Source organism: Gorilla gorilla, chromosome 16 (genome assembly GCF_029281585.2).
Source record: "Gorilla gorilla gorilla isolate KB3781 chromosome 16, NHGRI_mGorGor1-v2.1_pri, whole genome shotgun sequence".
Classification (NCBI taxonomy): domain Eukaryota; kingdom Metazoa; phylum Chordata; class Mammalia; order Primates; family Hominidae; genus Gorilla; species Gorilla gorilla.
This window is the reverse complement of record NC_073240.2, coordinates 25,282,588-25,426,766: the sequence shown is the minus strand read 5'-3', so window position 1 is coordinate 25,426,766 and position 144,179 is coordinate 25,282,588. Positions and strand designations below refer to the sequence as shown.

The following is a 144,179-nucleotide window of genomic DNA, read 5'->3' as shown; positions in this document are numbered from 1 at the left end:
TCACCGCACCCAGCCGAGAAAACATTCTTAATATAGTTTAATATAGATTGACCAACTCCATTTGTCTTCTACTGAGGGATTAGATATTTTAGAGTTATTAGTAGATTATTGGAATTCTTAAGTACTATAGTAAATTATTATAACTTTATATTGCTCAGGCATCCATTTTGAATAGAGATTTAACTTACTCATTCAAAAAGCAGGGTTTAATCACCTAAGGCAAGATTGCTAGTTTTTCACCTTCTCCCTGTTCCTTGGTGGGGTCTATCCAGATAACTACCTTCCACAACCACATCCTGGTGATGGCCTCTGTGGGACAGCTGGGTATAACACTTGTCTCACTTGGCTGAACCCTCACAACCCACATTTACTATGCAGTTATGCCTCAGTGACACCCCTCAGTCACAGTGTGCCCCCCAGAGCTCTTACCTGCTTGCTCTAAACCCACCACTTAGAACTCCCCAATGGAAGCCTGTATGAGTCATGCTCTGAACCCCAGTAGACGCTTTGGTCCTCCGGTCACTCCCTGTTTTTCTCTCTTGCTCACCTCCAGCTGGCTGCCTGTAATTGTCCCAGATGAATTTTCCCTTCCAGTTGCCCCGGAAGGGAATGCTGCCCTGTTCTCTCTATCTGGAAGTAATAAATGGTTCCTGTGCTTTCATGTGTTCTGTTGAGTTATTTCCTGTGTGTCTCACTTAACCTAACAACCAAACCTAAACCTAACTTCTTTTTCACTCAGCGTTCTCTTAGAGAATGCCTATCATAGCCGGGCGTGGTGGCTCATGCCTGTAATCCTAGCACTTTGGGAGGCCGAGGCAGGCAGGTAACTTGAGGTCAGGAGTTCGAGACCGGCACGGCCAACATGATGAGACCCCATCTCTACTAAAAAAACACAAAAATCAGCAGGGCATGGTGGTGCACACCTATAGTCCCAGCTACTTGGGAGGCTGAGGCAGGAGAATCGCTTGAACCTGGGAGGTAGAGGTTGCAGTGAGTCGAAATCATGCCACTGCCTTCCAGCCTAAGCTTCACAGTGAGACTCCATCTCAAAAAAATAAAATAAATAAATAAATAAAAGAGAATGCCTATCATGGTAGCAATAGACTGAGATGTGGGTCAGACAAAAACCACCAGGGCATCTGCGAGCATAAACAAGTTTCCTGTCAGGGGCCGGGCACGGTGGCTCACGCCTGTTATCGCACCACTGTGGGAGGCCGAGGCGGGGAGATCACCTGAGATCAGGAGTTTGAGACCAGCCTGACCAATATGGAGAAACCGCATCTCTACTAAAAATACAAAATTAGTCAGGCATGGTGGCGCATGCTTGTAATCCCAGCTACTCAGGAGGCTGAGGCAGAAGAATCGCTTGAACCAGGGAGGTGGAGGGTGGAGGGTGGAGGCTGCGGTGAGCCGAGATCGCGCCACTGTACTCCGGCCTGGGCAACAAGAGTGAAACTCCATCTCAAAAAAAAAAAAAAAAACTCTCAGGTTGAAATTTGATCCCCAGTATGGTCACGTTGGGTAGTGGAGCCTAATTAGAGCTGTTTGGGTCCTGGGGGCAGCTCCCTCATAAATAGATTAATTCTCTCCCAAGGGGTGAGTTCTCACCTTATTAGCTCTCTCAAGATACCACTGTAAAAAGAGCCTAGCATCTCCCCCGGTTCCTGCTTCCTCTCTCATCCTGTAATCTCTGCACATACCAGGTCCCTTTTGCCTTCCACCAAGACCTGAAGCAGCCTGAGGCCCTCATCAGACGCAGACACCCAATCTGGAGACTTTTCAGTCATCAGAATTGTGAGCCAAATAAACCTTCAACAAATAAATTACCCAGTCTCAGGCATTCTGTTATAGCAACACGAAACAGACTAGTACACCATTTGTTTGTCTAATCACATGGATAGTGATCACACAAGTTATTTTAAACTCAGTCACTGCATAAGTAGGTATAGCATGGTTTTCATACAATATTTTGCTCTGTTCATTTGCTACTGTGACCAAATATACTTTTGAGTTCTTGGAAATTGGAATGGACTTTGTTGTTCTCTGATGAATATATTGAAGAAAAAGAAACCCATAGAAATAATGATTTAGGAGGTTGACTGTTTTTGCCGAGACTTTTAGGTTCCAGGAAGATTCAATAATGTTAACATAAATTCCTGATCTCAATATATATAAGCCATGTCTCCAGTTGCTTCTATGCTCTTTTCAGACTTGAGTGTAGACACAAGGCAGTGGGTTCTTGCCTCATGGTGTGCTATGACTTTTGGTTCTTTGCCATGGTATCTTTCTGAGAATTCTGGTGGAAAGGCACACCTCTGGGGAATCTGGTCACAGATGGTTTAGTAGGTTGTGGAAAATCATATCCTCCATGCTGTCAGAGAGTTTAGGGACTTTGCTCAGCACTGTATTCTCTTTGCCTGGGGTATCGTGTTAGCTTGGTTTTGTGTCTATCATCTGTTCTGTCTTCACTCTGAGTACTCAGAGCTCATTGAACCTCATTTACCACTTAGAGATGAGTCACTCCTTGTTCATATTTACTTCTTTCTCCTTTGTGGCCTTCCAATCTGTCTTTTTCTGAAGAATTTGGTGAAGGATGATATTCCATGTATACATCATAATAAATGTTAACGTATGCATTAGAATGAAGAGAAAAAGGGGGATTTGACAAGTCACTTAGTTTAAATACTATGATTAAAGTGGTATGAATTTAATAACCCTCATGTTTAAGGTTTAAATTTTAAATGAGCCTATCACTTCTCAACAAGTAAAATATGAGCTCATGGGGTGAAAATGTTTCTTGTGCAAATTCCTAAAATAACAGCACCTAAATAATGGCTATCCTGATATCAGAAGTAAAAAATGTGGTTCAGATCAGGTGTAGCTCCCACTCCAAGTCTCCAGCCTGCTCCTTTCATCAATACAGTTATGAATGTGATATGAAGAATATACTCCATGATTACAGATCATAAAAGCAAAAGTCTTGATTTTGTAGATATCCGTGGATCGCAGCCTGCAGTCCCCTGACTTTGTAGGCTTTGTAGGCATGTTTCCCAGAAACAACCTGATGCTCTCCAGCAGAGTGCTGGAGCTGTGTAGGGAGTGGGTGGACAGCCCTCCCTGGCTGTGGGATTCTTTGTTTAGCCAGCGCAAAAGCAGAGTCATCATTCAGCCCATGTCCATCTCTTAGACTGGTGCATGGATTGTTGCATGAAGTCCTTCTATTCTGTGGCTTTGAGGCTTGACCATGTATAATATAATTTCACGGAATACATGATACCATAAAATCATTACAGAATCTGTAGAATAGAAAACCTGAATTATAACAGGGTTTTCTCAAAGCTTTAACACAGCTTTATTTTGAAAACTTTATGAAAGAAATCCTCTACCAAGAAAACACTATGCGGAATGCAGAAATTTCATTTATGTTCCCTATCAGTTAAATTTCTCAATCTTGATTTTTAATGTCCAGCAGTCATGTCTTAGGCTTGAGTGGGATTCTGCAGATAGACTGCCAGAGGGTGTGTGAAAATGGGAGTCTCTGAGATGTGGGAGGCAAATGCACCTATCTTTGAAGAAATGGTTACTGACCCTCAAACTAGTGACAGGGTAATGAGAAGTATAAAGAGAAAGAAGAAAGCGAAAGAGATTCGCCAGTGGTTGTGGTTGTTTTCCTGAAGCAGGTGTGCATGATTTTGGAATGGTGGATAGATAAGGGAAGGTGATTTGTTGTTCTCTCTCAACATGTGCAATCATCTTCTGAACCCAAGGTTTCTTATTTATGTATTTGGTTTGATTTTGCTTATTTTGGTGCCAAGTTAATACCTTTTAAAAACAATTTTGAAGTAATTTTAGAAATAGAGAATTTTGCAAGGATAGTATAGAAAGTTGCATATATCCTTTAGCTTACTGTAATGTTAACATTTTATATAACCATAGTAAATTCATGAAAACTGAGGATATGACAATGGTACAAAACCATTAATTGAACTCCTGAATTTCTGACTGCTTTACAAGGTTTTAATATAGTCAACTCTCTGTTCGAGGACCCAATCTAGGCTATCACGTTACATTCAGTAGTCAGGTATATTATTTATTTCTACATAAAAATAACCATGCAACTTAGTGGCTCAAAACCACACACATACTACTGATAGTTTCTCCAGGTCAGGACCCCAGGTATTGATGATGCCCAAGACTGAGGTCTCAACCGAAGGCTCACCTGGGTAAGGATCCATTTCCAATCTCATGTAATCATTAGAATTCAATTTCATGCCAAGGTCAAGAGGACTTCACTTGTGAGTTCTTTCAGATATTTAAAAAATTAATCTTAATACTTCTCAAACTCTTACCAAAAACAAACAAAACAACAACAACAACGACAAAAAGTAACCAGAATAGAATAAATCGCTTTCCAACTCATTCTATAAGGCCAGTTTATCTTCATACCAAAACTAGAAAAAGATAAGAGAATAAAATTACAGCCCAATATTCCTCATGACTATGACTACTTTTGCTTTATGGCAAAAATATTCAAGGAAATATTAGCAAAAACTAATTCCTGCAATATATAAATATAAGTATACACCATGATCAAGGAAATATAATACAGAAATGTAAGTTTAGTTAAATACTGAAAGATTTGGTATAGAAGGAAACATTATTTAAAATGGCAACCCCAAAAGTCTCATAGGGCTTCACATATTTCTCTTGAAAGACTCACAATTTTCCCAAGATTAGACACAAGACAAGGATGTTGACTCTTCCCACTTCTACTCAACCATGTTTCTTCAATATTGTATTGGAGACTCTATCCAGGGCAATGAGGCCAGAAAAATAAACATGAGGCATCCTGATTGGAAATAAAGTCAAATACCTCTACTTGCAAATGAAATAATCTTCTATATAGAAAATCCTAAGGAATCCATTAAAATATGGTTAAAACTAAATAAGTTCAGTAAAGTTGCAGTACACAAGGTGAATATTAAACATTCAGTGTCATTTGTGTACATTAATCCAATTAACAACATAAAAATGAAATCAGGAAAACAGTTCATTTAAACAAACATCAAGAAGAAAAAATACTTATGAATAATTGTATGATATGCACACTGAAAACTACATATTGAGTTAAATTGAATAACTAAATAAATTGAAAGATACTACATATCCATTAATGAGAAGGCTTAATATTTTTAAGAGAGCAATACTTTCCAATAGGATATACAGATACAATGCAATCCCTATAAAAAGTCCAGCTGCCTTTTTGTACAGTAATAAGCTGATGTGAAAATCTATATGGAAATGCAAGAGCTCTATAATAGCTAAAACAATCTAAAAACAATAACAAAATTGGAGTACTCTACACCTACATCCTGATTTCAAAACTTACTACAATGAAACAGTAAACAATACATTGTAATACTGGTGTAAGGGTAAACATATAGATCAATGAAATAGAATCAAGTGTACAAATATTAACCCTTACATTTATGATCAACTGATTTTACAGTATTACCAAGACAATTCAATAGGGTAAAAGTTTGTTTCAACAAATGTGGGACAAATAGATACCCATATGAAAGTTATACACCTCCCTAATACTATGTACATGTTAGACTGAAAACGGATCATAGATCAAAACGTAGGCGCTAAAACCACAAAACTCATGAAAGATAATATATGAGTCAATCTTGGTGGTCTTAGGTTACACAATAGTTTCTATGACATGACACCAAAAATACAAGTGACAGAAAAAATATATGGTTATATTGAACTTAACAGAATTTTTAAAATTATTATTCAAAATACACCATTAACAAGTTGTATTTTCACTTGTTAATAAAACTGAATAAAAAATTTGCAAAACATATAGCTGATAAAGGTGTATGTTTCAGAATATATAAAATATGCTTACTACTAAAAAAACTCAAATATAAAAAGGCAAAATCTCAAATAAAAATAGGTAAATTATTTGAATAGACACTTCTCCAAATAAGCTACACCAATGTCCAATAAGCACATGAAAAGATGCTCAACACTTTGAGTCTTTAGGGAAATGCAAATCTAAACAACCATGAGATGCATTGCACAAATCTGAAAGGCCTATTACTAAGTAAAAGAGAGTCAAGTTTGAAAAGACTACATACTTTGTCATTCCATTTATATGGCACTCTTGAAAAAGTGAAACTACAGAGATAATAAACAGATTAGTTATTACAAGGGGCTTGGGAGAGAGAAGAAGGTCAAATAGGTGAAGTACAGTCGGTTTCTATAGGGCAATGAAATTATGGTACTGTAATGGTGGATATCCGACACTGTTTATAAAACCCAGCATAATTTTTTTTTTTTTTTTTTTGAGATGGAGTCTCGCTCTGTCACCCAGGCTGGAGTGCAGTGGCACAATCTCAGCTCACTGCAACCTCTGCCTCCTGGGTTCAAGCGATTCTCCTGCCTCAGCCTCTCGAGTAGCTGGGATTACAGGTGTGCGCCACCACGCCTGGCTAATTTTTGTGTTTTTAGTAGAGACGGGGTTTCATGTTGGCCAGGATGGTTTCAAACTCCTGGCCTCAGATGATCGACTCACCTCGGCCTCCCAAAGTGCTGGGATTACAGGACTGAGCCACCACGCCTGGCCAGAAATGTATAACACGAAGAATGAACCTAAATGTATACAAATTAAAAATAAAATATGTGCTAAATTGGGGGAATCCCAGGGAGGGACGCAGAAAAAGAAATAGAAATATATTAACGTGTACGAAATAACCTCACTGAAGAAAATGGTAGCAATCGGGGCTCACTGAAGACATTTAGGAAATAAGTGGAGATTCAAAGCCTAAAGGACAAAGGAGATGTATGTATATGCTATGTTTATTTGTAAAGTTGCTCCCCCTGAGGGTATGAATTACCAGTTCTGAAACCAATATCTATCTACAGTATTTAGGGATGGAAGGATTAAATTAATGGAGCCAACTGTCTCACTGTTACAGTGGAGGTTACATGCAAGTAGTGGGAATGGGTAGATTGATTTATGTGGTGCTGGCTTAGATCCTGTAGTCCTGGAGACATGAGTAGCAATTCATGTTTAATTTAATATAAATACATATAGACACATGTTGAAATATTTATAGATATTTGTATGAGTGTAAATTAGCATATACACATAGATTCTTTGTTCTGTTAGCTAACAAAGCCTTGAATAAACAGGCATTCAAACAGCAATAGAGTACGTATGGTATCCAGATCTTAGTTTCTAATACCACTCTCCAGTAAAAGGAACTGAGGCTCCTTGAAGAAACAGCGGCTACTTGTCTTGGACATGAAGTCAACAAAATTAACTGGGTAACTACATATACATATATAACATACAGTACCAGAAAGTAAGAAAATGCTAAACAACAGAGCAACCAAGGGACCAATCAAACAAAATTACACTGAAGTGATCTGGGAATTTCAAAATGGTACAGGAGCCTAATGAAAGACCTTGCAATGGCCTAAGTAGAGTGTAAGATAAATATGCACTATCCCATATTGATCTAAATAAATAAGTGAATAAATATAAAATAAACAAAGGACAACAGACAAATTGTCCATGGTGAAGAATTCCAAATAATATTTGTATTTTTTCTGCACATTAGAAGGTAGATCACAACTCCCCATTGCTTTTTTATTTTTATTTTTTCGAGACGGAGTCTCCCTCTGTTGCCCAAGCTGGAGTGCAGTGGTCCAATCGCGACTCACTGCAAGCTCCGCCTCCCGGGTTTACACATTCTCCTGCCTCAGCCTCCTGAGTAGCTGGGACTACAGGCACCCGCCACCACGCCAGGCTAATTCTTTGTATTTTTAGTAAAGATGGGGTTTCACCATGTTAGCCAGGATGGTCTCAATCTTCTGACCTTGTGATCCGCCCACCTTGGCCTCCCAAAGTGTTGGGATTACAGGCCTTGAGTCACTGCACCCGACCATAACTCTCCACTTCTTAAGCATGTGCTGCATATAGTGCCTTCCATTCAAAAAGAGAATGGGAAAAATAATTTTACAGAGGAGAAATCTGATAAAACTACTTCATCCAGCTGATCAAATTAACATGAACAGTGATAAGGCATGTCAATAGTGTAAGTACTCTTGGTATGTTGTAATTGAGAGGTGAAGCCGGCTGGGCTTGAGTCAGGTGGGGACTTGGGGAACTTTTCTGTCTAGCTAAAGGATTGTAAACACACCAATCAGCGCTAGCTAAAGGTTTGTAAATGCACCAATCAGCACACTGTAAAAACAGACCAATCAGCACTCTGTAAAATGGACCAATCAGCGCTCTGTAAAATGGACCAATCAGCAGGGTGTAGGCGGGGCCAAATAAGGGAATAAAAGCTGGCAACCCGAGCCAGAAGCGGCAATTGCTGGAGTCTCTTTCCAGGTGTGAAGATTTGTTCTTTCGCTCTTGCTGCTCTTCCCTGTTTAAGTCCGGATTACGTTTATGAGCTTGTAACACAGTGAAGGTCTGTGGCTTTATTCGTAAAGTCAGCTAGACCACGAACCCACCAAAAAACAATTCTGGATGTGCCAACTTTAAGAGCTGTAATACTTGCTGCAAAGGTTTGTGGCTTCACTCTTGAAATCAGTAAGACCGCGAACCCACGGAATGGAGAAACTCCAGACACGCCATGTTTAAGAGCTGTAACACTCAGGGTGAGGGTCAGTGGTTTCATTCTTGAAGTCAGTGAGACCAAGAACCCAGTGGAAGGAATAAATTCTGGACACAGGAGAGACGGTCGTTCTCCAGCATATTTTTCTCCTAACTACGTCAATCCAGTCTGCGCAATGTGAAAAAGGGTGGGTCCATCCCCAAGGAGGGACAGTAAAATAAAGAATTGTTGCGGAACTGTCACAGGAAAAAATTAAAGGGAGCTTAAGCAGAAATGCTACGTAATTATCAAATGTAATGTAGCTTGTAGCGTGGCATCCTGGGCTCGGTGCTGGGGGGGTTAACTTGTGTAATACCAGCAGTGTGGGAGGCTGCGGCGGGGGCATCCTGAGGTGAGGGAATCAAGACCACCATGGCTAATACCGAGAGACCCCCCTTTCCACTAAAAAAATAGCGGGGTGGTGCTGCAGGTGCTTGCAGTCCCAGGTACTTAGGAAGCTGGGACAGGAGAATGGCATGAATCCAGGAGGCGGAGCTCGCAGTGAGTTGAGATCGCGCCATTGCACTCCAGCCTGGGTGGCAGAGGGAGACTCCGTCTCAAAAGAAAAAAAAAAATGGGATTCTGGAATAAAAAATGGGCATTAAGGGAAAACTAAAAGTATTCCAATAATGTGTGGATGTTAGTGAATATTGCTTCATTATGACAAATGTTCCACAGTAATGCAAGAAAATAGAAACTGTGGAAAATGTTAGTGCTTTGTACTGTCTTCACAACTGTTCTGAAAGTAAAACTCTTCTAAAATAAAAACAAAGTTATGTGTTTTTTAAGTCACTGCTGAGCTTACTGTACAGGACATTATTAATATTCCTGATGCCTGCTGAGTGCATCTCCCCAATTCCAGCCCCTTTCTTACTCACTGCAGGTAATTATTATTTTAAATTCTCTCATGCCCTAATTCTTATTTTTCTAAATTTTTATTTCTAAATTAACTGATTATTGCCTTCAAACTTAAATGTATCTAAATCCGTATTCCTAATTTAATTTTGAGAAACCAAACAAACCCATATTGTAGGATATTTTGCAAAACAAAAACAAGGCTCACGCCTGTAATCCCAGCACTTTGGGAGACTGAGGCAGGTGGATCACGAGGTCAGGAGATCGAGATCATCTTGGATAATGTGGTGAAACCACGTCTCTACTAAAAAAAATACAAAAAATTAGCCGGGTGTGGTGGTGGGCGCCTGTAGTCCCAGCTACTCGGGAGGCTGAGGCAGGAGAATGGTGTGAACCTCGGGGGCGGAGGTTGCAGTGAGCCAAGATTGTGCCACTGTACTCCAGCCTGGGCGACAGAGCGAGACTCCATCTCAACAAAACAAAAACAAAAACAACTGACTACCCTTTTCAAAAGGGTAAAGTGAAAAAAATTTAAGTGAAGACTGAGAAACTGTTGCAGACTGGAAAAGACCTGATGTGGCAGATAGAACCTAACATGCTGCCCAATGATGCCCACCTTTTGGTGTACACAACCTTGTATTCTAATCCCCTCCCAGTGTGTGTGGTCAAGAACCGTGACTTATAAACAACAGAATACCAAAAGACTAACGCGATGTGACTTGGGTGATGATCTTACATAAGTCTGTGATTTCTTTCTTCCTGGCAAACTCTTTCTCTTTATGGCTTTGGAGGAGCATTCCGCTATGTGGGATAAACCAACATGAGAAGAACTGAATGCAGCCTTAGGCCAACAGCCAGTAAGGCGCTGAGGCCTTTGGTCTAATAGCCTGCCCCAGAAGTTGCAATATACATTTACAAATAAAACTACATCATTTCACAAGTATTGTGAGTATCTTATAATAAGAGAACAATCCTAAATCCTCTGTCCTGTACCTTGTATCATTATTCATTCATGTCACCTATATTGGAGCATATATATAAACATACATAAAAAAGTCAATTGTTGCTATTATTGTTTTCGACCAGCTCTTATCTGTTGAATCAATTCACACAAGGAAAAATAAAAGCTTTTATTCCCTAGAGAAATTACTTTAAAAAGTTTATTGCTGATATGCTAATAAAGGATAAGAATGGAATATAAAATATTCAATTGAAATCACACAATGCAGAAAGAGTTGAATACAAAAATATAAACAAAGAACAAGAACAGCAAATATAAAACAGTAAGAAATATGGTTGGTATTAATGCAATTGTATCAGCAATCACTATGAACGTCTCTGGTCTAAGTGCACCAATTAAAAGACACAAACGGCAAATTAAAAAACTATGTGTTGTTGTCTACAAGACACCCACTTTTAATTTTAAAAAGATACGTATAAATTAAATTAAAAGATATAAGATATACTTCACATATATTGAAAAAGAAAAAATCTAAAACAGTAATCTAAGTTTCCATCTTAGGATCCTAGAAAAGAAGAACAAATTAAATACAAAGTAAGCAGAAGAAAAGATATGAGATTGCAAAGATAGTAAAAGCAAAGTAAGAGATATACCAACTGAATTTTTCAAATGAATATTAATTACGTAACACTTTCCAGAACACAGAAGTATCCGAATTTAAGAAGGAAAACACAACCCCAAATAGAATCTTTGCTTAAGGCATGCAGGGGTGATGCCCTCGTGAAATAAGTAGACAGTAATCTTCAGAAATGATCAACCAAAGGCTTATTAAAGTAGATAATTTCATTTTTTACTCAGCTGGGAAATACTTTATGAATAACCCACCAGTAAGAAACTTAAGTAAGCAACCATTGCTACATAGATAATGAAAACGAGCACAGTGACAAGACATCAAAATACTTGTTACGCTCTGAGACACAGGAGAAAATCATGAGATTTGTATGAGAATATCAAAGAACATGTTGGAGGAAACGCAGACACAGGTGAACCTGCGCTAAGAAACGTCCCGTGAAGGTTCGCCCGCCGCCGCATCTGGCGCATCTCCTACACGCCTCTCCTGCGTCCTGGCGCCAGGCGCTTTACTTTGCGCAGCTGGGCACCGGTTTCATCCACAGCTTCCGGTGAGGCTGCGCTCAGCTTCTCATGGATGGACGCTAGGGGGCGGAATGAGACCGCCGCTCTAAAGTTCTGCGGGGATCCTATCTACACCTGCAAAGTGACCAAGGGACGGAGGCCAGTGCTAGACGTGTGGTGCAGGTTCTAAACGATGGAGAAACGGGAACAAGAGCATCTAAGCACCCGAGCCTCCCTGTCCGGGAGCCTTGGGTCCTCTCTCTCCACCCTCGTTCCTCTCTAGACCCAACCCCTCTTGATAATGCCCAGGGACCATCTTGACTCATTCCGTCTTCCTCCAGGCAGACCTCGTGCGCTGGGGAACCATTTTAGGAAACCAGAACTAGATATTCAAATCCATCCCCACAGAATGCAGTCCTCAGGGAGCAGCCCTCCCTTCCCTGCCCAGTCCCTCCTTGGTCAGCGCTTCCTGCTCCTACCTCCTCACGTATTACTCATCCCAGCGGTCCTTCCAATCCACTGCCCTCTTCTCATGCCCTGGCCTGTGCCACGGACACATTGTTTCCTCGTCTCTTTCCCTCCCCTGTTGGCTGGACTCACTGCTTCTCACTCTCCAGAATCTCCTCCAATGCTCCTCCTCCTGGAGACCTCCCTTGTCCATCCCAGTCCAGGTCTGATGCCTGTCCCCTGAGTTTGCAAGGGCAGTTCTTCCACCTACAGTTTGGTGTCTGTAAGTTTCCTAAATCCTCGCTGGACTTAAACACCAGATAATTTTAAAACTTTTTGTATGCTCCTTCCCTGTAAGCCCCACACATGTAGTGGACAAAGAGCAACACAGAAGATTCTTCTTTATATTTAACTTCACAAATGAACTAATAAATCTCTCCAAATCCTCACCTGTATTCTTGTCTATTTCCCAATAAACTCAAAGGGTCTTAATATGAAGAGGGTTTGCACTAGACAATAAGCATGTTTCTGTTCTGTTTTGGTTTTGCTCCCTTTTGTTCTCAGGGCAGGATGGGAGCCCTGACTTCCCCTCAGTCTCTTCTCCAGCCTCTCCATCCTCAATCCACTGCAGAGCCCCTCTCATGGACTAGGCTGCTTCTACCTCATCTGCTCCTCTTCTGTCCTGCAGGACAATGTTACCCTCTTAGAGCATGTAAAATCATCTTCTCTGGATTCGTATCTATTAATATAGGTCCCTTCATAAATATTTCCAAATCTTTATTACTTACCCTATTTCACTAATTTTATTATGCATGTTTTTTAATTTTTACCACATTTGCTTTTTGGCTAGTGTGAGTCAGGACATGGTTTTCATTATCTGCACTTGGATGAAACTTTTCTGGAATTTTCTTCTGTCTCCTTCTGGTACGGCCACCTGCATCAACACTGGTAGAATGGAGGGAGAGGTGTAAATCACACAAACGATGGTGCAGCCTTCTTTATTAAAAATGATTTCTTTATCCTCACTCTTCATTCCACAAAAGGAGAGGTTAAGATATCCATTATTTGTTTATTTTATTTTATTTCAATTCTGGCACTTTTTATTTTCCCATGTTCTGGCTTCTTTTTTATTTTCTTCCAACTTTTATTTTAGATTCACAGTGTCCATGTGCAGATTCGTTATATGAGTAAGCTGTGTGTCACTGGGGCTTGATATACAAAGGATTTTGTCACCCAGTTAGTGCACATAGTACCCAATAGGTAGCATTTTTAGTCCTCACCCTCCACGCTCAAGCAAACCCCAGGGTCTACTGTTCCCCTCTTTGGGTTCATGTGTACTCAGTGTTTATTCCTCACTCTTAAGTTAGAACATGTAGTATTTGGTTTTGTTTTATTGTGTTAACTCACTTAGGATAATGTCCTCCAGGTGCATCCATATTGCTGCAAATGACATGATTTCATTTTTTATGGCTGCATAGTATTCTGTGTATATATGTGGCACATTTTCATTATCTAGTCCACCATTGATGGGAATCTAGGTTAATTCCATGTCTTTGCTATTGCAAAATGTACTGCAGATATCCATTCTTTAAATCAAATTCTGATTCAAAATCAGAATAGGACTATCAAGATACTTTAAAATTCATTGGCAAATGAATTTTCATGTTGTTTTCATTTTTATGTGAATACAATGTATACCTCTATAATTCCATAGGGACTCTTAGATAAGTATAAAATAAAGCTATTTACTGTGTCACATTTTGACTGTGATATTTATCTTTTATTTTAGATGCATATTAAACCTTTCATTCAGTGGCACACAGTGAATGAACCCATGGAGGCTCCTACAGACATCATGAGTAGAAAAGTTCTCACTTTCCCTTTCACATTACAAATGCCAGTTCACTTGTCTGTTTTCCCTGTGAATTTGATTCACAGTGTTCCTTCTTCACCTTAATTTTGCCAACTAGGAGCATACAGCCAGTGATACAATAATAATTGAATAATTGCCAGATGAATGAATCACAATGTTGTGGATAAATCATTATGGTTTGAATGTCTTACCACATGTAAACATATAAAAAATGGGTACATATGTAAATCAATGGTTTGCAAGACAGTGTATATCAAATATTGAAGGTCGGTGCAGTGACACGTGAAAGATTTGAAACAATGATCTTTGTCCTAGTAATGCCCCCAGTTTAATGATTCCAAAAATTTTCCAGTGGCAAAGATCTTGGAAAACTTTTTTATTTGAGATGAAGAATCTGAAGTCTGAAAGAACAAGGTGGCTCTATTTTCTAGAACAGGTCTGAAGAAGACAGGTCTAGTCACAGAAAAAACTCTAGAGATTGGCAAAAGTTCCTGCAGCGCATCTGAGTTAAGAAATTAACTGAGGCTGGGCAAAGAGTCACCTAATTTGATTAGAGGTGCCTCACACACAAGGTTGGAAACAATTTCTTTTCTTAAACTACATCAGCCAAATTGGTAAACCTCAGGATTCATAGGACATTGGAAAGAAGACACAGATGGGTCTTCTCTCGGAAGTAGAGAATAATTGGTCCTAGATTAAATACAGTATCTGGGTCCAAGTAGCAAACATAAGAGGCAAGATTGCAAAGAATGAAACTGTTCCCAAGAAATGTCTCAGAATAGTCAAGCGTATTTATTGAAATACAAAAATTTATAGTACCCAACAAGCTAAAATTCACAATAGCTGGCATTGAATAAATATTGGGCATGCAAAGAAATATAAAAATATCACCCAGAATGCATAGATAATTTAATTATTTGAAACTGGCCCAGAAGTGACACAGCAGTTACATAACACTAAAATAGTTACTGTTTTTCACACAGTTTTTGTCACTGCACTCTATACGTTGAAAAGTTAATGGAGATGTGGTGAAAATAAAACCCAGATAAAACTTCTAGGGAGGAAAACTACAATGTCAGTGATATTTTAAAAGTACAGGGAATGGTATTAACTGCAGATTAGACTTGCAGAAGAAAAGATTAGTAAGCTTGAAGATATGGCAATGGAACCCATCTAAAATAAGAGAGATAAACATAATAAACATGAATGAAAACAGTATCAGTGAGCTGTGGTATAGCTTCAAGCAGCCTCACATATATGTAACTGGAGTCCAAATTTATACAAAGTAATAAAACCCACACATTCAAAAACTCAAGTGAGTTCCCAAACACAAAAAACATGAATATATCTATTTAAAAAGCACTTCATGACCAAGTGGCTCCAAAACAATGATAAGAAAGCATCTAGACGGAAGAAAGACATGTTGGTAGAAAAGAACACAAATCAGGCCAGGCGAGCCCGGTGGCTCACGCCTGCAATCCCAGCACTTTGGCAGGCCCAGGCGGGTAAATCACGAGGTCAGGAGATCGAGATCGAGATCATCCTGGATAAACCCCATCTCTACTAAAAATACAAAAAATTAACCGGGCCTGGTGGCGAGCGCCTGTAATCCCAGCTACTAGGGAGGCTGAGGAGGAGAATGGCGGGAACCCGGGAGGCGGGGCTTGCAGTCAGCCGACATCGCGCCACTGCACTCCAGCCTGGGCGACAGAGCTAGACTCCATCTCAAAAAAGGAAAAGAAAAGAATACAAATCAGGATAACATCAGATTTCTCAATGAAAATGTATCTGGAAGTGGTTCCTTCCGGTGGGTTCTTGGTCTCACTGACTTCAAGAATGAAGCCACAGACCCTCATGGTGAGTGTTACAGCTCTTAAAAATGGTATGTCCAGAGTTTGTTCCTTCAGACGTTCAGATGTGTCTAGAGTTTATTCCTTCCGGTGGGTTCATGGTCTCGCTTGACTTCAGGAGTGAAGCCACAGACGTTCGCAGTGAGCGTTACAGCTCTTAAAGGTGGCGCGTCTGGAGTTGTTTCTTCCTCCTGGTGGGTTTGTGGTCTTGCTGACTTCAGGAGTGAAGCCACAGACCTTCACAGTCAGTGTTAGAGCTGGTGAAGGTAGTGCAGACCCAAACAATGAGCAGCAGCAAGATTTATTGTGAAGAGTGAAAGAACAAAGTTTTCACAGCCTGGAAGAGAACTCCAGCAGGGTGCCTCTGCTGGCTCTCCTGGCCAACTCTTATTCCCTTGTTTGTCCCCGCTCACGTCCTGCTGATTGGTCTATTTTACAGAGTGCTGATTGGTCCATTTTACAGAGTGCTGATTGGTCCGTTTTTACAGAGTGCTAATTGGTCTGTTTACAAACCTTTAGCTAGACACAGAGCGCTGATTGGTGTGTTTTAACAGAGTGCTGATTGGTGCGTTTACAAACCTTTAGCTAGACACAGAGCACTGATTGGTGTGTTTACAATCCTTCAGCTAGACAGAAAAGTTCCCCAAGTCCCCACCCAACCCAGAAGCCCAGCTGGCTTCACCTCTCAAAAACAACACAGAAGTGACAGTGTGGTGATACTGTTAAAGCAATGAAAGAAGAAAAAGTCAATCAGTATTCTATACAAAGCAAAAATATTTTCCAAAAGCAAGGAAAAACAAAGACTGTTTCATGTACATGTAAGCAGAAATAACACATCACTAGTAGACTCTCACTACAATAAATGTTAAATTTCAGGTAGAAGGTAAACAATGCCAGATAAAAATTTGAATCTACACAAAAGAGTGAAGAACACAGGGATTTGTAGTTCCATGAGTAAGAAATAATTTTAGTATTGTTTAAATATGTTTAGCATATAATTTACTATTTAAACAAAAAATTACAATGTGCTGAGGGATTGCCAGTAAAAGTAAACTGTATGCCAAATTTACAAAGATCAGAAAGGAAGAAATGCATTTATACCATTTTAAGACTCTAATACATTTCATACACTTGTAGGATATCACTTGAAAGTAGACTCCGATAAGTTAAATGTACACAGTAAACCCTAAATCGACCACCAGAATAATAAAAGTTACAAATAATAATTCAATAAAAGAAAACCGAATCATAAAACATACCATATTATTCCAAAATAAAGCAGATAAAGAAGAAAAAAGAATCAAATGATCATTTTATGAAACATACCATATTATTCCAAAATAAAGCAGATAAAGAAAAAAGAACCAAATGATCATTTTAAACAGTCTGCACAAACTCTAAGACATTGTCAGATATGACATAAAAGCAAAAGCCAACTATAAGTTTCCTGAATAAATACATTTTAAATACAAAGATATAGATAGTGTAAAGGTAAAAAAATAGACAAATATATGCCATCATAATAAATATGAAAACAAACCTTTAATGGTGATGTTTTTAAAAATCAAACTAGATTTCATACCAAAATCATACCAGGAATAAAGAAAATTAGTTCATAACAATATAGGACAGTTTATCAAGAACCGACAGTAATCCTAATCTTTCATCACCAAGCAACAGATCTTCAAAATACATGAAGTGAAAACTGATAGAACTTCAAAGAGAAACAGACAAATTAAAAATTATGGTTGTAAATTCTAATACCCCTCTCTCAATGTTAAATAAGTAGAGGAAAAAATATGGGTAAGAGTATAGAATATTGGGAAAATACTATTATATAACTTGTTCTAACTGGCATTTATAGATTCATATGCTCCACGCAACAGCAACAGAATACACTCACCTTTTGGAAGCACACTGAACATTTAGAAAGATAACCTACATTCTGGGACAAAAAACAAGTCTAAATAAATTTAGGAATAATTCAAGGCATACAATTGCTAACATTCATTCTGGATAAAATCTGTTAGCAAAGTAGAAATAAGCCAAAGTCCAATGAAGTTAACTTCCTTGAGCTGAGAAGACCGTTTACGAAAAACCTACAGCGAACATTATATTTAACTATAAGAGACTTATGTATTTTCTCCAGGATTGGAAAAAGGCAAATATGTCCGTTCTTACCACTTCTTCAAGAATGCTACGTGGTGCCCTAGCTAGTTCAATCAGGAAAAACTAGAAAAGAAAAAGAAAAATAATACAGATAGGAAAAAAGAAAGAAAACTATTTTGCAGATGACATGACATCTGTGTAGACAATTTCAGGGAATCTACCAATAAAACCCAAGAACTAATAATTGATTGTAGCCAGATTAGAGATATAAGATAAACAGAATATTTGTGTGTGTGTGTGTGTGTGTGTGTGTGTGTGTGTGTGTGTGTGTAAACTAATTTTTTTTTTTCAGTCAGAATCTCGCTCCGTTACCCAGGCCAGAGTGCAGTGGTGCAATCTCAGCTCACTGCAATCTCTGCCTCCAGGGTTCAAGTGATTCTCAAGCCTCTGCCTCCTGAGTAGCTGGGATTACAGGTGTGTGCCACCACACCTGGCTAATTTTCGTATTTTTAGTAGAGACGGGGTTTCACCATGTTGGCCAGGCTGGTCTCGAATGCCTGACCTCAAGCAATCCGTGTGCCTCGCCCTCCCAAAGTGTTGGGATTACAGGCGTGAGCCTCCGCACCTGGCCAAGAAACTCCAATTTTAAAAATACCATTAAAATTTTAAAAGGCATAAATATGACAAAATGTGCAGAATCTTTACACTGAAAATTATAGAACATTAATAAAATAAATAAAACAAGACCTAAATAAGTAAAAAGACATACCTTGTTCATAGAATGGAAAACTAAACACAGCAAAGATGTTAATTTTCCCCAATTAATATATAGATAGAAATAAATTCCTACCTAAATCCCAACAAATTTTTTGTAGACATTAGTAAACATTCTAAAACTTACATGGAAAGACAAATGAACTAAAATAGCTACAACAGTTCTGAGAAAGAAAAATTACGTTGGAGGAATCACAGTACCTGAATATAAGATGTAGCGTATAGCTACAGTAATTAAGACATTGCAGAACTGTGGAGAGATAGAGACATATATCAGTGAAACAGAATAGAGTCTATAAACAGACCCACAGAATAACAGACAAAACTTTTTGACAGATGTGCAAAAGAAATTCAGTGAAATAAGATTTAAATAGAAGGTGTTGGTTGTATATCCAACACACACATACAAAATGAACTTCACCTTATGCTTTACACCTAAAGCAAAAATAATCTCGATGGACTATTTATCTCAATATAAAATGTAAAACTGTGAAACTTTTATACAAGAAAGTGTAGGAGAAAATTTGTTAACCTAAGTTTGGAAGAAGACATCTTAGACATGACACCAAAAGCACAATTCATGAAAGAAAAACAATCAATAAATTGGACTTCTGTGAATGATAATGTTAAGTGAATGAGAAGTCAAGGTGCAGAACGGATGGAAATATTTGCAAATCATACGACTGACAAAGGACTCTTATCAGAGAAATATAAGGAATTATCTAAACCCACAAGAAAATAATCTATTTAAAATGGGAATGTCTTCAATAGACATTTTGCTGAAGACAATATATCGATGGCACACTATTATCCATTACAGAAATTCAAATTAAGGCCATCATGATATACCACTGTATCTACGGAAATCACTAAAATAATTAAAAATATGAAAACACCAAGTAGCGCTGGGAATATATAATGGTACAGCTATTATGCAAAACAGTTTGACATTTTATTATAAAGTTAAAAATGCACTTACCATATGATCTAGCAGTCTACTCTTGAACATTTTTACCCTAGAGAAATGAAAACTAATGTTGACACAAAAATCTGTACAATGTTCACAGCAGCATTATTTATACTGCCCAAATCAAGAAATAACCCAAATGTCCTTCAACCAGTGAGGAATAAACAATGATACATTTATGCAACAGAATACTACTCAGAAATAAACACAAACACACTATTGATACATGCAATGACATAGATTTCAAATCATTAGACTGAGTGAAAAAAACAAATATCAAAAGATTACCTTCCATACATTTATAAATATTTTATACTTTATAATACATCCTTGAAATTATAAATTTATAGTTATGGAGAACAAATCCATAGAGGTCAGGCGTAGGACTGGAGGAGGGTATTATTAACACAGGGCTGCATGTGAGAATTTTTTTTTTGCAGTGTTGGAAAAATTCTGTATCCTGAGTGTAATGGTTGTTATACAAATGTATACATACAATAAAATTCAATATATTTGTATATATAAAGATTGCATATAAAAATTGGTGAAACCTGGCCAGGCATAGTGGCTCACACCTGTTATCCCAGCACTTTGGGAGGGCGAGGTGGGCAGATCACAAGGTCAGGAGATCGAGACCATCCTGGCTAACACGGTGAAACCCCGCCTCTACTAAAAATACAAAAAAGTTAGCCAGGCATGGTGGCGGGTGCCTGTAGTCCCAGCTACTCCGGAGGCTGAGGCAGGAGAATGGTGTGAACCTGGAAGGTGGAGGTTATAGTGAGCCGAGATCATGCCACTGCACTCCAGCCTGGGCCACAGAGCGAGACTCCATCTCAAAAAAAAATAAAAATAAAAATTGGTAAAACCTTAAGAAGCCGTGTAGTGTAGTTAATAGTATTGTACTGGGCCTGGCGTGGTGGCTCACGCCTGTAATCCCAGCACTTTGGGAGGCCGAGGCGGGAGGATCACGAGGTCAGGAGATCGAGACCGTCCTGGCTAACATGGTGAAACCCCGTCTCTACTAAAAATACAAAAAAGTTAGCCAGGCGTGGTGGCAGGCGCCTGTAGTCCCAGCTACTGGGGAGGCTGAGGCAGGAGAATGGTGGGAACCCGGAAGGTGGAGCTTGCAGTGAGCTGAGATGGCGCCACTGCACTCCAGACTGGGTGACAGAGTGAGACTCTGTCTCAAAAAAAAAAAAAAAAAAAAAAAGTATGGTACCAACGTCAAGTTCTTGGTTTTGATAATTGTACTGTGTTAAATAACATGTTATCACTGGGGGCCAGCTAGGTTTGTCATGGGTAAACATGGCTCACAATTCTATTTTGCTAGCAGTTTACCAGCAAGAAGCAACATGTTCTTTGTGTGCTCATTTCCTTAGTACTTTCATTCTCTCAAGTACACAAAACATATACTTTGAACAGGATCCTTTTCTCACTTTAAGATCCCAATCAGCAATGTGGCCTTTGATAGCAAATTTTGCATCTCTGATTTGGCAAAACCAAGACTTCCTATTTTACTCTTGAGAAATTTGCATCGCAGTGAACACAATATTGGGAATTAACTAATTTTGTAGTCTGCCACTCTCCATTCATGACTATTAATGATAGTCCTAGATGAGGACTGTGACCAGGTCCTGAGTTTGAGATCAAGGTAATATTTATGCATGGTATCCCACAAATGCATGGTTGCAGGACGGGAGATGATACAGTAGGAAGCAAAGAATAGGGAGGCATAGGAAAAAAATGTATGCCAAATGCCTCATAATATCACTGCTGTTTAATGCTTAAAATTGAGTTATGCTGTATGACATTGTTTCAGTTAATATCATAGTCTTGTCACACAGGGTGTGACCTTAAGAAATGTATTTTCTCAGTCTTAGAGTATTGTGTTTTTAAACTTAAGTGCTGTTTTGTATTTTTATCTTTAAGACAAGATGTATAAATTCATGTGAATAACTATTAAGATAATGGCTAGCAATTATTCAATTCATTTTACGTGTCAAGAATTGTTCCATGTGTTTTCCATGAATCACGTCATGCCATGGCTACTGTTACAGGTCTGACTCAATGTAAGGTGATTCTCCCTATAATAAAATGATAAGCCCCTGCAGTAAACCCACAGCTTAACTGGTAGATGTTTAGTTTGAGCAAGTATACAGTATTTTACAACTGGGCAAGTAATCCACACATGCCATCTGTCAAGAGATGTAATGGTAATCCCCATCACCGACCTCAACTCATCCTCCAATACTGGAGGAATAAGAAGGTCTACATGTTGAGTGTGGTAGAAAAGAAAATCAGGTTGGGACTCAGGACATACCTGAGCTTTCAGAACAGTCCAAGATAGTTACCATGATTTGAATATTTGATGTGATATGAAATAAATCCTCATTGCATCTTAAAGAAATGAGATTAAGATTTTTCTTTTATACCAGAATTCTTAAAACATGGTCTTTAGGCTTGAATTACAAATAGGCAGCACTTACAGCAAACACCCACACCAAAGTTCCCCAGAATGCCTCTCAACGTTTATTTTAAACACGGCCTTTGTCATTTGCTTTCTCTCTGCTCTTTCCTCTGGTTTATTGTCCATCTGTAATGCGTCAACCAATCAGGCCACTCCCAAAAAAACTTACCAAAGGAATGTGAAAGGTTTAGTTAAAAGCAATAAAAAGTATTTAAATAGCTGCTAAATCAAAATGACTGAATTATGTATTATAATTAGTAAATGAGAGGAAATGTACTTTTTCAGTATGAAAACTGTTTCTCATATTATGTCATATACAACATAACTCTACAAGATGATGTACATTATAGTAAAAAGTAATATAACTTGGGTAGCAATTTGCTACTATATAAGATTTCAGAGATGCACATCCTTTGACCCAGAATTTTAAATTCTATGAATATATTCTACAAAAATAATAGACCTCTAGTACAGACGAATGTACAGGGATGTGGACTCCAATACTGTTTCTTTTGGCAAAATACAAAAAGAAAACAAACTACTGTATATATCCATCAAAGAATAATGGATAATTTTTTAAATATACTATAACACACCCTTTCAACATATTAACATACAAATATTAGAGATAATCAGTAATTTCTGAATATTTAACACATCCACAGTAAAAGACTATAGAACAGAACAGTGAGATGATTTTTCTTCCTATACAGTGAAGAGGACGGTAGGGTGCAGCGAACCAGAGGGATGGTGTTCTGATTTCATCACTTAATGCCTTTGTAACCTTTCAATAGTTACCCTATCACATTTTAGTGTCCTCACTTGTGCAGTGGATGTAAGAAGGCATACTATGTATCTTTTTAGTTATAACGTTCCAACCAATTAAAGGAGCATTGATAACACCGCATGGCAATTCTATAACATGATATATCTAGTTTAAATTAACACAATTACCATTGTATAGTCTACTGCACGCAGGAAAACAGAAATATGCATATTTGTGTATATAGGTATTTACAAGCATAGATCTGAAAACGCAGACACCCAGGTATGAATGTTGAAGGTGGTTGCAAATTTCAGGATTCAGAAAGTAGATGACAGTCTATTATTATGTAATTTTTTTCTAGATTTAAATTTTTATCAACAAAATATTTTCTTCCCTCAAAAATTAGAAAGTTAACACAGCAAAATATTTACTCGCATATAGTTCTGAATATTCCTCAAAGAAAATTTCTAAGTCTATAAGAAGACAGCTGAATATCATTCCTAAATGTCGTATCAGGAATTTTGTTATTGGGATTTGTTTCCTGCCTCTGCTTCACCCTTAACTTTGTCAGTGTCCTTTTATAATACTTTTAGAATACAGAAGAACATGGAGGTAAATTCCACATAATTTACAACACATAGGAAAAAAGGACCTACACTTGCTTATTTTGTGAGAGGTGGCAGTGAAGAGATTTCTGCAACAGATGACTGAGCTAGGAGATGGCACACGAGGTGCAAGGGTGGGGGTAAGTTAGAAACAAAATTCTGAAGTCGGAGGAGTTTCATATAGAAGTGGTTCAAAAATGAAGTTCAATAGTTTTCCTATTAATGAATTTAATAAAGTTGTTTAAGTGGAATGAAAAAAGATTGGGGGTAAAAATCACAAACTTTTAAATAAGGTTATATACTGGTAATAGTCACAGGATTTTAAAGATAATGTATAAAACTATGAAGAAATTTTGCTTCTGGAGCTTTTGTGGTAGATGAAAAAGTCCGAAGAACGCAAAATAGAGAATCAGTATCCAAATCTAAAATCAAAATTGATGTTGACTTCCCATTAAACAAAAAACTCCGCATCAATCTAAACATTCAAAAAAAAAGTCTTACCCATGTAATTAAAGTAGAAATATAAAGCGCTAATAATACAAAGGAATACAAAAACAACTTTATTTGTGGATTGTCACATGAATATAAAATCGATAGATATTAACAACACTTTTACGTTTTCCAGAAAGAAAAAAGCCAATTCCTTTATATGGTAGGAAACAAACAAACAAGCAAAATCCACGTCTGGGGGCCTAAACCCTAGAAAGAATGCAGTCAGGGGAGTTGAACGATATTTCCCATCTCAATTTCCCCGCGCAAACCAGAGACGAGAAATTCCTAGCAAGCGCCCTGATCTTAAAGGGACCTGGCCAAGGCCCAAGAGACTGAGGCCCGCAGGAGCGCAGCCACTCCACCTGGCTCCGCCTCACCAGCGCTGAGCGGAAGCTCCTGGCCCGACCCCCGTAGCCGACGGCCTCCCCGCCGCCCACATGACCTTCCCACAGCACACCGCGAGGTAGTCTCCGGTCTGACCGTCGCTTCTGCGGCAGTGCGCTGTCAGGCGCACCCATGGTTACCGTCCTGGGACAAACCGGGAATACCCGGAGACCAGAGGCTTATTGAGTCTTCTCTCTGGGCTGTTAAGAAGTCAAAAATAAACAGTTTCCAAAAGTCTCTGTCACCCCACGATCGATTTCTGTATCCTTGCTGTTTTTCAGCATAGCATAAAATAAGTGTAAAATAACTTTTTTTTGCCGTTGCTTCCAGAAAAAAGCATTTCAGGTTGCATGGAAAGAAAATCCTGTAGTTCATACATTCTGTAGCTGGATTCTTACAGGTCAGTCCTGAAAAGCTGAATCTGAAAGGTTAATAGCTTACGAAGTAGCGTGCACCCTAAAATACGTATTTAGACAAATGTACCAGTACCAACAAAATCACAGTAAGAAGAAAATATTCAAAAATGGTTTTAAAAAATAGCACTTGTCATACTATTCAGGGAGACTCCTGTTACAATTTTTCACTGAATATATTTTGTATATAACATAAAACTTAATAAAAATCTACAATCCAGAGTGGATGTATAAAGATTTTAGAATTTCCAGCCATATATTAATAAATTAACCTTAGATTCTCCACCTTTGACCATATATATAAATTCTAGATGTAATAAGACTATGTATCTTAAATGAAAATTAAACAGCAATAAAATATTTCCTAACTGTCCACGTGAAATTGGAAATATTTACATTTGTCCATAAAATTATTAATAATGTTTAAGCATACTAGAGAAAGACTACAAATAATAGTTAAATGTTTGTAATGTATTTGCAGTGAAGGACCCAATATAATGCTAATAAAATATCATGACCTAAAATTAATAATAAAAGCAACCTAATTTTAAAAATAATGTATTAAGTGACATGAGCAGGCACTTTTCCAGAAAAACACATAAATAACATAATAAACACTATGTATCCTCCAAAATTAAATAAGCTAATTAGAGAAACCACTTTAGCCTGACTGGGGAGAAAATGAATTACTAATATTTAGGCTTGAGAATTGCCTATGTAATTTATTACATACACTTTTTTTTTTTTTTGAGACATTGTCTCACTCTTGGTGCCCAGGCTGGAGTGCAGTGGCTTGATCTCGGCTCACTGCAACCTCCGCCCCCGGGGTTCAAGCAATTCTCCTGCCTCGGCCTCCTGAGTAGCAGGATTACAGGTGCCCACCACTATGCCCGGCTATTTTTTGTATCTTTAGTAGAGACAGGGTTTCATCATGTTCAGGCCAGGCTGGTCGTGAACTCCCAACCTCAGGTTATCCACCCACTGCCGCCTCCCAAAGTGCTGGGATTACAGGCGTGAGCCACGACGCCTGGTCTGTTACATACACATTTTAATGTAGGATATGTATTGCTATATCCTTTTTTGACTCATTGATTTTATCATTACTGAAGTGTAAAGTTCATCAGAATGCTTTCTGCAGCATTTTCTGCAAAATTTAAAAATAAATATACACTAAATTTTTATGAATAGGCCATAGGCAAATTGAAGGGTATATATATTTTGGAATACAAAGTGCTAACAAAAATACTGCAGTGGATATCTAATGATATGGAAAGAGCACTATGACATACTACAAATAAAAACCAATTTGGAAAATAAAATGTGAATATCACCTATATAGCTATATATACATATATATATAGCTAGATCAATCTATTAAATATATATAGAAACATATACATTAGTAGCTATAGATCTGGTTAAATGCCATTGAAAGCATTATGAAAAATCTAATATCTATATTGATAGCTGTATCTACATCTAAATTGCTATCTCTATGTAGGTAGACATATAAGTTCATTTGGATACACTGGTAGACGTACTGGAAAATATGAACACATAAACACAGTTAAAAATGGTATGCAGTTGGCGGGGCGCGATGGCTCACGCCTGTAATCCCAGCACTTTGGGAGGCCAAGGTGGGCAGATCACAAGGTCAGGAGATCGAGACCATCCTGTCTAACACGGTGAAACTCCGTCTCTACTAAAAAACAAAAAATTAGCTGGGAGTGGTGGCGGGCACCGGTAGTCCCAGCTACTCGGGAGGCTGAGGCAGGAGAATGGCGTGAACCCGGGAGGCGGAGCTTGCAGTAAGCCGAGATTGCGCCACTGCACTCCAGCCTGGGTGACAGAGCAAGACTCCGTCTCAAATAATAATAATAATAATGTTATGCAGTTAAATGGAAAAAAGGATATTGTGTGTATGCATTTTAATGTTTAATTTGTAATCTTCTGTACGTTTGAATATTCACAGTAAATTGTACGAATTGTATAATTTAAAAGACATTATAATTTGCTGTTCATTGAAGTCCATCAGCAGTGGTTCCTTGGAATCGTTTCTGTCCAGGACTCTGAACTCTGTCTTCACAATCACCACCAGGATCTACAGCAGCTGCTGGGAGCCTGGGTTCTCAGAAATTTTAGTTTGCTCTCATTCTTCCATTTTTGGATGACAGATGGCGCTACAACATGGGTTTCTGATAGTTGCATAAATTTCTAACACTGACAACTCATATATGAATGAAGTGGATTTTAACATTAAAAAATGGAGTTGTTCTCAGGGTTCACACATTTTCTTCGAGGAAGAGAAATTAATGTAAATTTTCACAGGAAGAGTTTAAGGGCTTTTAGCAACTGGGGAATGCAGGGCACTATCCCTGTGTTAAGAAAAAGCTGCAAAATAAACTCTCTTGACTTCTCACTCAAATGTCTAAGAGCAGTTTCTGTTATAATTCAGTAATTTTTCTGGACGCAGGATGGCTCCCCAACTCCAAAGTGACAGAAATATTAATATAATAAACAGTGAGCCTGGAGGAAGATATAATTGTGGTATATCTCAGCTGGAATATGCAGAAAATGGATAGAAGAGGTAGTGGAAGAGGTGCTGGAAAATTGTGGGTTGAGAACAAAAACAAAGGTATACATTTAAACTGAAAGACTTTAATAGAGAAGGCAGTCACTTCCCGCAAATTATTGAAGCACAAGCGAATTTCCCAATATTAGCAATTGTTAAGCTATGAGCAAAATCTTCCATTAGCCACTTTGTTTTAGGGTATTTCCAGGGGCTTATGGGCTTACAGAAGACCCTGCCTCATGATTTAACTAATGCATTCGTCACTTTTGGATGGTCAACAAGTGCTAGTGAAAAAGGGATAATAGAAAAATAGTATAAAGCTGAATGTAGCCCGTGAGTGTATAAACTCATATAAATAAGATACTACAAATCAGAAAAGAACTGAATAATTTATTTTTGAAGGAAAACAATATTCCAGTAAGGAAGTGCTAGAAAAAAGCATGGGAACATGTCAAAGTCTACAGAAGCCAGCCTGAAGGAGTCAGAATTCCAAATAATTTATATAGATAATCTCCCCTTGAGGAGGTAGAGCATATCTTATGACTTAAGTGTGGGCTTCTCATAGTGACTTCCTTCTAAGGAGTATAGTATGGAAATGGAGAAAAATAAATACTTTTACAGTGGAGAACCCTGAGAATCATTGTCCAAACCAGGTGTTGAAGGTCAACATCAACAGTGATAATTCATGTTGATAACATATACCATTGATAAGATGTTATAAAACTGGCAGTTTATCTTGATGAACCTTCTCCCTCAAAATCCACAGCACCAGTCTAATAATGAGAAAATCATAAAATAGATCCCAATTGATGGATGTCTTACAAAATATTTGACCAGTAATTCTAAAAAGTGTCAAAGTTATCAAAAACAAGGAAAGTCTAAAAAAGCCATCACAGTCTAGAGGATCCTAAGGAAACATGATGAGTAAATGGGGTTTGGAATTCAGACTGAGATCCTGGAAGAGACAAAGCACAGATTAGATGGACACCAGGGAAATTTGAATAAGTGTGCATTTTAGTTAATAATACACCAGTATTGGTTCATTCATTGTAATAAATGTACCATACCTATGTAAGATGTCAATAAGGGCAAAACTGGGTGTCAGATACTCTGGACTATCTTTAGGAGGAACTCTGAGTAGCTACATAGGAAATTTCTTTACTACTTTCCCATCTTTTCTGTAAATTTAGAACCGTGTTACAAGAACTTTAATTTTAAAAAATAGATAAAAGATAGTAAGGGATTTAACCCAATGATCAAAATGAGAATCATGAGTCCAAACCAATATAAATCAGTGAATGAATGAATGAATGAATGAAGGTGAAAGTAAAACTCTTCCAGACAGTAGGATACCAACTAATAACTAAAGGATAAATGATAAAGGAATTACAAAGTCATGAATTTATGCTAAAATAGTAAGTTAAATTGTGACTATGTATCTTCCCACAAATTACCTTTATTAATTACAAAATGGAAATGTTAATTATGGAGAAATCTATCCTAATCAAGTGATCAAAGTTACTATCACCAATATTGGTAAAAATCAACATCATTTGCCTCATTGAAAAGATGCTCTAAGAAGAACACAGCATCTCTTCAATAACATTCTTGCTAAAACTGCATAACATAAATCTAATCATGGAACAACATTAGACAAACAGAAATTGAGAAATAATTCACAAAATAAGTGACCATAGGCCTCAAAAACCTAAAAGTCATGATTCTCAAATAAATGTTGAAGATTTATTCCAGAGAAAAGGTGCTGAAAGAAAGATAGTTAAATTCAACATATTATCCTTGATTCTAAACTAATGGCTGTAAAGGACATACTTGTGACAAGTGACAAAACTTGAATATAGATTGTGAATTAGATAATAGCATTTAATCAATCCTAAATTTCCAGAACCACGTTTATGTAAGAGGATGTCAGTGTTACTGGAAATGTACTCCAAAATATTTAGGATTAAAAGAACATTCTTTATCTAATTTATTAACAAATAATTTGTAAAAAGTGTGTGTGGAGGGTAGTGGGTGTGACATGTTTACACAAACCCATATATCTATTCATGTGTATAGAAAAAGACAATGATAAAAATAATAAATCAAATGAAGCAAAAATGAAGCATTTTAAACAAAATATAAATGATGAATCTGGGTAAAGAAAGTATAGGAGTCCCTTGTCCTATTCTTGCAACTTTTTTTTTAAGCTTAAAATCACAGAAACAAAGTTACAATAAATAATTTTGGGAATAATTTACTATTTCATTAATCTAGAAAAAATATGCATCACACTATATTCATAAAAGTGAGTTAAACAATACTGTGCATAGTGACTATAACTACTACTGCAATTCTGGAATCAAATAATGAAAGTATACTATCATGTATTGGAAATAAATGAATAATTTTCCATGCTTCTATTTATTCTATATACATTTCAATATTCTGCTTTACAAAAATGTTAGAAATAATGCCAGTGTGAATGATAAAATAAGTTTTGACTGTTATTAACTAGTATGGCTAATTCCAGTTATGCCTGATGAAATATTTGTGAAATGAAAAGACTAATCCAAATAGTTAGAATGTTTTGGAGCGTTCTGAGAACAAGATAAATTCCTGAATTTCAAATGAAAGGAGTAAATGAACAAGTTGTATTGTTATTTATATCATTTCCTCTTTGTCTTCAATACCTCAATCATTAACAAAATTGCAAAAAAAAAAAAAAGCCTTGAAGTATCATCATGTTCTTCATTTCTTCATGGTTTTCCCACTCTAAACATAGATATCTACCTAAGGTGCTTGATGCTGAGGCTTTCAGCTGGGCCCATCCATCTACCAACTGCATCACCAGGATTCTAGCCAGGACAGGAATAGAGCCTGGCATGTCTTTTAAAGCCATAGAAATGTATTGGAGATTATCATGCGCTTTCTGACTGCCATGAATCAAGAATAGATGCTGTGATTATTTTTCATGTGGTTGAAATATCTGTAGTGATTTTGAGTTAGAATTTAAAAAAATTCTTGTCCCACACAGGAAAGTCTATGTATAATGAACAATAATGGGTTACTCTACAGACACTACCTATTTGCAGCTAAGTATTCATGCCTCTCTGGGTGTGTTTTCCCCTCACTCCATCGAAATACAACTTTCAAACATCACTGTGAACCTTCATGCGGTTAACTCTGGTGGACACTTCTCACTGCTTGTCTTATTTGACCGCTCGTGTGCATCCACGTATTTCTGAACCTCCCCTTTAAGAAGCCTCCTTTCTGTTTCTGAGCCTCCATTTTCCATGTAATTCACTGAACTCTCTAACTTGTCTAACTCAGTTTTGTTTATTGATTCCTCCTCCTCTGTTCATAAGTCTAAAACGTTGGAATACTCAGTATGGTAATAGCCCCTACACGAATCCATTTCCATGCATGCAAATGTGGCAGCAATAATTCCACTCCCTGTATCCAATCCACTGGGTTGTTCTCTCCCACACTGACTCTGGGTCTGGCCAAGTTCATTGCTTTGGTCAGTTCATTGCTTAGGAACAATAGCAAATGTGACCCATCTATAGATGTAGAAAAAAATGCTTACACGTTTAGGCTTGTCTTCTCCTGCTACTTTTGAACTCTGAGGTTATATGAAGCAGACTGGGCAAGCCTGCTTAAGAATAACAGACATAATGCCAAATCATCCCTAAGCTGCCACCAAGCCAACGTTCACATATATGAGGCCATTCCAGACAATCTAGGGCCAGATGAGATGGCCCAGATCAGAAGAACCACTAAGACGACCCACAGGATCATTAGAAATGTAGCTGTTGTTTTAAACCACTGATTTGGGGAGATAAATTGATATGCACCACACAGCTATGGGACAAATACATAGATACCTAGAAGTGGGGCACCACTGTAAAATATATACATATATAAAACGCTTGTGGCACTGGCTCTGAGATGCAGCAGCTGGTATAAAGGGAAAGCACAGTGAGGAATCTGTCAGGAAAAGGTGAGCAAACCTCCTATGGGCATGGGCTGGAAAATGGAAAATTGGTAAAACTATCACCAGCTGAAGGATCTACCTATGATTCATGGACCTTGGCAAGATTATTTTCAGGTACAATGTTTCAAGCATCAATTGACTTTGGTTAATCATAAGATCAACAACAAAAAATGATGAGCTAAAGAAATAGTTGCTCAGGACATAGGCAAAATTTAGAGGAAACACAGAAGAACCAGAATGTGCTGGGTGGGAAAATAAAACTATTTCTCATGCACAATCTCAAGTAGGCACAGAGAATTTAAATAATAAATTATTAATACTTTAAGCCACTGAGTTTGGGGATGGGGAAAACCAACACATACATCATGGCTCTAAATATTCAGGCATGTGACTGACTCCCATGTTTTGTTATCTCTAATACAAACTTCTTCTAAGCTTTGCACATACAAATCTTACAGCTAACTTGAAACCCACTTGAATTTTCACAGATTTCTTTCATGCATCAAAAGTCAGAAATGGCACTCTGATTTTTCCTTCTTGAAAGCTACTCCCACTCCACCATTCTGCATCTCAATAAATGGCATTGCCTTTAGAATAAGCATCTCAGGTCCAACACCTAGTTTATTCTCCATATTTCTGAATAACCCACTCCCTCCACCTACTCTCCTATTTCAAATTCTATCTACCTTGAAAAGAATAACAAATTTATGTGCTTTTCATCACTAAAGTAATTCAAGCAACTATCATCTCTTGCCTAAGTGACTGCAAAAACCTACCAAATGATGTAGCACGAACATACTTGGGGATATAACTTTATTTTGTTCCACCTCGTATTTTTCTCTTCATTTCCCCCATTCAAGGACACAGTCACATCTCTGCTCATTAAATTACTCGGGACTTCGGTAAGGTTACATCTGTAATGTCCTTGAGTCTTCCCAGTTTCTGTTTTGGAAACCCACATCTTAGATGAGGGAGAAGCCACGATAATAAGGCAAAATGCCACAGTTAGAGCAGGGAGGAAAGAGCAGAACAGAATGAGCAGTTAGTGAGAGGCCTTCAAAAACGCATCGCCTCTTCCTAATCTCCCTCAGAATCCTCACTTTTGATACAGCCATAAGAGGCACAGGAACAGAGATTTCATAATACAGCAATAGCACACAGGCTTCAGACGGGCAGACTGTCCCTCTCCTGCCACTACTCCCTCTCAGAAAGCGCAGGAGTTCAGCCAGGCTGGGAGGGGAGACTCTTCAGAGTGAGATCCTGGAAATGAAAAGTTTCTAGTTTTCTCTGGGCTGCTTCCACCACAAGCTCTCCCACCCCAGTGTCAGCACCCCGCCCCAGTGTCCAGCTCAAGTGCACGCATCAAAATCACTCGCAGGGCTTGTTAGACATCGGCGGGTCCACTCCCAGAATTTCTGACTGACAGGGCAGGAGTGGACCAGGCATCTGGTTTCTAACAAGTTCAATCAGCCCTGGCCACTGAGGACGGAGCCCCCAGGGAAGAGAAGGTGGTGGGCGCAGGGCTCAGATGCTGTGGTGAGGCTTCCCTAGGACGGCTCACTTCCAGCCTGTCAATCTGCCCACATTGCCTTCATGCAGCTGCTCTCTTTCCAAAATTAGGGTCTGTTATTTGACTCTAATGCTACTTTGGTGACCCGCACAGCGTATTTCCAAGTCCTAACAAACTTCCCAATTAGAAGTTGTCAGAGAACAGAACGGGGCAATGCCTCTGACACTTGCTTGCCGCCTGCCGGCGCAGTAACAAATCAGAAAAGGAACACTTGTGGCTTGCGAGCTCCAGCGGAGGGAGGAGCTGGAGGAGAGAATGACAGGCCAATACCCCCCCTCCTGATTCCCCCTCCCAGCCCTCCAGCTTTCTGGAAGTTGCCAAACTAGCGCAGCCGCAAAGTGGACTCTGCAATGCTGTAAGAATAGTGCGCAGGCGCCAGGAAGCCCCCTCCTCGAGCAAAGCTAGCCCCTGCAGTGTATCAAGAGTGCGCATGCGCCCAGAAACCCCTTCCCTCCTGAAGCCGACCCCTGCAGTGCGGTGGAGAGACTGCGCATGCGCCAGAAGGCCCCCCTGCCTCTGGGCTATTAGTTGATCTTCACCCATTTCCTCCCACCTCTCCTCCCAGGTGATTGACACTAGCTGTGGCCTGGTGGATGAAGGCCTGCAAAATGGTGGCCCTGTGAGACCCGTTTCCCTACGCAAATGTGGCCTGAACGTTCTGTGTTGCTGCGACATCACCTAAGCACCTGTCCCCATCCCCAGATGGACAGATCTTAGAACAGGAAAGTGTGCTGACAGTAGGTCGAAGTCAGATCGGCTCAGATTTCTTGAAACAGGGCTTTCTTGGGTTGTGATTCTCTTCACTGAATTCTTCAAAGCTCCTTATTCTTCCTCCCTAGAGATGTCATCTTAAGGGCCTGCAACTGGCTTTGCCTTTTCTGCTTCGGGTAACCAGTGTTTCTTTTCTTTTTTTTAACCTTAGAGACAAGGCTGCTCTGTCGCCCAGGCTGGAGTGTGGTAACGGGATCACAGCTCCCTGCAGTCTCAAACTCCCAGATTCAAGCGATCCTCCCACCTCATCCTCCTGAGTAGCTGAGACTACAGGCATCTCAACTGCACTCAACTAGTTCTTTTTATTTGTGTGAAGAAGGGGGCCTCGCTATTTTGCTCAGGCTGGTCTTGAACTCCTGACCTCAAGCCATCCTTTCACCTCAGCCTCCCAAAGAGCTGGGATTGCAGGTGCACCGGGTCACTGTTACCACCAGTTCTTAAAATTTACACACCTACAGCCATGAGACACTGAGCTTATTCTGGATTTTAACATCTCACAGATACAAGAAGTCAGGACAGAAGCACAGGCGGAAGGCCTAGTTACTTTTGAAGGGAGTCTTATTGAAGGGGATGACTCAATTCAAAAGCAGAGTTTTGGAGCAAGAAAAGGAGAGGCAGAAAGCACAAGTGTCCCTGCTGGTCCCCTCCCCGCTTCTGTGTCCTCGCTAAATCCTTACCCTGCTGTTCCCTAACTCTTCTCAGGCTAAGAACCACATTTCCCTAATCAGCTCATGTTTAAACAGTCTGGTTTCAAACTGGCCATGTTATAAACCACACCTTCATCATCCTGTCTCAGAGACCCAGCTAAACAAGACTTCTCTGGGAAGCACAGATCTGGGCTAACACAGCAAAGCTCCTATTTCTCACGTCAGTTCAATACTTCTTTTTTTATTTTATTTTATTTTATTTTATTTTATTTTTATTATACTTTAAGTTTTAGGGTACCTGTGCACATTGTGCAGGTTAGTTACATATGTATACATGTGCCATGCTGGTGCGCTGCACCCACTAACTCATCATCTTAAGGTACAGGATTTCTCTTACACAGACTGTAGGCAGAGCTTCCCTAGATTGCTTCTTCACACCTCTATCAGGAACGCATAACCACACAGTTTCATCAGACTGAATGGCAGGAAGACGGAATCTGACGCAGGTGAAACCTGATCGGAGCCTCATCATCTCTCCCTGGAGCTTCAGAAAATGTCTCCCTGCTTCCACCCCTGCCCCTCCCTCTAGCTATATCATTCATACAGCTGAATGAGGATGAGACCATGCACAACCTCTCTGTTCAAACCCTGCAATGGCCATGTATTCGGCTCAGAGTGGAAGCCAGATTCCTCTGCATGCCCTTCTCACTAAGAATGACCCTCCGAGGTCAGCTGCACTCCAGCCACGCTAGCCTTGCAGAACCCTTGAAAAATGAGCTCTCTAGTAGGGCTTTTGCCCTCCCTAGGACACACTCCACTCTGCATCTGTTGATTAACTCTTTCATTTCCTTCAAGTTTTTGCTCAAAACTCAATTCAACTGAATCCTGTCTTGATCACCCTATTTACTTTTGAAACCTGAGGTATCAAGTACTCTAGTCATCTTACCTTCATGCACTTTGTTCACTGCTCTCATTGCCTTCTTACCTACGATATAATTTAATATACATAAAATATAAATGCATAGTAGTATAAATTCTGATTGTAAACTCCATGAGATCAGGTAGCTTTAGTTTGCACACTAATATATTCCAAGCTCCTGGAACAGTGCTTCATATGTAAGGGGTATTTGAGAAATATTTTTAAATAAGTGAATACTTAGGTCTCAAGGTTAAGACACTTAATATGAAATAACAGTTTAGGAAGCGTGAGTTGATTGGGAGAAATAGCAAAAGAAAAAAGTGGCATAGCAAAATTCTTAGGCTCAGAAACAATCTTCCCAAACTCTTTTTTTGTGTGTGTGCACAAAGAGGGTAATGCCGTCACAATGAAGACTTTGTCAAGAATAATTAAGTCTGTACAGGCACCAGAAAGACAACTCCAGAAGAGGGAGGTGCAGGCTTGCTGCCACTCTCCTCTTCCTGCCTCAGGAAGCCATCCTACACGATGTTCACCAACCTTGCTTCCCTGGAACCAAATGTGCACACATTAGGGCATGAACTTGTTTTCCCTAGAAGGCCTCAATTTCACAATTGGTGGCATCAGTTTTAATATTTTGGTCTCTACATGTCTGAATCACATAGCCTGTCCTCAGAAGTCCACTTCTGTCCCACAGCCAGGGAGGCCTTCAAGGGATCAGCTGCCTAGAATGAGCAATGGAGACTGGCAAGAGTTGTAGTTCCCTTTTTGAGATCAGGGCAAGGCTACCTGGGACCCTTGGTTCTGTTCATGTGACCTGAGAGAAGCCTCTTCTGGGAGAGATATTTTTTAACAGCTTGCAATATGTAAAATACGCCTACACTTAGACTTAACCATTTTATTTTTCCATAAATAATATTTTAAAGAGGAGAGAATAAGAATGTCCCAATGCAACATTGTTTGTGATAGTGGAAAAATTAGCAATGATCTAATTATCTATAAATAGATGGCTGACAACAAAATACAGTGTATGTGATACTGCATATCATAGAGGTGAAAAAAGAATGCAGGATCTATAAGCTGATATTTTACAAAGTAAGAACAATTTTAAATTTCACTGATAATTTAAAAATAACCTGTTCTATAGTCACTTTTGATTACATTTGTAGAGGCATCAAACCCTTTGTGGATGCTGATCAGTTTGTAAAAAGGATCACAAATTTTAAGTTAAATGAAGAAGGGGAATTGACCATAGGACACTCATTAATAACCTTAAGCAACGCTGGATTATTTGACCATTTGCCTTAACTATGAGAATCACAGGTCAGTTTTAGATTCCTGTTCCACTGATGTCCATCATCACCCTGCCTTCAGACCCTCGGCTTCAGCCTCACTGCATCTATGCTGAGCCGGGTCGGCCTGACCTCTCTACCCAGCTGCTCCAATTCAGCACCTCTTTCCCCAGCGGCTCCCAGGGCATTTCTGAAGCAGTTCACTTCTTGCCCAGGACTCCCAGTTTTGAATGCTAGATGGCGCTGTAACCTGATTGAAAGAAGACTGTCCCAACAAAGATAACTCAAATGGAAATGAAAATCATTTTAAAGCGGTCCATTCGGATGTGTTTGGGATTTACTCCTCTCCTTCAAGGAAGAGGTGTTAGTGCTCTCGTTAGATGTTTCTGTTGATGTTAGATGTTAGATGATTCCGTTGACGAGGAGGGCTGACCACAGCAAAGAACTCGGACGCTGAGGTGCTCCCCCTTAACTCACCATTTCCCCAGACCCATTATCCCAACCAGTAATCACAGTCTTGGGGAAATAAAACTTTTCTTGGGGACCTGCCATGTTGGAATCTCCATAAATAAGTCAGATAGGGCAGCCTAAGAAAGGTTTACTTAAATGAATGATATAAAATGGCTAAAATTTTGCATCAGAAAAAAAGACTTTAAATGACAAGAATGGTCAATTAGAAAAATATTCCCTCAAAATTTCTCCTGAATTTAGCTGTTATTACATTATGAGAAAAAATCTGCCAAAAGTGGTTTCATTGGAAGAACTTTTGACTGCTGGTACCTACAAAGATTCTGATTTACAGATTTTATAGTTGATTACTTCTGAAGATTCTATAAATATGAATGATACGATAAAAAATTAGATTTGTGTTTCATCCAAGTGTACATCAAAAGTTATTCAAGCAATTTGGAATCTTCTAAATAGGATAAAGTTGAAACATTGAAAATATTGTGTTGCACTATTTGGCTAACATTTGAAAAAAATGATAGCTAAATCTCTATTTTAAATCCTTTCTAAAGTAAATCCCAGTGGTATAAAATCAGCAAAAGGTAGTGTAAAAAAATAGTGAAAAGGAAAGGAAAGCCATCTTGGTGAAGATATCAGCAACTTTTATAACTAGATTACATAAGAGACCTCTATGCATCAGTAAGAGAAAAAGTCATAAGCCAGGGGAGATGGACAAATTATTTGAAAAACTACCACAACATAGGAGAGGATTAAACATGTTCACTGGCAAGTTGTATTTCCACGTTGTCCTTCTACAACAGTGTACCCAAGCACACATTGCTGCCCTGTGAACACCAAGGACATCCGCCAGAGGTCGGGGTCACCAGGACGCTGACATTCTGGAAGTAAACAACATTAATGGACAGTAAGTAAATCATTTTATTTTCCAAACCTTTAATTGTTTTTTATGATTGTGAATGTATTTTTATGCTTTAAGACTTCCTTAGATAAAGCACTGTATGAAAATTTTAAATGACAGATAAATGAAAAAAGTTTTGTTACCTTTATCTTCAGGGAGTTGGAGGTGTCACAAGTTACAAACATTGGAACATTTGTGAAATAAATATTTTGAAACAATTAAAATGTTACAGACTTTTCAGATCATATATCAGGAGTATATGCAGAAAAACATGAGAAGTACATTCCCCATATTTCACAGTAAAAATGGAGATGCATATATTTTTCCAATACAGAATAGTTTTATGTTCACCCTCACCAAACAACTCTTGACCAAACATTTAATGAATATGAGTTTTAGGGTCACATTATCACTAGTTCTCTTATGTCTCTGTCCCACCCAAACATAGAAATGTCCACCCTAGGGTCTCACTCCTATTCAGGCATCCAGCTGGACCTATCCATCCACAAAGCCTTCTCTGGGCTCCTGGCCAGGGCAGGAATAGAGCCTGGGATGGTATGTCTTTCAGAGTCACTGAAATATGTCAGAGGTTACCACGTGCTCCCTCAGGATTTCTGGGGGTTAGGAATAGAGCACGAGAATGTTTATTTGTGGTTTGTTAAGTTTCTTACAGAAGTCTGAATTGGAAACAGTGTCCTCTGACCCTCCTCAGGAGAGAGCGTGGTGTAAAGGGAGATAAAGTGTCTCTTCCTGTGGTCACAGAGCCTTCACTTTCGAGCCTGCTTTTAAGGGGTTTCCATTCCTATCCCTCCAACCAAAGACTCTTGCCTAGTCCTCTGCTTTCCTTCATGTTGTGGAATCCAAGGGACACGTGTCACTGCTCATCTGAGTTGACCATACAGCAACCCTTGACTGCCAGCAGACCCTCTCCTGCCCACATCGCTGCATGCTCCTGGGCTTCAAGAAAACACTAGCCAGGACTTTTCTGCCTCTTTTTCCTGCACTCTCAAGGCTCTGCTGTCCTTGAATGAAGTCATACTCCCGCTTTTGAGCTCATCATTCACTTCTTGTGAAATCCCAGCTTCATGTTTGTTCCTGACTGCAAACCTTCACCTATTTGAGTCCCCCCTGCACCAAGGGCAGGGGCCCAGCAAGATTTGAAGGGGTGGGAGCGGTGAAGGGAGAGAGTACTCTCCTTCTCTGATCCCCTTGGCAACTCTTTTCTGGATGCCTGGTGTGAGCTTTGCTGAAGGGGCAGGGAGTCTGCAGGAAAGTGGCTCTGAAAGCCACAGACTTCCTCAACAGATGCAATTAGCACATCCTGGATTATACTAGACTAGACTAGAGTGTGATGCCCCCAGCACAGGCCCTCCCTCCTCCCCTCACCCCAGGTCCATGTCCCAGCCAATGGGGGCCTCTGGTGGTCACAGAAGAATGGAGATGACCAGGTGCACATACCGATTTTTTTTTCCTGCTGAGCTGTTTATTCAGCCTTCCAGAATCTTCTTGTCACCCACCTTTAAATAACTCCTTTATGAAAAGCAGCTGCCCTTCCTTTCCACGGTTATCTGGGTGCATTTTTTACCCTCTGTGAATCCCATATCTCTTCCAGGTTTGCTTGATTAGGGTATTCACTTAATAGCTAGCGACTGACTCCTCTTTGTCTTTGGCTACTATAGTCTGCCTCTCCTAGTGGCACACATCCATATACTTTATGGCAGGACAGGGCATGATCTGGGGAGGGACTTCAAGGAGAGAACACAAGGGGCCTCTGGGCTGCTGGGGATGCTGTTTTTCTGGATCTGGGTGTTGGATACACAAGCGTGTTCACCTTGTGAAAATTCACTGTGCTTACCCTTAGAGTATTCAATTTTATGTAGTTTTCTTAAAAGAAAGCCAACAAGCAAATGAATTAGCAAAAAATAATAAACCAAAATATGAAACAGAAACAAAAAATTACTTAGGGGCTTAAGCAGACAAACAATCCAGCAAAAACACACACACACACAGAGACACACACACACCACCCCCCACACATACACACAGATACCCTGCCCAACACACACACACCGATAACAACTAGTGCCCCAGCTCCGCATATAAGGAGGCAGCCCAGGAAAGGGTGCAAGTAAGAAGCTCAGAGTTCCATCAAGAAATACATGCCTGCCTGCCCACGATCCCTCTGAGCCCAGAAAGCTTGCTCTGTACCCCCTGCTGACCATGTGCCCTTCTTCTCCTTATCACCAGGTACAGGCATGGATGTTATTTATTTATTTATTTTTTGACAGGCTCAATTTAAAACATTCTCAATTCTACCTGGTCACTTTATGCAGTACTGTGTTTTAAGCATCTCATCAGAGACACCAGCTGGGTAAGGCTTTTAGAAATTGAAAGCCTTGTATGAAAATTGAGGCTAATGGCAGCAAAACTCACACTTCTGCACTCCAAACCTTCATACCTGAGGTCACGCTTTGTCTTTCAGGTGGCCTGAAGCCAGTCTTTAAGCCTGTTGGTTACTACTTTTGAAATCAGCCTCCTAGTCATTCTAAAGGTCATATACTCAGTCAAGGTTTGCTGTTGTCTCTGTTTATTGGCTTTGCTTTTGAGTGTGCATCACATTTTCCTGTTTCTTCATATGTTGCATCATTTTGGATGACTTCCTAGACAGTGTGAATGAAATTTTATAAACAATCTTGATTATGACACGTTCTTCTAACTGTGATATATTCTTATGTATGTATGCATGCATATATTATATGTATAAACAGGCAGCTAGCCTGGCTGAACAAAAACTGCAAACTTGGTCTCCCCTGCACTGGTGGAAACTGAAGTCTCTGTTCAATCTCAGGTGAATTGCTTACAGTCTTCCCTGTGTGCATATTTCAGGGACAGTCAGAGTTGGGCAGCGTATATAGACAGGAGTTAGGGCCCCCCCAACCATGACGCTCTTCTTTCTGAGACTGCACTCTCCCCCCATTTTCTAACTCATGTGACTGCCCCAAACTCCATCCTCTGGTTTTTCATGCCAGTGAAGCTGCAGGTTTTTCCATTGGAATTTAAGCTGTCCTTCATGGCAGGAACTTGGAACTTCCCCCAGGCTGAAAACCGTAAAACAATGAGAAACTCACCCAGTCCCATTCCCCTATAACCAAGTGTCTGCCTGTTTCTGACTGCCCCCTAATGTCTTCAGAGAGTTGCTGTTATAGTTTATCTTATATTTCTATTTAAAATTATGCATACTATTACCATTAAATAATATATTTAAAACTTTTCAAATATTTGCATTGCTATATCAATTATATGGATATTAATATGAAATAATACATCAATATGCTATTAATGTAAAATAGTTACAACATTCATATTTAAGCATTTACATATATAAAACTCAACCTATATTTAGTGGGTGTTACCTGCAGGAGGATTGCTCCAACAGGATATACTTGGCCTGAAGCAGATCCCCAAGTTGGTTGACTTGAAGCACACATGGAGAAGCCCATGAACGGCTCCAAAGCTCCAAGCATAATTAATTGTAAAGAGACAGTAGAGGAACATTTCTATAAATCCATGTCAGAGCATCCCTCTACATAGAAATGGCAGAAAATTGTGTTTTCACATCCACAAGCATTCATGTGGGGTATGGGGAGATGGGTTGGTGGGGAAGTGCAAAGGCTGATACAATGTAAATAGTCCCTTTCCATGCAGCCACCCAAAAGAAAGACATAGGAGAAAGGAATACCCTGGAGAGGTCCATGAAGCAGGTGTGGGCCTAGGATAGAGTGCCCCACGGAGGCCTGCCTGCTCACCCCACCCCATCACACCTCCTCGGTCATCCCTAGTGCTGACGAATGAAACCTCAGAGTCATATGACTGTTCACCCTTGTCAACAGCATGAAATACTGTTCTTTGTTTTAATAAAACAGAACAAAACAAAACAGCTCATCCTCCAAATTCTATCCTAGGCTTTAGTCCCCTTCAGGGAGTTGGGGACCTGGATGAAGGAGAGCAGCAGACAGGAAACACAGCTCTGTTTTTCTTTTTCTTTCTTTCTTTTTCTTTCTTTCTTTCCTTCCTTCCTTTCCTTCCTTCCTTCTTTCATCTTTCTTTCTTTCATTTTATTTTCCTTCCTTCGTTCCTTCCCTCCTTCTTTTTCTTTCCTTTCTTTCTCTCTCTCTCTTTCTCTTTCTCTCTTTCTTTCTTTTTCCCCCCTTTAGAGACTGCTGTTCTTTCCATTTAGCCTTCCTAAAGCATCTGGGCTCTCCAAATGCTGACCTCACCCCTCAGGAAAATTTAATATCAATTCTCGAGGCTTAAATTGTGGAAAACTTTTTTTTGTTTGTTTCATTTAGCATAGATTTTCTTTCCACAATACCGTATGGGCTTGTTTCATCCCCCCTTTCATTAACCACCCTTCATCACAACGCACAATGTGTTTTGCATTCCACTGGCACCTACCCTAAGGATGCCGTCGGTCACTGGGGCCCTCAGTAGCCAATTGGCACCAAAGGACTGTCAAGAGAGTGGAAAGAATATGGCAGCTTGACATGAAGCCATGCTCATTTTTTTATCAAAGAGTGATTAGACAGATGGAGGCTCAGGATCAGTGAATGGAGAGGGTTCTATGTCATGAGGGGCAAGGAGGTGGTCTCACAAAGGTCGCCAGGAGAGCACTGGAACAGCAGAAGACCCCTTGGTGCACGAGCCTATGTGCAGACTCTAGAGGCATCCTGGGAACATACCAGACCCCCTCACGCCCTACATCACATAAAGCCACAATGTAATGATTTCCCCAAAATGGCAACTTCAAATCTACTCTCATTGCTCACCTCAAATCCTGAATTAATATTTGAGGATCTGGAGCACACTCTCTAGTTAGTAATAATATCTGGGTTTAGAAGCCTGAAAAGGGAAATGTAGCCAGCAAGGTACACAGCTCATAGCAGTATAATTCTACTTCCCTGCCTCCAAAGTCATCCTAAAAAGCCTGAGAAACTTCAAGTGTCATCTCAATCAACACCTTATAGCATGAGTTGTTGATCACTCAATATCTGCTTCAGGATCCCCCAAAGCCCATGTCCAACCCTAAGGTCCCAGAGGTTCATGTGGCCAGAGGTGCTGACGGTTGAGCAGGATGGTTTCTGCAGAGTCCTATTAATTCCTACAGCGGCAGACCGTAACCCAGCAGAAAAGCAGTCGAGAGGGAGCACTGCTCATATTTCTCAGATCTGGGCAAAGCTTCCTAGGATACATCTGTTTTCTTAATTCCGTCTTTATGAAGCCATTACTCACCTCCGAGATCTTAACTCTTTGCCAAATTCCAGACTCCTTTTCTTCCACTTCTCAAGCCGTAAAATACTGGGGTTAACTTCAGACCCAAATCAAGGAAATCTTCTCCCCAATAAAATAATAGTACCACATAATTAAATGTGTGAAAAGTAAAATAATTTTTGTGTAAAATGGGCCACATATATGAAACTATGCTAACTCTCATCTTGTACTTTTATATGGGAAATATGGTGAATTAGAAACGATCAATTTGTATGGAGGAATAAGCTGGGAGGAAGGGAATGGTAGTGGAACTCCTCCATACTTCTCAGTTCATCTCTCTCTCCAACTGCCTGATGCAGCTTCCATCAACAGAGAAGTGCTGGCACTGAGAAGGTGCCCCTCCTGCTCCATGAAGATGCACTTGATCCAGATAGATCCGTCCCAACTTATCTACCACCTTTGTACTTGCTCCCCTTCCCAAATGCCTGACAACAGCTTTGGCCTCAGGAACACAAAGCTGCAGGCTTGAGTTGCACATTTCTGCTGAAAGTCCCCAAACCAAAAATTCTATGCATCCTATGATCAGTCATACTCTTACACTCAGCACAAGAAACCACCCCTGGATCTGAACTGACAAGGCTTGTGGGGATCAGAGACTTACATCTAGAAATGCAATTAGAAGGGAACACAAAATATGCATCCCATGCCTGAACGGTGCCAGGAAATCCAGGCACTGTCCTTTCCTTCATGCATTCCTGGTGAATCCAATTTGTTTCACCCATCATGGTCTGAGCTCAAATTCAACCTAGCACTTTTAATTTTATAGCATGGAATATCAATTAAATCTGAGATTACCATATTCCATTCTGGCACATAATACTTTTATATTATGGCAGATAGGCAGAGCAAGGAAGTTTACTCTTTGTGGAGATATTTCTAAGCTAGCAAGTGTTTTTTTTCTAATTTCTGGTTAAGAAACCTAGGTATTTGTATGTGTTTAGTTTCCACGTATATGCCATTAGCAAACCGTCTGGAAAAGAACTGAAGCAAGCAACACTATTTACAATACCTACCAAAAATTAAAATACCTAGAAATATATTGAATGAAAGAGGTGAAAGATCTTTACAATGAAAATTATAAAACATTTATAAAAGAAGATGAAGAGGACACAAATAAATGAAAATATATTAAACTTTCTTGGAACCACAAAAGACTGGATAGCCAAAGCAATCTTGAGAAAAAAGCAAACAAACAAAAAACAAAACAAAACAAAAACAAACAGAGCTGGAGGCACCATACTACCTGATTTCAAATGTACTACAAAGCTACAGTAGCCAAAACAGCACAGTATTGGCATAAAAACACATACACCAGTGGATCAATACAGAAAGCCCAGAAACAAACCCACATATTATAGCCAACTGTTTTTGACAAGGTGCCAAGAAGACAATGGAGAAACAAACTGTCTCTTCAACAAATAGTGTTAGGGAAAACTGGATATCCACATGCGAAATAATGAAATTTGATACCTATCTCTCACCGTATGCAAAATTCACCTCAAAACAGAGTAAAGTCTTCATGCAATACCTGAAACTATGAAACTACAGAAGAAAACATGGAGGAAACACTCATAGAGGAAATCAAACATAGAGGAAAGACCTCAAGAGCATGAACAAAACCAAAAATAAACAAACTGACTATATCAAACCAAAAAAGCTTCTGCACAGCAATGGGAACAATAAACAGAGTGAAGACACAAGTTATGTAATGGGATAAAATATTTGCAAACTGTACATCTGACAAGGGATTATCTAAAACGTGTAAGGAACTCAAATAATTCAAAAGCAAAAATCAAAATATTTAGGTAAAAAATGGGCAAGAGACTTAGACAAGACATACAAATAACCAACAGGTATATGAAAAAATGTTCACGATCACTAATCATCAGGGAAATGCAAATAAAAATCACAATGAGATTATCACCTCACCCAAGTTAGGATGGCTATTATAAAAATGACAAAAAAATAAACAAATGCTGACAAGTATGTGTAGAAAAAGGAAATTTTACACACTGTTGGTGGTAGTGTAAATTTGTATAGCCATTACAGGAAACACTACGGAGGCCACTCCAAAAAAAATTAAAAATAAATCTACCCAGATGATCCCATTACTGGGTATATACCCATGAAAACATGTCAAAGAGACATCTGCATTCTCATGTTTATTGCAGCATGATTCACAATAGCCAGGATATGGAATCAACCTAAGTGTCCATAAAGAGATGAACAGACAAATAAAATATGGTATGTATACACAATGGAATACTATTCAGCCATAAAAAATCCTGCCATTTGAGACAAGAATGAACCTGGAGGACATTATACTAAGTGAAATAAGCCAGACACAGAATGACAAATATTGCATGATCTTATTTCTATGTCAAATTTAAAAAATGATCTTATAAAAGTTGAGAATATAATAGTGATTATCAGAGACTGGGGAGAATAGGAGGGAGAAAGAAATGAGGCAAGGTTGGTCAATGAGAAAATTGTTACAGTTCAATAGGAGGACTAAGTTCTGGTACTATATTTGATGGTAGGGTGACGACAGCCAACAATAATGCATTTTATATTTCAAATAGCTGGAAGAGAGGATTTTTAATGTTCTCACAATACAGAAATGATCAATGTTAAGGTGATGGATATACTAATTACCATTGATAATTACACAATGTACACATGTATCTAAACATAACATTGTACCTCATAAATGTACAATTACTAAATGTCAATAAAAATTTAATTTAATTTAATTTAAAAAGAAACCTAGGTACATAGGGTGGGCATATTCATCAACTTTTTAAAAAATCATTAACCTTATTATTATAACTTACATACAACAAAGGTCACCCATTTTAAGTGTACAGTTCAATGAATCTTAAAAATTGATTTCATCTGTGTGACCATAGTAACAATCAAGATATAGAAATTTTGATCATCCCCCCAAAATTTCATCCTCCCCTTTGCATTCAATTTCCAAGTTCCAGCCCTAGGCAAGCAAATGATAGGATTTTTGGTACAAAAGATCAGTTTTAGAAGTTCATGTAAACTGATACTACAGTATGCAGTCTCACTTCTTTTACTTAGCAAATATTTTTTAGGTTCATTCATGTTGTGTGTTTTGGTAGTTTGTTCCTTTTCATAACTTAGAAGTGTTCCATTTTATGGATATAACATGATTATTTGCCCAGTCAATTGTTGCTAGAAATTTTGGTTGTTCTCTGTTTGGGGCTATAACTTATTCATATGGTAACTCTATGTTTACCTCTATAATAAATTCCCAAACTGTGTGCTAAAAAAAGTTGTGTAATTTTATGATCTCAACAGCAGTATATAATAATTTCATTTGTTTCACATTAGTGCCAACAATCAGTATTGCCAACCTCTTAAATTTTAGCCATTCTACTGGTTGTGTAATACCATTTCACTGTGGTTTTTAAAAATCTGCATTTCTCTCATGTGTTGTGCATCTTTGTAGAGTGTATTGGCCATTCATTTATCTTCTACGGTCTGGTTAGGTATTTTTTTCATGTTTCATTGAATTGCTTGCCTTATAACTTAATTTTAAGATTTGTTTCCATATTGTAGATACAATTCCCTTGCCAGATATATGTATTATAAATACTTTCTCACAGTTTGTGGCTTGTCATTTTATTTCCTTAAAAACATCTTTCAAAGAACACAATTTTTGGATCAAGTTCAGACTATTAAGTTTTCATTTATGGTTCAAAGTATGTCTCACTTAAAATCATGAATATTTTTAATAACTGGGTTTTGAAATAATCTGTACAACAAACCCTCATGACACAAGTTTACCTGTGTAAAAAACCTGTACCTGTACTGCTGAACATAAAAGTTAAAAATAAATTAAAAATAATGTAGAGAATGAAACAATGTATTTTGTTGTTAAAATATTTTCTCCTAGATGGTTTATAACTTTCGCTTTTATGTTTAGTCCTATGGTCTACATCAAGTTAATTTTGTGTTTGATGTGAGATAAAGATCGAGGTTAGTTTTTCACCAAATGGATAATCAATTGTTCTAATACTTGTTAAAAAGACTATCTGTTCTTGACTGAACTACCTTGGAAATGTTGTCAGAAAACAATTGACCCATATACGTATGAGTCTATTTCTGCACTCTCCATACTGTTCCATGAAGCTGCATGTTTAGATCAATAATGCACTGTCGTGATCAGTGTAGCATTATAGTAACTTAAAATCAGACATTGTGAATACTTCAATTTTGATCCTCTTTTTCAAAATTGTTTTGGTCATTCGAGGTCTTTCGCATTTTCAAATTAATTTTTGAATTAGATCATCATTTTATTTAAAAATCATGCTGTTATTTTGATGAGTTTGCACATTATACATCTACTTGATATCTTAACAATATTGAGCCCATATGGCCATGACCATGCTATATATTTCCATTTATTTAGATCTTTAAATTCTCTTGGTGACTGTTGTAGTTTTCAGTGCAGAGGTCTTGAAAATATTTTGTTAAATATATCCTGATTTTGTGTTTGTCATTTGCTGTAAGTGGTAATGTTTTATTTATCATTTTCAAATTGTTTGCTAGTGGTAAACAGAGATACAATGAATTTTTGTGTTTTGACTCTGTGCCCTACAATCTTGTCAAATCCACTGCTCACTTTTACTGTATGTTTTGTAGACTCCTTAGAATTTTAAAATATATATTAACATGTCATTTATAAATAAAGAGTTATTTAAAGTAAAGTATATACACTATACATTCTAAATTCTGTCCGCTAATCCCACCACATCTGAGTCTATTTCAATTGACAGATTTTTCTCCTAGTTATGGGTCATATTTTCCTGCTTTTCACATGTTTAGTGATTTTTGAATGAATGCTGAATACTGTGAATGTTTCAGTGTTGATTATCTGGATTCTGTTGGGCTTTGTTCACACAGAGAATTAGGAAACTTGCAAATCAGCTCAATCATTTTGAGGCTTGTTTTGAGGCATTATTAAGGCAGGCCTGGTGTTACTTTACTGAAAGTTTGGCTCCGTTACTAATGAGTCATTTTTTCTGGATTTCCCCTGAATGTCTTGGTTGTTCTTTTTTTTTTCTTTAGACGGAGTTTCGCTCTTGTTGCCCAAACTGGAGTGCAGTGGTGCGATCTCGGCTCACTGCCACCTCTGCCTCCCGGATTCAAGTGATTCTCCTGCTTCAGCCTCCTGAGTAGCTGGGATTACAGGCATGCACCACCACACCTGGCTAATTTTTTTGTATTTTTAGTAGAGACGGGGTTTCTCCATCTTGGTCAGGCTGGTCTCGAACTCCCAACCTCAGGTGATCTGCCTTCCTCGGCATCCCAGAGTGCTGGGATTACAGGCGTGAGCCACCGCGCCCAGCCGTTTTGCCTGATCTGCAATGGGATGTTCTGCGGATCTGCATAATGTTTAGAACACGCTCAGCTCACAGCTCTGTGGTTGCTTTTGCCCAGCCTCCTGGTGTGTTCTCCCACATATGCACGGCTTGATAGCAGACTCAATGGGTATCTAGGCAGATTGTTGGAACTTTTTATTTCTGCGTATTTTTCTTTCCTTTGTAACTATGTCCCATAAATCCCAGCCATCTCAATGTCCCTGAGCCCTGGCCTTTGTTTCCTCATATCAGAACAGTTACTACTGTTTCTTAGTATCCCGCTTCCTCCATTATAGTTGAAAGGGGCTTCAGGGACAAAAGTGGAGCAATTGTTGTTTCTTTTCTCTCAAAGATGTAGTTCTATGCTGCCTCCTGTTAATGTTTAAAAACAATTGTTTCACATATTTCTCCCAGTTTTCTAGTTGTTTATGGCAGGAGGAAAAGTACAGTCTAAGCTCTTCTTAATGGTAAGAAACAGAAGTTCTACTACCCTTTTAATTCACCTCTTCAATATACCTGAGCTAAAATTAACAGCACCTGATGTTTGCTATAAACATGGCACAGAATCTGAGAATACCCCTCAAAGCTCAGAGGGTGACAAAATTTCTTGCTATTCCACTATACACACCATACCATGGCTTTTACCAATTCAAGACCAAATCTCCAATTCAGCCTTAATTTTAATATTCTGTATTCTCTTGTATCATCTAGCATGTTCCAAGCAGTCTGCTTTGAATTTAGCAGACTATTAGAGTTCTAGAATAAATAACAGGAGTAGCAGAGAGAAAAAATTCATATTTTTTCTGCTCTGGGTAGTGATAAACTTAGATACTGTTTCCCTTAGTATTTCCAAATTATGTTCACTCTTCAAAGTGCTCAATAAGCGCAAGTAGATCTGCAGTCCTCTGTCTATTTAAAGATAACATAATGGATCAACAAAATGTGGCATGTTTATACAATGGAATATTATTTGGCCATACAAAGGAATGAAGCACTGACATAGGGTGCAACACTGATGAGCCTTGGAAACATCACACTAAATGAAAGAAGCCCATCACAAAAGACCACATATTAGATTATTCCATTCATATGGACTGTCCAAAATAAGCAGACTATAGGCCTATAAAGTATATTGGTAGTTGCTGGCCGGGCACGGTGGCTCACATCTATAATCCCAGCACTCTGGGAGGCCGAGGTGGGTGGAAAACCTGATCTCAAGGGTTCTAGACCAGCCTGGGTAACATGGTAAAACCCATCTCTACCAAAAATACACACACAGAGACACACACACACACACACACACAAATTAGCCAGGCGTGGTGGTGTGCATCTGTGGTTGCAGCTACTCAGGAGGCTGAGGTGAGAGGATTGCTTGAGCCTTGGAGGCAGAGGTTGCAGTGATCTGAGATGATGCCACCGCATTCCAACCTGGGTGACAGAGTGAGACCGCGTCTCAAACAAAAAAAGTATATTAGACGTTAGTTAGGGTTGGTGGTGATAGCTAAAGCAAATGATAATTTGTGTAATTAAAAAGTTCTGTAATTACCTGTGATGATGTTTGCACATATCTGCAGCTATTATAAAACCAATAGAATTGTACACTTAATTTTTTATGTGCATAAATTTAAGGAGTGCAAGCGAATTTTGTTACATGGATATGTTGCACAGTGCCGAAGTCTGGGATTTTAGTGTAATCATCACCTGAATAATGTGCACTATGTCCATTAAGAAATTTCTCATTCCTGACATCCCTACACCTTCCCATACATTTGAGTGTCCAGTGTCTCTTATTCCACAACCTATGGCCATGTGTGCACATTATTTAGCTCCCGCTTACAAACTGCAATTACAACATTTTGCATTTGACTTTCTGTTTAAGAGCTGTTTTACTTAAGCTAATGGCCTCCAGCTCCATTCATGTTGCTGCAAAAGATATGATTTTATTATTTTCTATGGTTGAGAAGTATTCCATCATGTGTGTGTATTCCACATTTTATTTATCAGTTTATCAGCTGATGGACATCTAGATGATTCCACATCCTTGCTGTTGTGAATAGTGCTATAATAAACATCTGAGTACAGGTATCTTTTTTACCTAATGACTTCTTCTCCTTTGGGTAGATACCAGCCGTAGGATTGCTGGACTGTATGGTAGTTCTACTTTTAGTTCTTTGAGAAATCTTCATGCTGTTTTCCACATAGATTGTACTAATTTACATCCCCACCAACAGTGTATAAGTGTTCCTTTTTCTCTGCATCCTTTGCCAACATCTGTTATTTTTGACTTTTTAGTAATAGCCATTGTGACTGGTGTAAGATGATATCTCAGTTTGGTTTTAATTTATAATTCTCAGAAACAGCATTAGAAACAATTCAGCATCACTTTTATTATGATCATTATTTTTATAATAGTAAAAATCCTCAACAAACTATACATAGAAGCAACACACCTCAAAATAAAGAGCATATATGATAAACTTATGGCTAAAATCATACCCAATGGGGAAAAATTGAAAACAATGCCCCTAAGAACTTTAACAAGACAAGGATTCCACTTTTACTACTCCTATCCAACATAGTACTGAAAGTCCTAGTCAGAACAATCAGGCAAGAAAAAGAAAAAACAAAGGCACCGAGACTGGAAAATAGGAAGTTGAATTATCTCTATATGCTGACAATATGATCTTATGTATAGAAAACCCCAAAGACAAAGCTGGAGGCATCATGCTACCTGACTTCAAACTATGTTATAAGTCTACAGTAACCAAAACAGCAAGGTACTGGTACCAAAACAGACATATAGACCAATGGAACAGGATATGGACATCAGAAATAAGGCCACACATCTATAACCATCTGATTTTCGACAAACCTGACAAAAACAAGCAATGGGGAAAGGATTCCCTATTTAATAAATGATGCTGGGAAAACTGGCTAACCATATGCAGAAAACTGAAACAGGACCCCTTCCTTACACCTTATACAAAAATTAACTCAAGGCAGACTAAAGACTTAAATGTAAAACCCAAAACCATAAAAACCCTAGAAGAAAATTTAGGCAATACCATTCAGGACATAGGCACCAGCAAAGATTTTATGATGAAATCACCAAAAGCAACTGCATCAAAAGCTAAAATTGGCAAATGGGATCTAATTAAACTAAAGAGCTTCTGCACAGAAAAAAAAATCATCAGAGCTAACAGGCAATCTACAGAATGGGAGAAAATTTTTTGCAATCTACCTATCTGACAAAGGTCTAATATGCAGAATATACAAGAAACTTTAAATTAAATATTAGAAGAAGACCTAGAGAAAACTTTTCTGGACATTGCTCTCTGCAAAGAATTCATGACTAAGACCTCAGAAAGCACAAGCAGCAAAAGCAAAAATAGACAAATGGGACTTATTAAACTAAAATACTTTTCCATAGAAAAAGAAATAATCAACAGAGGGAACAGACAACCTGCAGAATGGGAGAAAATATTTGCAAAACATGCATCCAACAAGACACTGCTATTCAGAACTTACAAGAAACACAAAGAACTCAACAACAACAAAACCAATTCATAAAAAGTGAGCACAGGGCATGAACAGACAGTTTCCTTTGTGAATTTGTTTTTTAATTTTAGATTCAAGGGGTACATATACCTGTTTGTTACATGGGTATTACATGTGTAATGATGGCGGTTGGGCTTCTGTGTGTCTTTCACCCAAATACTGAACATTGTAATGAATAATTTATCAATCCTCACCCCCACCTCCAATTTCCCCTCTTTTGGAGTCCATTTTAGTCTATTATTTCCATCTTTATGTCCATATGTACCTATTGTTTTGCTCCCACTTACAAGCGAGATAATATGCCATATTTGATTTTCTGGTTTTGAGTTAGCTTGCTTAGGATAATGGCCTCTGGTTGATCCATGCAGCTGCAAAGGAGATTATTGCATTCATTTTTATGGCTGCATAGTATTCCATGGTGTACATTTAACACATTTTCTTTATCCAGTCTACCAGTGATGGACACTTAGGTTGGTTCCAGGACTTTGCTGTTGTAAATGGTGCCATGATAAAGATACTAGTGCAGGTGTCCGTTTTATACAATGATTTATTTTCCTTTGGGTATATACCCAGCAGTGGGATTGCTCAAAAGAATATAGACACTCAAAGGAAGAAGGGGTCAAAGAAAATAAAAAGAAGACATACATTTAAATGGCCGACAATCGTAGGAACTGTACACTTTAAATGAGTGAATTACATGTTTTTTTTGGTTTTGTTTTTGTTTTAGAAAAAAAGGCTGAGGATGGTGACTCACACCTGTAATCCCAATACTTTGGGAGGCCAAGGCGGGTGGATCACCTGAGGTCAGTTCGAAACCAGCCTGGCCAACATGGTGAAACGCTATCTTTACTAAAAATACAAAAATTAGCTGGGCGTGGTGGCTGGTGTCTGCATTCCCAGCTACTCAGGGGAGGGGAGGCAGAGGTTGCAGTGAGCTGAGACTGCCCCACTGCACTCCAGCCTGGGCAACAGACCGAGACTCTGTCTCAACAAAAAAACAAACAAACAAGCAAAAGAAAAAAAAAAAGAAAGAAAAAAGAAACATAATGATCCATCAAGATCCAATGCCAGAGCCCAGAACCCAAACTTCAACTCCACAGATACACAGATTTGACATGAACAAAGGTAAATTGGTGGATTAAGCATGAAATTTTAAAAGACTTTTGCTTAGGGGTGTGTGTGTGTGTGTGTGTGTGTGACAGAAAAATAGCGCTTTCGAAGCAAGTGTTTTCCATGGTGGGGTGTATGTGATATTTGGGGTAAATATGCCAAGAACAAATATAGAAGGTGGAGGTACATATGAGCTTGTTGGAAAAGATAGACCTTTAATCCTATCCAGTGATCTTAGAGGGTAAAATGTGAGTAAAGACTCCTGAAAAAGAAAAAAAACAAAAACGCTAAGAAAGGACTTTCTGGCAGGGAGTGAGTCTCCTCATTCAATTCACTCATGCCTGTTCCCCTCCTCAGCCCATGTAAAAACGTTGTGTAACTTTGTATAACAATGGGATAGTCCCAGATATTTCACTGGAATCTATGACTTCTTGAGCATTTTTCCTGTCACCATAGTTTCTGAGTTTGTCTTTTCTGCAGTTTCACAGAAGTGGAATCACAGAGTACACATCCTGATTCTCTCTCCATTCCCTGAGCACAGAGCTTGAATAGTCATCTGTGCTATGGCACGTGTCAGCAGCACCTTCTTCCTACTGCCCAGCAGCACTTGGTTGTGTGAATACACGCTATGTGTTTATCTATTCACCTGGTAAATGGCATTCGGTTGTATTTGGATTGCAGCTATGAGGAATAAAATGGCTCTGAATATTTGTGAACAAGTATTTTTGCAGACATATTTTCATTTGTATTGGATCAATGACTAGAATTAGATTATTGATTCTTATTGTAACTGCATGTTTATAAGAAACTAACAGACTATTTTTCAAAATGATTTTATCCATTGGTTAAGACATAGTCCTTAACTCTCTCTCTTTTTTTTTTTTGAGATGGAGTCTTGCTCTGTCGCCCAGGCTGGAGTGCAGTGGTGCGATCTCGGCTCACTGCAAGCTCCACCTCCCAGGTTCACACCATTCTCCTGCCTCAGCCTCCCGAGTAGCTGGCACTACAGGCACCTGCCACCACGCCTGGCTAATTTTTTGTATTTTTAGTAGAGACGGGGTTTCACTGTGTTAGCCAGGATGGTCTCGATCTCCTGACCTTGTGATCCACCCGTCTCAGCCTCCCAAAGTGCTGGGATTACAGGCGTGAGCCACCATGCCCGGCCAGTCCTTAACTCTCTTAAATCTAAGTAGACTTCTGATCTATGTGCATCTAATCAGATCCTAGTATGAGCAGCCATGCCCACAATTACTTTTGAGAATTTGCCAATTTTCTATTTATTTGTGTTCTCATTTCCATGCCTTTCTGTTTCAATTTAAAAGTGGGGAAAGAGGTACCTTTAATATATTGGGAACTCAAAGAGGAAGACTACAATGTTTTGAGATTTTTATGAAAGTATGTTAATAAATTGCTGGATTTTAATGAGTATGTTATTTTAAAAGTTTTTTTTTTTAGGTGGAGTCTCACTCTGTCACACAGGCTGGAGTGCAGTGGCGCTATCTCAGCTCACTGCAACCCTTGCTTCCCAGGTTCAAGTGATTCTTGTCTCAGCCTCCCAAGTAGCTGGGACTACAGGTGCGCACCACCACGCCTGGCTAATTTTTGTATTTTTAATAGAGATGGGGTTGTGCCATGTTGGCCAGGCTGGTCTTGAACTCCCGACCTCAGGTGATCCACCTGCCTCGGCCTCCCAAAGTGCTGGGATTACAGGCATGAGCCACCGTTCCCAGCCTAAAAAGTCATTTAAAATCTAATTTTTCTGTTCTTACTTCTTCTTTTTACTTGCAAACTGGTCCCTTCTTTAGTTCCCTAATTTCATTCTTGTGATACTTTACTGCTGCAGACAACAGCAACCAACTTCATGACCGAGTCTCTTTCCCAAAGTCTTTTTAAGCTGCTGGCTCAGAAAACATGTGGTTCACAATGTAGTGAAGGCAGCAGCATAACCCTATATTTCACCACTGTGAAAGACAGATGGCCGGCTGGCTGCAGTGGCTCACGCCTGTAATCCCAGGACTTTGGGAGGCCGAGGCCAGGCAGATCATAAGGTCAGGAGTTTGAGACCAGTCTGGCCAAGCTAGTGAAAACCCGTCTCTACTAAAATACAAAAAAATTAGCCTGGCATGGTGGTGTGTGCCTGGAATCGCAGCTACTCGCAAGGCTGAGGCAGGAGAATCACATGAACCTGGGAGGCGGAGGTTGCAGTGAGCCAAGATCGCGCCATTGCACTGACACCCTGGCGACAGGATGAGATTTTGTCTCAGAAAGAGAGAGAGAGAGAAAGGGAGGGAGGGAGGGAAAAAGGGAGGGAGGGAGAGAGGGAAAGCAAGCCATCCATTTAGGCTCACATTATCAGTGTCTCTGTTGCCAGCCCCACTGCTGCTAATGTCACACATTTTTGTTTTCATGTAATTGTAGCATGCTAATTCTGTAGTGATTTCTGCATTCGATTAGACTAGGTTATACTGTGGTAACAACTTAACCCAAAGGCTCTGTGGCTTAACACAACATTAGTTCATTTCTTTCTCACATTTCACAACATCCTACACATATTGGTAGAGGTTTCTATGCTATACGGTTTCTCAGAGACCCAGACTGCTAAAGTTATGACCTTCCTAATAAACTTTTTGTTGTTTTTATCCCCCCCCTCAACATTATTCTACTAGAACCTTTGGTCAACAAGTAGTCTATCTTTTTAAACAAATTCTATCTAATATTATTTCAAACCATGGGGATAGTTGCACAGTGAAAGTGAATGTACATATGGCCTAGAGCCATCATTTTAAAAAATTATAACAAAAAATCAGAGAATGAGGTCAACAAGCTCAGAAGCCTTCATGTCAAGAGATAGAAAGTTCTCCCAACGATGGGATGACAAGAGGTTACAATCATGAAAGTCACGCAGTGCACGAAGCACAGAATACAGGCCACAAGGAAACCCAGCTGAGCATGGATGACCAATTTTGATCTGCTCACAGAAAGGTTGACCCAAACTACAGTTTTCTCAAAACAAACAAGTTTTAAAATATCAAACATTCTTGTATCATTTAGACCAAACAATAAAGCAAACTCCCCAGCTCCTGTCTCTATCTTCCACAAGAAATGTCTTGTAGAAAATCCATAATCACATGAGGTACAGTGGATACCACCAAAATAAGGGTTATTATATTAACTGTAGCATCCTGAACCTGCCCCCTTCTTCCAAATTCTCATTTAAATAATTTATGCAAAAGTCCATTTTTCACAAAGATGCCAAGAATACCCATTGGGGAAAGGATCATTTCTTCAATAAATGGTGCTGGGAAAACCAACAGCCACATGCAGAATAAGAAAACTAGACCCCTGCCTTTCACTACATGCAAAAATCAACTCAAAATGGGCTAAAGACTTAACTTATGACCTGAAACTATGAAACTACTAGATAAAAACATAGAGGAAAAAAACTACACAACATTGGTTTGGGCGATTATTTTTTTATTTGACCCCAAAACACCCAGGAAACAAAAGCAAAAAGAGACAAACGGGATTACATCAAACTAAAAAGCTTCTGCTCAGCAAAGGAAACAATCAACAGAGGGAAAAGACAACCTACAGATTGGTAGAAAATGTTTGCGAACTATACATATGATGTCAAGGGGTCACTATCCAAAATATTTAAGGAACTCAACTCAATAGCAAACCCAAACAAATAAAAAACCAGCTTAAAAATGGACCAACAACATGAATAGACATTCCTCAAAAGAAGACATACAAATGGCCGACATGTACATTAAAATGCTGAATATCAATAATAATCAGGGAAATGCAAATCAAAACCACAATGAGATATCACCTCACCCCAGTTAGAATGGCTATTAACAAAATGACAAAAAATAACAAATGCTGGTAAGTATGTGTAGAAAAAAGAACTCTTACACACTGTTGGTGGTAATGTAAATTAGAACAGCCATTATGGAAAACACTATGATGGTTCCTCCAAAAATAAAAACTGAACTACCCTATGATCCAGCAATCTCATTACAGGGTATATATATCCAAAGGAAATGAAATCACTATGTCTAAGAGGCATCAGAATTCTCATATTTATTGCAGCACTATTTACAATAACCAAGAAATGGAATCGACCTAAGTGTCCATCAGTGGATGAATGGATAAAGATATGTGGTTTGTATACACAGTGGGATAATATTCAGCAGTAAAAAAGATGAAATCCTGCCATTTGTGACAGCAAGGATGAACCTAGAGGAAACTATGTTAAGTGAACTATGACTCACACAGAAAGACAAACACTTCATGATCTCACTCATATCTGGAATCCAGCTGATCTCATAGAAGTGAGATTAGAGTGGTGCTTACAGAGGCTGGGAGGCTAGCGGAAGGGGAGAATGGAGACAGGATGCTCAGGGGAGGGGAGAATGGGGAGATATTGGCCAAAGGATACATAATTACATTTAGATGGAAGGAATAAATTTCAAGACATCTATTGAACAGCAAGGTGACTATAGCTAATGATAATATATTGTATGCTTAAAAAATGTAAAGAAAGTGGATGTTATGTGCTTTGACCACAAAGTAACTATGAGAGGTAATGCATTTGTTAATTGGCCACATTTGACCATTCCACAAGATACATATACTTAAAAGCATAATGTTGTACACAATAAAAAACATAGAATATGATATGTCAATTAAAATGCACAATCATAGACAATATATTAAATGGTGAATTAGCAGGTTTTCCCCTCCATTTAATACTTCCACTAAGGGAAATTTAGCTCTTTTGAAACTTGTGGTGGTTGTAAAAAAATGGGCCACAAATGCTTTGACACTACTTCCATCTAGAGGTGGAGGTGGAGGTGGAGTCTATGCCCCTCTTCTTGAAACCAGGTGGGCTTATGACTGCTCCACAGGATGACTGGGATGCTGGGTGGCATCTGAATCAAGGTCACAAAAGGTATTCTGCTCTGCCTTGCTCACAAGGACACTCACTCTATAAATCTAAGCCACCATGTGCAACACCCCACCTGAATTCCACTCTGTGAGGAATCCCAAGCCACATGAATAGAGAGGACTCCTGGCGACAGTTTGAATCCTTGAATCATCCCTGCTCAGGCATGAGACATAAAAGAGAAGGGAATTCTAGATGATTTCAGCCCCCAACTATTTGACTTACTCTCAGCCATTGATGTCTTCCCAGTTGAAGCTCCAGACATTACGAAGCACAGAAAAGTCGTTTTTACATGGGTTCATACCCACTGTGTCCATGAGCATAACAAGGTGGTTGCTCTTTCGGGATAGCTTGTTACACAGCAATCAATAATTGGAACACACCTCATAATTGAGAGCTTCATGTGGCCAAGGTGTCATGGAGTTGAGTGGGATATTTTACACATTAAAGTTCTCTTTGCAAATGGCCCAGGAAAAGAGAAAAAATGTTTTAATGGTGATACGGTTTGGCTGTGTCTCCACACAAATCTTATCTTGAATTGTAGTTCCCACAATCCCACATGTGGGAGGGATGTGGTGGGAGGTAACTGAATCATGTGGGTGCATTTTTCCCATGTTGTTCTGGCGATAGTGAATAAGTCTCATGAGATCTGATTGTTTTATAAAGGGCAGTTCCCCTGCACATGCTCTTTTGCCTGCCACCATGTAAGACACGCCTTTGCTCCTCCTTTGCCTTCTGCCATGATTGTGAGCCCTCCCCAGCCACGTGGAACTGTGAGTCCACTAAACTTCTTTTTCTTTATAAATTACCAAGTCTTGGGTACTTCTTCATAGCAGTATGAGAATGGACTAATACAAATGTGATATACTGCACAGGGAGAATTACTCAGTTTTCTCAGGTCAGAGAAGCTCTTCTTAAGATGCAACTTTTCCTTATTGTGGGTTGTAGGGTGCTTATATTTTCTAGGCTCTTGACTTGCTTCTTGAAAAACTCAGGCTTCCTATTTACCTTACTTCTTAAATAATAGAAAATTAGATTTCTATTTCCTCATTTAATTTAAATTGGCCCAATAAAACTGAAGCCCACGCCTGGCGCAGTGGCTCACGCCTGTAATCCCAGCACTTTGGGAGGCCGAGGCTGGCAGATCACAAGGTCAGGAGATCGAGACCATCCTGGCTAACACGGTGAAACCCCATCTCTACTGAAAATACAAAAAATGTGCTGGGCGTGGTGGCGGGCACCTGTAGTCCCAGCTACTCGGGAGGCCGAGGCAGGAGAATGGCGTGAACCCGGGAGGCGGAGCTTGCAGTGAGCCGAGATCACACCACTGCACTACAGCCTGGGCAACAGTGCACAAAAAGCTGAAGCCCACTAGTTATTTGGTGGTGGATGGAGGATGGAACAATGTTTACATTGACCACTAAGGTACTGATCAAGTAAGACTTACAAAGTTAGATGGAGAACATAGGCAGCAAGATGCTGTTATGGGAAAACCTTCCCTTACTCTATAAACTTAACCACTATAACCCACCTACCCCCAAATTTCTTAAGAGTGTTCTTCGTCACAGAGAGACAGACCCTAGAAAGAACCCTGCAGTGCTTAAGGAACACTGCCCGAACTTTGCAAAGGCCTTCCAAACAGAAAGGGTGGTCTGAGGTCTCCCAGTCTCTGCACTCCCTCTTCACTTGACTACTACCAGATTTGTTGCAGTGTGGGAGGGTGAAATGCAGAAATACAAGTCTGGATAAAAATTTTCTTGCCAAGGATGTAGCTAAAATACTCTTGCTTGGAGCATTCCATAGTGTTGAACAGTCTTGGTCCCCATCTTTGCCTCCAAAAATCTTTGAAAGAAGAAAGAATCCATCAAGTAGTGAAGCTCAGATTTAGGTAATCACGCAAATTGTAGTTGTTATATTTATCATGATTCACATTTCCTTACATCTTCTCGCCTCCATAGGTCTTTAATCATTCCCTTGAAATCTGAGCTGCAACTAATTGCCCACATTGATTCAGACATTTCTAGGACCTTATCCTTTATGCTGTATCTACACATTGGACTGTATCTACACTATTATTTCAATTCTTTGGGAGTATATATCCATCTTTGGGGAGATGTCTATTCAGCTCCTTTGTCCATTTTCAATGTGTTTTGTTTGTGTACTTATTTTGTCCCACGGCTGTTCAATGGCTGCTCATATAACTCTCATTTCAGATAATTTTTCAGCAAACCTTCACAGGTGTGGCTATTCTTAGAATAAAATAACCACAGAAACAAAACACATTGAAAATGGACAAAGGACCCAAAGATAGTATAAAAGGACCCAAATGTGATATTAAAATGGTCAATAAGTACATGGAAAATATGCTCAGCACCACTAATTATTAGGGAAATGCAAATGAAAACCATAATGAGATATCATCTCATACCAATTACAGAAAATAACGAGTGATGGTGAGGATGTAGAGAAATTGTAAATTTTGTACATTGTTGGTGAGAATGTAACATGGGGAAGCCACTCTAAAAATCGGTCTAGTGATTCTTCAAAATATTAAAACTAGAATTATCATATGATCCAGGAATTCCACTTCTAGATATATATCCCCAAATAATTGAAATAATGGTGTCAGTGTTATATTTGTATAGTCATGATCATAGCAGCATTACTCACAATAGCCAAAAGGTAGGAGTAACCCAAATCTCCATTGATGAATTAACAGGTAAACCAAAGTATTCAGCTGTATAATGGAAGAAAATACTGACACATGCTACAACATGGATGAGTTCTAAAGACATGTTGCTAAGTGAAATAAGCCCATCACAAAAAGATAAATATTGTATGATTTCACTTATACAAGGTGCCTAAAGTAGTCAGATTTATAGATGTAAAAGTAGGATGGTGGAGGCAGGGTGCTGTGGCTCAAGTCTATAATCCCAGCACTTTGGGAGGCCAAAGCGGGAGGATCACTTGAGCCCAGGAGTTGGAGACCAGACTGGGCAATATAGTGAGACTTCACCTCTACCGAAAAAATAAAAAATAAATTATCTGGGTGTGGTAGTGTGTGCCTGTAGTCTCAGTGACTCTGGAGGTTGAGGTAGGAGGATCACTTAAGCCCAGGAGATTAAGGCAGCAATGAGCTATGACCAGGCCATTGCACTCCAGCCTGGGTGACAGAGTGAGACCCTGCCAAAAAAAAAAAAAAAAAAAAAAAGGTAGGATGGCAGTTGCCAGGGGCTGGACAAAAGGGATTAGAGTTATTGTTTAATGGATACAGAGTTTCGGTTTTGAAAGATGAAAAGAGTTCTGGAAATGGATGGCAGTGACGGTTGTATAATAAGTTGTGAAATTAAAAATGGTTAAGATGGTAAATTTTATGTTATGAATATTTTACAATTTTAAAAAATAATTTAAAAAAACAACAGCAGGCACAGCATGGGCAAAGAAATCAAGCTAGGAATAAACATGATGTATCATGGGAACCGTAAGGAGACCAACTTCTCAAAACATGTGAATGTGCTTCAGAACGAGGGGAGATATTGTGGACAGGTAAAGAAAAGTCATGGAGAAACAGGCTACATTTCATATAAATAAGGTAAGAAATTAGATAGGAACTAGTGTTGGTGTGAATGTGGAGAAATTGGAATTCTTGTACATTGGTGGGCTGTAAAATTGTGCAGCCATTTTGGAAAACAGTTTGGCAGTTCCACAAGAAGTTAAATATTGAATTACCATCTGACTCAGCAATCCCACTCTTACATATAGACCCAAGAGAAATGAAAACATAACCACATCAAAACTTGTATATACATTTTCACAGCTGGCCAGGTGCAGTGGCTTACGCCTATAATCCCAGCACTTTGGGAGGCCGAGGTGGGCAGATCACGAGGTCAGGAGATCAAGACCATCCTGTCTAACACGGTGAAACCCTGTCTCCACTAAAAATACAAAAAAAGTGCTGGGCGTGGTGGCGGGCGCCTGTAGTCCCAGCTACTCGGGAGGCCGAGGCAGGAGAATGGCGTGAACCCCGGAGGCAGAGATTGCAGTGAGCCGAGATCGTGCCACTGCACTCCAGCCTGGGCAACAGAGCAAGACTCTGTCTCAAAAAAAAAATAATTTCACAGCTATATTATATATTTATGACAATCAAAAGGTGGAAAAAACTTAGATGTCAAGAAATTGGATGAACAAATAAGTAGAATGTGGTATATACATATCACAGAACATTATTTGGCTATAAAAAGAATGAAGACTGGGTGCAGTGGTTGACGCCTGTAATCCCAACACTTTAGGAGACCAAGGTGTGAGGTGCTTGAGCCCAGGAGTTCAAGACCAGCCTGGCCAGCACAGTGAAACCTTGTTTCTACCAAAATGATGTTTTTTAATTAGCTGGACATGGTGACACACACCTGTATAGACTATAGGTGTGTGGAGGCTCAGCTACTGAGAAGGCTGAGGTGGAAAAATCACTTGAGCCCAAGAGGTAGAGGATGCAGTGAGCTGTGATCACACCCCTGCACTCCAGCCTGGGCAATAGAGTGAGACCCTGTATAAAAAGGAAAAAAAAAAAAGTATTGACATGTTATACACCATGGATGAACCTTAAAAACACATTTTTTTTTTTGAGATGGAGTCTTGCTCTATCACCCAGGCTAGACTGCAGTGGCGCCATCTCGGCTCACTGAACCTCCGCCTGCCAGGTTCAAGCAATTCTCCTGCCTCAGCCTCCCAAGTAGCTGGGACTACAGGCACCTGCCACCAGGCCCAGCTAATTTTTGTATTTTTGGTAGAGACGGGGTTTCACCATCTTGGCCATGCTGATCTTGAACTCCTGACCTTGTGATCCACCTGCCTCGGCCTCCCAAAGTGCTGGGATTACAGGCGTGAGCCACCACGCCTGACCAAAAACACATTTTTGAGTGGAAGAAGACACTCACAAGAGATCAGATATTTTATGATTCCATTTACAGGAAATATTCTGAATAGGCAAATCTATAGAAAGGTAAAAGTAGACTTGTTGCTTAGGGCTAGGAAGGATGGGGGATTAGGGAATAATATTAAAGGGTAGTGGGGTTCTTTTTATTCTAAATGTTCTAAATTTGTTTTAAATTTGATTCTAACTCGATTGTTTTGATTACTGCATAGTGCTGTGTATATACTCAAAATCACTAGGTTTAAATGGCTAATTACATGGTATGTGAATTTAAATGGTTAATTGTATGATGTGAAAATTTAAATAGTTAATTGTATGCTATGTAAATTTAAGTGGTTAATTGTATAGCATGTGAATTTAAATGGTTAATTGTATGGTATGTGGATTTAAATGGTTAATTGCATGTTATGTGAATTATATGTTAATAAAGCTATTACAAAAAAAAAGGAAAGAAAAAGGGCCATGGGCTTAGACAAATGGAGGGGCAGGCAGAGGGAGAAAGCCCAGTGACAGCCTTCTGCAGCCTGCAGGCACAAAGAGGATTACTTGCTTTTCCCCCCAAAATATGTGCAGGCTTCATGCAGACTTTTCCAAGCCCAGCCATAAATGTATTCCCCTTCCTCTCCAAACCCCTGTCATGCTATCTTCTGTCAACTACTACTTGTTACCAAGCTTATTCTCAGTAGCAAAAATTAGACTTGAAAGTGAGTTTTCACCAGAGACACTGATTTCTTTGATGGCCACCGCATATTGAAAGTTAATCCTGTATTATGATAAATCACACAGCATGTCTTCAGCAGCTTGCCTCAGCCCTTAGCATAAAGAGGCTTCCAGCAAACACCAGCCAATCCTTGAGGGTGAGGCTGTCCGGGTGCAACTCAGACCTCAGGGCCCATAATAGCACTTCATGGGCTCCAGCTGTCCTATTCATGAGCCATCATCGGGTATCATTGCTTGCCAGTGCCCATCTCTGTTTCAGGGTACACGTGAGGTCATTCATTATTAAGCATGTATGCTCATGCCACTGTCACATCTACAGGGGAACCCAATGCCCCTCAACCAGAAGGAAAATGTGGAAATAGAAAGAAGTGGACATGGTACATGGTTTTGTGTCAGGCTACATGCTGTTCATTCCCAAAGCAACCAAGAGAAACCAGCCTAGGAAGAAGCATGAGTTCAGAGGGAGGATGAGGAGGAAAGCTAGGAGGGTCAGTTACCTGCATGAGTCCACCCTGAGGGAATGCATACCATGAGGTCGTGAAGGCCCACAAAGCCTTTCCAAGTTGTCATCCCACTCGATGACTGTTTCCACTTTTGTTCTCAGAAAGGAAATCTACATGGATTGGATGCTACATTTCCCCAGAAAGTTCAGTTTCAACACTTACAAAATAGATGCCCCAATATGCATGCACTAGCATTTGCCTGAGTTCCACCACAACAATATTCCTGGAGTCAGAGGCTCAGACCATGAAAGTCACCACAAACATACCTGAGAATGGACCAAACAACCTCTGTCCTGCTGCTTAGATATTTGAGGCTTCTTGGAGTGTGTTTGTTCCTTTAAGCTCTCAACTCACTCTTTGCCAAGTTCCAATCTGCTTTTAATTTTATATCTATAAACAGACGATCAAGTCTGATGTTTCCTACAACCTTGTCCAACAACCCAGTATTCCAACCCAAGTCACAGTGGTGAAAAGCTAGACAGTAGTGGAAGATAAATGAAGGTGGATTTAAATGAGTCTGTATGTACAGAAAAAAATAATGACAAAAATCTTGAGCTCAGGAGTAGTTTTGTCATCGTCAAAGAAAGAAGTTATCAAGGTGAAAGTCTAGAATGAATTCAGTCCTGAACTAGAGTGTAGATATTAGCATAAATATGTTTATGTTTTAATCTATATGTGTACATAAATTTAGACATAGATAGATACAGATATAAATACAGATATATAGGCTTACATAAGTACATACATACATTTCCCAGATTTTTTTGCTGAGAGGGCCAAGAAACACTACAGTGTCGACAAGCACATCTAGTTTTGAAATACCATTCTCTAATTAAAAACAAACAAGAACAAAAGACAGAGCTACTTGGAGAAATACTTCATTCTAGGGCTAAGGCAGAAAAAAATGCAATATACTGCTGAAGCATCTTTGCAGTGTCTGTAAGTAAGGAAGTACTAAACCAACAAAAACAAAAAAGCAAGCAAACCTCAATGAGTCCATAGTGATATAAATAAGCAACTGAATAATAAATAAATAAATAAATAAATAAGACACATAATAGATGTCCCAGAAATAAATCCACATATATACAGTCAAAATCTTCAACAAGGGTCCCAAGAATACACAATGGGAAAAATATATAGTCTCTTCAACAAACGGTGTTGAGAAAATGTAATATTTACATGCGAAAAAGTAAAAAATAAAATTGGATTCTTATTTTACACTATATACAAAAGTCAACTCAGAAGAGAATAAATATTTGGACATAAGACCTGAAACTATAAAACACTTAGAAGTAAAAGGAGGGGGAAAGCTTCATGACATTGGTCTAGACAAAGATTTCTAAAATACGACACTATAGACACAGAAAACAAAAGCAAAAATAACGTGGGGCTGCATCAAACTAAACTTCCGCATAGAGAAGGAAACAGGATGAAAAGACAATCTATGGAAGAGGAGACAATATTTGCCAACCATATATTGAATAAGGGGCTGATATCGAAATATACAACATATTCCTACAACTTAAGAGAAAAAAGAATTCCCCAATCCCAAATAATCTAATTTTTAAACGGCAAGGGATTTGAATATACATCTCTCCAAAGAATACATGCAAATGGCCAACAGGTATATAAAAAGTTGCACAGCATTATAAATCATCAATTAATTGTACATCAAAACCACAATGAGACATCACCTTGCATCTGTTACAATGGCTAGCATCAAAAAAAGGCAAAAAATAAGGAGAAATCACAACCTTCATACACTGTTGGTGGGAATAAGAAACACTGTAGCCACTATGGAAAACAGTACGCAGGTTCCTCAAAGAATTAAAAATATGAGTACCATATAATCCAGCAATCCTACTTCTGGGTATACATACATAAAATGGAATATTACTCAGCCTTATAAAAAAAAGAAATTATACTATTAATGACAACATGGATAAACCCTGAGGACACTATGTAAAGTTACATGAGATAATCACAGAAGGATAAACTCTGCATGATTGCACTTGTATGAGGTATCTGAAATGATCAAACTCATAGAAGCAGAGAGTACGACTGCCAGTGATTGCTGCGGGGTAGGCGAGGGGAAAATGGGGAGTTACTGTTCAATGAGTATAAAGTTTCAGTTATGCAAGATCAGTAAGTTCCAGAGATCTACCGTTCAACATTAAGCCTACAGATAACAATACTATATTGTGCAATTAAAAATTGTGAAGACAGGCCAGGTGCGGTGGCTCACGCTGGTAATTACAGCACTTTGGGAGCCCCAGGCAGCCAGACCACTTGAGATCAGGAGTTCAAGACCAGCCTGGCCAACATGGTGAAACCCCATCTCTACTAAAAATACAGTAAACAGTTGGACATTGTGGCGGGCGCCTGTAATCCCAGCTACTAGGGAGGCTGAGACAGAAGAATTGCTTGAACCCGGGAGGCAGAGATTGCAGTGAGCCAAGGTTGTGCCATGGTACTCCAATCTGGGCAACAAGAGTGAAACTGCGTCTCAAAGAAAAAAAAATTGTTAAGAGTGTAGATCTCAAGTTAAATGTGGATATGACAATAAATACATATACAGATAAGTAGGAGCAAATCTTTTTTAGAAAAGAATTCCAAATAATAAAAAAGAAAAGGAATTAGGAAATTACCATGATAACACCATAACACAAATCACCAAAGACAAGATTCATTGATGAATGTTGAAATTAATTGGCAATGCATTAGGAATAAACAAGGTGTTTATAAGACTAGAAATATCTTCCCCCAAATATTATTTATTGGGGTGGTTTTAACATATTCTTGCTAAATTACCTGACAGTCTTTCTTCCAGAAAATGAAGCCTAATTCCTCCCTTCTGTTTGTGTATAGGATGGGCTTGCTTCTAACATGCAGAGGATGGACAAATAAAGCATTAGCTTTGCAGAGAAAAAATCTGGCAGTCACCATCTTAACCAAGTGATCAAGTTCAACATCACCAGTGAAAATCATGTTGACACCATGTATCCTTGATATAGCACAATGAGAAAGACACTTCACTTCTATGATTTTCTTCCCAAACTCCACATCCCACACTTCTGCTTTCAACTCTGACATGTAAATAGCTTGAAAGTTGTCACTCCTATTCTGGTAACAGTAAAAAGCTGGAGGAACTGAAAATAAATGGCTTTTATTGGACCCACCAGGGAACTAGGGTCATAGCACAACTATGCACCCAAAATATGGAGAGACAGGCAGGTCCAAAGAGATACAGCTACTAAGATCTTGTGATCAGGAGCAGAAGGTGATGGAGCCCTAAATGGGTAGGAACACTTAATAATAATTTTTACAGTAGCTGGAAGCTGAGTATGGACTGGCATGACAGTGGAGAATCCTGAGACCACAGTCTTGGAAGGGACTTTCACTTTCATGAACTTTCCTTCCAATGCTCAGATCCTTCTTTACAAAAAGTCATTTGGAGGTGGGAGTACCTTGCCAGGGACAATTTAGAAAACTCATCCTAGCTGATAGGGGCAATTTTTCCTTATCACAGTATCCCTCACCCTTTCTGCGTCACCTAAGAGGGAAAAACCCATAGTAAATAGAAGAAAGGGATTAAAAAATATGGATTCAGAACTTTGCAGGTAGTGAACAGCACAGGGAACCCGCAGCGGGACAGTTACACCACTGGGAGGGCAGTAAAGTTACCAACCTCCTGTGAATAAAACCAGAATATAAGGGAGTACTGGGAACAATCGTATGCCAACAGCTTAGATGACCCAGATGAAACAGACAAATTCCCAGAAAGACAAAAAATACTTGACTGGATTAAAAAGAAACAAAAAACCTGAATGGAGCTATGACAAGTAAAGAAACTCAAATAGTAAATGACAAACTTACCACAAAGAAAGTCCAAGGCCAAGATAACTGTACTAATGAATTATACCAACCTTCAAAATATTAATACTAATCCTTCAGAAATTCTTAAGCAAGCAAGCAAATAAACACATAAACCAACAAAAACAGAAGATAAGATCACACTTTCCAACTTAATCTATGAGGCCAATGTACCCTGATACCACAACTAGAAGACATTAAGGAAACAAAATGTATAGGCCAATATACCTTTTGCACATAGAGACAAAAATCATCAATAAAATACTAGCCTACCAAACCCAGGCAACACGTACAGAGGATTATACACCATGATCAAAGGAATTTATCACAGGAATGCAAGTTGGGTTCAATGTAAAAAAACAGTGTGACACGTTATTTTAATAAAACGAAGGAAGAAAACCACATGGTCATCTAAAAATGCAAAAAAGCATTTGCAAAATCCAAAACCAATTTTTGATTAAAAAAAGACACCCAATAAATTAGAAATAGAGGTGGGAGGATTGCTTGGGCCTGGGAGGTCGAGGCTACAGTGAGCAGAGATCGTATCACTGCACTCCACTCTGGATGACAGAGTAAGACCCCATCTCAAAACAAAACAAAACATATGAAAACAAAAAGCAACAAACAAAAATAATTAGAAAGAGATGTAAACTTTCTCATCCCAAAATAGGCATCCAGAAAAAAACGCACATGATATCATGAAAAGCTCAATACTTACCCCAAGATGTCCACTATTGCCACTTATATTCAACATTGTACTGGAAGTTGCAGCCAGGGCAATCGGGCTAGAAAAACAAATAAAAGTCACTGAGAAGGGGAAGGAAAAAGTCAAACTATCTCTGTCTGCCAATGAGGTGATGTGTGTGTACAAAATCCTAAAGAATCCCCTAAAATACAATTAGAACTAAAAATGAGTCCAGAAACTTTTCAGTACACAAACTCAACAACTAAAAACAATTATATTTTCATATACTAGCAATTAACAATCTGATAATAAAACAACAAAAACAATTTCATTTAAAATAGCATGAACAGAAGGCAGAGCAAGATGGCAGACTAGATCTCCTGTGATAATTTTCTTAAAGTATAATAATAATAAAATTTAAAATAAAATAAAATAAAATAAATAAATAAATAAATAAAAAAGAAACATCAATTCGAACAAGTACCCTCACGGTATAAAAATACCGTTACAAAAGCTAAGGAAAACAGATGAAAGATCATAGTACGTGGTTATAGCATGATATTAAGAAAAGATGCATCAAAGAGAGTAGGAAAGAAAGTTTTATATTACCCAAATCACCCCTTTCCCAACATCAGTCAGCACAGTGCAGAAAGAGATACCGTTCACTCTGGGTAAAGAGAGGGAAGCAACTGTAGGACATTACCTTGGATCCGAGTACTGAGTCAGCCACAGTAAAAATCAGCATACAGCAGACTCCCATGGTCCTGTCTCCAGGCTGGTACCCACAAATGGAACCTCTAGATCTACCCTGGGGCCAGACAGAAATATGTAGCCCCTGCAACATGGACTCAAGTTCCCAACCATTTCACTGCTGACTGACCACAGTGACCTTGGGCTCCAAATAGTCTACGGCAACAGGCAGGCCTCAGCAGCCACAGGCCCCAAGCACACCCCAGTACTGTGCTAGCTCAGTGGCTATGGGCATTAGGTGCACCTCAATACTGCACTAGCCTTAATGGCCATGGGATTCCTGCTCAGTGCTGCACCAGAGTCAGAGGCCATGGGACTCCAGCTTGTGGCACTCCTGGGCTTAGGGCGCCCCCTAGCACTGCAATGGCTGCAGCCGTCATGGGCTTAGGCACTACACCAAATGACGTGTCCACAATCTGGACTGGCTTACTGTTGAAGAATGTTACCAGACAAAGCCAGACTGTAAAGACCTATATATATGTTGCCCACAAAAAACTCACATCCAGCTGGGCGCGGTGGCTCCTGCCTTTAATCCTAGCACTTTGGGAGGCCGAGGCAGGCGGATAACGAGGTCAGGAGATCGAGACCATCCTGGCTAACACGGTGAAACCCCGTCTCTACTAAAAATACAAAAAATTAGCCGGGCTTGGTGGCGGGCGCCTGTAGTCCCAGCTACTTGGGAGGCTGAGGCAGGAGAATGGCGTGAAGCCGGGAGGCGGAGCTTGCAGTGAGCCGAGATCGCGCCACTGTACTTCAGCCTGGGCTACAGAGCAAGACTCCATCTCAAAAACAACAACAACAACAAAAAAAAAAAACCTCACATTCCCTGTAATGACACACATAGTCTGAAAGTGAGGGGTTGAAAGAAAGATATTCCAAATAGTTTAGAAACAGGAGCGGTTATATTTATACCAGAAAAAAATAGACTTGAAGTCAAAAACTTTTAAAAAACAAAGAAGGTCATTATATAATAAGTGGTTCAATTCAGCAAAATAAGTGTTTATGAATCAGAAGAATTAATGTTGTTAAAGTGTCCATACTACTGAAAACAATTGACAAATTCAATGTAATCCTTATCAAAATATCACTTACATTCTTAACAGAAATAGAAAAAAGTTCCCAAATTTGGATGGAACTATGAAAAACTCCAAAACCCCAAAGAAATATTGAGCAAAAAGGACAAAGATGGATAAATCTGTAGTGACTTTCAAATATACTACAAAGCTATAGTACCCAAAACAGCATGATACTGACATCAAAACAGACACACAGGCTGGGCACAGTGGCTCACACCTGTAATCCCAGCACTTTGGGAGGCTGAGGTGGGTGGATCACCTGAGGTCAGGAATTCGAGACCAGCCTGACCAACACGGTGAAACCCTGTCTCTACTAAAAACTACAAAATTGGCCAGGTGTGCTGGTGCATGCCTGTAATCCCAGCTACTTAGGAGGCTGAGGCAGGAGAATCACTTGAACCTGGGAGGCAGAGATTGTGGTGAGCTGAGATTACACCATTGCACTCCAGCCTGGGCAACAAGAGTGAAACTCCGTCTCAAAAAAGAAAACAAAACAAAAACAGACACATAGATCAAGGAAACAGAATATACAGACCATAAATAAATCCATGCATTTATAAACAAGTGATTTCTAACAAAGGTGCATGAACACACATTGGGGAAATATGGGCACTTCAATAAACGATGTTGGAAAAATTGAATCTCAGTAGAATAATTAAATTAGACCCTTATATCTCACTATATCTAACTATAAATTCAAAGTGGATGGAAGACTTAAATGTATGACCTGAAGCTATGAAACTACTAGAATAAAAACATAAAGAAAAAGTTCCATGACAAGGATGACAGTTAATTTTTCTTTTCAAAAACCCAGGCAACAAAAGCAAAAATGCATAAATGAGACTACATCAAATCAAGCTTTTGCACAACAAAGGAAACAATCAACAGAGTGAAGAGATGGCCCACAGACTGGGAGAAAATATTTGCACACTATATGTCTGAGAAGAAGTTAATATCCAAAATATAAAAGGAATTCAAAACAGTCAATAGAATAAAAAGAAAACAAAATTAAAAATGGACAAAATATCTGAGTAGGTATTTCTCAAAAGAAGACATACAAATGACAAAACACGTATATGAAAAAAATGCTCAACATTCCTAATCAAAAAAATTCAAATCAAAATCACAATAAGACATCACCTCACCCCCATTAGAACAGCTATTACGAAAAAAGACAAAAGATAACAAGTGTTAGTGAGGATATAAACAAAAGGAACCCTGCTACACTGTTGGTGGGAATATAAATTAGTACAACCACTATGGAATACAGTATACAGGTTCTTTAAAAAATTAGAAATAGAACTATCATTTGACCAAGCAATCTTACTACTGTGTTTACAGGCATACCACATTTTATTATGCTTCAATTTATTGTGATTTGCAGATACTCTGATTTTTACAAATTGAAGGTTTGTAACAACCCTGTGATGAGCAAGTCTATTGGCATCATTTTTCCACCAGTATGTGCTCACTTTTTGTCTCTGTATTATATTTTGTTAATAAAATATTTTTAATTTTATCATTATTAATGTTACAGTGATCTGTGCTCAGTGATCTTTGATGTTACCATTGTATTGTGGTCCTTGAATGGAACCCATATAAGACAGTGAATTTAGCCAGGTGTGGTGACTCACGCCTGTACTCCCAGCACTTCGGGAGGCCAAGGAGGGTGGATTGCTTGGGCTCAGGAGTTCAAGACCAGCCTGTGCAACATGGCAAAACCCCATCTCCACCAAAAATACAAAATATTAGGCCAGGCATGGTGGCCCATGTCTGTATAGTTCCAGTTACTCAGGAGGCTGAGGTAGAAAAATCGCTTGAGCTCAGGAGGCGGAGGTTGCAGTGAGCCAAGATCACACCACTGCACTCCAGCCTGGGTGACAGAAAGAAATCCCATCTCAAAACAAATGAACAAACAAAAAACAGATAGTGAACTTAGTCTATAGATCTTGTGTGTGTTCTGTACCAAATGACCTTTTCCCTGTCTCTCTTCTTCTCCTTGGGCTCTTATTCCTGGAGACACAACAATATTAAAGTTTGGTCAATTAATAACCTCACAATTGTCTCTAAATATTCAAGTGAAAGGAAGAGTTGCACATCTCTCATTTTAAATTAAAAATGATGAGCCATTTGCACATCTTCTTTTGACAAATATCTATTTAGATATTTTGCCCATATATAAATCAGATTATTAGATCCTATGGAGTTTTTTGTAGTCCTAATACATTCTGGAGCTCTTGTCAGATGAATAGTTTGCACAAATTAATCCCTTTTCAGATAGATAGTTTGCAAACATGTTTTTCCATTTGTGCGTTGTCTCTTCACTTTGTTGATCGATTCCTTGGCTGTGCAGAAACTTTTTAACTTGGCATCTTCTCATTTGTTCTTTTTTGCTTTGCTTGACTGTGCTTGGTCAAGAAATCTTTAGGCAGTCCAATGTCCTGAAGAGTTTCCCCAATGTAGTTTCATAGTTTGAGATCTTAAATTTAAGTCTTTAATACATTTTTTACTTTTGCATATGGTGACAGCTATGGCTGTAGTTTCATTCTTCTGCATATGGATTTCCAGTTTTCCCAGCACCATTTATTGAAGAGACTGACCTTTCTCCAATGTATGTTCTTGGCCCAAAAGAAAGGAAGTCAGTATATTAAAGAGGTACCTGTACCCCTGTGTCTATTGCAGCACCATTCACAATAGCCAAAATTTGAAAACAACCGAAATGTCCCTCAACAGATAAATGCATAAAGCAAATGTGGTACATACACACAATGGAGTGCTAATCAGCTATCAAAAGCAATGAGATCCTGTCATTTGCCACAACATGGTTGGAACTGGAGGTCATTATGTTAAGTGAAATAAGCCATGCACAGATGTAGGGAGACCCCCTGAAACTATTGCTACGGAATAAAAGATGAAATGCTCCTGATTATTGTAAATACAAAATTGCATGCAGGATTGTGTAAAGACAATCCCAGGTTGGGCTGCCAGAATGACTCAACAGCACCAATCCAACTGTGATCAAGATTCCTATCCCAGAAAAGCGGATGTTCATTGCTCTGGGAATGGAATGAGACCCTTGTGGAGAGCCTATAAATGGACTAATGAGGGGCGCCTGTTCATATGGATAAGATAGGGTTATAAACGCCCTTATCTTGCCATGGGTCTTCTAGGTCTCTTTAGGATTAAGGCATACTCCCTTCTGAGAATTTTTGGTCTAACCGGTTGTCTACCTTCACATCGTGTTTCTATGGATTGTTTGCAACCAGCTTTTGCTGCAACTGTTACTGCTGATTAATATCTTGCTAATCATAGGTTATGGATAGACTGTGTTTCTGCTTTAAGGCTCTGTTAGAAATTGCTGATGCACACACTATGTTGTAAATTCTTATCTCTGTATACTGTACTTCTGCATACCGATGTTATGTTAAAGAATTGCTTCATTCCCATGTGACCATCTCACCTCATAATCAAACGACCCTAAATCCCTCACTAACCTACCCCTGCCCTCACTAAACTCAATAATAAATGCTGCTATATCCAGTGCATTGGCGGCCTCACAGGACCAGAAGGTGGTGACACCCCTGGACCCAGCTTTCACTATCTTGTGTGTATCTCTTATTTCTTGACCTGCCTATCCACTTGAGAACAAAGAAAGAGCCCCATTGCATTGTGGGCTGCTAGCCAGATCCCGCAATACACAGAAAGACAAACTTTGTATGTTCTTACTTATTTGGGGGAGCTAAAAATGAAAGCAATTGAACTCATGAAGATAGAGAGTAGAATGATGGTTACCAGAGGCTGGGAGGAGTAGATGGAGGGTTGCGGGGAGCTTGGGTTGGTTAATGGGGACAAAAAATAGAAGGAATGAATCAGATCTAGTATTTGATAGCACAGCAGAGTGACTACAGTCAATACTAATTTAATTATATATTTAACAATAACAAAAATATAACTGGATTGTTTGTATTTTTGTTTTTTGGTTTTTTTTTTTGAAACACAGTCTCACTCTGTTGCCAGGCTGGAGTGCAGTGGTGCAGTCTCAGCTCACTGCAACCTCCACCTCCTGGGTTCAAGCCATTCTCCTGCCTCAGCCTCCCAAGTAGCTGGAACTACAGCTGCACGCCACTATGCCCAGCTAATTTTTTGTATTTTTAGTAGAAACAGGTTTTCACTATGCTGGCCAGGGTGGTCTCAATCTCTTGACCTCATGATCTGCCCGCCTCGGCCTCCCAGATTGTTGGGATTACAGGAATATACTTAACAAAATAATCCTAAGATGTGTACACAGAAAACTTCAAAACATTATTGAAAAAATTAAAGAAGAGCTAATAGAAAAAAATATCCCATGCTCATTGATCAGGAGGCTTAATATAGTTAAGATGGCAATATTTTCCAAATGGACCCATAATTCAATGCAATCCTTATCAAATTCCAGCTGCTTTTCTTTGCATTAATTGACAAGCTGATTTTTAAATTCATATGGAAATATAAGGGATCCAGAACAGCCAAGACAATCTAGAAAAAAAAGTTGGAGTACTCAACTCACACTTCCGGATTCTGAAACTCACTTGAAAATAATGGTAATCAAGACATTATGGTACTCGTATAGGGATAGACATATAGATCAGTGAATAAAATTTAGCATCTAAAAATTAACCCTAATATTTATGGTAAATTGATTTCACAAGGTAGTCAAGACAATTCAGTGTGGATTTTTTTTTTTTTGTCAAAGATAATGCGGGACAAATTAATACCCTGGTGCAAGCTGGAGTCTTCCCTCATGCCATACACATAATATGGCCTAACTATTGTTTACTTCCATTTATATGACATTCTGAAAAAGGAGAAACTATGGAGATAGTAAACACATTAGTGGTTACTAGTGGCTGGAGGGAGAGAAATATTTAATAGATGATGTGTAAATTTCTTTAGGGCAGTGAAAATATTCTCTACAATATTGTAATGTGGGTACATGAAACTAATTTTTAAATACAGCAGAATGTTGTAGAACAGTTGTGAGCAAATATGTATGCAAATTTAAAAAATACTTAGTAGGTTAGGGGATCATAGGGTGTAACACATACAAAATAATATAACCACGTTACAAATATATGAAATAACCTCACTGAAGAGAATGAGAGGGAAGAAAGGAGGCTGACCTGAGTAACATAATTTTATAAGTGGAAATTCCAAGTTTAAAGGCTAAAAGATGTGTATGTAAGCACCGTATCTTTTTTGATAAAGTTGTGTCCCGTGGGGGTGTTGATGAACAATTCTGAAACCAATATCCATGTATTTTGGGATAAAGTAAGTTAATGGAGCCAACTGTTTATGGTTAGAGTGGGAGGTTACGTACAAGCAGTAGGAATGGACACAGTGATTTGTGCAATACTGGATTAGATCATGTGGTGTTAGGGGCATTAGTAGGAATTCATGTGGCTATCCAGTTTTCCCAGTACCATTTAGTAAACAGGGTGCCCTTTCCCCCCAGTTTATGTTTTTGTGTGCCTTATTGAATATCAATTGGTTGTAAGTATTTGGCTTTATTTCTTGGTTCTCTATTCTGTTCCATTGGTCTGTGTCTACTTTTATAACAATACCATGCTGTTTTGGTAACTACAGCTTTGAAGAATAATTTGAAGTTCAGCTTTCCTTATCTTTAATCTTGGATGAATATGTCAAAATTAATCCATATTTTTAGTCTAATCATGAAAAACCATCAGACAAATCCATATGGTGGGACACTGCAAAACAACTGGCCAGTACTTTTCAAAAGGTTCAAAGTCATGAAAACTAAGTAAAGATTGTAGATTGGAGAATAGCTGATACAGAAGGTAAATGATTCCCATATCTTGGTATGACACAACCTTGAATACTAATTCCTCATGAATGTGGCCAGAAGCTGAGTTGAATACTGAACAAGAAAATACTGCAAAGGTGATGAGATGACACTTAGGTGATCATGTTACGTAAGATTGTGATTTTTCTGTCTTGCTGCAAACTCTGTCCCTCAATGGCTTTGATGGAGGCTTCTGGCATGTAGGAGAAGCCAACACCTGGAGGGACTAAATGCAGGCTTTGACCAACAGCCTGCAATGAACTGAGTTCAAACAGCAATAATGTGAGCTAAGAAGTAACTTCTTCACCAGCTGAGATTTTAGTTGAGACCTCAGCCTTGGCTATCATCTATGTCTCAATTCTTGACCCAGAGAACTATGAGACAATACGTTTTGCAGTTTTAGGCCAGTAAATTTGTGGTAATTTACAAGGCAGCAATAAATAAGTAATGCACTTAAGAACTAAATGTCATGTGCTATCCTGGATTGGATCCTGGAACAGACAAATGACATTAGTGGAAATCCTGGTAAAATATAAAGAAAGTCTTTAATTCAGTTAATAGCTATTTTTACCATCAGTGTCTCAGCTTTCATAAATATACTATGGCTATGTCAGATATTAACATTACAGGAAGCTGAAGAGCATATGAAACTCACTGAATCCTTTTTGCAGCTTTCTATAAATCTAACATTATAAAAATGAAAATACTATTTTAAAGGTATTACTGTGATAGAAAAGAACATGCAAACAAAGACCAAAATGAACACAAACACAAACTTGGGCTCAGCGAATGAACAGGCACACAGAAAGAATGCAAAGCTGCTTCCTTTATCTAGTCAGCATTCCAAATCCAGGGGCACCTTCTTCAGGTAGACATCATCAAGTTCCAGGGCTCTCCTCCTCTTTTCTTCTTCCCCATCACGCTCCTCATTACCCAGTTGCCTATGTGAGTGTCAGTAACCACTTCTTTAAAGATAGATGCCTGTGCCTCACAGAAAGACCCATTTCAGACAACGTCTAGTCCTGTATCTGTGGAATCCCACCAAAGACTCTTTGGAAGACATGACTCTGGACAGTAGAAGTGAATATGGAGAAATGGGAGTAATAGCGAAAATAAATCATATTTAGGCACTTAAGATATTTTTTTTTCTTGTTTGGTTACAGATTTTCCTTCCTTAAGATTTAAAAACACATCTGTACCTTCAAGCCTTTGAAAAATCCTGTGATAATTAAGCTCTTTTCATTTTAGAGACTCCATGAGGAATTATTTGGGACCACGTATTCTGTTAACACCCACATCATGGAATTACATTAACCAGCACCAAGCCCTAAAACCACAAAAAAGTATAGTCTTGGTAGCAGGTGGGCTGTCTTGGTGTAAAAAAAGAGAAGTATTTGCAATCATGTTCATTTAAGCCAGTCCCTGCTTACTCATATCTGAAAATGAAGCTTTAGACACAAGGTTTTTATCAGGTTTAGGAAAGTGAGTGATTCAGATTGTGTTGTGCACAGGTAAAGAAATCCTGGTGAAATAAACAAAAGAGCAACACGGTACAACATATTCTCAAACCTCCATGCACGGGTCTAAGAGATGGACATAGGATAAATGGTGACTCTGCACATGTGCTAGCTAAGCAATCTCACAGCAAGCAGGGCTGCCCACCCACTCACCACACAGCTCCTTGTTCACAGACCATAGCACTCTGCTGGGGAGCACCGGGCTGTTTCTGGCAACCATGCCTACAAAGCCTACAAAGTCGGGGGACTGCATGGCCACAATCCCATGGACATCTACAAAGCCAAGACTCTTGCTTTTATGATCTGTAATCATAGGTTATATTCTCCATACTAGATCTATAGCTTCAGTGGGAAAATGAGCTCCTGTAGTGTTTAGACCTACAGTGAGAGATGCACCTGACCTGGACCAGAGTTCTCATTTCTGAGATCAGGATAGCAGTTATTTAGTCGCTGTTATTGTGGGCATTTCTAATTCAAGAAACCTCACTCCTCCAAGCTCTTATTTCACTCCTTGAGACAGGCAGGCACACTTAAATGTTTCATCTTAAAACATGGAAGGTTACTCAGATTATTTAATTTTAACTGTACTTTCTATAATGCCAAATAGTTTGTCAAATCCCCTTTTCCTATTTATTCCAATGCATACACTAAAATCCATCATAATGTACACTGTGATTATCCCGACACACTTTTCACCAAAAAGAGGCATAGCAAAATGCCATAAACAGGCTGCAAGTAGAACTGGACAAGAAAGGACCCATCTCCATTTAGCAAATGAGGGTCAATGAGCTCTGGTCAGTGAGTGCTCAGGATGAAGACAGAGCAGCTGACAGACATAAGACTGTGCTAACATTGATGTCACAGGACACAGTGTTGAGCACCAAGTCCCCAAACATTACTCTCTGATAGCCTGGAATATATGATTTCCCACAACCGACTGCTGTGCCTCTGACCTGATTTTACAGATGCTGGCCTGACCACCCAAATTCTAAGAAATCTGTCATCGCAAACATCCCAAAGTCTTACACCATATCATGTAGTAAGGCCCCACTACCCTGTCTGCCCACGGTAGCCTGAATAGAGAATGGTTCCCAGTGGATTCATGGGTCATATATTTGAGATCAGGACACACTGTAAACTTAATTGAGCCTTCCTGAAGCCTGAAACTCTAGGTGCAATTTCAGTCAACATCCTAAATTACGAACGATACGAATTTCTTCTTAAGTATATTCATCAGGGAACAGCTAAGCCCGTTCCAATCTCCAAGTGCCCAGAAGTAGAGTTTGTCAGTGTTGCAAGTGGGCAGAGCAAAGCATTCTATGGAGACCAAATGCATCTACTTTTGCAATAACTGATCATAATATGATTTGTATGATAAATATCCAAATGATTAAGGGTGAAAGAACAATAGGAAAATATAACCAAGTTTTATGGATTTAAGAATTGATTTTGGCATGCAGCTTATAGGGAACGTTGATCATATTTGTAAGATTAGAGCAGAAATTTGCAAAATATGACTTTCTGAAAGTTTTTAGAAAGCTATCACCCCTGTGCATACTTTCAAGTAACTCTTTGCCATTTCTATCTCCCTATTCCATGGACTTCTTGAATCACAGTTTATAAAAGCAACTCTCCTCAGGTAAATTATGATATTTGGTAGCCCACTAATAATTTTACTGTCTCTAATAGCTAGTCAGAAACAATATTTAAGCATGTTTCCTCAATGATAGAGCAGAATACAGCAAATGAGCTGCAATGGCTATACACTGAGAATGAGCAATTGCAGAGAAAGTAGTGCATTCCATTGATGTTACTGCATACATCCCACCTATCTCAAACACAGATTCATGTGAAAATTAACAGTGTCAAACACTACTGGTGGGAAGACAGTCGTAATGTGATTGTCTTTGCATGCACATACACAAACATGGTCTGAAAAGCTTCTATGAATACCTTTGGGTGAGATAACGAAAAACAAAACCTGCAGAGTCTGTCAGTAGATTGGAAAAATACATTCACACAAGAGTAGCACAGGACTTGCTCAAGAAATGTGGCATTGCCAAATCTTCTAATTAGCATAGATGATGAAACTGTGGGGAAAGTTACAGACAAGATGAAAAGTGATTCAGAAGAGTTTAATCCAAAAGGTATAAATTTTAGAAAATACTTTGGTAATGTATTTTCTTATATTTTCCATCTCATGTAATCATAGAAGTGATTTATGACAAATGCTCACATTAATACAAGTTGCACAAAGTTTCTGTGTTATTATAAGATAAAAATTCTAAGTGATAGGAAATATTTGTGTCGTAGTTTGTCCTTTTATTCTGTCACGGTAACAGAATATAGTGATGCGTCTAATAATTGATGCATATAATACATCTTGCAATTACTTAGATAATGCTGTCAATATCAGCACTAACTTATTGGTTAACACAGACTTGGTACCAGTCTACATGCTCTGTGTATTATTATTTTATTAAATCTTCATAGCAACTGAAGAGGTAGCCACTATTATCTCTCCCATGGTCTAGCTCTGAATCTAAGCAGAAAGCCCTGCAGTAAAGGAATAGAATAATCTGAGCTTGACTCAATCTGTCTCCATTTCCTTGCTCACATCAACTATGTTAGAATATCTTTTATATTATACAAAAAGTACTTTCTAGGTTTGGTTTAAGCAATCTTACCTTACATCATGGTCAGGAAATTATTTTCTAAATTACATTCTGAATATTCTATTCACTTGTTTTTATAGTTAGGTCTATGATCAACCTGACATTGATTTTACGCGTAATATGAAGTCAAAGGCCATATTCTATTTACCCTCCTATAGAAATACAAAATTTCTAGAATATTTATTGAAGAATTAATCTTTATTTCATTGATCTTTCTTATAAATATTTGCTTATATATATACATGTATATATCTGTGAGCTTTCTTTTTTTTTTTTTACTGGTTTATTTCTCTATCTTTGTGCAAATACCACACTGTCTGAGTTAGAAAGATTCTTCATTTAAGACAAGAATTTTCTCTCCATAGCTTTCTCTTAACCACTGTGATGTTCTATCACAAAGTGAAGAGTGAAAACTGTATACTTTGTACCTACACCAATATTCTCAGCTGTACCTTGAATAAAAAGGAGGTTTAGAACCAGTGAAGTTCCATTTAGTACCCACTTCTGGTCACTTGGATAAGACCCATCTCAGCACAGGAGATGGACTATTTCTTTTTACAATCTCTTCCCCTTCTCTCCCCACTCACAAACACCCTTCACGCATTCACATATAAACACTGACACACACATTAACATAAGCACACATACATTGACAAACATTCATAGAAATAGAAATACACACTGGCCAACACATTCAGCAGAAACACACACCAACATACAGATTCTGAAACAAACATTGACAGAAACACAAAAACTGACACACCATCAACTTAAACATGCATCAGCACACTGACACTGAGACACTTTTTGATACAAACACACGAACTGAAACACACATATAACATGAACACACATTTAAACATAGAAGTAGTATTATGAGTATCAGTTTGCTTCAGAAAATTAAAATAAGACATTCCTCCTCCTCCTCCTCCTCCTCCTCCTCCTCCTCCTCCTCCCTCCCACCATCCTCCTCCTCCTTCATTTTTGAGACAGAGTCTTGTTCTATTGCCCAGGCTGGAAGGCAGTGGTGCAATCTCGGCTCACTGCAGCCTTAACTTCCCAGTCTTAAGCAATCCTCCCACCTCAGCCTCCCAAGTAGCTGGGACTACCGGTTGGCACCACCATGCCTGGCTAATTTTTTTTTGTTTTTTGTAGAGATGGTGTCTCACTATGTTGCCCAGGCTAGTCTTGAACTCTTGGGTTCAAGGGATCCTCCCACCTCAGCCTCTCTAAGTGCTGGGATTACACATGTGAGCCACAATGCCTGGCCCATTCCCTCTTTCATTAGGCAAAATCTAGGAGTTCTCTTTCCTGCCTAGGCCCCTTTCCTGATCCTACCAGGCAGGACTTCCCTGGAGGAATGGGTCTTGCATAGCTCAGATTTCTGAGATCCTGGTGATGTGAAATGCCATTTTTCATTTTCACTGACATTGTTAACATCTCCCCACTTTTGCAGGGTGAAACTGCACATCTGAAATGCAGGAATATCAATGGTGTGGACACCAGAGGCTGTTTTATTCCTCATTGGTCTTTGCAGGAGTGGATAGTGCAGAAGATGGGAAGGAAGAGGCAAGTGATATGGAAGTATTTACTCAAAGCATCCATGTAGGAACCATGAGCTAAGACAGAGGGAGGAACAGGAAGAGAAAAACCAGTCCATGTTCCTCACCTCATCCTGTCTTGTGGAGGGAGCCCAGCTTGGGTGTGGCACGAAGAATTCCTCCTAGGGCAAAGAAAGGTGCACACCATTCCTCCCTCCTTCCTCTGCCGCCTGCTGCTGGGTTCTATTCTCATGAGGAAAACTTGCACATACAGACCTGAAAACCAGTTTTCATCACAGACAGCAATTTCAAAGCCTCTGAGGTGTGTGTGCAGGCTCTGGTGTGGACAAAGCTCAATTGTGCAGTGTTGCTTCCAGCACTTGTCCTATGCCCATCACTGGAAAAGGATTTAGGAAACTGCAGCCTGAAATGAAGAATGGTGTTTCCAGGGCACACTCATCCCCACAAACCTGCATAAGGATTCCACAGCCCAGTGTTGCTGAATACACGTGGAGGGAAGGTCTAGGGTCCAAGCTCACGTGCATTTAAGTTGGACCACATATTGTTCAGATTCCACAGAGGTAAGATAGAAAATAGTGTCCAAAAAGTCACAAGCTTAGGGGAGGGGAAGAGGCCAGAAAAGGAAAGGTAACTAGAAGTTCCTTATTTTTGATACCCTCCCAGACTTATCTCTATGCAATGGAAGTTAGGGTGCAGGTGAGGAACCCCCTACCGCATGCCAACAGAAGTACTCATACTCCATGAAGGCCCTTCCAAGTACCAAAGTCAGAAATGGGTCCCCTTTCCTGCCTCTCACTTAGCCTTCAGTAGCTGTGTCCTAGAAAGAGGTTCTACACTGTTAAGAGCCCGGATATTTCATATTAACATTTACAGAAAATTCAATTATACACGGCTTCCACATGGTATGGTCAAACCTCATGCTCATCCAAGTGCATTAACCCTGAGTCTTGCCCTTTTGGTGACTTGAGGTGCAGACTGAGGGCACCACCCCAGACCCCAGTTACATCTTTCAGCAAAGAGGGCTACCTGAGGTACTGTTGGTGTCCACTGTGTAAGGCCATCTTCCCAAGAGCATAGGAACTTGAACTTCATCTTTTTCTCAGATTCCTTTTTTATTCCATTTCTTAATTCACCAAGGTTCAGAATTTGTCTTTTATTCCCCATATCACAACCAGGTACCCTTATATTCCATAATGAAATACGTATTTCATTACACTGAAGAGGGCATTCACTTCAAATGCACCACTATTTTATGTAACACTAAGAAAAAACAAAAGCGTAGCTAACTACATAATGACAGTATTCCAAGATGCCATTGGTTTAAAAGTGTTAAAATGTGGGAAATATGCATATTAAAAAGAACAAGCATTTTTGAGTAAGGCCAGGATTTGGTGAAGAAGAAATTAGAAACATATTCATGTGAGTTATGCTAATAAAGGAGTTAAAATTGCTGATTAGAAAACATATGGGATGAAGGAATTTATGAGAATAAAATGGCCAATCACTTTCCTGAGACCCAGCCAACCTTTTCTATTTTCTGGAGATCTGCCATTTTGCAAAGAAATGTGTGCAGGCCCCAGGAACATGCCTCTTAGCCAAGAGAGAGACAGGGTGGGAATGAGCTGTCGGTCGCTTTTCAATTCTGGACCAGAAACCACTGAGCAAAAAATGGAGAATGAAGGTAACCAAGTGTGAAGGGCCTGCATGTCCACAGATCAGAGCATCCTCTGAGCTACATGGCAGCCTGCGCCCAATAGGTGGGATTCTATGTCAATCCATGTGACCCGTGTTTTCACAGTGATGGACATAGGATCCCTGAGCTCATTTGGAGCTATTCAGGCTAGTGAGGAGAAGGAACAGGTGGACATCAGTCTTTCCTGGCCTCTCTCCCCAAATCCCTGGTCCCTGCCCTCAACTGCTAATGAGCGTCAAGAATAGCACAGAGACGGGTGATCTTGTTCTTCTCCTGCCAATTCCCTGGAGGCCATCATCAGGTCTACTTGGGAGAAATTAAAGCAAAACAAACAAACAAAACAAAACAAAACAAACAACAAAACCATCCCTGAGTTTTTATGCCACATTTCTGAAGAACACCGAAATTCCTAACCTAAGTCATTAAATGCCCCAATCACAATCACATTCAAATTGCCATCACCCCGTCCTGACACCCAACCTGATGGGTCTGCAAACTGGAGGCCTGTCATGCAGATGAGAGACAAAGAGGAGCACAGCATAAGTATTGAGAACAAAGCAATGTTCCTCATCTCATTGCTGCCTCCTTTCCATTCCACATCCAACATCACTCTGTACATAAAGGTAGAGGCTGGTATCAGCACTTCCTAGAGCACCTGCTTGGTGGAGAGGAACAGATCAAATGGAGCCACACGTCTCTGCCTCAGTGCCCAGAACGTCGCACGTCAGCACTGTGGGCTCAGAGGTGACACTGTGCAGGTGAGCACTGAAGGGAAACTGACATGCCCACTCCTCCCAAGCTCCTAAGTCACGAGCTTTCTCCTTTTCTGTGAAAAACGATGAGGTTGTAGACTTCATGAAGAGTCACAAGAACCCCCATGAGCACCACACAGACACCAGAGACAGCCCGTCAGCAGAAAGGACTGCAGAATCTTCTCCATGCCCCACCTCCCTCCACTTGCCTCCTACCGGCTTCCCCCCATGGGAAACATAACAAGATGATGAGTCTATAACAGATTTCCCTGGCAGGGTCCATTCCACAGCATGACTTCAGCCCCATAGCGGCCCCTACACTGTGGAAAATTATGGAGATCAGAGCCTGGACATGAAGACCCAGGCTGCCTGGACATGAAGACCCAGGCCGCCTGGACATGAAGACCCAGGCCCACAGGATGTCTCAACTTTCAGAGATCAGGTTCCTCAGGCACAGTTGTTCTCTTCAGAAATCCTCTGGTCTCTCCTCTGTCCTCTGAAGCCTTTACCACACATCTGCTGAAGCTGTTTCATTTGCACATACAAAGTCATGTGTTTTTAGGGTATCTTCTCTAATCTGCATCTTAGAAGAACCTCCAGAACCCTTCCCTAGTAGTTCCAAGTTACATGTGGAGGGGATGCAGATGGGCTGAAAAGGGAAACTTCTGGGAAGTTATCTTGGTAATTGTTTTTACAATAAAAGGTCAAAACAGATCCTGACGAACCCTGAGCTCAGACAATAGGAGGAGTAGGTATGGAGAGAAAAATTAAGCCTACCACTCCCAACATCCCTCTTTTGTGCGTAGAGCTAAGGTCAGGGTGCAGACATGAAGGAGGTATCATAGAGAACCGAGAAAAAAAATCTTCCTAGGGTCTGTGCCAGCCCAGAGAACCACAGGAGTGCCCTCGAGCCACCCACAATGCCCCAAGCTGGATGTCTCCAACTCTGATCAGCAACATGTTCTATACAGAGACATGTGGACACAAGCCACATCCTAAGGCTCCAATACAAAACAAATCTGGCTCTGGTTTTGAACATTCTTCTCTGTACTACCTCAACATCCACAACATCTTGTCCAGACTCTGTAACCAAAAATCGCTTCAAGGAAAAAGCAGCCTGGAATAAGGAATGAGGCTGCATAGGTCAGAAGAGCTCCTGGCAAGGAAGAGATGATCTGTCCACACAGCCATCTGGAAACCACCTCACCACTCACCGACATCAGCTCCCTTGCAACTTCCCATCTCAACATGTTCAACATGTGTCTATCAGAATTTAGTTTTTTGCTCTCCGTATACTTTCTTATATTTATTTTCAAACTAATAGATAAAAATTGATGCATGTATTATGCACAACACAATGTATGCTTTTTTCTTCCTCTTTTTTAAGATTCCAAGGGTAGATGTGAAGGTTTTTTACGAGGGTATATTTGCACAATACTGAGGCCTGGAGTACAACTGAACCTTCACATAGGGAGAGAACAGTGGATAGTTTTTCAACTCTTGCCTCCCTCTCTCCTTCCCCTCCTTGTATTCCTCAGTGTTTGTTGTTCCCATCTTTATGTCCATGCGTAACCAGTGTTTAGCTCTCTCAAGTGAGACCATGTGGCATTTGTTGTTCTGTTTCTGCATTAGTTTGTTTAGAATAGTGGCCTCCAGTTGCATCCATGTTACTGCCAATAACATGATTTCATTTTTATGGCTGTGTAGTATTCCATGGCATATGTGGAGCACATTTTCTTCATTCAATCCACTGTAGATGGGCAACTGGGTTGATTCCGTGTCTTTGATATTGTGTAATATGATGTTTTGAAGTATAAATACATTGTTGAATGGCCAAATCTAGCTGATTAATATGCATTTTCACTCATACATTCTTCACTTTGTGGTGAGAACACTTAGCATCTACTCTCTTAGCAATTTTTAAGAATACAATATGCTGTCATTAACGGTAGTCACCATGCTGCACTCTAGACTTCTTGAACTGATTTCTCCTAACTGTAATTTTTTATCTTTTGACTAATATATCTACCCCCCACCAACCAGTCCAGTCCCTCGTAACCTCCATTCTACTTTCTACTTCTAAATCACTTTCAATATGAGGCCCTCACAAGCCTACTGAGAACAATGCTGGACGAGTACCTGTGGGCAGAGAAGCAGCAATTTGGCACAGGGTCCTGGCCGTCCCCACTTGTTTTCTTTCCATAGTGAGGGGAAAGAAACTGAAGGGAGGATCTTGAGGAGGAAAGGCAGAGCAGCAGCCTCCCCACTCCCTTCTGACAATTTAGCCCCTGAGGGTACAAACAGCTGGACAGACGGGTGCAAAGTAGGCTCTCCAAAACACTGGAGCAAGACCTTGGCCAGCACAAATGATGACTAGTTCTTGCTTTCCCCTTTCAACTGCCTGCCTCTGCCTCTGTTCTCAGAAAATGAGTCTGTAGAATTATGAGATTCATTTGTACAAAAAGCCCAATTTCAAAGGATCTGGACATTCTGGAAATTACAAATATGCCTTGGTACCTCCTATGCCTCACAAATGATGCTTCTGGGGTTCAGAGACCCAGAAAACTCAGACATAAAAAGGAATTAATTAATGTCATTTGCAATGACCTGGATGAGATTGGAAGCTATTATTCTAAGTGAAGTTACCAGGAATGGAAAACCAAACATTGTACGTTCTCACTCTTAAGTGGGAGCTAAGCTATGAGGATGCAAAGGCATAAGAATGGCACAATAGATTTTGGGGATCCAAACCAGGAAACACTGGGAAGGGAGGTGAGGGATAAAGACTACAAATAGGGTGCAGTGTACACTGCTCAGGTTATGGGTGAACCAAAATCCCACAGATCACCACTAAAGAACTTACCCACATAACCCAACACGACCTGTTTTTCCAATAACCTATGGAAATATATATATATATATATATTTGAGACGGAGTTTCACTCTTGTTGCCGGGGCTGGAGTGCAATGACATGATCTCGGCTCACCGCAACCTCTGCCTCTCGGGTTCAAGCGATTCTCCTGCCTCAGCCTCCCGAGCAGGTGGGATTACAGACATGCACCACCACACCTGGCTAATTTTGTATTTTCAGTAGAGACGGGGTTTCTCCATGTTGGTCAGGCTAGTCTCGAACTCCTGACCTCAGGTGATCCACCCGCCTCGGCCTCCCAAAGTGTTGGGATTACAGGCATGAGCCATCACGCTCAGTCAAAAAAAATGAGTTCATGTCCTTTGTAGGGACATGGATGAAATTGGAAATCATCATTCTCAGGAAACTATCGCAAGAACAAAAAACCAAACACCACATATTCTCACTCATAGGTGGGAATTGAACAATGAGATCACATGGACACAGGAAGGGGAATATCACACCCTGGGGACTGTTGTGGGGTGGGGGGAGGGGGGGAGGGATAGCATTGGGAGATATACCTAATGCTAGATGACGAGTTAGTGGGTGCAGTGCACCAGCATGGCACGTGTATACATATGTAACTAACCTGCACAATGTGCACATGTACCCTAAAACTTAAAGTATAATAATAATAATAATAAATGTTTTAAAAAAAATGCACACAGCCTGGGCACCAGATAGTGGCCAAGAAGTGAAAGATTCCAGTCAAGTTTCTGTTCTTATTCATTCGGTGCTGGGGAAATACGTTGGCTGCATCAACTCTCAACTCTTCACTTTTTAACCAGTGTCTTGAATTGCTATCAGAAATTTCCCTATTCCCTACCAGGGACTTAGATATCTGTCCCATGAGCCAAGCACCCCCAGATACAGAGGGAGAGTTGCAGTAGTCGTCTGCTGCTGTGTCACATAAAAGCTTGGATTTCAGTGCTTTCATAAAGAAAAGGCTCTTTGATACATATGTGCTATAATGTGAGCATAACGGGTCTTTCTCAGCAAATATTCAAGTACAACCCTTGCCCAGCCTACCTTCCAATGATGAGGCCATGATATGAACTCTGACCAATGATAAATGATGTGTGTCACTTTCAGGCATAATCAGTCAAGGGCTGTGTGCAGCCTGCAACTCCTCTCTTGCTGTGGTGGCCTTGGAAGCCTAGAATCCCAGAAGACATGGCTAAAACATATGGGAGGTGTGCCTGACTAATATCAATCCTTGTATGATTAGTAAATTAAATTTTATTCTTATAAGTCCATCCGACCATGGAGACTTCTTTATTACTACAGTAGCCTCTAGCCTATCTTGGGTTGCAAATGGTTTAAGAGTTCAGTAGAGTCTGGGCACTTCCATGGATACCAAATGCAATGAGGCTGTGGAATCACAGTACTGTGTGTGAAACGGCCTGCCATCTACATTGATAAAGAGGGATGAATGGCAAGGCAAGGAGAGAACAGAAAAGAAAAAACAAAAAGCAAACCTACCTGGCTTCTCTCTGTCTCCCCAATCGCTTCACATCTGGTCTGAACACGGGCACAGGAACCCTAGGGATTCACTGGGGGCAAGACTCAGCTTTGCACTCAAAACAGAATGCCTCTTCCCCCCATTAAATAAGAGCCCCTCTCCAATAAGCCTTAGAGAGCTGTGCTTTTCATTTGCTTCTTCTTGAAGTTTAGATCCACCCATAGCCTAGTTCAGTGCACTAGACAATGCATCAGAACCACTAGGTGACCTTGGGAATATGTATCGCTGCGTCTCATCCTTGGATTTTCCCTTTCAGCTGGTCAGGGTTGGGGATCCAATAACCTGTTTTAATGCCGGGGTTAGCTACTGTTCAAATCCCATTCTTTTTTCCCTCTAGTTTTTTTTTATTAGTTCTTTGATGATCAATGAAGGGACACCATTCCTCCTAGTGTGTGCGGAATTGGTGGGTTCTTGGTCTCACTGACTTCAAGAATGGAGCAGGGGACCCTCGCGGTGAGTGTTACAGCTCTTAAGGCGGCGCATCTGGAGTTTCTTCCTTCTGATGTTCGGAAGTGTTCGGAGTTTCTTCCTTCTGGTGGGTTCGTGGTCTCGCTGGCTCAGGAGTGAAGCTGCAGACCGTCGCAGTGAGTGTTACAGCTCTTAAGGCAGCGCGTCTGGAGTTGTTCCTTCCTCCTGCTGGGCTCCTGGTCTGGCTGGCTTCAGGAGTGAAGCTGCAGACCTTCGCGGTGAGTGTTACAGCTCATAAAAGCACTGTGGACCCAAAGAGTGAGCAGTAGCAAGATTTATTACAAAGAGCGAAAAAACAAAGCTTCCACAGTGCGGAAGAGGATCCCAGCACATTGCCACTGCTGGTTCAGGCAGCCTGCTTTTATTCTCTTATCTGGCCCCACCCACATCCTGCTGGTTGGTAGAGCCCAGTGGTCTGTTTTGACAGGGCGCTGATTGGTGTGTTTACAATCCGTGAGCTAGACACAAAGGTTCTCCATCTCCCCACCAGATTAGCTACAGAGTGTCACACAAAGGTTCTCCAAGGCCCCACCAGAGCAGCTAGATACAGAGTGCCGATTGGTGTATTTACAACCCCTGAGCTAGACATAAAGGTTCTCCACGTCCCCACCAGACTCAGAAGCCCAGCTGGCTTCCCCCAGCGGATCCCGCACTGGGGCTGCAGGTGGAGCTGCCTGCCAGCCCCTCGCCGTGCGCCAGCACTCCTCAGCCCTTGGATGGTCGATGGGACTGGGCGCCCTGGAGCAGGGGGCGGCGCTCATCGGGGAGACTGGGGCCCCACAGGAGCCCACGGACGGGGTGGGAGGCTCAGGCATGGCGGGCTGCAGGTCCCCAGCCCTGCCCCGAGGGAAGGCAGCTAAGGCCTGGTGAGAAATCGAGCGCAGCGCCAGTGGGCTGGCACTGCTGGGGGACCCAGTACACCCTCCGCAGTCGCTGGCCTGGGTGCTAAGCCCCTCACTGCCCGGGGCCCGCACCGCCAGCCGGCTGCTCCGAGTGCGGGGCCCGCCAAGCCCATGCCCACCCGGAACTCCAGCTGGCCCGCAAGCGCTGCGCGCACCCCGGTTCCCGCTCGTGCCTCTCCCTCCACACCTCCCTGCAAGCTGAGGGAGCCGGCTCTGGCCTTGGCCAGCCCAGAAGGGGGGCTCCCACAGTGCAGCGGTGGACTGAAGGGCTCCTCAAGTGCCCCTAAAGTGGGAGCCCAGGGAGAGGAGGCGCCGAGAGCGAGCGAGGGCTGTGAAGACTGCCAGCACGCTGTCACCTCTCACTAGGCTTCCCCAGAGTCTCTGAGCAGCACAGTCACTAGGGCAGAGGTGACAGTTGCAGGAAGGGATGATAGGTGTTGGAGCCTGATATACTTTGATTCTGTGTCCCCGCCCAAGTCTCATGTCGAATTTTAATCCTCAGTGTGGGATGGGAGGCTTGGTGGAGGTGATTGCATCAAGGGGGCAGTTTCTCATGAACTGTTCAGCACCATTGCCCTTGGTATTGTCATTGCAATAGTGAACGCGTTCATAGGAGATTTGGTTGTTAAAAGTGTGTGGCACCTCCTGCTTTGCTGTCTTGCTCCTGCTCCACAATGTAAGATGTGCCTGCTTTGCCCTTCACCCTCCGCCATGATTGGAAGCTTCCTGAGGCCTCCCCAGAAGCAGAAGCTACCATGCTTCCAGTACAGCCTGCAGAACCATGAGCCAATTAAACCTCTTTTCTTTATAAATTACCCAGTCTCAGGTATTTCTTTATAATAGCACGAGAATGGACTAATACAGAGCCACACTGAGATTTGGCCAAGGAGCTACTCCACACAGAATGGCAAAGCAGCATAGAATGAGATCGGGGCTGTGTTTACAAGGGGAGAAGGTTCTCCGAGCAGCATGCCACAGTGTTCCACTGTGCACCAAGCTCCAAATAAGGTGATCAGGTGCCACTAGACTTCTAGAAGAAGGAGGAGTGTCCTATTTTCTGGCATACTCCTGAGCCACGTTGCCATTTTATAGTGTTGCTGGCCTGGCCAACAACAATTCTCAGAAAACAGCCAACTCAAACATGCACACATGCATTCAACGGACACTTGAAGCCGTATCTCAAGGTCATGCTCCCACCCTGATGTAAGAAAGGGATTCTGGGAATTAGAAACCTGAAGGGGGGAATGTAGCTGATCAGGCACAGGGCTCATATCTCTGCATCCAGGATTGTTAGTACTCTCTACTCAGACTTCACAAAGCCTCCTTTGCCCTGCACCATCTCATGAAATTCCCAGCACAGGTTCATCACAATAATTAAACAGGAATCCTGAAAACTATTCATGTTTCTTCTTTACCAGACATTTGCCACACGGATTCCACAGCTCATTCCAAACCATGACACCTCAGACTCAGATGTAGCCAGGGCTGCTAAGGGTAGAGCAGCAGCACATTTCATGCTGAAAAAAAGTATTGCTGCCATGAAAGACAGCGTGGCATTGTTGATGGCTGCTCTCAACCCAGAGGCACAGATGAATACGCTGCAGGAAGATGCACACAGAACACTTATTTCCGATGGACATGAGGGAATAGCAACACACTGGAGATGAAACATTGCCCATTATTTCTCAGAACTGGGCAAAAGTTCCTAAGATTCAACTTCCTCTGTTTAAACATCTAGAAAACCAGCACCCACCCCAAAACTCAATTCATTCCAATCCCAGCCTCCTATTTATCCCGTCATTGTTTTTATTCATTTTAATTGACAAATAATGATTGTAAATATTTGTGGAGCCAAATGTGATGTTTGATATTTATTTACCATTATGTAATGATTAAATCAAGTTAATTAACATATTCATCACCTCACATATTTATAATTTTTGTGGTGAGGAAAATTGAATAGTAGAGTTAATAGAAATTAACTCTATTGTTAATTGCTCATTTCAATGAACTCTATTAACAATTTCAAGATATATAATACATTAACTGTGGTCACCATGCTATGCAATATATATTAAAATATCTTAATGAATATATTTAATAAATATTTTGATAAATATTAAAAATGTATTTCTTCTGTCAAATAAAATGTTGTACCCTTTGACCAATAGCTCCTCATTCCCCCACTCTCACCCTCACCCCGCTCCTGGTAACCACCATAATACTCTTTATTTCTGTGATTTTGCCTTTTTTTACAGAATATATTATATATAAATGAGATAATGGAATATTCATCTTTCTTTTGCTGGCTTATTTCCCTTAGTATCTTCTAGGTTCATCTATGTTGTTGAGAATAACAGAATTTTCTTTTTTTCAAAGGTTGAATAATATTCCATTGTGTATATGTGTAAGAATGTATTTTCTTCATTCATTCATGTGATAGTGGACATATAAGGTGATTTCATATCTTGGCTCGTGTGAATAATGCTGCAATGAACATGGGAGTGCAGATATCACTTTGACATACTGATTTCATTTCTTTTAAACATATACCCATTAGGATTGCTGGATCATGTGGTTGCTCTGTTTTTAATGTTTTGAGAAACCTCCATGTTGTTTTCTGTATTGCTGTACCAACTTACATTCCCATCAAGAGTGTGCAAGGTTTCCCTTTCTCCGTCCCTTTGGCAACTCTCATCTTTCATTCTTTTGATAAGTTATCCCAATAGATACAAAGTGGTATTTCATTGTGGTTCTGATTTGCACTTCACAGATGATCAGTTATGCAGAACATGTTTTTCATATACCTGCTTGCTGTTTCTATGTCTTATTTTTGAGATATGTCTTTTCATGTCCTTTGCCCATTTTTCAATTGGTTTACTTTTTTTCATGCAATCGAGTGGAGCTCCTCATGTACTGCGGGTATTAATCTCTTATCAAATGTATGGTTTGCAAACCGTTTTCTCAGTCTGTATGCTGTCTCTTTACTCTGTTGTTTTAATTGTTGTGCAGAAGTTTTAGTTCGATGCAATATCATTTGTCTTTTTTTTTTTTTTTTTTTTGAGATTGAGTCTCGTTCTGTCGCCCAGGCTGGAGTGCAGTGGCGCTATCTCGGCTCACTGCAACCTCTGTGTCCCAGGTTCCAGCGATTCTCCTGCCTCAGCCTACTGAGTAGCTGGGACTACAGGCACGCGCCACCACACCCAGCTAATTTTTGTATTTTTGGTAGAGATGGGGTTTCACCATATCGGCCAGGCTGGTCCAACTCCTGACCTCGTGATCCGCCCGCCTCAGCCTCCCAAAGTGCTGGGATTACAGGCCTGAGCCACCATGCCCGGCCCTATTTTTGTTTTTGTTGCCTGTGCTTTTGAGGTCAAACCCAAAAACATCGTTACCAAGACCAATATCACAGAGCTGTTTCCCCTGTTTTCTTATAGTATTTTTACAGTTTGCATCTTACATTTAAGTCTTTAATCCCCCTTTTTTTTTTGAGACAGAGTCTTACTCTGTCGCACAGGCTGGAGTGGGCGCGATCTTGGCTCACTGATCTCCACCGCCCGGGTTCAAGCAATTCTAGTGCCTCAGCCCTCCGAGTAGCTGGGATTACAGACATGCACCACCACACTTGGCTAGTTTTTTTATTTTTAGCAGACAGGGTTTCACCATGTTGGTCAGGCTGGTCATGAACTCCTGGCCTTAAGTGATCCACTGCCTTGGCCTCTCAAAGCGCTAGGATAACAGGTGTGAGCCACTGTGCCCGGCCTAATCCATTTTTAATTAAATTTTGTGTATGTTGTGAGATAGGGGTCTAATTTCATTCTTCTGTATGTGTATATCCACTTTCCCAACACCATTTATTGAAAAGACTTTCCTTTTCCCATTGTGCTTTCTTGATACCTTTGTCAAAAACCAATTGACCATAATAAGCATGCATGTGGGTCCATTTCTAAGCTCTCTATTCTGTTCCATTGATTGATGTTTCTGCTTTTTGGCCAGTGCCATGTTGTTTTGATTACTAAAGCTTTGTACATATTTTGAAATCCGGTTGTATGATGTCTCCAGCCTTGTTCTTTTTGCTCAACATTGCTTTGGGTATTTGAGGTCATTTGTGGTTCCATACAAATTTTAGATATTTTGTCTATTTTTGTGAAAAATAACATTGGAATTTTGATATGGATTGCATTGAATGTGTAGATTGTTTTAGATAGTATGATCATTCTATTTCTTAAGCCATGGACTCTTAGGGTCACCCTTGTCTAAACGAGGAGCCCCTCCAGGTTTCAGAAATCACAGAAGCCTGTCCAGTTGTGGATGCCACCACCAAACGGTGAATACAACACCATGGGCCACTGACAGAGATAGGCAGGCCAAACAACAGCAAAGAAGAGTCTCTCTCCTGCTCTCCCACACCTGCAACCCCCATGTGCTCCTTAAACTACAAAAGTGTCAGAGACACTGTGATAATCCTCATATGCCAGGAGACTCCCAGAAAATTCCTCTCAGTATTGTGGGCTGCCTTCCAAGGTACCCTATCTACCTTTCCCCACCCTCTTGGTCAAACCCTTTGAAGAAGCCTGGCGCCAATTTTATCCTCAGCATTTGAGAAGCAGCACAAGCTCAGAGGCCCTCCTTGTGCTAAGCTGTGCTACTCTTGGTGAAGCTCTTCCTCAGCACAGACTCCCCACTCCAGCTCATGGGGTCACCTTGACCTGTTCTCAGGAACCAAATCTGCAGGTATGAGCCACAAAATGTTTCTACTTAGGGCCTCCACTTAGAAATTCCGGGAAGTGCTGCCCTGGAGTGGGCTGCCTCAGCACACACTGTCCTCGGAAGGACAGCATGCTGCTCCCAGCCCCAACCTTGAAAATACTTCCAAGTGTTCCTAGTCTGGCCTGAGGAAGGAAGCTGATGGCAACTCTTTTCTCACCAACCCCTTAAAGACGTCCTGCCACCCCCACCGCTGCCTCATTGCACACCTCCCAGTAGCCCCTAGTTAATCACACGCCCTCGCACAGACACCTTCCGCAGGGACCTTGTCCTACGGCAGAGGCCCAGCAGGTACGTGGGGACTAGGCCTTCAGCGAGCAAACTGCGTAAATCTGAGCAGAGTCACGTTTTTTGCTGGTTTCCATGGTGACAGAAAGCAGAAAACAGGCAATCAAGGATAATAAGCCCCGTGGGCGGCCGGAATCGGTGAGAGCAAATTAAGCCCCCATTTTTCTTCCTCTCACTTCCCCGCCTCCATAGCCTCTCGGGAATATAAACAAGCGTCAAGCTCCAGCAAAGGGGGCCCTTTAGGGCTCCATGGCAACTGCCTCATTCTCCTTCCTCCCTCCATCCTGACTTTCCCGCTTTGCCTGGATACACCACCTCTCTGCATAAAGCCTCCATTTCAAACAATCTGGTGACAATGTGGCCACTTCACAACAACCAATCCCGAGCCTGCCCAGAAGAGGCTTTGGGGGCCAGTGACCTGGACAGGGAGGAGTGGAGCAAGGATGGAGCAGAGGCTGCACAGCCAGGAACAGAACAACACTGCTGTTTTCAAGCTATGTCCCCCTTCTCTCTAATTATTTATTATGAAAAGTTTCAAACCCACGAAAAAGTTGAAAGGATGGTAAACCTCTATAATATCTTCACCTGAATTCACCCATTGTTAATAGTTTGACATATTAGCAGTCTATTTGCCCCTCCATCCATCTACCCACCACCTACCTACCTATCATCTAACTTCACTTATTTACTTTCCTACTACAGAACCATGATGCTATCACATCTGAGAACATTAAGATCAATTCAGTATTTAACATGAAGCCCATATTTAAACTTTCCCTATCAGCCCCAAGATGTCCTTTAGAGCTTATTTTATTTTTTGGATCCAGAAGCCAAGCAAGGTTTATGCATTTTATTTGGCTGTTTTGCCTCTTTAGTGTCTTTTAATCTATAGGGATCATCCTCACCTCTGCCCAACCCACAGAGGTCTTTTTCAAAACTGACATTGTTTTCCAAGAGGCCAGGACAGTCTTGTAGGATGTTCCACATTTTGGATTATTACTTCCGGATTAGATTCAGGTTCAACATGTATGGTTATGTTGGGCTCTTTTTCCATCATATTGGGAAACACGTAATGCTAGGTTTCCATTCCATCAGTGCTGCGGGATTTGATCACCACCCCATTGTACAGGTCCATTTTCCCCTCGGGGATGGATAAGTTATCTATAGAGTGGTGTTTTGAGACCATGTGAATACTCTGGTACCAAAGGACTTTTCACCAGATGATTGTAGCTTCATCCAATGATCCAACCTGAGTCAGTTATTATATTGGGGTTGGAAAATAATACTTTTCTACTTTTGTTAAAAGTAGACTCCTTCTGTAGTTATTATATAGCAATAAAAAAACCCTCACTAATTGCATGTATCTCTGTGTCCATCATCTATCTACTCATCTATCTATCTGCTCATCCATCAATCTGTTTATCTATATTGTATTCAGGTAAAATTAACACACTGCATATGTTTAAATGGTACAATTTGATGAGTATTCACATGTGTATACACCCATGAAATCATCATCACAAACAGAATAACAGTTGTTTCAATACCTGCCCCCTAAATTTTTGTGTCCCTTTGTAATCCCACCCGAAATCCCACCAACAGGCAACCACTTACATACTTTCGTTCACTGTAAATTGGTATTCATTTTTTGGAAGCTTATGTACATAGAATAACATAGTATGTATTTTTTTGGTCTTGTTTCTTTACTCAGCATAATGTTTTTGAGATTCACCTATAATGTATATATCAAGTTTGTTCCATTTTTATTGCTAAGTAGTATTCCATTACCTCTTTTTAAATTTTTTAATTTGAAATAATTTTAGACTTACAGAGAAATGGTAAACCTAGTAAAGAGAGTTCCTATATACTCTTCTTCCATCTTCCCCTATTGTTAGCATCTTAACCATGGTATGTTTATCAAAAACAACACAATAAAATTGGTACAAAATCTTAAACTAGAGTCTTTATTCAGACTTCATGAGATTTCCACTGATGTCTTATTTTCTGTTCCAGTAGCCAAATCTGTATACCATGCTGAATTTAGTCACCTTTGTCTCTTTGAATCTTTGACAATTTCTCAGCCTTTCTTTGCTTTTCTTGACATTGACACTTCTGAAGATAACTGGTCAGGTATTTTGTAGAATGTTCCTACATTTGGGTCTTTCTGATATTCTTTTATTAAACAAAGATGATGGATTTGAGAGAATATCAAGAGGTAAAGTTTGCTTCACCTCACATACAATTAGGGGTTATGTGATATCCACATGACATGTCACTGGTGATGTTTACCTTGACCGCTTGGTTAAGATTGTGTCTGCCACGTTTCTCCACTGTTGAGTGTCTATTTTTCTCTTTCCATGCTTCTAAAATGAAGTTACTAAGCCCACATTCAAATGAAGGGCACCAGCCATATAAGAGAAGGGAACTCTAGAAGATTGCAGCCCCCAACTGTTTGACTCACTCTCAGCCAGTGATGTCTTCCCAGTTGAGGCGCCAGACATTATGAAGCAGAGAAAAGTCCTTTCTACATGGGTTCATATTCACTAAGTCCATGAGCATTGGGAAGTCTCTATATTTAATTTTTGAATTTTTCTATAAAAAATATTTGCTCCTTATCTCCCATTTATGTATGCAATCATATTTTATATCATTATGAACTCATGGGTATTTATTTTATTGTATTATTTGCGTTATAATCTCAAAACTAGCCTTAATTATTTTGCTGCTCAAGTTGTTGCAGCTTTTTTTTTTTTTTTGGCCCTTGGGAACTCTTCTGTGTCTACTTCTGGGTCCTTATAACATGCCTCCATCTTTTTTTTAAACTTCCTTACTTTCTGGCAGTCCAAGATGTTTTAGCCTTACCTTGTATTTTTTTCTTGCCCTAGCCCTAGAATTAGCCATTTATTTGAGAAGCCTCTTTTTTTTTTTTTTTTTTTGACGAAATTTCGCTCCTGTTGCCCAGGCTGGAGTGCAATGGCATGATCTCGGCTCGCTGCAACTTCCGCCTCCTGGGTTCAAGCAAGTCTCCTGCCTCAGCCTCCCAACCGTCTCCTTTTATTGGAGGATAGTATTTAGAAGCCAAGATCTTGGTGCTGTATGTGCTCAGGGCAGCTGGGGTGTTGCTGCCTCCATGTCTCCTCAATGGATGGAGTCAGAACACACAACATATTTTCACTCTTCACTCAGTCTTATGAGGGTTCCACCAGGCCCACAGAACTCTTAGCATCCCTTCATGAAACTCCATCCACTTGGTTATTTCATATCTTAAACCAGAGACCAACAGAGTTTAATTTCCCCCTCACACCTTAACCAGATACAGTGGCACCTCAAAACTAAATCTTTGTGGTTGCATATTGATAGGCTAAAAAGTAACTGGAATTGGGCAACTTACATGGAATCAAATAAGAGAGTCTGCATTGTGGAAAAAACAAACAAACAAAACAAAACAAACAAAAATACACATGATTGCTGCCCCAAAAGAGATGAAAGGTCAGGCAAGTCCTCCAGCTTTTCCAGCCCCCTGCCCTTCTCCCCACATCTGCTGAGAGCTGTGGAAACAGCACAGCTACAATGAAGACCCACTACAGGACACATAGAGTACAGAGCAGAGGCTCCAGGAAAACCTGCTGGCCCATCTTAAGCCCAGAGGAGTTTCCTGATCACCCCTATTACTCTCAGGAAAAAAAAATGTGAAAAATTAGGGATGCCAATCCCAAGTGTGTGTAGACAGGAAGTGTTGAACCCTTTAATGTTCCTGGTGCACAGCATGTCCTTGCCACCCCATGTGTGCCGGTCAGTCCCCATGGTTTGTGAGACTTGAAGGCCAGGAGGCAGGAATGCTCCTAACAGAGAACACAGGGCATGAGCAGGGATTTATTAGGCAATCCTGTTTTCTTTACTTGGTTGTCCTGAAGTGCAAGTATAAGCCCTTTAGGCTGCCCCTCTGAAACTGCTTCTCCAGGTCACAGCTCACATCCTGGAATATTAAGAGATTTTGTTCACTTTATACTTATGTCTGTACATCCCCACCCAAAGTCCTGGACCAAGGAGCTGTATGTCGAGAGAGCTATGGATAGGTATATCAACCTCAAAAACCATATGCACAGTAGAAAGCTCCCCAGTAATCATGAGCTTTGGGTGTGCATAGGGAGAGAAGGGCCAACCTAGGTGGGGAGAAAAATAGACAAACCACCTTCCTCTCCACTCCTGTACAGTGATATGTGAGAAAAGCATGGGCTGAAATGATGAAGCTGATGGATTGAGGAAGAATCTTTGATGGATGATCTCTCCTGGCAGCATGGGCTGCCACCTGCCTTGTCCCAGCATGTGGCCTCTCCTGGTTAGACATCGCTACCTCTGTCCCCTGAGGGCTCAACCTGCTTAGATTTTCACTGGACACTACCTCTCTCCAGATATCTAGTTTCCAACTGTGGCTCTAACCCAATCACATCAGGCAGCCACGGCTTCCCCTCTGGCTCCTTAGCCTGGGGTGAGGAGAGCAGCTGGTAAGCGCCTGGCTCAGGTTTCTGAGATCAGGAAGGCCATTCCTTAGGTGCCGCTATTCTGGCCATTTGGTCAACAGGAGCCCCTCTGGCTCTCTGAGCTCTTACTTCGCCCCTGGTCAACTTTCACAGGATTTTCCATTCCTTGTCTTAAATAGATCATGGGCAGCTGTTCTTGTCATTTTATTCTACATCTTGCTTAACCCCTTGCCAAGACTCATTCTCATTGTGACTTTAGATTCTATGAGAAAATGCAGAACATGGCCGATAGGAACACAGAGTCTGCCTCATTGACACCCGGGTGCAAATCCTGATTCTGCCTCTCAGGACAGTGACTTTACGTAAATCATTTAACCCCTCTGTGCCACTGTCTCATCTGCAGCAGGAACATAATATTACTGATATCATGGGGTTCTAACGATGTTTAAATGAGTTAATTGTACAAAATCCTCAGAACAGCACCTTGCAGCTCAGAAGTGCCATGGAAGTGTTGGCACCTACAAAGTACTGTTAATGCTCACACATCTTTCCAAAATCTCAGCACTGCCCAGGTACAAGACAGGTAGGAGGTCTGATATTGTAGGTTAATGTTTTCAGGCCCAGTAGATGCTAAACACAGAATGCTAAAGACCAGAAGATGCCACTCAAAAAGGAAAGAAAGTTTTTACAGGTCTGCAAACATGAGGGCAAATGCGTATTTTGAAGGTCCCGATTTTTCTGTAAAATCTCGCTAATAATCAAGAGAAGCTACAGGAAGCTTACATCTAGTACCTTAAATCACATATTGTTAGAGTGTGATTGATAGTTCCATCACTCAACAACCCCAAAGTGAGCTCTAATTCCCAGCTCCCAAGAACAACTTTGGTCACAAAGAGCATGCTCAGAAAGAGAAGGATGTGGGCAGGAAGAGATGGAGATGAAGATATCTGGAAATGAAGCTGATGTGGATCACTTTCAGCTTCTTATTCATGGTTCCATAATAACTTCACCTCCAGAACTCCATCTGGTAATGGGCTAAACAGGAGTCACAGAGGCAGTGGAGAATGCTGTGCTGAGCTGTGAATGTTTTTCTGTTCCCAATGAGACCACTTGCACCTACTGGCTTCCTCTCCACCCAACATCCTACACTGCTGCTTGTAGTTACTTGACTCTCATATTTACTCTAAAGACACAAACAAATGAGCCAAATAAGAGATGAAAAACTATAAGCATATCCTCAATTGCATTTCCTGTATTAAAATATTACATATTTTGGCCCCAATATTTATTAAAGGTACTATCATTTTTGCCTCAAAGTATCTTTCACAAAAAAATACTTTTAATGGAAAAACATTAACAAATAAATTGTCCTTCTTTATTATCATTTTGACTGTATTACCAAATAAGGTTTTCCAATTTTATTCCATGGCAGTACAGAATATATATTCAGCTAAAGTAGGATAAGATTTTTTTAAAAAATCCACGTTGTGTGTTGTGAAAGTCCAAAGAGCAAATATCAAAAATTTAATTGCATATAACACTTGACCCTAAATATGTAATTTGTTTAATCCCCTTTCTTTTTCCCATTTAGTAATGAAAGTTTCAAATGAAGTTTAAAGAATTGTGTAGCTACCACCTAGATTCCACAGTTGACATTTTATTATACGTTTTCTACCAAGTATTTATCCCCATATCCATCCCTCCATTCAACTCCTCCTATTCTTTGATACATTTTGAAGGAAACTGGAGATAGGCATACACATCACCCTTACATGTATCATTAATGAGATCATAATATTTGTTTACTTTTAAGACAACTTTCACCTATCATGAAATGTGCAACTATTAATAGTGATGAGTTTTGACACATGGATGCAACCGTGGAACTCAAAACCCTTCAAAATATGAAAAATTCCCATCAACTCAGAAAATACTCTCAAACTCTTCCCATTTAATTCACAGCAACCACTGCTCTGATTTTTTCCTAACAATAGATTAGTTTTGCCTGTTCTCAAAACTCATATAAATGTAATTTAATTGTATGTATTATTTTGTGTTAGATTACTACTCAGAATGTTTTTGAAGCTTTTTCATATTGTTGTATGTATCAGTAGTTCTTTTTTTGTTGCTGAGTAGTATTCCATTGTATACAAAAATCTGAGCACTTTGGCTCTTTCCAGGTGTTTGTAATAAGAAGCATGAATGGAAAAACGAGGCTCGTCTGCAGATTCACAGACCTGAACTCAAAAAAGGGAATGGAGTTTTGTCACCAAAATTCCTCATCATGGCATCTCTAACTTTGGCGATTTTGACATATTGGGTGATGAATAAATCTTGTGTAATTTAGACAGAGAGAAGTCAGGGTGTCTGAAACTGGGACTGTTTGTGGAAATGAGGTGAGGGCCTTTTTTCTCATATTTTGTTCCTGATACTAAAGCTGGTGATCCCCCCCAAGGAATGGAATATGTGTCAAGCGTCCTGTTGAAGAAATCATGAAGTTATTCTTCTGTTGTATTTTGCAAAAGCTTTCTTGCTTTACCATTAATATTTAGATCTGAATGACTTCGGTAGTAAGTTATTTTGTATTGTATATAGTAGAGCATATGAGGTATTTTTCCATGTTGATTCAGGCACATTGTTGAAAAAACAATTATTTCCCCTCTGCTTTACAGGATACTTGTGTCATAATGCAGGAGGCCATATATGTGTAGACCATTGCCTGTACTCTGTTCAATGATCTTGTACCACTACTGCACTGTATACAGTATTGAATCAAGCCTTGATATCTGGTAGTATAAGCTATCCAGCTTTGTGCTTTTTCTTCAAATTGCTTTGGTTTTTCTTCAGCCTTTATATTTCTGTATAAATTCTAGAATCAACCTGTGAATTTCTGAAATGTAATGCCAGAAGTTTGACTAGGATCGTACTGGATGTGTAGTCAATTAAAGGTGAATTGATATATTCATAATATTGATTCTTCCAATTCATGACCATGGTATTTATTTCCGCTTATTTATGTTTTTATATAAATAAAATTTTAAGTTTCCATTGAGAGGTCTTGCACATTTGAGTATGAATTATTACTAGGTATTTGATTTTTTAATACTATTATAAATGGCTGTACAAATGTATCAGGATTCTAACTGGATTATTTTTGCTGACATCTGGTTACATTTACTCTAGATCAACATGTTTACATCTAGTATCTTTCTTTAGGCACTGTTTTTCCTTAGATCTTTGGCTAGTTTCCTTTGCAAACTTAGAATGCCAATGAGTTCCAAAAAAGTTATGAATGTGAAGTAAGTCTCTTTCTTATTTCCAGTGTGGGACTGATGTGAGTTCTGCACATCCTCAGGTGGAAACATAAAATTGGTTTTCAATCTTTGTGGGTTTTTTTTTAAGTAGTCCATTTAATGTAATTAGTGTTATATCTGAGTTTCACTTGATTTATTTCTTCTCTTATGTCTTAAACACTTTAAAATTAATCAAATATTTTAATCATTTATTTTTTACTCTAAAATTTCTATTTAATATTATTTTATTTTATTGTTCTTATTGGCTATACAATGGATTACAATATGCTCTTTTAACTTAATAAAGCCTAATTTGAATAGCTACTTTTATCATCTTCCCAATAATGATAAAAATATGGAATACTTCAACTCCACTCTTCTGCCTTTTGCATTATTGTTGTTTTACATTTTAATTCTACTCATATTGTGAATCCTACTAGATCTTAGTATCATTGTTTTGTACATCAATATCCATTTATGTTTACCTACATATGTAGTCTTTTGTCTTTCATGCCTTCCTACATTTCCAGAGTTTCTCTTGGGGATTATCCTTACGGAAGAAGTCTGCATTAGTCAATTTGTGTTTCTGTAACAGTGTATTATGGAGCAGGTGACTTCTAAACAATAGAAATATTTTTTCACAGTTCTGGAGGCTTGGAAATATAAGATCAGGGTACCAGCATGGTTGGCTCTGCTGAGAGCCCTTTTCTGGGTTGCAAAAGTACTCACTCACTAGTTAGCTCTCTGGCCTCTTATAAGGGTTCTAATGCCATTCATGAGGGCTCCAGCCCCATGGTCTAATTATCTCCCAGAGGTCCCATTTCCAAATACCATCTTACTGGGATTAGGTTTTCAACCTACAAATTTTGAGGTAGACATAGTCAGTCTAATGTCTTCTGCCCCTGACCTGCCCCAAAATTCATATCCTTCTCACATGAAAAATACATTCATTTCATCCCAACAGCTCTGAAAGGCTTAATGCATTCCAGTATTAACTTTAAAGTCTGAAGTCTCATCTAAATGTCTAAATCGGATATAGGCAAGCCATGAGGTATAATTCACCCTGAGGCAGAAATCCTCTCCAGCTGTGAACCTGCGTAATCAAACAAGTTATACAAAATACAGTGGTCATACAGGTATAGGATACTCTCCCATTTTACAAAGGAGTAACAGGAAAGAAGGAAGGGATGAATGGATCCCCATCAAGTCCAAAATCTAGCAAGGTAAGCTCCATGGAATCTTAAGACTCCAGAATTTAACTGTTTGAGGTCTTCATCAATTTTGAAAAATCCTCAGGCATTATTTCCTCAGATACTGCTTTGGTTCCATTTATCTCTCTTTCTTCTACTTTGCAGATTCTAATTCCAAATATGTTCAAATCTTTACTGTTTCCTAAATGTCTCAAATATAGATTTTCAATAATTTATCTCTGTAATTACTTTAATATATTAGCTGTTGACCTTTCTATGTATTATTCACTCTATTATTCACTCATACAAAGTTCTTAATTTTAGTTACTGTATTTTTATTTTTATAATTTGAGCATTTTATGCATTACTCACCTTCAGAAACTTTTCATATTTTCATCTCCTTTTATAATAGTTTTGCCTTTTTAAGCAAAGTTATTATTTAAAATTAAAAATGGGAGTGTCAGCTTACCAACTTCCTCAGTACCTGTAGAGAAAATTAGCTTGCCAGTTAGAAATAATATGTAAAGTGTCAATTTAAGGTGTCAATCATTTAAAAAACATTAACCTAAAGCACAGCTATCAATAATATTCAAAATAATTTTATGGGAAAATGACATTAAATTTCAGTTCCATAAAAATACCAGTGAACGGTATTTGAGACCAGTATCACTGAGAAATAGACTGTGGTATATGGATGAATGCCAAGAGCAATGTGCTTATACAGTTTTTCTAGCGTTCAGAAAAATTATAAATAAATGGGTTAATTCAAGCTATATAAAGTTTTCTCCAAATTGCCTGGTTAAAATAACTTTTCAGACTCAAAGAAAATAACCAGCTAACACTGTCCTGGAGACAATCCCACCTATCTTTCTGGAGAGAGTCAAGACTGACTGTAGACAGAAAGAATGTTCTTACTGCAAGCAAAAAACTGTGCATTCCCCACCAGAGACACAGGCTTTCCCTGCTTACCCACCTGCATCCTCCCATGTGCTGGCTCCTAAACTTTGTAGTCAGTAGCCAAATATGGACAATAAGACCTGAATATTGCTTGTACTAAAGAACCACTTTAAAAAAACCTTGGCCCCTGTTTTACACGTTCTGGCTTGTAACAGTGTGAATCACATAGCATGTCCTCAGCAGCTGTGCCCATTCTGAAGCCAGAAAATGGTTCTAGGAATGAGCACAGAGGATGAGGATAGAGACTCACAGGACACAGCTTTCACTACGTGGCCAGAAATGCTTTTTGTAAGGCCCAGCCCTTTTGTTCATGAGAAGGTGCTTCTTTATTTGTCTCATCCATTCACTTGCTTCTTTAATTTCACATTTTGTGAATTGTTTAAAATAGCTGATTATCTGAGTATTCTTATACAACTACAGGCACCTTCATCAGGGATCACCTTAATCCATTTCAAAGCTCAGTGACTACAGTGCATGTCAGCAGGGAAACAGGTGGTTAACAGTGAGTAAATGTTGAGCCATGTTTTGTTCTGTCTCCCTAGCAACAGGATAGAAAAGGGTCTATTTGGATACATTGGTTCCAGCAAGGAGAGAAAAAGGCAAGAAGATGCCTTCCTCCTTTTTTCCATGTATCTCTACCCTCGTATCTACTACTTAGCTCTAGAAAAAAAAAAAAGTGGAGAACACAGGTACAAAAATTATATTTACTGCACAAATAACTCATGAAGGCTCTATGATGATATCTCAAGATCGGGACACTTCCTCTTCTCCTTCTCATGTGGCAGTAGATTGCATTATTGGTACCAGTTATTGACTCCCACTTTCTTATAAGAAGATTTTCTTATCCCATCCAATGCATAGGCATGTGCTATGCTTTAGGTAATGGAATTTGAGAAGAAATTATGAATGCCACAACCAAGCATAACCCTAAGAGCCATCACGGACTTCTGTGATTAGCTTCTGTTCCTGCTGTCATAAGAATGGCACGTCTTTCAATCTGGATCCCAGAACCCAAAAGACATGCAAAAAACTGCAACTGACCCCCACCAGACCCACAGCTAACATGTATATAAACAAGAAATTAATTATGAGTATCTGAGTTTTGGGGGTCATTTCTTACCATAGCAATAACCTAGTGAAAACGAATGAATAAAGAAATCAGTACCAGTTATGAGGTGTCACCAGAATGAAAAGCTAAAACATTTATCTCCAGTCCAGGAGATAGGCAGTTGCAAAGCTCTTATTAACTCCTGGAAAATAAGAGTGACTCATGTTTTTATTGATAAGGCATTTGCTACAACGTGTGTATGATAAGTTGGAATGAGCTTATGAATTTAGCCAAAGAGTTTGGGAGACTGAAGGCAACTAGCATGTTTTAGCTGCTGTTGGTTACTTTAGAAAAGGTATTACAAGAACAAGATAATTTCAGATAATAAATTGTGTATTTGACAGCAAGGTCAAAAGATGGAATTGACCGTTCTCTCCAAATGATGCGAGCTGAAATTGAGGAACAAGGATCAAAACTCAGTGTTACAGTAAAGACCAAATCATGGACTTGGCCTCGTGCCCTTTGTTATGACCTCTGAATTGAATGAAGGGAAATCAAGTCAACACTTTTTATGCGGAATGTCTCAGAGAACAAAAAAGCCAAAGGGTGTGACTCTTTCTTGGAAGTCTGCTACCTCAATTTACTTCATCTTACCCTCAAGCTAAGGTAGAACAGGTCGTGAAAAGAATTGTGGATATAACTGTCGGCACACTGGAATTTTGCAGAATAATAACTAATTAGGTTTTGAGAGAGTTGTACTGCCAAAATAGCCTGTAGCTGTTTGAGAAGTAAAATTACCTTTGAGCCAACAATATTCTGTTCTTTTCCCAAAGAGAGAATATTATTTTATGCCCAATTCTCATGTGGCCAAGGAAATGGATGGGGAAGGATAGACTTCCCAGGGTGTGGAGCCAAGAATCTCAGAGTATGACCGACTAGAGACCTGCTCCAAGGCAGCAGACACTGGGATGGTTGAAATAAGGTTGTCTACCAACTAGCTGGGCGTCCTCACAATGTTTGTCCGAACAGATTTCAGAATTTTTGTTAAGCACTGATGGCTGAGTGCTGCCTTCCTTCCCCTTTCTGAATGCGAGTATTTATCGAGATTACCCTGCCCCAATATTACATGTGGATTGTGTGATTGTGTGTGGAGCAGCCAACATATCTTTCAAATCTCTAGATACCAAAGACCCTATACAGTAAAGTTAAAGTGCCATATGAGATCCAAGACTTGAAGTCTGATGGTGTGATTAGATGACACACTGGGGGTTCACTTACAGGAGGGAGTGGCTTCTGCATACTTAAGGGAAATGAAGCAATATTTGTAACCAGGTTTGTACTGTCAGTGGTCTCAAGTACCATTCTCTGGTATTTTTATGAAAGTGAAATTTAATGTCATTTTCCCATAAAATTATCTTGAATATTATTGATAGCTGTGATTTAGGTTAATGTTTTTTTAAATGATTGACACCTTAAATTGACACTTTACTGTACATCTTACTATTTCTAACTGGCAAGCTAATTGTTCTACAGGTACTGAGGAAGTTGGTAAGTGGATACTCCCATTTCTATTTTTAAATAACATCTTTGCTTAAAAAGACAAAACCTTTTTGCTTTGTCTTTTTTCTTTTGTTTGCTTAAAAAGACAAAATTTTTATTAAAAAGATTATAAAAAGATGAAAATATGAAAAGTTTCCAAAGGTGAGTAACACATAAAATACTCAAATTATAAAAATAAAAATTCAGTAGCTAAAATTAAGAACTTCGTATGAGTGAATAATAGAGTGAATAATACATAGAAAGATCAACAGCTAATATATTAAAGTAATTACAGAGATAAATTATTGAAAATCTATATTTGAGACATTTAGGAAACAGTAAAGATTTGAACATATTTGGAATTAGAATCTGCAAAGTAGAAGAAAGAGAGATAAATGGGACCAAAGCAGTATCTGAGGAAATAATGCCTGAGGATTTTCCAAAATTGGTGAAGACCTCAAACAGTTAAATTCTGGAGCCTTAAGATTCCATGGAGCTTACCTTGCTAGATTTTGGACTTGATGGGGACCCATTCACCCCTTCCTTATTTCCTGTTACTCCTTTTTGAAATGGAAGTGACTATCCTATACCATGACGGTTGTATTTTGTATAACTTGTTCAATTACACAGGTTCACAGCTAGAGAGGAATTCTGCCTCAGGATGAATTGTTCTTTCCATTGTTGTTTTTCATTGTTCCCTCACCCTTCCCTGTAAAAAGGATATACTCTATGTCTCACAGACATTCTGCTTGGGCCTAAAACTGCCTTTGAGAATGTGAGCTGAAGTGATGGTTGCCACAACCACGTAGATACTTGAAGATATGCATCCAAAGATGTGTGATTACTTTTCCTTCTGCTGTAATGTGGTGTGTTTGCCACCTAGATCCCAGAAGATACATGAAACAAAGCAGTAGTCAACCATTGTTATTTTTATACATGAAGAAGAAATAGGTGTTCGTGATTGCAAATCAATGTAATTCTGAGGGGTCTTTGATACCGCAGTACAACTTATTAAAGTTGACTAGTATGTCTGCCGTAAGTTCCATTTATTCAGTGAATCATGAGCTTTGTTTACAAGAACAAAAATCTGAGAAAAACAGGCCTTTTCTCAGATTTTAAACATTAACACCTCATTTTGCCATATAGCCCAAGTTTCAGACCCCCTGACCTCTCTCTGTCCAGATCACACAAAGGGAAGCATCGGGTAGTGGGAAATTCTGTTTGATTCTTCCCCATGAGCGTGGAGGCCCTACATGGGGTATTAGAGCCAGAAAGCTGTGAGGACAGAACGCAGCTGTTGGGGGCCAGTGGGGTGGGGAGTCTGAGCAAGGTGGGGAGGTACAGGGAGAGGGCAGCAGCCACTATGGGAGAGTGATCACACATTGTAGAAGCTTTAAGTCAGCACATATGTGAAGGATAATGAAAACCAGAACTTCACTCTTGGAGAATGGACTTCCACACAGCCCTCCTCAATCCCAGTGCTGGGCCCTGCCCTTGGACACTTTCTTTATCTTGTTAGGGTCCAGCACCTTGTACTGCACTGTCATGGCTCCTTTTTTTTTTTGAGACAGAGTCTTGCTCTGTTGCCCAGGCTGGAGTACAATTGTGTGATCTTGGTTCACTGCAACCTCCACCTCCTGGGTTCAACTGATTCTCCTGCTTCAGCCTCCTGAGTAGCTGGGGTTACAGGCACCTGCCACCACGCCCAGCTAATTTTTTCATTTTTAGTAGAGACCAGGTTTCACCATATTGTCCAGGCTGATCTTGAACTCCTGACCTCAGGTTATCTGCCAGCCTCGGCCTCCCAAAGTGCTGGGATTACAGGTGTGAGCCACTGCACCCGGCCCCTCATGGCTACTTCTAATGTCCCTTTCCCCCAGAAACCAAACATATATCTATCTTCCCTTTCACAATATTCCTTGTCCCCTTCCATGTTGCAAGGGAAACATTCAGGAACTTGGGGTAACCAAGCCACTGCCCACAGTTCATGCGTGGGCTCTGGAAAGAAGCCCATTCCACCCTCCCAGAGCACCACCCGGTCCTTACCTTAGGAAGAAAAAAAGATCACACTTTCAACAAATCTAAGACTGGCTACCAGGTTATACAAGAGATGTCCAATTAAACATCTTGATTTTTCTTACCTCACACTCAGGCCACCGCTTTTGAGCATTCAAAATTCTAAGATTCAGAGGGTTAAAAAGAGGCCTGCTTGCAGAATTCCAAATAATATATGCAGATACTCCGCCATCAGGGAGGGGAGCATAATCCCGGAAGCCGGGACTGCACACAGTGACTTTTTGTCAATAACTACAGTATGGAAAGGGGAAAAAGAGCTTTTACCATGGAGAAACCTGGAAAACACTACCTCATCCATGTGAGTTAAGTCAACATCAACAGTGATCAGTCATGATGACAGCATGCACTCCTGATACCATATTATGAAAACAATGATGACTTCTGTGGTCTTCCCTTGCTAACCCAAAAACTCCAGTCTAATCATGAGAAAAACAGCACTTAATTTCCAATAGATTCCCAGTGGTGGTGGCTCACACCTGTAATCCCAGCACTTTGGGAGGCTGAGGCAGGCAGATCACTTGAGGTCAGGGGTTCGAGACCAGCCTGGCCAACAAGGTGAAACACTGTCTCTACTAAAAATACATAAGTCATCAGGGGTGTGGTGGTGCACACCTGTTATTCCAGCTACTTGGGAGGCTGAGGCAGGAGAATCATTTGAACCCGGGAGGAAGGGGTTGCAGTGAGCCAAGATCGAGCTACTGAACACACAGCCTGGGTGACAGAGCAAGACTCTATCTCAAAAATAAATAAATAAATAAATTTCCAGTAGAGGGGCAGTCTACAAAATATCTGACCAGGACTCCCCAAAACTATCAAGGTCATCAAAACTGGAGTCCCTGTGACAACCAGGAGTCGTCTAAGGAAGCATGACAAATAGATATAATGTGGTATCCTGGATGGGATCCTGAAGCAGAAAAAGGACATTAGGGTACTAGGTAAAAACTAAAGGAATAGCAATAAAGCATGGACTTTAGTTAACAATCATGTCAGTATTGGTCGCTTAGTTGTGATAAATATGCCACTAATGCAAGATGTTAGTAATGGGGAAAACTGGGTGTAGGGCATACAGGAACTCTCTGTATCACCACTGCAACTTTTATGTAAATCTAAAGCAAGCCCCCTTCCTCACCCTGCTTGCTACTACCCACACATTGTGCAGGTAGGAACAATTCCCTCTTTTCTCCTTCTGTGAGTCAAGGTAGACTTAGTAAAACAAAGAGGGGTATCCCGGGGAAGACCCCAGCATGGAAAGTCACCTCTTTTTCACTCCTCCACCCCCCACCCTCATAAAACTGCAAAGGCAGGAAGAAATCTCTCTAGTGCGCCAGAAAGAATGGACCAGTATCAAGAGGACACCTCCCAGAAAGGACAAACCCGATGTGCCTTTCTGTCTTTCACACAAACAAATTTCCCATTGAACATGTTCAGGATCACGACTCTGCAGTTTCCCTGAAAAGAATTATTATATCTAAGGACACCGATTCACCAGTTTCACAGTAACTCTGTACTGGCCTGACTTTGTAGCCAGCAGTTAGCACTTCTTCCCCCTCCCCACCTGCCAGGGGGTGATGCTATGAATTCGCAGTAGGAATAAGGAGCTGGAGCAAGATTCCTACTCGACAGTGGATAGCTGGACTTCCTCAGGCACGACTGGCCTGCAAACCGTATAGGTCAGGAAGCAGGTGTCCAGGCTGCCAGAGCATCTCCTGATCCTGTGAAAAATGGGCATTTTCCCAGTTTGGAATATTGTGGATCCAATTTCAAACATCCTGCCTTCCACTAGGATGAGCCACACACACCCGACCCTTAGCCCTTCAACTCTGTTCCTGCTTAGCACAAATGTGTGGGTAGTAGCAAGCAGGGTCAGGAAGGGGGGCAGGAAACAGAGCACAGATTTTATAGATGAGCTTTAGTTCTCCCAGAAGGGCTGCCTCCAGTCAGTCCTCCTGAAATGTTATCCACACAGGCCTTGAAGCAACCTTTATGAAAGTGCAGTTGCCTCATGGCCCACATCGTGTTTCATAGATGATCAAGGTGGGCTCTTTTATCCTATATCTAAGTTTTATGTTTTGTGTGTGGATGAATATGTGAAAGCTGATGGAGTAGATTAATCTGCAGTCACACTTAGGAGTCAGTCTATGAGGAGAAACATCCCACTACAAATGTGAGCTCAAAAAGAAAAGGAGAAAAATGAACAGGCAGCACTCGTCCCTCCTCTTCTTACCTTGTACAGGTCAAAGGGAGGCACAGCTGTGGCCCAGAGAGACCTCTCTGATCCAACCACATGCTCATCTCTCCTGGCATTCTCCACACTACACCTTCCCTCCACCAGCCCTCTTCACCTTAACTCTCAGAAACACAGTTGGTGCCTCAGTAGGTCTGATGCCACCAGCCTTGACTCAGAATGTGCTTAATCCAGTTAGAGCATTCTATCACATTAGAGAGCTCACATTGATTCTCTCCCTCTGAAGTCGGGCCGCATACACAGAGAAACCATCTGGGACTCAGCCATGTTCAGTGAAGAATGTGGATGGCATGGGCATCCTTCCCATTTGGGGATCAAGCCTTCTCTTCTTCAGCTGCAGCTCCTCCAGTGTAATACATGTCCATTTATCAAACTCCCATCTCCTTTCACTTCCGGTCTCTATCACGTATTATTTGAGTTTGCTCAGTCACTTGATTTCTATTTATGAATCGTACACTATGGCTGACCTATGGGACAGGGCAGTGTGTGGATCAGGGCTATTTACAGGGAAGATAGCTTGGTCTATGTCCACAGTGACAGCTTATGAGGAGAAAGGACATGCAAGAAGAGAAAGCATTGCTGGCATCCCTGTCTGTTCTGTGCCAAGAGCCATCATGTTCCTGCTTCCACTCCAATCTTACTCTCATGCCCTCCATGCATCTAAGAGGAGGATGCAGTGCCAACAAAGCCTTCCTGCACATGAAGAAAATTCACATTCCTTAACATTTTCCAGTCCAGCGCTGCCACATCTCCACAGCAGGCAAAACTTTCTTTTCTAAGACACGCTCCTTGCAAACTTTTGGGTATATATCCAGTGGTCTCATAAAACATGTCCTGGGTGTCACATTCAGAACAGGGCATCAGAAGATGAAAATGAGAAATGGTTCCCTTTTTGTTTCTCCCTTCAATCAAATTTTCCTCCTTACCCCATCAGATTTTAAAGTACCACTTATTAAATTACAGTAAGTACTCATTCATTCTGACTCATAGTTCACAAAATATCTGGGATTTATTCTATTGCATATTAGAACCCCCACAGCCCATACCAAATTATACCACCCCATAGTTACATTTGTTTTTCTGGCAGGAGAATACCATTTGTGGGAAGTCATGTTTATGATCATTTCTTTGGTGACATTTCGCGCATGTCACATTAACACCCACGAGCTCAGAGAGAGGGAGTGCAAGTGAAAACTGACAAGCAAACTAGCACTGCCACTCTCAACTGATTTGCAGGAGATGGGTGAAAAGAAGTCGCCTTAGTAGAGCAAGATTAGAGGACAGCCTTTCACACGGACTCCTGGACACAGAGAAACTACTGATTGCTTCTTCCCACATAGTGATACACAAGCTGTCCTCCACCTGCATGGTTTTCACAAACAGAGATGGGCCTGACAATCTAAGAGCCCCAATCTCAAATGTTAATGTTAATGTCTCTTTAAAATGAAAATATAAATTTTATCTGGTAGATATACAAATCTTAAATGTACAGCTTGGTAAGGTTTACTCAAGTGTACACCCATGCAATCAGTCACCTCAATAGAGCATTCTCAATGCTTGGGATGGTTCCTCAGTGCCTAGGCTACTGGCCTTCTAGAGTCAACCATTATTCTAACTTTATCACCATAGATTTGTTTTGAATGTTGAGCTTTCCATGAATGCAATTACACAGTATGTGGCACTTTTCAATCCACTTTATGTCTGTGAGATTAATCCACAGTATTACATACATTTATAGTTTTCTTTTTCATTTTCATTGCTGTGTAGTATTCCACTGTGTGACTATAGCACCATGTATTGTCCCCTCGTACTTCTGATACACAGCAGAATAATTTCCAACACTTAGCTATTATGAATGACGTTCCAACATCGCTGTTAAGTATATTTTGGTGAACGTAAGTATTTGTTTCTCTTGGTATATTCTCAGGATAGAATTTGTTGAGTCATAGGGTATATCTATGTTTACTAGATACTACCAAACATTTTCCCAAAGCGGTTGTACCACTTTCATTCCCACTAGCAGTATATGAAAGTCCAATTTCCTTCATAATTGACATTGTCAATCCCTTTAAGTTTAGTGATTCAGGTTAGTATATATCAATATTTCACAGTCTAATTTTACCTTTTCATGATGAGTAATAGCATTGAGAACTTTTTCATATGTTTGTTGGCCACTTTAACATTATCATTTTGAAGTTTCTGATTAAGACTTTTGGCCATTTTAAATATGATTGCCTGCCTTTTTTTTATTGATTTGAAGTTCTGCCTGCAATCCTTTGTGGGATATAAAGTTCTTAATTTTAAGTCCAAATTATCAATCTTTTAAAAATATTTGCTGCCTTACAATATTATTTAATATTTTTGTACCCCAAAGTCATAAGGGTAATCTACTTTTTCATTTCTTCTAGAAGGTTAATTGTTTTAGCTTTCACATTTAGGTCCCAGGGCCACTGCAGATTATGTATTGCATATAGAGTGAATTGGAAAAAGCAAGGATAAAGGGGTCTTATTTGCCTATTAGAGTTTATGTATAAAGAAAGACTTTAGTACATCCGTTTTGCTCATTTATCAAGCAAACTTTCTTGAAATTAGAGGCAGAAGTAAGATTTGAAGCAAACCCAAATATTTCCCTTCAAGAACTCCAGTAGGTTCTCAAAGTGAGTATCTCAGAAAGACCCACACTCAGCTCTGTCTGGGAAGAGGAATGCAACTGTTGTGAAACATAACCAGAGAAACCTACACTCCACCCCTTCTGTTTCCCCTAAAGGAAAAACAAAAGAAAACAAAAACCATAGTCAATGTGGGATTCAAGGAAAGAAAATCAGAGTGTTGCAGCCAGCGAGAGGAATCAAAATCAGGCATAGAGAAGAAACCTATTTTACCAGAAGAGAGTAAGAAACATTTTATGAAGGCCACAGCCTTAAGTGCAGGCAAATCAAAAAAAGCCTGAGATTTACTCAGAATATTTTAGAATGTTACCCTCTTCTTCATATCTTATGATCACATCAAGGCAGCCCCAAAATAATAAATTACAGCTGAAACAGCTGCAAGATACAAACTAGTTGTAAGTGGTAGAACACAGGAAATCCCTTAAAATAAAAGAGGAGACAAAAACAAGGCCACTACATTTTTTTGAAGCCTTTGGTACTTACAACTTCAACAAATATTAAACAAATCACAACTCCTGGCCAGATTAACACAAATCCTCACATTTAAAATCCTAGTTACCTCAGTTCCTACTGGCTGATACAGTATGTTCAGCTTTAACTGCAAAAAGTCCATGCCCAAACACAATGAAAAACACAGACTACAGAAACAATTCAATAATCAGACCCAGAGACTGTGATATGACAAAGATGTTGGAATTATCAGACAGAGAATGTAAGACAGCTATGGTTAATATGTTAATGCCCCTAATGAAAAAAGTAGATAGACAACATTCAAGGACAGATGTAAACAGAGATAAAAACTTAAAAAAAAAAAAGGAAATGCTAGAAATACCAAACACCTTAATGGAAATTTTTTAAAAATCTCTTTGATAGACTTTTGACATAGCTGAGGAAAGGATCAGTGAACTGGAAGATAATTAAATAGAAACTTTAAAATTGGTGCTTGCTTCAGCAGGATATATACTAAAATTGGAAGGATACACAAAAGGGTAGCATGGCGCCTGCACAAGGATGTCAAGCAAATGTGTGAAGCATTCCATATTTTTCAAGTTGGATAAAAAAAAAAAAAGACATCTTCTGTTTTCCAGAGATCCATTTTAAACGTAACAACATTCATAGAATCAAAGTAAGGATCAATCACACAAACAGCAAAAAGGAGCAGGAGTCAGTATTATTATGTCAGATTTTTTTTTAAACTAACAACAGTAAAAAAGGACAAAGAAAGGCACTATATAATAAAACGTTCAATTCAACAAGATGACTTAACTATCATAAATATATATGCACCCAACATCGAAGAAATTCAGTGTTGCAGCCAGTGAGGGGAATCAGAATCAGTCATAGAGGAGAAGCCTATTTTACCAGAAGAGAGTAAGAAACATTTTATGAAGGCCACAGCCTTAAATGCAGGCAAATCAAAAAAGTCTTGAGTACTTGTTCATAAAACAAGTACTTCTAGGCCTAAAAAAAAAAAAAGGCCTAGGTCGCCATACAATAATAGGGGGAGACTTCAACACCCCACTGCCAGCATTAGACAGATTATTGAGGCAGAAACTAACAAAGAAATTCTGGACTTAAATTTGACACAACCAACTGGACCTAATAAACATCTGTAGAACACTCCACCCATCAAGCACAGAATATACATTATTCTCATCTGCACTTGGAACATATTCTAATACTGACCATATGCTCAGCCATACAGCAAGTCTGAATAACTTTTATAAAAATTGAAATCATACCAATGATACTTTCATGTCATAGTGAAATAAAAATATCTCTCCAAACTACACAATTACATGGAAATTAAATAACTTGTTCCTGAATGACTTTTGAGTAGACAGGGAAATTAAGGCCAAAATTTAAAAATTCTTTGACATAAATGAAAACAAAACACAACATAGCAAAGTCTCTGAGATGCAGCCAAAGCAGTGTTAAGAAGAAAAGTTTATAGTGCTAAATGCCTAAATCAAAAAGTTAGAAAGATCTAAAATTAATAATCTTAACATCACACCTAGAGGAACTAAAAAAAGGAACAAACTAACCCCAAAGTTAGTATAAAAAAACAAATAACTAATCAGAGCAGAACTGAATGAAATCAAGACCCAAAAATCCATACAAAGGATCAACAAAACCAAAAGCTTATTCTTTGAAAGGATAAACAAGATCAATAGACCAGCAGCAAGGTTAACAAAGAAGAAAAAAATACAGAAGATCCAAATAAACACAATCAGAAACAACAAAGGTAACATTACACCAGATTCCACAGAAATACAAAAAATCATCTGCAACTATTTATAAACACTTCTGTGTACACAAACTAGAAAACCTATGGAAAATGGATAAATTCCTGGAAATACACAACTTCCTAAGAGTGAATCACAAAGAAACTGAAACCTTGGACATATCAATAATGAGTTCTGAAATTGAATCAGTAATTCAGAACACACCAACAAAGAAAAGCCCTGGACCAGATGGATTCACAGCTCAATTTTACTAGACATAGAACGAAGAGTTAATACCATTCCTACTGAAACTATTCCAAAAATTTGAGGAGGAGGGACTCCTCCCTAAATCATTCTACGAAGCCAGCATCACTCTGATACCAAAATCTGGCAAAGACACAACAACAACAAAAGAAAACTACAGCCCAATATCCTTGATGGAGATAGATTCAAAAATCCTCAACAAAATAGTAGCAAAATCAATCCAACAGCACATCAAAAAGTTAATTGACCAAGATCAAATTGACTTTATTTGCAGGATACAGGGCTTGTTCAACATGTGCAAATCAATAAATGTGAATCACTACATAAACAGAATTAAAAATAAAACAATGTGTTCATCTCAGCAGACACAGAAAAAGTTTTCTATAAAACTAGTATCCTTCCACGATAAAAACCCTCAATAAACTAGACATCAGAGGGGACATACCTCAAAATAATAACTGCCACCTGTGGCAAACCCACAACCAACATCATATTGAATGGGCAAAAGCTGGAAGCATTACCCTTGAGAAGTGGAACAAGATAAGAATGCCCATTCTCACCACTCCTATTCAACATAGTGCTGGAAGTCCTGGCCAGAGCAAGCAGGCAAGAGAAGTAAATAAAAGGCATCCAAATAGGAAAAGAGGAAGCCAAACTATCTCTCTTTGTTGGTAATATGATTCTATACCTAGAAAACCCTAAAGAGTCCCCCAAAAGGCTCCCAGAGCTGATAAGCAACTTCAGTAAAGTTTAAGGATACAAAATAAATATACAAAAACCAGTAGCATTTCTGTATACCAACTACATTCAAATTGAAAGCCAATTCAACAGTTCAATCCCGGCTGGGCGCAGTGGCTCACGCCTGTAACACCAGCACTTTGGGAGGCTGAGGTGGGCGAATCACGAGGTCAGGAGAGCGAGACCATCCTGGCTAACACTGTGAAACCCTGTCTCCACTAAAAATACAAAAAATTAGCTGGGAGTGGTGGCGGGCACCTGTAGTCCCAGCTACTCAGGAGGCTGAGGCAGGAGAATGGCGTGAACCTGGGAGGCGGAGCTTGCAGTGAGCCGAGATCGCGCCACTGCACTCCAGCCTGGGCAACAGGGCAAGACTCCGTCTCAAAAAAAAAAAAAAAAAAAAAAGAATTCAATCCTATTTACAATAGCCACACACAAACAAAATACCTTGGAATACATCTAACCAAGGAGGTAAAAAATATCTACAAGGATAACTACAAAACACTGCTGAAAGAAATCACAGATGACACAAACAAATGGAAAACATTCGATGCTCACAGTTCAGATGAGTTAGTATCTTTAACAACATGGCCATATGTCTCAAAGCACTCTACAGATTCAACACCATTCCTATCAAACTATCAACATCATTTTTACAGAAATAGAAAAAAAAGGGTATTAGTCCATTTTCCCGTTGCTGATAAAGAAACACCCAAGACTGGGCAACTTACAAAAGAAAGTTTTATTGGACTTACAGTTCCACATGGTTGGGGAGACCTCACAATCATGGCAGAAGGCAAGGAGAAGCAAGTCACATCTTATGTGGATGGCAGCAGGCAAAAAGAGCTTGTACAGGGCAACTTCTGTTTTAAAAACCAACAGATCTCCTGAGACCCATTCACTATCATGAAAACAGGGAAGGAAAGACCCACCCCCATAATTCACAGTCATGTCCCACCAGGTCCCTCCCACAACACATGGGAATTATGGGAGCTACAAGATGATATTTGGGTGGGGACACAGAGCCAAACTATATCAAAAAGTATTCTAAAATTTACATGGAACCAGAAAAGAGCCCAAATAACCAAAGTAATCCTTAACAATAAGAACAAAGCTCGAGGCATCACATGGTCATACTTCAAGCTATATTACAAGGCTACTGTAACCAAAACAACATAGTACAGGTACACAAAGTGATACACAGACCAATGGAACTGGATAAAGAACCCAAGAATAAAGCTACACACCTAATCATCTGTAATCATAATCATCTGATCTTCAACAAAGTCAACAATAACAAGCAATAAGGAAAGGACTCCCGACTTATTACATAGTGCTGGGCTCACTGGCTAGCTGTATGCACAAGATCAAAACTGAACACCTTCCTTTCACTATATACAAAAATCAACTCAAGATGGATTAAATAGTTAAATACAAGCCCTACAACATGAAAACCCTAGAAGAAAACCTACAAATACCATTCTGGACGTTGTCCTTGGCAAATAATTTATGTCTGAATCCCCAAAAGGAATTGCAACAAAAATAAAAGTTGACAAGTGGCACCTAATTAAACTAAAGAGCTTCTGCTAAGTGAAAGAAACTATCAACGGAGTAAACAGACAACCTTCGAGAATGAGAGAAAATATTCACAAACTATGAATCCAACAAAGGTCTGATATCCAGAATTTATAAGGAACTTAAAACAAGCAAAAAACAAACAAACCCATTAAAATGTAGGCAAAGAACATGAACAGACACTTCTTAAAAGAAAACATACAAATGGCCAACAAACATATGAAAAATGCTCAACATGACTAATCATTAGAGAAATGAAATCAATATCACAATGAGATATCATCTCACATTGGTTAGAATGGCTATTACTAAAAAGTAAAAAAAAAAAACACATGCTTTGTGAGGTTGCAGAGAAAAGGGTACACTCATACACTGTTGGTGGGAATACATATTAGGTCAGCCACTGTGGAAAGCAATGTGGCAATTTCTCAAAGAACTTAAAACAGGATGACTCAGTAATTCTATTACTTGGTATATACCTGAAAGAAAATAAATCATTTCACCAACAAGACACATGTACTGGTATGTTCATCACAGCACTATTCACAATACCAAAGACATCGAATTAACCTAGATGCCCATCTAGGTGGACTGGATAAAGAAAATGTAGTACCTATACATCATGGTACATATGCAGCCATAAAAAAGAATTAACTCACGTCCTTTGCAACAACATGGGTAGAGCTGGAGGCCATTATCCTAAGCAAATTAGCACAAGAAGAGAAAACCAAATACCCTGTGTTCTCACTTATAAGTAGCGGCTAAACATTGAGTACACATGGACATAAAAATAGGAACAGTAGATACTGGAGACTATTAAGAGGGAAAGGGTGAGAAGGAGGCAAAGGCTGAAAAAATACATCAGGTTACTATGCTCACTACCTGGGTGACAGGATCATTCATACACCAAACCTCAGTGATATGCAATTTACCCATGTAAAAACCTGCACATGTACCCCCTGAACCTAAAAAAAAAAAGTTGAAACAAAAAGGAAACCTTACAAGTGAAATGCAAAGAGGAAAAAAGGAATGAAAACAAAATCCAAAAATAGAAATGACATCCAAGAACTGTGTGATAGTCTTAAAAGGTATAAGTACTAATAACTGGAATACTGGAAAGATAAGAAAAAAAGGATGGAGCACAATAAATACTTGAAATAATAATGGCCAAGAACTTCCAAAATTTATTAATTCCTCCCTAAAACCCGCAGATTCAAGGAGCTCAAAAGTACCAAATAAGATAAACACTTAAAACACACATATACACACATACACACAAGCGCACACACACACACACACACCCCTATTGAAACATCAGAAAATCAAAGGAAAATAGAAAATCTCTTTTTTAAAAAGCCAGAGGAGAAAAATCTTACCTATAAAAAAACAAGGATAAGAATTACAGTGAAAAACAACCCAAAATATGGTTATTGGAAAGTATCTAGCTAGGAGAGCCAATAAAACAGAATAAACAAATAATATCAGAAAATAAAAGAGGAGTCACTATTGATCTTATGAGTATTAACAGGATAATAAGAGCATACTGTGAAAAATTCTATGTCCACAAATATGGTAACTTTGATAAAATAAATTAATTACTTAAAAATCACAAGTATGAAAACTCACACACAGAAAAATATATTAACCTGAGTAGCCCCACATGTATTAAAAATTGTCTTAATTAAAACCTTTTTAATAAAGAAAGCACAAGGAATAGATGGTTTTAGTTGTGAATTCTTTAAGTAAGAAATAGTTCCACATTTTCACAATGTATTTCCCAAAATAGCAGCAGTGGGAGAACATATCAGCTCATTTTATGAGACCAGCATTACCCTAATACCAAAATCAGACAAATATATTACAAGAAAAGAAAACTAAAGTCAAATATATTCAAAATACCTTAACATAGTATCATCCACCAATATCCAGTAAAATGACAGCATATTATTATCAGGGATATTAGCGCCAGGAATGCAAGGCTGGTTCAAATTTTGTGCATCAGTTTAGGTAATTCATCATATTAACAGACTGAAAAAGAAGAAAAAAATATGACCATATAAATCGAAGAAGAAAAATCATTTGAAAATAATTATTATCCATTCAAATAAAAAATCTCAAAAAAATAGGAATAGACGGGAGCGCTTCTTTAGCTTAGTAAAGGGTATATGTGGGAAAATAGTTAACATTATAGTGGTGAGAGACTAAATGCATTCCTCCTACGATCAGGAACAAGGAATGGATGTCTTCTCTTATAAATCTTTTTTTTTTTACATTTCTTTTTTTTTAATTTATTTTTATTATACTTTAAGTTTTAGGGTACATGTGCACAATGTGCAGGTTAGTTACACATGTATACATGTGCCATGCTGGTGCGCTGCACCCACTAACTCGTCATCTAGCATTAGGTATATCTCCCAAGGCTATCCCTTCCCCCTCTCCCCACCCCACAACAGTCCCCAGAGTGTGATGTTCCCCTTCCTGTGTCCATGTGTTCTCATTGTTCAATTCCCACCTATGAGTGAGAATATGCAGTGTTTGGTTTTTTGTTCTTGTGATAGTTTACTGAGAATGGTGATTTCCAATTTCATCCATGTCTCTACAAAGGAAGTGAACTCATCATTTTTTATGGCTGCATAGTATTCCATGGTGTATATGTGCCACATTTTCTTAATCCAGTCTATCATTGTTGGACATTTGGGTTGGTTCCAAGTCTTTGCTATTGTGAATAATGCCGCAATAAACATATGTGTGCATGTGTCTTTATAGCAGCATGATTTATAGTCCTTTGGGTATATACCCAGTAATGGGATCTTAATTGACAATGTACTCAAAGTCCTGACTAATGTAGTAAGAAAAAAATAGTATACAAAGAAAGATATTTTTATTTACAGATGACATGATTTTCTTTTTCTCCCCATACTAACCACTAAACTAAAAAGAGGACATGATTTTCTATGTAAAAATTTTCTAAACATTTACAATAAAGTTCCTGGAACTAATAGGCAAATATAACAAGGTCAGAGGATACAGGTGCTTTCCTATAAATAAAATATTAACTATTGGAACTTAAAATATAAAAAATAATAGTATTTACAATAGCACACAAAAATGAAGTACTTATATATGTCTACAGGATCTCTATGCATAAAACTACAAAACACTGATGAAAGAAATCAAGATCTAACTAAAGGGAAAGCTAGTCACTATTCATGGGTTAATAAGCTCAGTATTGATAAAATATACATTCTTCCTTACTGGACCTACAGACTCAATGAAATCCCAATCAAAATCCCAGGAAGCCATCTTCTAGATATCAACAACGTATTCTAAAATTCCTATAAAAACACAAAGGACCTAAAATAGCCAACACAATACTGAAGAAGAAAAGCAAAATCGGAGGACTCATACTAGCAAATCTAAAACTTAACATGAAGATAGAACAATCCAGACAGTGTGATATTGTTGAAAAAAATAGACATAGATCAATGGAACAGAATGGAGAGACCAGAAAGAGACCCTCACAGTCAAACTGATTTTTGAGAAAGGCACACAGGCAATCCAAAGGAGAAGGAACAGTGTTTTTTTGTTGTTGTTTGTTTGTTTTAACAAATAGTGTTGGGACGGTTGGATGTTCAAATGCTAAAATATGAACCTAGACAATGGCCAGGCACGGTGGCTCGTGCCTGTAATCCCAGCACTTTGGAAGGCTGAGGCGGGTGGTTCTTTTGAGGTCAGGAGTTCGAGACCAGCCTGAGCAACGTGGTGAAACCCTGTCTCCACTTAAAATACAAAATTAGCTGGGTGTGGTGGCACATGCCTGTAATCCCAGCTACTTGAGAGGCTGAGACAGGAGAATCGCTTGAACTCAGGAGGCGGAGGTTGCAGTGAGCCAAGATCGTGCCACTGCACTCCAGCCCAAGCAACAAAAGCGAAATGCTATCTCAAAAATTAATTAATTAATTAATTAATTAAAATAAAATATGGTCCTAGACAAAAACTTCATCCTTTCACAAAGATTACCTCAAAAATGAATCATAGGCCTAAATGTAAATTGCAAAGCTATAAAAATTCTAGAATAATACAGTGATGGTTAATACTGAGTGTGAATTTGATTGGATTGAAGGATGTAAACTATTGTTCCTGGATCTGTCTGTGAGGGTGTTGCCAAAGGAGACTGACATTTGAGTCAGTGGACTCGGAGAGGCAGACTCACCCTCAATGTGGGTGGGCACCATCTAATCAGCTGCCAGTGTGGCTAGGATAAAAGCAGGAAGAGGAACGTGGAAGGACTTGACTGGCTTAATCTTTGGGACTGCATTCTTCTCCTGTGCTGGATGCTTCCTGCCCTTGAACATCAGACTCATCAGCTTTTGGACTCTTGGACCTTCGACTAGAGACTGAAGGCTGCACTGCTGGCTTCCACACATTTGAGGTTTTGGGACTCAGACTGGCTTCCTTTCTCCTCAGCTTGCAGAGGGCCTACTGTGGGACTTCATGTTGTGATTGTATGAGTCAATACTACTTAATAAACTTCCCTTTATACATACATCTATCCTGTTAGTTCTGTCCCTCTAGAGAACCCTAATACAGATTTGTAAGAGAAAATCTATGCCACTTAGGATTTGGCAATACATTTTTAAATACAACATCAAAAGCATACTCCATAAAATTAAAAAATGATCAACTAAATTTTATTAAAATTATTAAAACTGCCATGTGAAAAAAAGTCAAGAAATGTAAAGTCACAGCCTAGCAGAAATATTGCAAAACACATATCAGAAAAAATACTTATACCCAAAATAAGAGGCCAGGCTTGGTTCAAACCTACAATCCAAGCAATTTGGGAGACTGAGGCAGGAGAACCACTTGAGGCCAGGAGTTCAAGACCAGCATGGGCAATATGCAAAAACCCTGTTTCTAAAAAAACATAAATAAATAATCTACATGTGTTGGTGTGCACCTGTTGGAAAAAAAAAAGCAAAGATCTCTTAAAATTCAACAAAAAGAAATCAAATATAGTATTCCTCCTTTATCCAAATGGAGTATGTTCCAATACCACCAGTGGTTGCCTGAAACTCCAGAAAGTACCAAACCCTATATATATAAATACTATGTAGAATGTCTTTTTTTCTTCACAATTTCATGGATTGAAGATTCATCCTTAGCGTAAATGTTGGCAACCTCAACATATTTTTTTCTTTCCTTGTTAAGTCAAGAACTATTACCTAGTTACTTAAATGAAGCAGTTCAGGCTTCTCTTTGGCATATCAGAATTGTCAGCATCACTCTTGTGCCTTGGAGCCATTATTAGAACTGCCTTTGCAAAAAAAAGTAACAGTGAGAAAATTGTAACAGTGAAAGAGATCTGACCTAACCAACTGTGTCTTGCTTCTAACCTCCAAATTGCCCTTGTCCATTGTATTAGTCAATTTTCATGCTGCTGATAAAGACATACCCAAGACTGGGAAGAAAAAGAGGCTTAATTGGACTTACAGTTCTACATGGCTAGGGAGGCGTCAGAATCATGGCAGGAGAAGAAAGGCACTTCTTACATGGTGGCAGCAAGAGAAAATGAGGAAGAAGCAAAAGCAGAAACCCCTGATAAGTCCATCAGATATCAAGAGACTTATTCACTATCATGAGACTAGCATGGGAAAGACTGGCCCCCATGATTCGATGACCTCCCCTGGGTCCCTCCCACAATATGTAGGAAACCTGGGAGATACAATTCAAGTTGAGATTTGGGTGAGGACACAGCCAAACCCTATCATTCCACCCCTGGCCCCTCCAAATCTCACGTCCTCACATTTCAAAGTCAATCATGCCTTCCCAACAGTCCCCCAGGTCTTAACACATTTCAGCATTAACCCAAAAGTCCACAGTCCTAAGTTTCATCTGAGACAAGGCAAATCCCTTCTGCCTGTGAGCCTGTAAAATCAAAAGCAAGTTAGTCACTTCCAAGATACAATGGGGGTTACAGGTACTGGGTAAATACAGACATTCCAAATGGAAGAGACTGGCCAAACAAAGGAGTTACAGGGCCTTTGTTGCAAGTCTGAAATCCAGCGGGGCAGTCAAATCTCAAAGCTCCACAATGATCTCTTTTGACTCCAGATCTTACATCCAGGTCACACTGATGCAAGAGGTGGGTTCCCATGGTCTTGGGCAGCTCTGCCCCTGTGGCTTTGCAGGGTACAGCCTCCCTCCTGGCTGCTTTCACAGGCTGGCATTGAGTGTGTAGCTCTTCCAGGTGCACAGTGTGAACTGTTGGTGGATCTATCATTCTGGGGTTTGGAGGATGGTGGCCCTCTTCTCACAGCTCCACTAGGCAATGTCCCAGTAGGGATTCTGTGTGGGGGCTCCCACCCCACATTTCCCTTCCATACTGCCCTAGCAGAAGTTTTCCATGAGGGCCTCACCCCTGCAACAAACTTTTGCCTGGGCATCCAGCCATTTGCATACATCTTCTGAAATCTATGTGGAGGTTCCCAAACCTCAATTCTTGACTTCTGTGCACCCACAGGCTCAATACCATGTGGAAACTGACAAGGCTTTGGGCTTCCACCCTCTGAAACCACAGTCTGAGCTGTATATTGGCCCCTTTCAGCCATGGCTGGAGTGGCTGGGACACAGGGCACCAAGTCCCTAGGCTGCACACAGCATGGAAGTCCCTAGGTTTCCCTGGGCCCAGCCCACAAAACCATTTTTTCCTCCTAGGCCTCCAGGCCTGTGATGGGAGGGGCTGCCATGAGGGTCTCTGGCATGGCCTGGGGACATTTTCCCCATGGTCTTGGGGATTCACATTAGGCTCCTTGTTACTTATGCAAATTTCTGCAGCCTGCTTGAATTTCTCCCCAGAAAATGGGTTTTCCTTTTCTATCACATAGTCAGGCTGCAGATTTTCCAAACTTTTATGCTCTGCTTCCCTTATAAAATCTCATCACTTTAACAGTACCCAAGTGACATCTTGAATGCTTTGCTGCTTAGAAATTTATTCTGCCAGGTACCATAAATCATCTCTGTCAAATTCAAAGTTCCACAAATCTCTAGGGCAGGGGCAAAGTGCTGCCAATCTCTTTGCTAAAACATAACAACAGTTAAATTTGCTCCATTTCCCAACAAGTTTCTCATCTCCATCTGAGACCACCTCAGCCGGATCTTATTGTTCATATCACTATCAGCATTTTGGGCAAAGCCATTCAACAAGTCTCTGTAGGTTCCAAACTTTCCCACATTTTCCTGTCTTCTTCTGAGCCCTCCAAACTGTTCCAACCTCTGCATGTTACCCAGTTCCAAAGTCACCTTCACATCTTTGGGTATCTTTTCAGCAACACCCCACTCTGCTGGTACCAATTTACTGTATTAGTCCGTCTTCATGTTGCTGATAAAGACATACCCAAGACTGGGAAGAAAAAGAGGTTTAAATGGACTTACAATTCCACATGGCTGGGGACGTCTCAGAATCATGGCAGGAGGTGAAAGGTACTTTTTTTTTTCTTTGAGATGGAGTCTCTCCCTGTCACCCAGGCTGGAGTGCAGTGGCGCCATCTCAGCTCACTGCAAGCTCCACCTCCTGGGTTCATGCCATTCTCCTGCCTCAGCCTCCTGAGTAGCTGGGACTACAGGCGCCTGCCACCACGCCCAGCTAATTTTTCGTATTTTTAGTAGAGACAGGGTTTCACTGTGTTAGCCAGGATGGTCTTGATCTCCTGATCTCATGATCCACCCGCCTCAGCCTCCCAAAGTGCTGGGATTACACGCATGAGCCACCTTGCCTGGCCTGAAAGGCACTTCTTACAAGGTGGCAGCAAGAGAAAATGAGGAAGAAGTAAAAGCAGAAACCCTTGATAAACCCATCAAATCTTGTGATACCTATTCACTATCATGAGAACAGCACAGGAAAGACTGGCCCCCATGATTCAATTACCTCCCCCTGGATCCTTCCCACAACATGTGGGAATTCTGAAAGATGAAACAATTCAAGTTGAGATTTCAGTGGGGCACAGCCAGATCATATCACCCATTCTTGGGCATGCACCAAACTAACTTTAGGAGGAACTTCGTTCATAGTGTAACTTTGAAACAAAGACGATAGCAGCCCTTTCCTGAAACAAACCCCTTCCTTGCCTGGGGACCAGACTGCCTTTGTAAAACTAACAAATTAGGCACAAGATTAGAAATTATGGTTTGGGACATGCAGCCAGAGGCCACAAGAATCCTAACCTCCCCAGTTGCTTCTAGGGATAGCATTTTTATTATAAAACCTAAGATTGGTGCTCCAGAATCAGACCTTGCATTCTCATTCACCAGCTGGTGCCACCAAGATCAGCCATCTGGTTCAACCAGTTCTGCGATCCCACTCACAAACAGAAGACAGCAAAAAGAACCCAGGTCCACCCCCTATGATTTCCCCTCTGACCCGACCAATCTGACCCATTCCCTGCCCTCCACTGACCTGCCAAATTGTCCTTGAAAAACCCCAGTCTCCAAATTCTGTGGGAGACTGATTTGAGTAATAAAACTCCTGTCTCCTGTTTAACCAAGTCTGTGTGAACTAAACTCTTTCTGTATTGAAATTTTCCTGTCTTGATAAATCTGCTGTCTCTGTTGCAATTCCCCTCTATCTGGGCAGCAGGCAAGGAGAACCCATTGGGAGGTTACATTATTAAAATAAGAGTCAGTTGAACACAAACACTGTAATACCATGACAGTGGGTCTGATTAACTGAGATGACAACTAAGTGACTAAAGGGCAAGTAACACGGACAACAAGGAAACACTGGGCAAAGGGATGATTCAATTCCTGAGTGGGACAGATTGGGATGGCTTGAGATTTCATCATGCTATTTAGAATGGCATGCAATTTAAAATTTATGAATTATTTCTGGAAGTTTCCATTTAACGTATTTGGACTGTGGAAAGCAAGATGGTGGATAAAGGAGGACACTTGAAAATCAAGTTAAAGATAGGCAAAACATTGAACATACACTTTCTCAAAAAATATGCAATTGGAATGAAAAGCATGAAAAGATGCTACACAGCATTTGCCATTAGGAAGTGCAAATTAAAACAAGTTACTACTACATTTTTGGCAATGGCTAAGTTCCGAAAAAACGACCATATCATTTGATGAGAGGATGCAGAGCAACAGGGAGTCTCATTCATTTTTGGCAGGAATGCAAAACGGCACAACCACTTCAGAAGACAATTTGGCAGCCTCTCACAAAGCTAAACATAGCATTACCATATGATCCAGCAATCACACTCCTAGGTATTTAGCCAACTGTTTTGAAAACTGAAGTCCACACACACATTCTGCACATGAATGGTAACATATGCTTTGCTCCTACTCGAGAAAAACTGTCAGCAACCAAGATGTCCTTCAGTAGGTGAACAATGCATTGTGGTACATCCACATAACGGAATACTATTCAGCAATCAAATGAAATGGGCTATATCAAGGCCTGCAAAAACATGGAGGAAGTTTAAATGTGTATTACTAAGAGAAAGACGCCACTCTGGAAACACTACGTACTGCATAATCCAATTTATATAACATTCTGGAAAAGGCAAAATGATAGAGACTCAATGGTTGCCAGGGGTTTGGGGACATGGAGGGTTGAATAGGTAAGTGCAGAGGATTTCTTTTGAGGGTAAAGGATCCTGTGTGATAATTGTCATAATGGCTACGTGGCACTTTCCATTTGTCAAAACCCATAGACCAATACCACACCACCCTTCCAACCCCACATTCACAGTCAACAGCAATGACTGCAGGAAAGCCCGTCCTGCCCCGTGGGCATTTCGTGATTTGAGAGAGAGTACTCCCAGAACAGAGGCAGTAGATTCATTCTCGAGTGCTCACACTCTCTACCCCAAAAGCTTCCATTCGGTTGCCACCACCATTATTTCCAAAAGGGAAACTTGCAGATTCCCCTTTATTGAGGCCCAACGTAAACATGTAGATTTCTGTAGTTGCTCAGCCTCCCACCACTGCTCCAGGCTGGAAAAGCTCGGGGGTCTCAGAGGGTTAACCAAGCGGAGGGTCCACAGGAAGCAGTGTTCAGATTTATCTGCACCCCACACCCCCAAGCCTTTAATTACGCCTTGTGAAACATCACTTTACTTTTTATTCCACATCATAATTCCCAAATGATCAGGGTATTTTATTTTACATCTAAATTTGGGATACTCATAGCCCATCTCAAAATCCCAGCCCGCCAGCTACGTCAATAGGAAAGCGCACGCAAGAGCTGCGCAATTCTGGTGAAGTGTTTACATCTGCAGCAATAAGTGAGAAATGGTTTATTAATAATCATGGCGTCATTGAGAGGGAGGGAGAAGCCGGGGGATTAAGACAAACGCACAACCTCCTCCGCTCTTCTCCAAACCACCCCACCACCAAGTTCCCAGTGCTGACGCAGGAGCACAAAGACCCTGCAATGCAGCAAGAGGGAGTGCGCATGCTCCCAGAGGACCCCTCCCAGAACGCAGACACAAGCCCCCCCACCCTCCCCCTTGGCTGCTATGGACACAAGTGACTCACGAAGAGATCTGTTCTCAAAAACACAGCATTTTTACCCATAGGCCTGAAATCAGCTTTTACTCAAGAATCCCAATTTCAAACATCCAAGCCTTACTACATTGAAATATATAGCAAATGTCTAACAAAACTGTCCCTTCCAGCAGATTGTAATCAACTTTGTCATCAAAAGGACAAAAAATAAAAACCTGCACAGATATGGCACAGGGCAGACCCAAACTTCAGCTATTGTGGGCTCTCCTTGGATGACCATGTAGAATATCATCAGTACCCTGTACCAGCCCTGAGCTAGGCATGCTTCTGGGGGTCAGAAAGTTAATGTGGGCAAAAGGCTTTCATTGAGCACAATTTGCATTTCTGACATTAGGGCCTCCTAAGGCTATGTTTTTTCTTTTCTTTATTTTTTATTTTACTTTTTGAGCTGTTATTGAAGTCACCCTTGACTCTATCAAGTTCTTAACTCACCTCTTGTCGAATTCCATCAGCCTTTTAATTCCACATCTTAAACCATAGATGATCAGGACTTCTCCATTCATCCACACCTGAATCGAAGGCCCCAATATTCCATCCCAAATGTCCACACCCACAGTTGTATTTGGATGGGGAGCAGATAGGCATAAAGGCAATTTATTTGGAAGCACTGAAGGCTGCCTTCATAGGAACAGAACAGAAAATGGCTGATGAACGGCTGTCAGCCCACAGGAGAGGATGTCAGGTTAGAAGGGTCGGCAGCGCATTAGCCCTCTATTTCTCCCTGCTATTCCCACCCCTGCTTCTGCTGTGACCCTAAAAGAGACACAAGCACAATGAAGAACTTGCCAGGCATCAAAGAAGAGAGTGCAAGGCAGGAAGCCCCCTCCTCTCAACGGGAGGGCTCATGGCTTGCCCCTCCCTCCCTCCTGCACACTCCCCCTCCCAGCTGTTGGTCCACACATTTTTTTGCCGAAACAAAGCTCTCAAAGACACAGACCAGCACACCAGGTTTCCCGAGAATCCCCCCAATCTCAAACAGTCTGCTCTGAGTCTTGTTAAACAGTGAAGACATCACGTCCGAAGTGCACCCCTGCCAGTGAGTGGCAACAGAATATTGGGTTTGGGAGATGTGGGACAATGAATGTGTCTGCCAGTATTGCAGAAATCTTGATTGAGCTACCTGAGGCTTTATTGATTTATTCATTCAGTCTTGACAGAGACTTAGCTCTCCTTCACACTCTTAATTCACGTTGTCCAGCCCCAGCTTCCTGTGATTTCCTGTCTGAAACCAGAGGCTCTCAGAGTTTTTGTGAACCTTTTGTTCTGCACATGAACCAGAGATCTCTTTAGAACTTTCTGCAGCAAATTAGCAAATCAAGGCAACTTAAGTGGAGGCAATTTAAGTCTGAACAGTTAAAGAATATAAAATAGATGATTAGGGCTCTTGAGCCCAAAGAGAAGAATAGGCTGCAAGGGTTAGAATAGAGAAGTAGCACAGCCAGCATCTCCCCAGCCCCCAATCACTCCCCTCCCCCAGCCTCTCTATGAATGAGGAAGAGAACAGAGGCACAAAGAGGACCCCTCGGTATACAAAGCCCACTGTGGAGACCCCTCGATGCACAAAGAGGGCATCCCTTTTTCTGTCTTCCCCACACTGCACTCCGTGCTGCCTCTCACGTACAACCTCTCCAATGCCCAGCCCGGACACCACATTATCTGAAGGGCCTTAATTTCAAGAGCTCTGCAGTAGTTTTATCTATGCAGGATGTCTTCTGAATCCCACGCAATAATTTTCTCTAGGACTGGAGTGTGAAATGAAAGCTATTAAGGAAATAGACGATTATGAAATGGAAGCAATTTTTCCAAACCAACAGTTATTCTTTTCAATTTCTGATACCACTTCAGCCCTCTGAGCCATCACTACGCAGGTTGTCTAATTAAAACTTCCTTTCCTCTTTTTGTATTGTCTCTAACATATCTCCTACATGGTGCCCAATTAATCCGCTCTGGTGCACAGTACCCACAAATATCTGTAGATATCAACCAGAGAAACCCCATAAGTCAATAATGTGAGGCCACAATCAGGCTGTTCTGTGGAGACACCATACAATTTGACCATCACAACCCTAAACTCAGAGAGAAAGAAAAAGGGGAAGATCAGGGAGGGTTTAAAAAAAAAGACAAAAACACACAAGCCAACATCCCATCTCTCTGCGCCCCATCCCTTCTTCTGAGAGAAGAGAGCTGAGAGACAAAGGGGTGGCCAGTGCTCCTAGCAGAATCTCCTGAGGGCAGAGGGTCCCCCTTTTGTCCCTCTCTCCTCCCCTACATTCTCCTTCCCAGCTCTTTGACACTAGCTGGCTTTGTCTTCTGGAATAAAGCCTGTACAAAATGAGCTATTATACCAGATTCCCCTCAGACGACCCCAGCCCTCCTTTCAAACGCTGTTGCCTTGCACCTGGGCCACAGAACTGAACATTAGTGCTGCATTCTTTCCCAGCACTTCAGAAATAAATAGTGCATGCAGGAGACCAAAGCATAAATGCAGGAGGCTAAGGCATTGCTACCTGTTTTCTTCTTGCAGGCTTTATGATGCCTTATCACTCTGTCAAGCTCTGAAACCACTCTTTGTCAAATCCCTGCAACCTTTCCATTCTGTGTAAAATAACACACACAATGAGGGCTTAATCTTTCCTTGTACACCTATATCAGGGACCTTACTTGTCTATTCCAAATTCTAAGGACCTGCAGTTACTTGCAGGAAGATTAGTGAGATGAAAGAATGAGGTCATTCTTGAGCAGTAAGCGTTGGGCTGGACTCATCAATAAAATACCAAAAAGCAGCTCATCCAATGCAGGGAGCTCAGACACAGGGAGAGGAAGGCAGGTAGAGACAGGCACAGTCCATCAAGCACCTCTGCTGCTGCAATCCCAGGCGCTTTGGGGAGAGCAACCTGAAGGAAACAGTTGCATGAAGCAGCACAAGGAGGCGCCAGGAATCCTCCTCCATTACACAGGGATAAAGACTGGCCATTTGCTTCCACAAGCCCCGCCAAAGCTACACCACCACGCAGTTCCCTGTGGACAACAATTCCGCTGTTGAGCAGAATTGAGCCATTAATGCAAAGCCACGCTTATGTTTAATTTCCAACCATTCATTAACTGTGTATCTCCAAAATCTCAGTTCCAAGCATCCCGATTTCCAACCTCCACTTCCCACTCACGTGCATGAGAAAATCAGTGTAAGCAATACTTTGATACCTACTAAATTCCTGTTCTTTGAGCATTTATTTTTATCTTGTGTTTTCACTTCTTCCTAGCTTCACCTCTCTTCCTATTCCATTCACATCACTTCAGCCCAGTGCAACCACATATGGTCTCTCCCTCCTGTTTTCTGTTTATCCCAGCCCTGAGACTCAGACAGGCTGAAGAAAAGCAGGCAACTCTGCATGTGTTTTAAGTTTGTGTAACTTTTTCTATTGTGATAAAATACAAATATAAAATTACCTTTGTAACCACTTTTACGTGTACATTTTATTGGCATTAAGCACGTATATACTGTTAATGCACCTTCAGATGTGTAGCTTCCATCATCTTCAGAACACATTTCATCTTGCAAAACTGAAACTCTGTACCCATTAAACAATAACTCCCCATTCTCTTCTCCCCATAGTCCTTGACAGCCACCATTCTATTTTCTGTTTCTATGACTTTGTCAGAGTACTCTAAAGTACCTCCTTAAACAGAATGAGACAATATTTGTCTTTTTGTGACTGGCTTATTTCACTTAGTGTAACGCCCTTGAGGCTCATCAATGTTGTACCATACTTCGGCATTTTCCTCCTTTTTAAGCCTGAATAGTATTCCAGCGTATGTATTCACCATATTTTATTTACCTATTTGGCTTTCTATGTACACTTGGGTTGCTTCCGTATTTAAGTGATTATGAATAACACTGCTATGACCACGGGTGTACCAGTATATTTTTGAGAGCATGCTTTCAGTTCTTTTGGGCATATGCCAAGAAGGGGAATTACTTGATGACGTGTAATCCTATTTTTATTTTTGGATGAACTGCTGGACTGCTCTCCACAGCAGCTGTACCATTTTACATTCCCACCAATGCTGTGCAAGGCTTCCACGTCTCAACATTTTCACCAACACTTTTCTGTTTAATTTTATAGTAGTCATCCTAATGGGTATAACGTGGTATTTTATTGTAGTTTTAGTTTGCATTTCACCAATTAGTGATGTTCAACTGTGGTTTTTAACTTCACTTTTAAATCATAATCACAGACTTCTGCAGGGGTTCTGACAGAGTGAATAATTCTGGACATGTACTACTCCCTCTTAAAAACAAGAACTTTGGTCAAAATGTATGAAACAATGGGTCTCAGACATTGAACAACAATTTTCAATATATGTAAGAGAATTGAAATCCTACAAAGCATGTTTTCCAATATAAACAGTATTAAACTGAAAATTAGTATAAGAAAGATGTCTTGAAATCCTCCTCAATATTTGGATATTTTACAACAAAGTGTAAATGGCCCATGTGTCAAAAAGGAAAACAAAAGAAAACGAAAGGTAAGATGATACGGGTAAGAATTGTAACAACCTCCCCCATTTCTTTTTGCCCAGATCCCTCAGAAAAGCAGAGGAATCTACCAAGTGGAAGCCCCCTTTTGGCCTTTCTGATGGTGTGCACTTTATGGAGGTATATAAGCTAGCCCTTCACCTACATCTCCTCTCATTTTAGACAACACGTTTCAAATTCCTGTTCCAAGTACTCCAACAGGTGATATGCACATTTGATGTGAAATATTTTTAACTGTTGGGCACCATGGGCTGTAAGCACGTTCCTTGTTCTGAAAAACAGTAACTTAGTAGTCCAAATTGGTATAGTACTTTGATTTCATACAAGTGTTTGGAGCATTTGCATCCACCACTAGGCTGTATGCAAAGCACACTTGAGTCTCTATTCCTTTCAGAACTCATATATAGTCCCCTGGAACTACAGTGTGGTATGATATAGTCTTGCTTGCCAGCTATGTGTGAGACCTTCCCTTACCCCCTACCACCAGGGAATCTGCCCCATAGCCATCTATAGTCTTGGTCTATCTTGTCGCCAGACAGAAAAGTTTTCATTGTCATTTTGTGCCTCGAAGAGTGCAAAAGATGTGTATCAATGATCAGACTATCCATCCCATCTTGTAGCTCCCCTTGTCCGCTCATTTCACCCACCAAAGCGGCTAACTCAAGTGAGCCTGCCAGGAAGTACACTAGTTGGTTCCAATTACCTTTCGATCATGAAGGGGAATTCTTCTCATGGGCATGAATATGTGTCACTTTAATGTGTCCCTTAAATTCACAGAGTGATTTCTGTGGAATCACACCCCATACCGGAATCCCTTTAATAGTTCAGTTCTGCATTGCCCATCTGCCTGAACATATGGCCAGGCCAATGCCACTGGTAGGTGGGTAAAGACCTAAATATTAACGTTCTTGCTATTGTTCAACTATCTCATCTCTGCAAAAAACAAACAAACAAAAACCATGAAATTATGACTACTCACCTGCTTTGTTCTTGTCTTCAATCAGGGTTTTTCCACCAGTTGGTCATAGCGTGGCAGCTTTCCAAACAGGATATTGTCCATTCACCTTGGAACGACCATTTGTAAACGAAATAGGTTTCTGTTGGCCAATCAAGTGCTGTTTACTGTGTTTCCAGAATTGGTTCCTTCCAGTGGGTTCTTTGTCTTGCTGACTTCACGAATGAGGCCACAGACCCTCGCGCTGAGTGGTACAGTTCTCAAACATGGTGTGTCCGGAGTTTGTTCCTTCAGATGTTCAGGTGTGTCCAAAGTTTTTTCCTTCTGGTGGTTTCGTAGTCTCATTGACTTCAGGAGTGAAGCCACACACCTTCACAGTGAGTGTTACAGCTCTTAAAGGTAGTGCGAACCCAAACAGTAAGCTACACCAAGATTTATCGCTAAGAGCGAGAGAACAAAGCTTCCACCCGTTGACGGTAACCCCAGCGGATTGTGAAGGCTGGTTCAGCTGGCCAGCTTTTATTCCCTTATTTGGCCCCACCCACATCCTGCTGATTGGTCCATTTTACAGAGGGCTGATTGGTCCATTTTACAGAGTGCTGATTGGTCCATTTTTACAGATTGCTGATTGGTGCATTTACAAACCTTTAGCTAGACACAGAGCGCCGATTGGTGCATTTACAATCCTTTAGCTAGACTGAAAAGTTCTCCAAGTTTCCACTTGACCCAGAAGCCCAGCTGGCTTCACCTCTCAATAGGGCACCACTCATGTGGCAACAAAATCTGGCAGCTCCTTAGTTGTTCCAAATTTGGCCCTAGAGGAAAACAGGCTACATGTCCATGAATCTGATGAGTAGTGCCTTCTTGTATTCTTCTGAATGCATAAACCTGTTTCAATCAGTTTCATTTTATTATGGAGCTCTTCTGGGCACTGTCTTCCTTGTTAGACCATTTCCCTGATGTTATCCAAGACATTACGGTATTTCAAGTTTCAAGATTATTTTATGCCCCTTATTCACAGAGGGTGGCTCCAATTGATGTCTAATAGCAAGCCAATAATTGTCTCTCAAATGGTGTTAATGTATCATCATGTGTGGAAATTTTATGGCCCCAAATCCTAACAATCACTGGTGAGTGACACCAACAGGCTTTGGCCATAAACTCTAGTCTGCATGAATGCAAGTTGTAGATACTTCCAAAATTATATCTGAATGCAGATCATAAGGTTCCAAAGGGATTGTGTGAACCACCATTTTTGCAGTTCATACATACCTACTATTGTTTGGTCCCCAATTTCAAATTTTTCCTTTCTGGGGTAATTTTATGTATAAGAGCTAGCAATATTCTTGGATTGGAACATGCATCATCCAATATCCGAACAACTCAACCAGATATTGTGCTTATTCCTTAATTACAGCGGGTAGACAGTGACAAGGGTATCGTTTGGATGTTTCACCCCTCCAAACCTCATGTTGATGTTTGTTTCCCAGTGTTGGAGGTGGGGCCTAATGGCAGGTGTTCAGGCTATGGAGTGGATCCCTCATGAATACATCAATGCCCTCCCTAGGGGTGAGCGAGTTCTCGCTTTATTAGTTCCCAGGAAAGCTAGTAGTTAAAAAGAGCTGGACATCTCCCCCGACCACCCCTTGGCTTCTCTGTTGTCATGTAATCTCTGCACACGCTGGTTCCAATTTGTCTTCCACCATGAATGGAAGCAGCCTCAAGCCCATACCCAGAAGCAAATGCTGGCACCATGCTTCCTGTATGTCTTGCAGAACTGTGAGCCAAATAAACCTCTTTTCTTTACAAATTACTCAGCCTTGAGTATTCCTTTGTAGCAACACACACACACACACACACACAAACACAGACAACATGTTATTTTTTGTTGCCTGTGGTATGCCACAGGTGGCCCCTGCTAAGGTTATTCTTAAGAATTTCATGACTCAGTCAGGCCCTTTGATTTTTGCTGGATTTATCAACCATCCTATGTTAGTCATGCATGCCACCACTGTATTTAGTCAGTCCTACCTTCTTTGGTTTCAAATATTATCACGATATCATCAGTGTGCTTTATCGTCATGCTTAGGATCTGTATTAAGTCCCAGGTATCTTTTAGCCAAATTAAATGAGCAATCTTGTAAATTCCCATAACCCTGTGGCAAAACAATACATGCAAATTGGATCCTCATTTTCACATGAAGGAAGACTGTGATTGACTCTTTTCTGAGATTGGAAGTAAAAACAAATCTTAAAAATCAATCACTGAGGGCCAGGCATGGTGGTTCATGCTTGTAATCCAAACACTTTGGGAGGCCGAGGTGGGTGGATCACTTGAGGCCAGGAGTTTGAGACCAGCCTGGCCAACATGGTGAAGCCCTGTCTCTACTAAAATACAAAAATTAGCTGCGTGGGGTAACAGGTACCTGAAATTCCTGCTATTTGGGAAGCTGAGGCAGGAGAATCACTTGAACTCAGGAGGCAGAGGTTGCAGTGAGCCAAGTTTGCACCACTGCACTAGAGCCTGGGAGACACATCAAGACTCTATCTCAAAAAAATAAATAAATAAATAAAATAAAAATAAAAATCGAGTACCAGTCTCTTTGGATGTGTATGTGTGGGTGTGTGTATGTGTGTGCATGTGCATGTGTGTGTTGCCATTGAAACCATATCAGCGACTGCTAATATTGTAGGTAGTATTGCCTTATTCAAGCCTTGATAATCTATTGTTAGTTTCCATGAGCCATCCAGTTTCTGGGAAACCATTCAGTATCCACATAGGGATACTGTATAGAGAATTTTTTGGTACCAGTTCTTCAACTGCTAAAATGACATTAATTAAAATGGTAATCTCTGCTGGGTACGGTGGCTCACGCCTGTAATCCCAGCATTTTGGGAGGCCGGGGTGGGCAGATCATGAGGTCAGGAGGTTGAGACCATCCTGGCTAACACGACGAAACCCCGTCTCTGCTAAAAATACAAAAAAAAAAAAAAAAAAAAAAAGACAGGTGTGGTGGCAGGCGCCTGTAGTCCCAGCTACTCGGAAGGCTGAGACAGGAGAATGGCGCGAACCCAGGAGGCGGAGCTTACAGTGAGCCGAGATCGCGCCACTGCACTCCAGCCTGGGCGACAGAGTGAGACTCTGTCTCAAAAAAAAAAAAAAAAAAAAGTGGTAATCTCATTTTTTTCCACTAGCTTTTTACTCTTCCACATTTTTTACTCTTTCAAATTAACTACCCATGTGAGTTTAGACAGTTTTATTAGTTCTCATTTAGAAAATCTGATTAATACTGACTGAGGGGAGAACTTACATGCCTTCTGTATTACAATTCTAGATAGGGTAGCTATCCTTTCAGTCAGATATGTTATTCACATCAATATTACATTCAGGTAAAGGAGATACAACCAGTTTTTCACATACAATCTGTTCATACTTCAATTTTTATTCAAACTTTTAACTTAACAGTATCAACTGCTGCATCCCCATATTTTCCCTAACTTTAACTTCTTGTGATAGTTCAACCATTGGTTTTGAAATCACAGTGCAGTAGGCTTTTGTGTCAAGGAGCCCCCAAATGAGCTCTTCTCCACCCCTTGGCCATTTTACCCACACATGGGTATATGGCTCCAATCCAAACCACAAGAGAGCTGCTCTACCCACATGAGCACTAACACTAGCATGGGCAGTGGACCAGAGACCTTGCAAGCGCATTACACCAGAGAAGGAACTTGTGTTGACTCACTCATACCCAGAGATCTAAGTGGCTTCAGCAGAGTGCCATAGTGAGAGCAAAGCCATTATGGGACTGTATTCTTTCCTGGGAACCACAGCTCCCATATATCCACATCCTGGATCTCCCACTGACATACTTCAGTGTCCACAGAGAGGACCTTAGTGGGCACAGCACCAACTGGACCCAAAGGTGCTGTAATTGCTGTGCTAACCCCAGTAATCTAGCTCACAGGGAGCACTACTCATGGGGGAAAGGATGGCACAGTGCATCAAAAAGATGGCCCCTGAGACAAAGAAAATCACAGTACACACTTTCCAGAGCATGAGCACTCCCTGTCTGGGTCTGTGAAAAGCGAGTCCACCCCCAGTCATAGCACAAAGTCTGTTCTTGGCCTCACTGGCTGAGAGTGAGTTCCCCTCCCACCAGCAGAGGACTCTTTGCTCAGGCTCATACATGGAGAGCAGGGTCCCTCCTCCTGCTCTGCACACTGCTGCACCTGAAGCTACTTCTGTGCTGCTGGAGGCTGGGACAAGCAAGCCAGAGGGTTGCCTGCCCAGGGCTGTGAGTGGTGACTGCATCCCCACTGGCAGCATGGTGTCCATGCTCAGGATAACGTGTGAAGAACAGAGCCCCTCTCTGCTGTGTGTGGTGCTGTGGTGCTGTTGCCACCAAAAGCAGATTAACTTGAGAGCTGAACCTCTGGGGTTGTGGGTGGTGGCCCCAAATCACAGCCACTGCCAACACCAAGGCCACTCAAGACCCAAAGCATTTTCCAACCTGTGCTATTGACATTGGTCACACCACACTGACTTCCCAGAGACTCGAGAACTGCTTATCTGCCAAGCCAATTGCCGCCACTACCAGCACCCAAGCAAGACACCAGGAGGCTGAAGAATTGGCCATCCTGGTCCTATTAATACCAGTGCAAGTGTACCCAGTCCTGGCGCCCAAGAACAAGCATTTCGGCCCAATGCATGAAGACTGGCCCACCTGGCATCCTTGTTCCAACTCTCCACCCATGAGGCCAAGAAGAGGCTTTGTACTATGACTGGAGGTGGAGTCACTTTTCACAGACCCAGACAGGAAGTGCTCATGCTCTGGAAAGTATGTGTTATGATTTCCATTGTCTCAGGAGCCACCTTTTTGATGCACTGTGCCATCCTTTCCTCCAGGAGTAGTGCTCCCTATGAGTTAGATTACTGGGGACAGCACAGTGATAACTTACACTGATAATCACACCCTAAATCACCAAGGAAATCACATATACCACCGATGCTGCTTACAGCCTAATAAATTATATGGAGACTAGACTACAGTGTATACCTGGAATCAAATCCAAAGAGCCTACCCAACCAACACCATTGGTACATCTTCAGGAAAAAGTTCTTACCTATGAAGGCATATTCAAAAAATTGAAAGAAGTGACGATTACACCAGTTGCACAGATATCAATGTAAAAACATATGAAACATAAAAACGCAAGAAAATTTCCATTTAACCCTCAAAGGAACAGAGTAATTCTCCAGCAACAGATTCCAATCAAAAAGAAATTCACAAAATCCTAAACAAAAAAATAAAAAATTATGATAATAAAGAAGTTCAATGAGATACAAGAGAATTCCATAAAAACAATACAAAGAAATTGCAAAAAAAAATCAGGATATGCGTAAGAAATTTATCATAGAGATAGATATCATGAAAAAGAAGCAAACAAATTCTGGGACTGAAGAATTCCTTAATTCTTTGTTGCCTGGGCAACAAAGCAAGACTCCGTCTCAAAAAAAATTAAAAAAAAGAAATGTGCAAGGGAGTCCTAAGCTTGGAAGTAAAAGGACAGCAGTTAGCATCATGAAAACACATGAAAATATAAAACTTACTGGTAAAGGAAATGCACGAATGAGGAAAAGAAATTATGCAAACTACCACAGACTCTCAGCAAACAAAAAGGACAATCAATAATAGAAAAGGAAAGAAACAAAAAATACAGAAAACAAATGGGAAAAAAGTAGCATTTTAACAGGAACAAAACCTCATGTTAATAATATCCTTAAATTTAAATGGATTAAATTCTCCACTTAAAAATATAGTCTGGCTGAATGGATTTTTTAAAAAGTTCCAATATATGCTGCCTATAAGAAATGCAGTATACCTCTAAAGACATAAATAAACTGAAAGTAAAGACATGTAATAAGATGTCCCACACAAATGGAAACCAAAAGCCAGCAGGAATAGCTATACTTAGATAACAGACTTTAAGTCAAAAACAGTAAACACACACACAAACATACCCACACAAAAAGTCATTATATAATTAAAGAATCAATCCATTAAGAGGATATAACAATTCTAAATATATTGAACACAACACTGGAATACTCAGAGTCATAAAGCAAATATTACTAGAACTAGACCTAAAAAGACATATAGACTCCAATAAAATAATATTGGGGCACTTTTAACTCATTCTCAGCATTAGGCAGAAAATCAAGAATGAAACATCAGACGTAAACTGGACTTTAGTCCAAATATACCTTACAGACATAAACAGAACATTTTATCCAAAAAAAAGGCAGAATATACATTCTTATAACTAGAGCATGGACAATTCTCCAGGATTGACCAAATATGCTCCTCCATACTATAGCATTAAAAATCAAGGAGACTGCTCCTGAGTTAGTCATGTCACAATCCATTTTAATAAAAGTTCTTCAAAAAGTTAGTTATATTGAGGTACAAAATGAGACGAATTCTTTATACTGTAGTCTTTCCTTTCAGTTCCTTCTTAGGTTTGCTCCCTATCCCCAATCTGGACTACCATCTTGGTAGTCAGAGGTCATAGAGGTGATATTTGCTGTTCCGGAATAGTTTTTCCTTGGAAGCAACAATAAAGCTAGTGGCAATAGCTAGGACTGGCCACAGTCCAAGCTTGGTGCAGGTCCAGGATCTGCTGAAACACTCCTCTTTAATTTTAGCTATCATAGATAAAAATGGCCACATAATTGTATATGTAGCACGTATTTTCATTACTCTACATTTCTCTAGGGATCCAGTGAGCCAACTCTTAAATAGTTGGTTGTATCATTTCTAAATCATCTTGGTAAAAGTTTACCTCCAATTACCAATCACAATGCAGCTTCTGTATCTTACAGTGGATGACGTGATAGCCATCCATGCATCAGAAGTGTTTAATTTCCTGGCCCGTTATTTTTCCTTTAACCAAAAAAAAAAGAAGAAGAAGAAGAAGAAGAATACACCCATCATGTTTCAGTGGGTCAGAGTCAGCCTTGAGACTCCCCCATATGGAACCATCTCGTGAACTGGGTTACCAAGACCATTCTCGGGCTCCATGATTCACTAGAAGAACTCACAGAACTCAGAAAAGCTGTTACACTCTCAGTTATGGTTTATTACAGTGAAAGGAAACATTAAAATCAGCCAAAGAAAACACACATGGAACAAAGTCCAGGATAAACCGGATGGAAGCTACCAGTTGTCCTCACCCAGCGGAGTCTCATGGTTGTACTTTATTCTCCCAGCAACAACATGTGATAACACATGTGACATGTTGTCACTGAGAAAAACTCATGTAAGTATCAAGTCAAGGATTTTTATTGAGGGTCACTTCCATTGGCATGCGGGACCTGCATGACTAATCATGGCTACTCAAACTACAGCTGCCCAGAGCACAATAAGACATTCACCATAAAACATGTTGTTAGCCTAACCAATCTAATCAAATTAGTATCGTGTGGTCTGAGGACTCAGGCCTTAGAAAAACACTCTTATCAGCTGGGCGCGGTGGCTCATGCCTGTAATCCCAGCATGCTGGGAGGCTGAGGCAGGTGGATTACAAGGTCAGGAGATCGAGACCATACTGGCTAACACGGTGAAACCCTGTCTCTACTACAAAACACAAAAAATTAGCCAGGAGTGGTGGCGGGCACCTGTAGTCCCAGCTACTTGGGAGGCTGAGGCAGGAGAATGGTGTGAACCCGGGAGGTGGAGCTTGCAGTGAGCCGAGATAGTGCCACTGCACTCCAGCCTGGGCGACAGAGTGAGACTCCATCTCAAAAAAAAAAAGAAAAAAGAGAAAAAGAAAAACACTTTTATTAGGCAGAGCGCTGCAAAGACTTAGAGAGCTCATCTCCCATGATCAGGCTGTGGGGCAGTTCAGAAGCCTAGCCTTTCTTGGAAATATTCAGAGTTGAGCAGCCCAGGCATAATGGGTTAACCTTTTCCTGCACACACCCTAATAGTTTTATGAATGCATCATTACCTCAATATAAAAATCAGACCTTACAGAAATGTAAAAGTAAAGAAAATTGCACAGCAGCTTTTCTCATGAACATACAAGCAAAATATTTAATAAAATATTACTTAATTTAATTTATAAATATTTCAAAT

At 40.1% G+C, this 144,179-nt stretch overlaps 1 long non-coding RNA gene and 1 other non-coding gene across 3 annotated transcripts; one reads left to right on the top strand and one right to left on the bottom strand.

The window, feature by feature from the left end:
• Window positions 1-34,565: 34,565 nt before the first annotated feature.
• LOC129527073 (uncharacterized) lies at window positions 34,566-136,536 on the bottom strand. Of its 2 annotated transcripts, XR_008671935.2 has the most exons (4): window positions 136,066-136,536; window positions 121,874-122,002; window positions 68,988-69,054; window positions 34,566-37,883 (listed from the first exon to the last, which is right to left on the bottom strand). It is a non-coding gene; the product is annotated as an uncharacterized lncRNA (long non-coding RNA). The 2 variants fall into 2 exon arrangements; XR_010131134.1 differs by lacking the exon at window positions 121,874-122,002.
• Window positions 116,112-116,218, top strand: LOC115931012 (U6 spliceosomal RNA). The gene has a single exon (XR_004067587.1). It is a non-coding gene; the product is annotated as a U6 spliceosomal RNA (small nuclear RNA).
• Window positions 136,537-144,179: the final 7,643 nt, after the last annotated feature.